The following is a 140,276-nucleotide window of genomic DNA, read 5'->3' as shown; positions in this document are numbered from 1 at the left end:
TTTAATATCTTTCTATCCATTACTATTTCTATTTCTATTTCTCTTTCTATCTTTTATACCACTGTGTACACCGATGAACGGCGCACGCGAAATAGAAATACGAGCATCCGTCGCCAGTAACGTGCCTACTTTACGCCACCATTTTCTTTACTTTTAATACTGACGAGCAGCTTAACCCCTTCTTCATTTATTTTTTCTTCTTTTATACTTTTTTTTTTATATAACCAGACTATCGAGCAAACGTTTACAATTTTATTGATTCGTTTGATTCATTGTCGAAATGTTAACGCGATGATGTTTTATGACATTCTGACAGTTTCTTTTTTTTTTTTTTGTAAATATTGTTTAGTTTCATACATTGATATTTCGGTCGATGAATTTTTCTATTCGAATATTTTTTGATAGAGGTTTTTCTTCTTTTTTTTTTTCTTATTTTTTTACGAGAAAGTATCGAAGAAAATATTCGATTTGACAATTAATTATTGTTTGGAGGTTTTGTTGGAATATATTCGCGCGAAGATAAAAGAATATCGTGCGTTGGAAAAGGTTCAAGGATTTACACTAGTACCAAAAAGATTCCTTGGGATAATATTTATATTGATTTTAACGAAATTATTTGTCATGATTTTGTATATCATATTGAGAGGATGTTATTTATTTTATGTTATCCTTGCTTCCCTGTTTGTTCCTCTCTGTATTTTTTCTTCTTCGATCTTTTGTCCTTTTTTTTCCTTTCTTTTTTCTTATTTTTTTTTTTTTATTTACAGGTGTCTCTCTTTCTTCTTTTTTCCCTCGTTCAAACATGACACACAGAGATGCGAAATTTCACGGGGTAAACCAAAAACCGTTAGAAAAACTTTTAACCGCACAGGACGAAGATTTGGAACAAAATAATCAAAAGTAAATAAGTAAGAAGAAGAAGAAGAAGAAGAAGAAGAAAAAGAACAAGAAGAAGGACAGAAGTCCTCGAGAAATATAAACATTTTAAAAGCCTATTACCTTTGTTATCTACCCTAATCTACAGCTAACACACGAAAAGATAGTAGGCAGAAAGAAAGAAAGAAAGAAAAAGAAAAGGAAAAAGAAAAAGAAGATCTTATAGTTACGGGGTAATATAATATTTTTCCGTGACTCAGGAATAGAAGAAGAAAAAAAAGAAGAAGCAAGAGTTCACATTGCAACCAAAGGAAATCCAAGAAAGAAAGAAAGAAAGAAAGAAGGAAAGAGAAAAGAAAAAGCAGAAAGGTGTCGGTGTGGTCGGATCGGTCAGAAAAGATAAGATAGTTTTCTTTGAACGAAAAGATCGATCGATCGATCAACTTTTTTTCTTCCTTCCTACTTTTTTCTTTCCACCCAAAAGTTGTCTCAATCGAGAGAGAGAGAGAGAGAGAGAAAGACACACACGCATACACGACGCGCACATTTCTTGGGTGTGAATTTCTTCTTTCCTCCTTGAAAATATTTTCTAATAAAAAGTAATAAAGTATACCTAAGTAATAAAGTATAAAGAAAAAGAAAGAAAAATAAGGGCGTGCCGTAACGCGCGGTGGCGCATCATGACGAATAAAATAGAAAAGGAAAGAATTACGTATTTTTCTTAATATACATCTCTGCGAAGTATAACGGCAAATAAGAGAAGGGGGACACGCGAGAAAAGGGATGAAAAGAAAAGGTGAGGACGTACAGAATACTAATAATAATAATAATAATAATAATAAAAAGAAATAAGAAACACATAATATCGTGTCGGTCAACTGCATCGCCCTTTCAGAAAGAAGACGAAGAAGAAGAAGAAGAAGAAAAAGAAGAAGAAGAGGAGAAAAGAAAAGGGTAGAAAGGTTCAAGGGTGTCCAAAGAAGGTGGTGGCGGCAGTGTTGGTGGTGGTGGTGATGGTGGTGGCAGAGAGTTGGGGGGGGGAAGGTCTCGAGAAGCCTTGTAGTTGTAAATAATGCATTATAAATATAGGCACGCAGGGCGAGGACTAAGAGGGGTTGGGTGAGGGCTAAGAAGAAGGCGCGGACTCCCTCCTCACGCAACAGAAGGGACGCGTGCTTGGCATAGCTTCGCGCATTGTGGGCCCAGCACGAGGCCTTGCACAGGACCTTACGGGCCACTCAACTAAGAAGAAGGGGCCCCCAGAACTGCTGGGGCTTGCATCGTGGGTTTGCTTGCCTTATGGGGCTTACGGCGGCGACCACCACCACCACCACCACCATCACCATCAGCAGCACCAGGCACCACCATGGCTCCCATTTCGGAGTCCAAAGGACAGAGAGGAGGAAGATTGTTGGAGAGGGGTGGGGAGGAGGTGAGGTAGGAACGTGCGCGCGAGTTCCTTTCGTAGACGACACACAACAATCACATTCATCGAGAAAGAAACTCACAATACTAATCGTAAAGACGCCGCCTATTATGGCGGCTTTGGCGTGTCCACGAGCCTCGAGCAAAGGGGCAACCCCCATCTTATGGGGAACCTTCTTCTTCTTCTTCTTCTTCTACTTCTTCTTCTTATCTTCTTCTTCTTCTTCTTATGTAAGGAAAGGAGAGAGAGAAGAGAGGCGGGCTTTCCTTCTCCTGCTTTTTTCTTTCCTCTTTTTTTTCCTGCGACGGGCCACGGATGAGAGTTTTATTCGTAAAGAGAGGGCCTTTGAAGCGCCGTCGAATCGAAACACTCGCGGTCCCCCTTTCTATTTCCACCACCACCACCACCACCATCACCACCACCAACGCCACGTTCGACGTTAGTACGCAGACTGAATAAGGTGGTGTGTCATCGCGCGATGCAACACCAAAGAGGCATTGATACCTCTTTGAATTATATCCGAAGAAAGAATGAAAGAATGAAAGAAAGAAAGAAAGAAAGAAGAGGGAAAGGAACACGTAGGTATATACACGTCGATGAATCTTCATTTTCTACGAACGTGTTTGTCATATCTTTTTCCTTCCTCTCTCCCTCTCTCTCTCTCTCTTTCTCTATTTCTCTCTCTTTTTCTACGAAATATGAGCACAAGACATTCATTCGCGTGGGGAAGATAAGTGATCAATTTATAAATACGTGCTTGGAATATAGAATAACTTACCGAAAAAAGGTGCGGCTAGGTTATAAAAAAGCGGTAAATATGAAAAGGAGAATATGAATTATGGGGGAAAAAAAGGAAGAAACAAAAGTGAAGAGAGAAGAGAAGAGACCCCCTAAGGTTCAGACCGCACGGAAGCCATCTACTTAACCGAGTATCCATGTCTAATTCTTCGAACTCTTTCGTTTACGTTATTCTCTATAATATTTTTTTGTCATTTTTTATTTCATTCATAAGATATAAAGTATCCTTTTTTTCTTCTTCTTTTTCTTCTTATTCTTATTCTTCTTTCGGCGTTGTCACGAAAAACATGAGAGGAATGTTTAGCATAAAAGAAATCCCTGATTGGTTCTTTAGAAAATGATCGTTCGACCGAATAACCAATAATGGGCGTAGACCAGGAAGTCGTAGAACAGTCAAAAAAAAAAGAAAAGGAAAAAGAAAAAGAATAGAATAGAGACATTCCATCGATCCGTAATTCGTAAACGAATTCACATTGAAAAATAGTTAAAACGAACCACACAGATTAACAATGGCGAATAAAAGTATATCGCTTTATTTGATCTTTCGAAACTTCGATAAAAACGTTGTGAGTGTTCGCTAAGAAATCCCTAAGGAAGAACATTCACAAAGAATAATAAAGAAAATGATTGGTCGTACTATAGATAGCGTTCAACGATCATTGTTGAACTTTGACATGCTTAATACTCAGGTATTAACGAGGATGAAAATACGTGTATAAATAGGAAGTTCCAGAAGGACCCCGAAGCCGAATTATCTTCTCGTTCGAATACCATTTATCGTTTCGAAGTGTTCTCGAGAATAAGAATCCCGGAAGAATTGACGATGGATTCTTCTCTTTCTAAATCCCAGCTCGCCTCCTACACCTACATCACCCCCTCCCCCCTCGACAAAGAGAAGAATGAAAATGTAAGAGAGAGAGAGGGGGAAGGAAATGCGAAAAAAAGAAAAAATAAGTCTCTCGAGTGTGCCATTGTTGTCACTGATTGTGAGTCAAGTATCAGCTACCTACCTACTCTGCCTACCTGACTTACCTGCAACTGCATTTCTCGTGTTCTCGTGCTGATGTCAAAAAGGTTGACTAGCGAGCTGTCACTTTCTTTTTTCCTCTATCCGTCTCTCTCGCTCTCCTTTTCTTTACACGAGGGAAAAAGATCATCCCCGAAAACGCGTAGCTTTTGTCGCTTTTGTCAAAAAAGGGAAAAGAAAAGGTATAAGGTAAGGTAACTCAAGAAAGATTGGACGCGCGTCTTTTTCACACACTTTGTGTTACCTTTTAAAATATTATTTTGCGGCTTCTGCCGTTGGCTTTTTTTTCTTCTTCTTCTTTATTCTCGGTGGTCCCCCGACATATTTATTCAAGGTTATCCTTCCGTAAACCCAGCGGAATCCCATTGAACAAAAGTTATGCATTATACGTTGCGTTATTCTTGACAAAAGGGAGGATCAAAATTTGTTTTCAATCTCAAAATTACAGATATAATTCTCGAGGAAATACATTGTGATTTGCGATTACATTAATATTGAAAATTTGACACGGCCGGTGTAACCAATCTGATGATTTTTCTTGTTATTTGTTGTTCCATTTGTTGATTCAAATGAAATCCATTTTCAATCGATTTCAGGAAGAAGAAGAAGAAGAAGAAGAAGAAGAAGAAAGGGGTCACGAAACGAATGAACTCTCGATTCCACTTGGTATTTGACGCGTCAGGGTGGGTGTTCAAGGCGCGAACGACTTGTGGGAGAGGTCAGAGCTGTCGCTCAAGTGGAACGATGTGTCTAGCTACCCTCCTATTAGCCTTCTTCCCTTGTTAATTGCTAAATTGAAGCCAATTTTATCCGGGCCACGGATTGTACTTTTCGGAATTCGATTCGCCATTTATCCGAGAGAACCTCAATTCGACAAACTATTGCGTTAGATTTATGGATACGTCATCGGACCCTTCAATCAACCTCCTCCTCCCCCCCTGTTTCTTTATTTTTATTTTAATTCTTCTTCTTCTTCTTCTTCTTCGAATTAAACATTTACGTTCCGAAGAATGTAACTTTGTTGCGTGTAGAAAAGATAAGATAAAAAGTGTAAGAATAATTATTCGATAAAAAGTATTCCGTTATTGACAACTTTGTCATGTTCGATTTGATTGAAAAGAGTCTGATGATGATCAGGTTAATTACTTTGTATCTTTACAAGTAATAATGTTAACACTGCGTTTATTATGCGAAACTAATGCTTCATAATGCTGCCATCTTGTTCATCTTAATCCGATAGTATACGTGACATTTTTAGGATCTTCATATACGAGAGTCTACTTACATGTATGTGTATATATATATATGTGTGTGTTTATGCATTTAGGTATAGGTATGGATGGATTATGTATATACGTATGTAAGTGCTGCTAAACGCTTGTCGGTAGATAAATCCGCTATGAAGGGAAATCGATAAGCGTGCCGTTTAAATCGTTATGTGCGTATAAATATATGTATATATATGTATATATATGTATATATATAAGCGGTAGGTATTATGCAAATCTCGTTACGAGGATAGACAACCTGAAACTTGTCTCTTCATACGTATAATATATTATTCATATAAAAGTCTTAATCAGAGAGTTAGTCGTTTTTTACTCTAACTTTCAATAATTTTTATCGAATATGATTGAGATTTTTTGTACGTATAATATAATCCGACGGATGATAGTTTTTTAGGATCAATTATAATAAATTTTACTTATACAAAAGGGGAAGAGTCTATAATTGACAGGACGTTAATTTATTTAAATACCACACAGTTGTAGGGGGTTCATTAGGATCATACACTGTACGAGCAATACTATACCAATACTTAAACGTTTTAAAGAAAATGAAGCGAGAAATTTGAGATATATTTTTATATATCAATTCGTTTCATTCGGTAAATGGAAAAATATATTATTTTGCAGTTTAATTTCGTTAAAAAAAAGAAATTATAGAAAATAAAATATACATGAGTGGGTTGAAAGGTTTTACAATTTTATTCTTTTATTTACAATGAAATATTAAAATCGATAAGATATAAAAATTATATTTGAAATGTGCAGCGCAATATAATTTGTGGAATTGAAAACAAAAGAACCAAAGAAAAGTACAAAAACAAATCAACGAAATGAAATCTACAATATTAATAATAATCAAATTTTCTACACGATCGTAATAATAAACATCTTTCTAAAGTGAATAAAAATCTTGAGATCATTGATTTTTTTTTATGGAAAGCTGTAACGTAACACACTTGGTTAAAAGACTACAAATATTTCTGTTAATATAATACAATGGTTAGAAAATCGGTATCCTTTTTTATTTTCTTGGATGCTTTTGGAGGTTTCGGCCGATTTAGTTGGTTCGATACAAAGACGAGAAAAAGTTAAAAAGAAGAAGCAGAAGATGAAGAGGACTAAAAAGAGAAAGAAAGGAAGGGAGGCCAAGAAAAAAAAAAAGGAAAAGAAGGGGGAAGGGGCGGAGAGAGAACGAGAGGAGGTAGCGAAAGGGCAAAACTTACTTCTCACCAGGAATTCTCGAATAGCTTCCGCGGTTTTAAAACGTGTATGTATTGCTCTGGGAAGAACGAGCTACAACCAGCCAGAGAGTCCGATCGTAACCCGGCGCCCTGTCTTTACGACCCGACGGGAGCAACGTCTCTAAAAACCAGGTACGCCCAATGCGTCGTCGTCCATCGTCCATCGTATTGTCTGCTCGAAACTCCCCTAACTCCTCTAACTCCTCTAACTCTCCTCCGGGGCCTTAGCCCCCAATGTGTCCTCTTTCGTCAAAAAAAAAGAAAACAAAAATAATCTTTTTGTCAATTAATATATATTTGAAAAAATATCGAATCAACCGTAGACGAACTCAAATACGAGGAACACGTGGAAATGACATACAACATATTGTACTTTGTTTCCCGGTTTTTATTCCAGAAGTTAATCCCCGTGTTCTTTCGGTCTTTCTTTTTTTTCTCTTTCTTTCTTCTCCTTTCTCGAATTTTTTTATGTGATTTTCTGTGTCTTTACGAGCGTGTTTAGTCGAGTTCGAACACAGAGAACCGATCCGAAAGAAAGAAGTGGACCAAACTGAAGAAGGGATCGATCTCTAAGGTTCTGAGATAGTCGGAGGTAGCTATAACCCTGAACTTAGCGAAGGTAATTGAACGTTCCCGTTGTTAATTGGCTACACCCGATGGTTTTCGGGCTACGGTTGTTGGATATTATATTGTATCGCGTTGTAAATGCTTTACTGGAAGTTCGACCAAATTCTCTTTCTCTCTCTTTTTCTGTTCTGTTGTGAAGCAAAACGGTCAAGAAGTAGAGGTGATGGTGGTGGTAGTGGTCAAGGAGGAGGAGGAGGAGGAGGAGGAGGGTCACGTTCGGGACCGTCGGCTCCCACGTGTTTACGACTGACGGACTAGGAGGGACCGATCAACGCCCAATTACGGGGGGGGGACTTCTATGGGTCCCAAACATTATTTTGCAACGTTGTCTCAAAGTCGAATGTATGTAACCAAAAAAGAATGATGAACGATTAATAAAAAAAAAAAAAGAACAATCGAACAGGTAAGGAAAGAAAATTGGTTTTCAAATGGAACGATTACCGTCGAGAATACTTCAACACAAAAACAAAATAAAAATTCTAAACGTACGAGTGTCTCTGTAAAAAAAAATAGAAAAAAAAAAGAAAAAAAAGAATCCGAATGAATCCTAAAGAGAGAGAAAAAAGAAAAAATAAGAAATCATGTCAAAACAATGCACGAGATAGAATATAAAGATGAGAAAATAAGACTGAAACGCTATGATGGGGGCCCCTTCCTATGCGATTCAAAATGAATCGTTCGGAAAGACAAAGTTGCCGATGGTTCTTCATCGTGTTGTTTCGAAAGAACCTAAATGCCTACCATATAATTGTTACGTTATTAAATTCCGCTTAAGTTAAGTTTAAAGGAAGGAAATTCCTGTAAAGCGGGTCTCCTTAATTAAGGGGCATTCTGTGTATCCTCCCTCATAGCTTATCCAGGAAAACGAACTTTTAATAGGTACCGGCTTCTCTTCTCTTCTATTCTCTTCTATTCTCTTCTATTCTCTTTTTCTTTCCAATGGAGACTCGCGAGAGAAAGGGTATCAGCTGAGATAATTGGTGTCGGGGATACATAGAGACTTTTTGGGGGCGATACGGTATTTATAGCGATCTAGCCCACACCTTCCTCTACGGTAGGCGAACTTCTATCAAGTTACTCAAAGCCGACCCTGAAAAAGAGAGAAACTACTCTCTTGACTTATAATTTAGTGATTACAAAGTCAGATTATCTTGAAAACGAAACGAACGGTCCCCATTTTTGATCGTCTCCTTCTTCTTTTTCTGCTTCCACTTTTATATATATATATATATTCTTTTTTTAATTATTATCATTATGTATTTTTTGTTCTTTCTTTTTCTCTCTTCTTCTTCTTCTTCTTCTTCTTCGTACTTTCCCTTTTTAGAAATGTCGATTTACATTTTTTTTTCCCCGATAGACTTTATTGCTTTATTTCGAAACAACATATGTTTAGCAAACAATACGGAAATTGGATACATTGTTCTTTTTATTTTCATTTTCTCTCTTCTCTCTAATTATTATTATTATTATTATTATTATTACTATTTTATACCGATTGATATTTTCGTATGTATTTTATAATCACATTCGTAGACGATAATTTTGCGAATACGATGATAATGCGATGATACGAATGCTTACAATTCGTAAAGATGGCCGGAGGCGTGTACATCGAGGCACGACATTCCATGGCTTGAATTCTTCATCAAAGATCATGCAAAGAATATGCGAACGCGGGTGCGCATATGCACCAGGTGTTCTACATCGAAGCGAGAACTTGCACCGCGGTCTTCCTTACGATGCAAATCCATCTCTCTTCTCTATCATAATTTTATTCAGATTTAAAACAAAGTTCTAACAATCTGACGTACTTCTCTGCAAACCTAATTGTTTTATTATACTTGTCACTCTTTGTCTTACTCTTATTTGTTGTCTTCCGATGGCGAAAGCGGAAGAATGGATGAACTTCATGAATTTCAAACTCGAATAAATTGAAACTGTACGTGTGCGCGTGTCTGTGTGTGAGGTACGTACTACTATACATCAGTTTTGCATCAATTATGAGCGAGAAGATGTACGATGGGTTTGTTTGAAAACAACAACAAAATTCATCCTCTTTTATACGTTACCAAGAGACGTTGAAAAAGTTTTCAATTATCTCTCTTCTAACCTATTCTTCGTCAAACCAATTAAATACGATCTTCCATTTTAATTTTCTCTTTCTAATCTACCCATACGTTATATTTCTACGAGTATAATATTTGTCGAGAATAGAAATAGAAAATAAAAAGGAATAAAAAGTCGAAGTGGAAAGGTAGCTGCCGCTGCTGCTGCTGTTGCTGCTGCTGCTGTTAGTCTATTACAAAAGTGACATTAATATTTCCAACGAAATAAATAATATATATCTACGAGCGGGTGTGGGATGGGGTGTGGGGTGTGGGGGGGAGGGTAACGAAGAAAATACTTCCCGTTCGAATTTCATCGATAAATTTATTACGCAATCTGACCATTTCTCTTCTTTTTTTCTTTCATTTCATTTTGTTTCTTTTTTTTTTTTTATTTCATTTGACCAAAAAAAGACTACTACTCTCGGGTGATGTAACAACTTGAGGGTATAGCCTTTAAAAGTCGAAGAGTATCCAACGGCGTCACAAAAGAAGTCCAATGGATTATTATTACCGCATCGGAAGGAGGAAGAAGACCGAAAGGGGAATATATCCCCGTCGAAAATTGAATCCCGTAGGAGCTGCGAGAGAGAGGAGGCCGCGTCTTTAAAAACACATAAATTAGAAGCAAACTGCCGTGTGAGAAAGAGAAAGAAAGAGAAAGAGAGAGAGAGAGAGAGAGAAAAAGCATCACGAGTGGTAAATTATGGATCACTGACGCTGCTGTGTGCTCGTTCCTATAATGTCCTCGTATCTCAGACCAGTCCCGTCATTCTTCGCTTGAAACTCCAAAAAAGACGAGGGTACGGGGGTGGAGATGGAAGTGATGGAAGGAAGGGTTGGGGGGAGGAGTGGGGTAGAAGAAGATGCGGAATTCGTAGGAGGAGGAGGAGGTGGTGGAAGATTTTAACGACGCGACAATGCGAATAACATCGTCTCGTCTCGTCTCGTCCGGTACTTTCATTGAAATCACCGAAGAAACTGTCTTGATATTTGCGAAGACAACACAACGACTTTGGATATCATAAGGAGATTCTTTTCTTTTTTTTTTTTTTTCAAGGTTGCACAGAAATAGAAAGAGTGTGTGAGAGAGAGAGAGAGAGAGAGAAGGAATACCGGCAAGGCCCTCCCGCTGGTAAGAGAAGGTAGAAAGCAAAAGAGGGGTCTGATTTATTCGAAATTACGTTACCCACCGGTGAATCCGCTTGGTCCGTGCCGCTTATGCTTGCTAACGCGCGCGCGCGCGCGCGCACATCTTACCTAATTGAGAAACGCGACAGACGGGACCGTTGAGTTATCGCTGACAATGATAGTTGTTGCGTTTGTCTCTGTCGCACGAACAAAATCGCGAGTAAATTTTGTTTCTTTTTCTTTTTTCTTTTTGTATAAGAGAATTTCATCAAATGGTATTGAATTAAGGTGGGGGAAAAAGAATGAGATGGAGTTATCGATTCGATGAGATTGAGGAATACGATAGTAGATAAGAAACGATTAATTATTCGAATAGAAGAGAGAAAGGGGAGAGAAAGAGAGAGAGATATTAATCTTTTTCTCATAGAACATGTGTATACACTGTCGGCTAAAAGTTTGTAAAATTATTTACCGATTCACGGTAAAAGATTCATTTTCTGAACGATTCATCATTCTAATAGAAACATTCGGGGAAAGGGAAAAATATTGAATTAATAAGACTGGAAGTTTCTGAACAAAAAGTGTTTAAAAATATTCTCGATAATAAAGAAAAATGAAAAGTAACATAAAATATCTAAAATCAATCTAAATAATTCGGATTATTTTTCGAAAGAAAAAGAAAAAAAAAATGAAAAAATCATTTAATAAATACTCCTTTTCATATGAAAAAAAAAAATATATATACATATATCACATTACTTCGAATTTTGTAAACTTTTATACGACAGTGTATAAAATCTATATATTAATATTAAGTTTGATCGCTTCTTTATTTAGAGATCATTCTTCTTTGGCAATCAAGATAAAAGGTAGATAGATAGATAGATAAATAGATACTACGTTAAGAATAAAATGATACGCATTTATCATTCGCGTCTACTTCTTCTTCTTCTTCTTATGAGAAGGTAAAAAGTGAAAAAAGAAGAAAAAAAAAAAAAAGGAAGAAGCTTCGTATATGTTGGTAACCAAGGATATTGGCGAGAAAAGATGGATGTTTAAGTACTCCTTTAGTCAACTTCGTCTACCGTCTATCCAGATGCTTTTAAAGGACAGAGTTGCCGCAATGTCGGCGTGGCTCCAAGGCGACGATTTGTCCGAGAAATGGTAATCGGAATCCTGCTGGGCGCGGTAACGAGATTCGAATCCTTCCTCCGTGACACCGTCTCTCCAGAGACTCTCTCTCTCTCTCTCACTCTCTTTCTTATTTTTTTGTATCCTCTCCATTATATTTGTCTCTTTTTTTCCCTTTCACCGAAGTATTTTTCCTCCCTCGCTGCTCACCCGAAGGGAGGAAGGGTGGGAGGAAAGGAAGGAAGGAAGGAAGGAAGGAAAGAAGATCGATTTAAACGTTTCGTAGGAAGGTCAAAGGAAAGAGTAAGAAAGAAAGAATGAAATGAAGAAAGATTCTTCTTCCCTTTCAAACGACATCCTTCCTCCTTATTCCTCTACAATATTAAAAAGACAACACTCGTTTTCTCTCTCTCTCTCTCTCCCTCTCTCTCTCTCTCTACTTCTCTTCATTTCTTTTTTTCCGAATCTGCTGAAAGATCGAGACAGGGAGTATTTTTTATATTCTTGTATAAATATAATCTACGGGCAAACGTAGGTTGCATTTTGAACGTATGCTGTTCAGCTCTATACTTTACCGGTCTCGATGACAACTCCTCCCTCCATGGTGCCCCATGTCAACAGCATTGAAACGCCATCACTCCTGAAACTGTATATTTGCTCAATGTCTATCTTTCTTTCAATCTTTCATTCTTCCTTACTTTCCGACATATTTTTCTCTAAATTCGTTTGAAACTGATCGGATTTTCTACTTATACTTCTATTCCTTTCAACGCTACTTCCGTCGTTTATTTAAATCGTTTGACAAAATTGTCGGCATGTTAAAAAAGATTAAAGATTGTGAACGAGAAGGATTGACTTCATCCGTATTCAAATAGGAATAATACCGGGGTATAGGAAAGGTAAAAAAAAGAAAATGATCCTGTGATCGGTTTAATAGTTAAAAAATAAGTATGAATGGAAAATATAATGGAATCGGGAAAGAATGAAACCAGGAAGGTAATAATAGTTTGGATGCAAATAATCCTGATCTGTGTGCGATTATTCTAACATGCCGATGAGTTCAAACGTATCCGTGTAAAGAAGAATAAGAATAAGAATAATAATAAGAGTAGGAGGAGAAAAAGAAGAAGAAGAAAAAGAAGGAGGAGAAGAAGGAAGAAGAAGAAGAAAAAAAAAAATGAAAAGGAAAAGAAAGAAAGAAAAAAAAGAAGTCTTTCCCCGTAGAGAGAACACTTCTCTTCTCATCCCGGATTCAAATGCACACCCTCGGCTCCCGGTGCCACATAAATTTGGTTCAAGTCGGTGTGAAGACAGCGATGCTCCGCATACCAAAGCGTTCTCCTTTCGTGTTCCTCATGGTTAACAAAGTGGGATAACCCTCGAGAAAGCAAGCCGTCGTCCTCTCGTCCTTCGTAATCTAGAAGCGTACATCAAGGATCCGCTCTTTTAACAGTCTGTCCTCCTAACTTCTACTTAAATAAAGATTAAGATGTTTTCGCGCGATTACCTTTTGGAATCTATTCTCTCATGCTATTATATTTTCGAAGGAAATTCATTTGGTATCCTTCCTTGTATCAACACATATATATACACACACACACATAGGAATATACACGTAACGTTTTCATTTATCTCACCTTTTAACCCTTTGGTTAAATTTCATTTAGAATCTTAAAGATTTCTCTGGGAGAAACTTTACTTTGCTAAAGTTTCTCTAAACGAGTGAATGGGACCGTAAGAAAATACGACCAACCGTGGGGATGCGAAAAGGAAAACGAAAAAGGAAAAGGGAGAGAGAGAAAGAAAGAGATATATAGAGAGGGCAACGAGAATATAAGGCAGTTATTTACGAGACAGCGCCACAGCATAACGAGCGTCCAAGAAGAGGCCAACGAACGACTAAGCGACGCGACACCGATCTGTTCTGAAAGCACATCGTGAAATTTCGCGTAATACGATTTCGCGTTTTAACTCGCACACCAGCAGTCTGTCTGATTTAACAAATAAACAAAAAAACAAAAAGAAAGAAATCTTTCGATATTATCTTAAAGTTCCTTATTAAATTCGTACCTTAATAATAAATACATGGAAATCCTATAGTAACACGAGTAATATGATAAATTTTCATGTTAAACTATGTTAACGTATAATATATCTCTTTAATGATAAATTTTTCAAAACTCCTCTCAATAATATACACTAAATTGATCGAAACGAAATGCCATCTAACATAATCTAAAACAAAAGGATGTGTTGTGTAGCTGGTCACAGCGGGCGCGTGTATCCGAAGAACAGCGAGTTATTCGACGACGTCCATAGCATTCTTATTCAAGACTCGAATATACGTCTATTAATACGAAGAAGAGAAAGAGTAAGGTCCGGGTTCGGGTTCTTCTGGCCGGTTGGTTGGTTGTTTGGTTGGTTGGTTGGTTGGTTGGTTGGTTGGTTGGCTGACTGGCTGACTGGCTGGCTGGCACGAACCGAAACGTTACCACTCTCGCTCTCTTGGATATTTATTATCGGGCGTCGATCGCATGAATCGCCAATCGATATGCCATTCGTGCTGAAGTTGAGCAGCAGAAGAAGAAGAGCCAGAAGAAGAAGAAGAAGAAGAAGAAGAAACGGAAAGGACACCCCGCGGATGGTCTTGCGATAGACGCGCTTGACGCGACCTAACAAATGGCTGTTTTACGTCGGGAAGAAAATGAACCGAGCATGACGAGTTGATTTTCGGTTGGTCTCCGGGAGCGTGCGAGCGGGGGTGTTCTCGTCCCATGGAACACTCAATGGGACGAAGAAGGAGGAGGAAGGGGGGAAGTGGATTTGTCGAATAACGAAACCCTAAAGACACGACACTCCTAGTTCTCTTTCATTCTTTCTTTCTTTCTTTCTTTCTTTCTTTCATTCTTTCTCCCTTCCGAAGAACAACACGAGCCAAGAGGTGTTACTTGTCAGTCCTCGCCTCGAGGCAATGACAGCCTAGGCTTTGGAAATTAGCATGGGATAATGGGACTCAAAACGCGGGTCCTTACTGTTGTAACCCTAAGGGGACCAATGAACGCTTATACAAAACTTAACTTGTATTCTTTGACGAAAGAAAAAAGGGAGCGGGGAAGGGGGAGGAGGAAGACCCCTCCTCGTCGTCAGCACATTTTTAAACAAATATTTCGACTATTTGAAATCCTAATTAATGACTTGGTCAAAATATAAATGAATGGCCATTGAAACTAACTAAACCAGTGTTTTATCTCGACTAATTTACTTAAGTAAACATAATCATGTTGGTTGAACAAATAGTTGTTGGGACAGTTATCACTTAGATGGTTAAAGAGAATCTTTGAAAAAAGAATATGCCAAGTAGAAGAAGGAAGGAAGGAAGGAAAGAAAGAAGGAAGGAAGGAGGAGGGGCAGCAGAAGAACGGCAAAGAGACACCCAACGCGTGACAGGACTCCACGCCCCTTCGTGACACCTCCTAAGATCGGTTGTCACCGATCTTTCTTCTCCAGACTTCGGGGACGTTGGATGATCCTCCAACGACACTCCCACATTCCCCGATGACTATGCTAGATCGCATCTCACGATAACGCATCGAAAACGTCCAAACGTTCGTTCTTCGCTTGCTTCGAATCCTATCCTCGCACGATGTACAACACTTTACGTGTCTTCCTTCGACCAAATGAACAAGAAAGATCGAGATTTCAACAAAGAGGAATCGCTTACCAAGCAACATCGCCATTCGAATTAATCGAAAAAATCAAAATAAGAAGGAAGAAATTTATTTTACGTACATATTTCTTCTTCTTCTTCTTTTTCTTCTTCTTTTATTTTTCGAACTGTCGATAATGGACAGGAGAGTAGTGTACACCTTGTATATATGTATATATGCCTACCCAGATCGAATCGAGAATCACATAGAAAGATAGAGGGAGAAGGATGGTAGAAATGAAAAAGAGATAGATAATATTTCCATAAGATAATTTCGTGCAATGACTAACCCTGTCCATGCATGTGAATTGACCTTTAGCATCGCTGACACGCTGGCACACCATGTATTTCTAACTTCTCGATCCTTCGATACCTATCTAAACGCATTTCGCGCGTACTACGTACACGTATATACATATAGTTACATGCATCTCTAACATACATAGATTCGCAAGAATATATTGCCTTGGGGCGATCAAGTAGTCTTTAAACTAACGGTTCTTCACCACCTCGATCGAATATAATAATTCCATAAGCTACTAACATTGAAAATTCGAAAAATAACCCGAGAACGTATTAAATATATAAATTTCGCGGCCCCGATATATTTACCAAGTTTCGAGAAATAAACAAAATAAAAAGGAACGACGAGGTATATATATAGGAATAATAAATAAATATAAACGAGAAAGAGAAAAGAAAAGAAAAGAAAGAAAGAAAGAAAGAAGAATAACACGTTGTAAAAAAAGTTAGTTGTAGAATTCGAAAGAAAAGCATCCAAAAAACTGACCCACCCGTTCGATGTTTCGTACTTTAATGATCTACATCAACGTCAAATATCGATGGACTTACAACCACATTAGACGCGATTCTTATCATCCATAACGACGATAAAATAGAAACGTAACAAGTTAAGATCTACCTTGGCGGAATGAAATTCAGCAAGGAAGGAAGGAAGGAAGGAAGGCAGCTATAATTTCGTTGGTAGGTGTAGGTCGAACTCCTGGAGACCGATCGAATCGTTTCGGTGCCTTCACGGTGGGAGAGGAACGTTAAACGTCAACGTCGATGCTTCACCGGCGTAAATAATCGTTATTGTTGATGCTCGCAGCAGTGGAGGAGTCCCTCTCTCTCTCTCTCTCAGACTCTGTCTGTCCGTCTGTCTGTCTCACAAACACACATGGATATACTCGAACTTAGAGTAGTAGAGAATCCTTTCCTGTTCCTCTTTCGTGGCAGCAGCGGTGACTGGTGAGTCACAACGAGACCTCACTCGCGTCGGCGGAGGCGGCTCTTGTCTCGTAATTTATAGATCGTGGCGAATCGCCGAAGGGGCACAATCATGACGACTACAACAACAACAACAACGACGACGACGACTACGACTACGACAACGACAACGACAACAAGGAACGGAAGAAGACTCTTTTTTCAACTCCAACCCTTTTTCCTATTCCTCATATTTCCATTGAAATTCGTATTATTTCAATTTCTACGATTTGAACGACGAGGATACATTCGTGTCATTTGAAATTATCGTTAAGGATTATACTTGTTAGGTATGTTATATTGGTTTCTCCCCGGTAGCTAGGTCAATCGTTAGAAAAATAAATAGATAAAAAGAGAGAGAGAGAGAAGTCTAGGTCGCAGGTAAGAGAAGTGGTAGGCGCCACGCGGTGGAAAATCATCTCCAGAAGTCGATGGGAACCGCGGTGTCTCGGTCTTCACATATTGTGCCAACAATTAGGTGAAAGGCGCTCCCACAGATCCTATGGGGCCGCGACAAGAAGCGAGAGAGCGTCTAGCGTGCGAAAGAGAAAGAAAGAGAAACAGAAATACGGATAGATTGAACGAGAAAGAGAGAAAGAGAAAAAGAGAGTGTGTGTGTGTGTTTGAGAGAAAGAGAGAGAGTTAGTCCAGGGGGGACTGGATCGTTTAATATACCTACCGAGCCGAGGCAAGCTAGCAAGCAAGCAAACCAGCGACCAACCGACCTACCTACCTACCAACCTACCGGCTGGCAAATGTAGTCGGTTACTACCTCTCGCGATATGCCTATGCCGATGCCTATGTCTAGTAGGAGATGCGCTTAAGTAGAAGAAGCGTGGATGGAAAACAAGTTGAAAAGAAAGAGAGAGAGAGAGAGAGAGAAAGAGAGAGAGCAAAAACACACCTCGTGTTCGCCCAAGGGAGACTAATCTTGCCTGGTAGTTTGACGTGCCGATGATGCGGTAGTAACCTTTACGTACTTTACCTTCTGGTACTACCACGATATTCGCACCCACACCCATCTTCTATCTTTCTCCGTTTGTTTCTTCCATTACAAATGGTTTTATTCGTTTAATCTCAAACCGTACACACCGTCATATAATTCCGTCGATTGATGAATTTGTCCTATCCAACATCGACACACTTATCGACACCCGTGTATAATCGTAAGAGACCATAAACGATACCCATAAGAGATACCTACGATATGTAGGTACGTCCCACGTTTAGTTTCCAATCTCACACATTCTACGCGTTTACGTTGATCTCACGAAGAAGAAGAAGAAGAAAAAGTTAAGGAAGAGGAAAGGAAAAGATCATCGATGTTCCGTTAAATGTTCCAACATATGCTGTCTTACCAACTACTACATACTATCTATCTACTACTATTTTACTATTACTACTACTAAAAGGCGTTTAAATTGCTCGACGGAAAACCTCTAGTGTCGTGTTAGATATTCGTTAGTCTCCGCAACACGTACCATCTTTAATTCTCTAACTTTTAATTGCTTGACAAAAGCGCATTTCCTTGTAACTTTAGCTTCCTCCTTCATTTGCCTTGACCCAACCTTACGCAAACGATCATCGAAGAAACATCGAACACGCGCTTTCACTTCTTTTGTGAATCGTTAACTCGCAAGCAGCGAGTTTGACTTCTTCTTCTTATTATTATTATTATTATTATTATGATTTGGTGATTATGAGATGGTCATTGCTGTCGATAAGTGAATGCTCTTTTTGATTTGCTCTTATGAAAACCGATTAGGATACAATACGGAAACAACGTTTTAATCCATGATGTGTAATCTTGCAAGATTACAATCCTAGATACCTAAAGATCCTCGGATCTTTGAATTATTTTCGAATTCGCTTTTTAACGTATACCTTCTTTCGTTTTTTTTTATTTTTTATTTTTTTTTTTTTTTACGTAACTTCCCACTTTCGTGAATATGTTTGAATGTGATTATTAGAAAGCTACGCGCACACACACACACACGCGTGTTCACAGACTCTTGGAATTTTGAAATTGAGGAAACGTATTTTTTGTAAAAGGAAGACATTAGAAATCATCGGCTTAACGCCTTCCGTGCTTTTGGCCGTTATCATCTAACGGTGATCCAGCAGCAGTAACCTTTAAGACTCTCACCTTTTGGTACTATCTATCTCCAATATAACATTCGCATCCACACCTACCAGCTCCTTTTTCATACCATTTTCTCTCTCTCTTTCTCTTTCTCTCTTTCTTTCTTTCTTTATTCTCACCGTTAACATTTTTTTTCTTCCTTACTTTTAACTTCACAACATACCGATATCGTTTAATAATCACTTATACGTTAAGAGAAATATAAATGTTTTTAGCTTAAGATATTACATTATTGCAATATTACAGAAACGTTGAACGGTTTAAAGCCTCTAGGCTTGTAATGTTTATTATTTATTTCACATACTAATCGATAGAATTCAACTTTTGCGTGAGAATAATTGAAAAAGAAAGTAACTCGTATTCTAATTAATTAACGAAAAATAAAAATAAAATAATAATAATAATAATAATAAAATATAAATGAAAGGTATCAATGATAAAACGATAAAATAGAAGAAAATTTAAATGAAATGGCCTTCGGTAGCTATTAGACTCGTAACAAGGTCTTAGGGCAAAGATTCTTTAATGCTATAGTTGAATGAGAATCAGTGCCATAAGATTGAAAATAATTGCGTTTCCACGAGTAACCAACGAGTGAAAGCGAACGCCGCGGTGTGGCATTGAAGCCATTATGGTAGCGCGATTGTCGGTATGGACGTTTTTCGTCGACCTTTAACCCGGAAAAAAATCGCTACCATATCCATCCTACCTAGAATAGTCTTGTGCCAGAGCTACTACAGCAAAACAAGCAAGCAAACTAACTAGCAAGTAAGTAAGGCTCTCCTACATCGACCGCGAAGTTCACTTTCCGCCCGCGGAGGTGAGAGTTTCATGGGAAGCTTCTGCCCGCTACCATCCTCGTCCTCGTCATCCTCATCGTCCTCGTCTTCTTCTTCTTCTTCTTCTTCTTCTTCGTTGTTGTTATTCTTCTTCTTCTTCTTCTTCTTTTTCTTTTTATTTTTCTTAGATAGTTTATTCGCATTCGCCCACTCAATCGTTCTCTCGCTTATACCGATGAAATAGTTTTCTCCATTTAACACTCAACGATTTTTACATTGATAGAAAGTGGTATCTTATGTTTCTATATTATAGAGGGAAAATTTCTAATTGCTGTATTGGAAAGGTATTTGGCTTTGCAATAACTAACTAAATTGTTTTTACCTTTTTTTTCTTTTTTTTCTTCTTTATATTGATCTTCGTTATTTTCACTCGATAATTGGAAAATTACGATTTAATATCTAAATTACGAGAGTCATTCGTTATATATATATATTTTTATACGTTTATAGATTTGTAATTATTTTACAAAAGACTTCCCCAACATTCCCAACGAGAAAATTTTGCTTAATTTTTATCATTCAATTCTTTTAACCGTATACACTTTTTTCTTTCTCGGGATTTAACTTTCCGAGTTTGGGAAAATTTGACAATTGGAAGGATGCATCGATAATATATGAATTCATTGAATTTGTAGACGTTCTCGTGTTTGCGGGTAAGAGCTTAAAGGAAGACGTCGAAAGTCGACGGGGCACGACCGATCCCGGGAAGCGCATCACCAGGTCGTATTCAATCACCGTGACATTCAGCTCACGACTTTTGCCCCAGGAGGTGAGAGCAGCTTCCAGTCGTATTGAACAGGATGCATCTCTTGGTTTGCATTACGCGCTTACCACCACCAATCCTTCCATTACCTACTCTATCTAACTTTTTAACAATCTTTCGCAATCATCCAGACTGCAATTCTCATGCACTCTCTCAAACGAACGAACATGTCAATAAATTAACTGTATTAATTATAAATGTGAACTAATTAACGAATTATGTAAAACGGAGACAATGAAACTCGATGTTTTTCGTAATAATAATCATCATAATCATCATCATCATCATCATTATCATCATCATCTTCTTCTTCTTGTCTTCTTCTTTGTCCACCGGTGTCCTTAATTAGCCGAGTCATTAGTAAAGCAATACAGAATTGACAGGAATAAAAAAGTCTAAGCTCGGAAGCCAGAAGGAAGAAACGCAAGGCCGATAATCATCGCTTGAACATAATTGAGAGACGAGGTACATAAGCCCTCTTTCTATCTCTCTCTTTCTCTCTCTCTCTCTCTCTCTCGCGAGTATGTTGTGACAGGAACGATAATTTCGTACAAACGGTTGGATATTTCACGCCTGCGGGAGACCTGTCCCGATTATGGCTGCCCTTCTTCATCTCTTTCGTCGAGGTACATTTTACTTTCGATCTCATCTGTGATTCACATCGCTGCTAACTCAATATGCTCCTCTTATGCATAAATTTATTTATTTTACACTACGTTTGCACGCGTGCGTGTGCGTGTGTGTATATATGTTTTTACTTGGTCTATCAAATTATTATATATAATATAAATATGTACATATTTTTCTTTTCTGTTTTTTTTTTTTTTCAACTTTTTTTCACAAAATTCTTAAAATCTTCGTCATAATAAAAAATGAACAAAAAAATCGGATATACGTGTATAGATATAGAACGGAATTCAAAGTGATTTCGTAGGAAGGAAGAACTATGGTTTAAACAAAAAAAAGAAGAAAAAAAATACAAAAAGAAAGACTCTTCTTATCGAGATCACGAAAAGGGGACTTTCAATAAACCTGGTCGCTGGGTGAACACGGATGACCGTAAGGAAAGGATTCTCTATCTACAAACGAACAGAAAAACAGAAAAAGAGAGAGAGAGAGTGAAAGGGAGGGAATGGGGGGAGTGGAAGAAGAATAAGAATAAGAAGACAAATAAAAATAAGATTTAGGAGAAAACGTGCGAAAGGTGTCGGGATGAAGAAAGAACGAGATAGCGTTTTACGACTTGGCGAATTTATTGGTAGGCCGGTAGGGTGGGTCTTCCCCCCACAAAAGTACATTGCAATTCCCGAATAAGCACACGAATAGGTGTCACGCACACGTCTCATCCTTATCTCTCTCTCTCTCTCTTTTTCACTCTCTCTCTCTCTCTCTCTCTCTTAGATACAAAACAACACCTCTAACCGGACTGACTGATTGTGCACAAATTTTTCTTTTACAAGTGCAAAGCTAGCGACAGATGCGTTTAGTGTATAATTATTAAAATTATAATTATAATTATAATATATATATATATATTCATATATGTATGTATATATATATATATATATAATAGATTTAATATATTTAATATAATAATAATAATATTAATAATAATAATAATAATAATAATAATAATAATAATAATAATAATAATAATTAATTAATTAATTAAAAAAAAAATAACATTATTATCACTCCTATCACTAGTTACAAAGTGATACACGATTCTACATTATCGTAGTTGCGATCTTTATTTATAAGACGTTCACCACGATCACCAATTACATGACTAAGGTCTACTCTCAACTTAATAAACGTTTTCTTAAAGACTATAAATTTTTTAATATTAATAATACGATCGTAAAGGAGAGATAAAGAATCGCATCGTCTACGAATTTCGTTATTATGTATTCTTAAGATACATATCAGAGCGAAGAGAGAAGAAGATACCAACAGCTATGTACAAAGCGCGGACATCATCAATGTGTTAATTTTTTTTTTTTTTTTCTTTTAAACGAGATGATACGAGATACATTTCTTTCATGGAAAAAATTAAAAAGAGAGAAAAAGAAAAAGAAGAAAAAAAGCACGTAAGGGACGCGATAGAAGGGAGACACTGTTTTGCGTTAAAAAAAGAAAAAAAAAGAAAAAAGAAAATAAAAAATAAAAAAAGTAACAAATTTTGTCGTCCTTTTTTTCTTCTCTTTTCTTTCCTTCATTTCTTTTTTTATTCGCAACATTTTACCTCTCTGACCGTCTGATCGGCCACTCTCGATAATACTCGAGATGCCTCAGCTGGTTTTTCTTTTCTATTCTTTTACGCGAGTTTCTCTCTCTTTTTCTCTCTCTCTCTCTCTCTCTCTCTCTCTCTCTCTCTCTTTTCTAACGCGCGTGTACGTATTCTTTTATAAAGAATCTATGTATTCGTGTGCACATGTTCGCGTATGCAATTAATTCGAACGAAATATTCTCAAGCAAACGGATTAGCGAGAATAAAAAAAAAAGAAACAAAAGGAAAAATAAAGAAACATCTAATACAATCGAGTACAATCAAATAATAGAAATCTCATTTCTTATTAATGAATATAAATTAGCGATCTACAAATGTTTCCATATTCGTTTTATTCTTGCTGTTTGACGATGAGATTTCGTCTTCGGAATGAACAAAAACGACTCTCGCGCGTCAGTGGGCGTTCCTCCTTCTCGCGAAGGACATTCATTCATTGATTATAAAACAACTATAAAAAAAGAAAGGAAAAAAAAAATAAAATAAAAAATGGACCCACGCGATGGGGGGGATCGATAAAGCAAAAAAAAAAGTTGCGCGAGTTTGATCGAGACGAGAATGGAAAATCGGTCAGATATTATATCGATTGGATATATCGATTGGATATATCGATTGGTTGTTGTTCGATGCCGTTTCCATTCGAACGAGCCGCTTGTATTCCGTAGACGAAATCTAAGACGACAACTCCGCGAACTGTTAAACCCAGTGGAAGTTGATTACAACTGACCGGCGTATATTTTTGCATGATCGACGAGTAGTAAGTGGACGCGCCTCATTTTACGTCCCCAAGGTCATAGTCGTGTTCGTAGATACAGAATATATTATAACGTATATAATATTATATTTTATTACATCGACGTAATTTTCGTATAATTTTATTATTCCAATGTAAAATGTTGAAATAACTAAAGAGATTTATAAATCGATTTTGTTTCATCAAATCGTTCTGTTTGTTATTCGTCAACCGAGAAATAAATTAGCGAGACGATTTGATAATCTCACAACGGTGGCACCAGATGTTTCCGAGTTGGACAACGACAACTACGACAACGTCGCCTAGGGCCTGGGCGTGGTTCACAGTAGCCAAGAGAGAAAAGACCAAGTAGTAGGTACGTCCAAGATGTTGCATCCTCCCTCCCTCCCTCTTCCCTCCTACTTTCCATCCTTACCCAACAACACTACCAACTCTCTCCCTCTCTTTCTCTACTTCTTTCTCTGGGTTATTACGTAGTCCAATTTAGAAACGTTAGCCCGGAGGAGAGTAGCACGAGCTCGAATCGAGGATCCTTCATGAATGCACGCTTCCTCGCGCCATAATTGTACGTTCCGAAGGATAGACATCTTTAAAGTTGGATTGTTATTAGCGTTGGAAGGTAGTCCTTTCCACCGTGTCGCTGCTGCTGTTGTTGCTGCTGCTGCTGCTGTACCCTCCCCCTTCTATCTTTCTTTCTTTCTTTTTGGATTTTTTCTTCTTTTCCCGAATGATTTGGTCTCGTCGTTAAAACCATTCACCCACCGGCAGGCTAGCTGGCTAGTTGGCTGGCTGGTCGGCTTTGTCTTTGACAAATGGCCGGATCCCGCTAATGAATTCATCTTTCGAACTGCCGCAACACACACACACACACACGACGACGATGACCACCGTCGAAGGTTGGTATCGATCTTCTTCGATATCGAGATTTCTTCTTCATCTTCTTCTGCTTCTTTTTCTTCCCTTTGATTTTTTTTTTTCTTATCTCGAAGATGTGGACACAGCGTTGATTGACAGATTAAAAAGACCGTGCTCGATCTAAGATGACGACGGCGACGACAGATATACAGTTTTTTTTTCTTCTCCTCTCATCCAGTTTGTTCGTAGAGTGTTGTTTTTTGATGGAAAGTCTAGTTTGTCGTCTGGTTAATAATTGGTGTCATCTAAAGCTTCTTTTTTTAATGATGTGGCTGACGTCTAGGTGTCTAAGCTCAAGGAAATTGGATTGGGAAACGAGAGTAGAAGCGAGAATGATCAAAGAAACGCGCCAACCCGGGTCGAGAATTAAAAGGAAACTTTTTCAATTAAGGGGGGAAAAAACGACACGAAGGGAGAAGAACAAAAAAATCTAATATTTCGTATAACATCGAATTGTCGATTTGAAATTTGACGAATTAATTGAGACAACGCGCTCTGAGACTGCGTTTGAGAAGAAATTGCAGTTAAAATGATTGTTAATAATTGGTTTCAATGTAATCGGATCGTCGTACGCATCGTACGCGTTGAATGAAAAGAAAAAATATAGCGCGGTTTTTTTAGTTTTTATAATATATCTCTGTGTGCGATATTTTTTTTTTTTTATTTTTTTCTTTTTTCTCTGCTTTGTATTTTAATGTTTATATTTTATTTGTTCGGATATGGCAGGATGGCTTCTAGTACCTAGAGTAGCCATTTGAGTAGCCGTTGGAGCCCTTGTAGGGTACAGAGTGTATGCTCCTGTAACAGAGATCGTCGAAATCGGAAGATGAGGAAAGTATATTCTAGAAGGGAACATAATAGTTCACTTCATCAAATTACTTTCTTTTTCTTCCTAGTCTTTTTTTTTTGTTTTCTTTATCTTTTTTTTTGTTTTTTTTTTTTTATCAATCGTATCGATCTAATGTTCGCGCCGTGTTAGTAAATCAAATGATAAGGCGTTTAGACGAAAGGAAAAGAAACACAAATAAAAAATATAAAAAAAGTAGAAGAAGAAGAAGAAGGATAAGAGAGGAAAAGGAAATACATAAAAAAACAAAGGAGAAGTATAAGAAAGGATATATAACGTAGGAAATACGTAGACGATTCGATGATAAAGTGATGAAATAAGTAAACAGCGAGAACGAAAGCTTAATATCGGATTTGCGTGTTTAAGGTAAAAAGGGTAATATAATAAAACGGGGTAAAAACAAAAGAAAAAAAAAATCGTAAAGGAAGGAGAAGGAAATATAAGAAAAAGATCAAGGTAATTTACGTGTGTGTATATATAAAAGAATAAGAAATTAGCGCATGCTGGATATGTCGTGGGGGGCGGTCAAAAATTGATTGCGCTTTCATCGTGCATCGAAAATATTAAGGGGGAGGTGATCAAAGAATAGTGCGTGGTTGTAATTTTAATTGTTCTTGTTGCTGAGTAGTAATAGTAGTAGTAGTAGTAATAGTAATAGTAATAGTAGTTGTTGCTGTTGTAGAATTTATGATTGTTGTTGTAGTTGTTGTTGCTGTTGTTGTTGTTGTTGTTGCTGTTGCTGTTGTTGATTTTGTTGTAGTTGTTGTTGTGTGCATTGTTGTGTAGTAGTATGTGTCAAGGTGCAGGAGATTTCAGAGCTCCCGCTCACCGCCACCCACATCTACAACAGAAGAGAAAACAAGACCACCGCCGTTATATACAAGGTATCCATTAGTATCCACCAGTATCGAAGATTTATTTTATCACCTCGACTCACTCTCTTTCTCTCTCTCTCTCTTTCTCTCTCTTTTTCTCTTTCTCTCAGTCGCTTGCGCGTGCTCTAACGTTCACGCAAGCGAAACAAACCATTCGCGGAACGCGAACAAACCAGAGAAAAAGAAAGAAAGAGAGAGAGAGAGAGAGAGAGAGAAAGAAAGAGAGAAAGAGAGAGAGCCAGCAGCATTATTTCAGTCTGATTTATGGGTCAGACCGATCCTCAAAGTGCTGCGCTTCTCTCCCTAGCCCCCTCATTCTCATTCTCATTCTCATTCTCATTCCCATTCTATCTCTTTCTTTCTCTTTCGTACTCTTTCACTCTCCTTAACTCCCGCACACTCGTAGGCGAACACAAATTCTCCTACACTCTCGTTATTCGCACCTTTACCTCGATCTACGAGAGAAAGAATGAAAGAAAGAAGGAAAGAAAGAAATAGAATGAGAGAAAGAATAAGAGAGATGGGTGAAGGTGACACGGTGCAACATTGCAAGGCCAATGGTGTGAAAAGGTCATCTCGGTAGCGACCTCCTTCTCTCGCTCTCTCGCAACGTTTGTCTTAAGATTCTTCTCTTCTTGCCATTGGCTTCTTCACGCGATTGACTTCAAATGATTTTCCAAAATCCGTTCAAATTCTTACTAACACGTTCTCCGTGTACTTATATATTTTCTTTTTTTTTCTTTTTGTTATTTTTTTGAAATGAAAGTTCACCAAATTTGTTCGATTACACCTGACCCGTCCCGATCCGACCCGACCCGACGATAATTACAAATCTTTTTACGATTGATTGATGAATTTTTTCAGAAACGTATTTTTCTTTTCTTTTTTTTTCTTTTGTTCAAATCAAAAACTCAACGCGAATTTAATTTTGTTTAAAAGCAACACTTCGGTGTATAAAAACGAGCACTATCAAAATTTCGTCAAATCACTTGTAACTTCGATCGAACTCACATTATTATTGGTTAAAACTTTCTTCGTTTCTTCTTCTTCTTCTTCTTTCGTAAAGAACCGACGGAAAGAATAAGAGGAAGAGGAAGAAGAAGAAGATACCGTAAAATTCGATGATAAAAATCCGACGGCTCGATCGACGAAACGAAATCTCGTACGCGAGTTACCCGTCGACGGGAACGAAACTTCGAAACTTGAACAACGAACGGAACGGGATTCGAAACGATTCCGCGCACAATTCAATAGTTGTTGCACTGTGTTACACGTTAACCCATTCGGCACAATTTCGTCAAAGTCATATTATATCGATAGAAAGAAAAAATCAATAAGATAGAAGAAAATGAAGAAACGAAGAGAGCAGAGAGAAGAATAGATAAAATGGCACGAGCGAAAAATCACTTTCAGGATTTAGCACTATGATCATCGATTTCAAATTTCATTTTTTCACTGTGAGAACAAGAAATAGAGAAAGAACGAGGGAAAGAGAGAGAGAAAGAAAGAGAAAAGTCAAAGACACATAGAATCGATATAGAACTTATTCTTTAAGAGCAAACAAGCCAAACAAAAAAAAAATAAAAAAACAAAAAGATAGTTTAAAAAAAAAAGAAAGAGATAGAGAGAAAAAGAAAGAAAGAGAAAGATAGATAGAATGGAAGAGAGTAGAGAAAAAGGTGTCCCCCCGAAAATGAGGGAAGAATTATCAAAGTAGGATAATATTAAAAATGAGATTGATGAGATACCTGTGCTGCTTGAGATTATCCTGCCGCTTGAAGGACTTTCCGCAGACCTCGCAGGTGAAGGTCACATCGTCCTTGTGACTACGCTCGTGAATCATTAGATTGTAAGGTTTGGTGAAGCGCCGCTGGCAGTACTTGCAGACGAACTCTACGGTGCACTTGGCGCGCATCTTCTGCCGCCGGCCGAACTCCCTGCCGTGCCCCTCTGTCTCCATCGGCATTATCGCGAACATCCTTATAAATTCCCACCGCTCCTTCTCTTGGTCTCGACCCTCTCTCTCTCCTTCTCGCTCGGTTCCCTCGCTAACTCTTTCTCTCTCTCTCTCTCTCTCTCACTCGTTCGCTCGCTTACCCGTTCGCTCGTTCGTTCGTTCGTTCGCTTGCTCACTCTCTCTCTCTCTCTTTTTCTCTCCCTCTCGGACCAAGATCTCTCCCACTGTCTCCTTTTCCCTCCTCACGCTCTCTGACTAACGCCTCGAGAGTCCTTCCACCACTTCTCCACAAGAGACGACGACGTATACCTTCCTTCCTTCCTTCTCTCTCTCTCTCTCTTTCTCTTTCTCTTTCTCTTTCTTTCTTTCTCTCTCTCTCTCTCTCTCCTTCTACAAGTTCTGCAAGATCTCTCTTTCTCTCTTTTCTGCCTCCCGCACAGCTAGGCAGCCTCTCGAGACCGGCTGCGTGCGATTACCACGAGTGAGATCACTGCTTATACCCGGACCCGAACGATTCCTTGTCCTCGTCCTCGTCGTCGTTGTCGTTGTCGTTGTCGTTGTCGTTGTCGTCCTCGTCCTCGTCCTCGTCCTCCTCTTCTTCCTCTTCTTCTTCGGTGAGCAAGCTCTACGCTACTACCTGCAAACGAAAAAACAAAATCACGTTCGATGACTTTACGCCAATGATTTTTCGTATTCCCCTCCTCCTTCTCCTCTTCATCCTCCTACCCTTCTCCTTCACCTCAACGTCGTCGTCGTCTTCGTCGTCGTCCTCCTCCTCCTCCCCCTCCTCCCCGTCTTCTCGATCGTTACCACCCATGTCGAAGGTTGCGAGACTGCGTTGGACGACGTTATACGAGGTACTTTATTGGCCCGAGAAGATAACGTGACTCGAGATAACCCGCCCTCGACTTTCTGTCTTTTTTATCTTTCATTCCTTTTTTATTTACTTCTCCTTCTTCTTCTTTACTTTATTTCTTTTTTTCCCCCCCCTTTTTTTTGTAATTCTTTCCGAGATCATTTTCTTTCTCTTTCTGTCTCTCTCTCTCTCTCTCTCCTAAGAAAAGGTTTTCGAATCAATCGAATTTTCGATAATTCTCGAACGCGATGATCGGCTTTCGTAAATCGATAGGTGTATGTATGCACGTATCCTTGTATTCGCTCGTAAATCATGCTAATCGAAAAGGAACACACACGTCGTGGTTTTTTGTTATCTGTTGATATATTATACCGATTTATATTATATGACATAATAAGAATAAATTTATATTTTTCAAAACAATTTCGAAGTAAATTCGAATTATAATTACTTTCAATTATTCAATTTTCACGATTCTAATCGACACGCGTGTGATATTATTCGTGTCATACACGCACGAAGAATTTGTCGTCGTACTTATATCGTAAATATTCTTTCGTAATATTACACGAGTAACAATTTTTTTTTCCTTTTTCTTTTACTTCTTTCTTTTTTTTTTTTTGTCGTTATAATATACACAGTCGATTGTCGAGATTTTTATATCGCGACTTATTATCGCACCATTGTATTATTTTAAATCATCGATTATGCGTTCATCCATTCCCCCTCGTCTATCTTACGCAAGTGTATTATGTAAAAGCTAGACAAGTATAGTACCTCAACTAGACTTAACACTCGACTCATCTCGTAAGATTCAGATAAAATATAATACTTATGCACTAACGCTTAGAATCTTCTTTTCAAAGAGAGAGAGAGAGAGAGAGAGAGTGAGAAAGAAAGAAAGAGAGAGAGAGAAAGAGAGAACAGCCGACCGTGTGCCGATCATTTTGTAGTCGGTCACGCGTTGTAACGAATCCTTGTTCTTATTGCGTGAAGTAAAGAAGAATTATGAGCAAACATGAATTACGAGTCGGGATATGTCGGAGGGAAGCAACCTTAAAGTCTTCGCAATAATGTCGGCCGTTAAGTATTCTGTTTTGCGCTTCAAGATCGATTCCGAAGAAGAAGAAGAAGAAGAAGAAGAAGAAGAAGAAGATGAGAAAAAAAGAAAGCTCACTCTCTCTATCTCTCTCCTTCTTTATTTCTTTCTTTCTATCTTTCTTATGAGTACATATACAAATGGAGTGGACATAAATTATCATCATCCAACGCCGGTGATCTTCTCTATTATTAGAAAACTCATCTCGCGTAGGATGACTCCATCATCGCGATTAACGAGTCTTCCTTTCCTTCTATCATATTTTATTTTATTTTATTTTCCATAATATTTTTTTTTTTTTCTTTTTTTTTCTTTCTTTTTTTTTATATTAATAATAATAATAAGGATCGAAAGACCTGTTAAGTAAGTAATAATGATTGAAAAAAAGAGAATGGAAGTTGAGTATAATAGATCCCTCGGGGGTCTAAAATCCCATTGTGGTTTAAAATCCCCCACCCCCTAACCCCCATACAGATATACACGCACGTATACACTAGCACGTTGATATATAAATATATATAGGATATAATACATATATACGTGTATACATACACAGAAGCTAAAAGCAAAGGTGCTACCGTAAGGTATCCTGAACGAAACAGGACGCACGCTCGAATAAAGTGGCGTGTCCGAATGAGTAATAAGCGTGGCTGGCGTAGCCCACTTGGTTAGCGATGCTAAAGGCTCAAAAGTGGGGGCCTAATCCGAGTGGCGTGTTACGCACGAGTCACGCTTCTCCCTCCTCTCCCTTCGTTTCTCCTCTTATCCCCTTATCCCCCTATCCCCACCCTACAACCACCCCACTTCACCAACCCCCACCACTCCCATTCACAAGTTACCCGTTTAAAAACGCGAACGCGTCAGATTGGGGCGGGTCTTTCCTTCTTCTTCTTCTTCTTCTTCTTCTACTTCTTATTCTTATTCTACTTCAACTTCTTCTTCATTTTTTTTGTTTTCTTTTTTTCATCTTTGCTTCAAGTTCCTAGACTTTTTTACTATTTCCTTTTTTTTTGTTACGCGAACCATACCGTATCTAATCGGATCAACCTAGGTCTCCCTCCCCTCTATCTTTATATAGGCTAATGTATGATAATTTATGATAATACACCGAGTTTTATAATAGCTCGTTTCTTTTTTTCTTCTTTTTCGTTTTTTTCTTTTTTTTTTTTTTTTATTCGAACCATCTCTCACTACCGTTGCTTCTAAATCACTGCGTATAATGCGGTGTATTATACTTCTCTTACGTGGAGAGTATGTGTTGGCTACCGTGTATAATTTTTTTTTCTTCTTCTTCTTCTTCTTCTTTTTAAGATACATGAGAAATAATGATGGATCGGTATGATAGAGATATTTAATGTACCTTGTTGATCGCACAACTTGCCGATTGTATGCGTGCGTGTTTGTATGTGAGAGAGAAAGAGAGAGAGAGAAAGAACATGTTTAGAAAGGTCGGAGCGAAAGCAACCGGTGAAACCGACGAAAATTTGCTAGACAAATAGAGACACGATAGGTCTTCCTGTTAAAAGCCAAAGTAGATAGGTAGATAGATAAATAGATAGATAGTTGAATAGATAACTTATATTATGTGATTTCTCTGTCGTAAGTGCAAGTTAACTTAGGAACTAAGTGTGCAAACTGTAAAGTTTATGCAAATACTTTTGAAAGGAGATAACACCGCGTCATTTTATTTTTACCACATTTTTACCATAACGATCTGGAAAGATGATGGTTCTCGACGCGATGGTTAATATAATAAAAATAATAATAATAATAATAATAATACTCGTTTACTCTTAGTTTTTCAAGGAAAGCGGATGTCGATAATATCAACTTTGTTCTTTACACATTGTTCTTTACCTTTGTAATTGTTATTCGTCGTTTCTCCATCCAAGAATTACCGAGAAACTTTCTATAGGAGAATTTTCTCCGAGAAAATCGACGTCAAAAATTTGTCGACTGGATAGGGCGGGGCATAGAAAATAGAAACATGTAGTGCACGTTACATAAATAATGTAAATTTCATCCTAATTTCACGTGACCCATAAATATCGTTTGACAAATTACGAGGAAGAAAAAATTCCCCTCCCTGCTCTAAAAAAAAAAAAAAGAAAAAGAAAAAGAAACCAAAAGGACGTCTCGCGTGGAATAGTGAAACGACTTCCTCGTGATACGAATAACCCATGCTTTTCACCGTGGAGGATTAGATAAATAGATAGATGGATAGATAGATACCGTAATATGTACGTGAATACATATATGAGTATTTACTACACCACCATACGATAGTTGGACCTCTCGTGATCTGGTTATATACGTGTCTTGAAAATACGATTGAGCTATCGTTCTCTAGTTTGCTCGTTTATACTTTACCGAGAATTTCAACGAGCGTATAGAAAAGGAGAAACTAGAAAATATTCTTATGGTCATATTATATATGTCTCTCGTATTTTTTTACAAAATAAAAATGTATACAAAGATAAACATCGAAGAAACGAAAACGAATAAGTTTACGTCGATTTATATAATTATACTCGAGTATTTAGTATACTTTCCATAAATTTTACTAGATTCGATAAGTATTAGAAAAAATAAAGGAGAACAAAAATATACGAGATTTCTTGACCATGGAATCTGAACAAAGAAAAAGAAGAAGAAGAAGATGATGATGATGATGATGATGATGATGATGATAAGAGGAAAAGAAAAAGATAAAACAAAAGAATAAAATTGGAAGGGATCAGTTTTCCTTTGGGGAGCACGCGATACGAAGGATTGTATCGCGTAGGGCTTGACGGAGGGAGCGAGTAGCAGCCAACCAAAGAAGCCCGCTGGGAATAGCCAACCAAAGAGAGGCCGAGCGATGTGCGTGTGCACTCGTTCTCGCGTGCACGTTGGAATAAAGAAGGGAGAAGTAGAGAGGGAGGGAGAGAAAGAAAAAGAGAAAACAAGAAAGAAACGGGGAGAGAACGCGAGAGAGAGAGAGAGAGAGATAAGTCTTTGGTTCGTTCAGCACGCAGCGGAGGACGGTAGCCAACCAAAGAGAAGATGCTACTGTGCACCGCCCTACCATCGGCTACCGGTTTTGGGCCACTCGCTGCTGCTGCTGGTGCTGCTGCTGCTGCTCCTTGTCAGAGAGAAAGAGAAAGAGAGAGAGAGAAGAGACAGATAGAAAAAAACGAGAAAAAAAGAGAGAGACAACCGCACCCTCTCCACCGGATTCGACGGTTCGTCATGTTCGGAACCACCAACCCGAACGTTCCTTCTTTGTCTTGCTTTATTTTCATATGGTGGAACCGATAATAGATCAAAGATAAATTATTTATAAAATATATATCGAATTTAAAATTAAATTTGTTGATATATTTGGTCTCTCGGTTAATTAATCATTTGGTTAAAATTGATCGATCGGGTCTTGTGTATGAGTAAAGAATTTTATAAAAATTCCTATGAGAAGGTGACAAGCAATAATAATTTTTAATAGGATAACATTATCACGATACATAGAATCTTATTCGTGATAAGGAAATAAATAAGAAGATTAAGTTTAGCCTATTGGTGAGAGTATTATACGCGCGTTTATAGATCGTGTCACGAATGAAACGAAACGGAACGGAACAGGCGGTAGCCAATCAAAAGTAAAGCCGCTACTGTGCACCGCCCTTCTGCCAGCTACTGGTTTTAAACCGACCGCTACCAGAGACTTTCACGAATGTGAACCACACCCTTTCCCTCCTATACTCTATGTAACAGCAGCAGAAGAATATGAAGAAGAAGAAGAAGTAGGGGAAATCGAGATATTATAATCGTTCTCTCTTAAGAACAGTCTTATCATCATTTTTATTTGTTTTAGAATTTGATGATATATAAAAATAGATGATTGAAAAACAAAAATTAAATAATGTAAAGTAACTTACCGAACCAGAGGATTCTTCAAGAAGATATTCTTCTTCTTGAGAGCACGTTTTATTTCCTTCTCTCTCTCTCCCTCTCTCTCTCTCTTTCTCTTTCTTTCCTTCTCTCTCTACCTCTCTTCTACGTTCCAAGGAAAAAGCGCGAAATGAACTCGCGAATATGCAAAGTAGGACTCTCGATGATTCACGGAGTAATAATTGGAAGTAGATGTAAATGTTGACAAAAGTTAAATTCGAAAATCAAAGATGACTTCGATAGGCTTTAAATCGTATGTGTAAGGATCTCAGTTGATCTCTAAGGTGTCTCGGGGATAGTGCACGGCTATCTTCCGGGCTGACAGGTCTGGACCGTTTGGATGCGCGGCGTCGACTGAAGCTCCGTTTGGTCGGTGGGATCGTTGGTAGCCCGAATAGGTAGGCACTCCGGAGGACGGTAGGACGCGGTGTGTAACCGCCAAAGGTCCCCGGCAAGTCGTACTCGTTGTCTTCGTCCAGGTCGTCCTCTTCCTCTTCTTCTTCTTCTTCTCTTCTTCTTCCTCTTCCTATTCTTCTTCTTCTTCTTCTTCTTCTTCTTCCTCGTGGTCCTGGTCGTGATCGTAGTCGCCCTCTTGGTCGTCCTCTTCTTCGTTCTCGACTCTGTTGTCTCTCGCTTATTCTGGTTGGAGGAGAACCGGGAGACATCTCCCTACCGTCCCGACTCACAGATGCGACCACCGGTTGTCGTAGGTGTGCAGGGAGCCTCCCTCATTTCGATCGAATAACCTTCCAGGATCTTTCTTCCACCTGATGGTAGTGGTGAAAAGTGTTGGTGTTAGTAATATTGGAGGGGATAAGGGAAGAACAGGAGCATCGAGAAGGAAAAGGAGTAGGAAAACGGAGGAAGAGAGTGGAAGAAGTGGTAGCGCTCTTTATCCCGGCTCTCTCTGCATGCGTCCTTGTCTCTTTGGTCGCCGAATAGCAGCGCGGTTACTCACAAATCCTTCGTCGACGCAGCTTCCTGAGCTCCCGCTCGAATCGTCTCTCCCCGCCCTCGCCCTTGCCATCGTCTCGCCCTCGCCCTCCACTCCTCTCGAGATCCCTTCCATGGCTCCGCCATTAGGACCGCCCTCGTAACCGTGAGACGTAACCCAAGAAAGCGCATCCCTCTTCGCCCACGCGAAGAGCACGAGCGCGCGACCTCTCCACCCTTCCCCTTTCCCTTCACCTCTTTCCAACCTATCCTTCTTTCTTGTCGTAAACCTTACCCCCCGCGGCAGCGGTAGCTGCTATGCCCACCACGAAAGAAAGACGACCTTAGAGAATTCCAAAAAGAATTCATGTGTCTCTTTCTCTTTCTTTCTTTCTTTCTTTCTTTCTTTTCTTTTACCGTAACAGTTAGAATTCTTTTTCTTTTTTTTTTTTTCTAAATAAATCCCTCATTGAGACGATGAAAAGTCGAGAATGATCGTAGGAAAAGAAGAAGAAGACGGAGAAAAGAAAGAAGAGTAAGAAGAGGAGGAGATAGAGGAGGAGGAGGAGGAGACGCAGATGAAGAGAGCGAAGAAGAGCGGGGGCTGACGCGATGCCGCGGGGGTTCCCAGGGCACGTGGGAAATGCACAGTAGTCGTCGTATAGTCGTCCTACCCCCACCTAGAGGACTCGTTCGCTCGCGCGGCTTCAGGCCCGCGAGCTACCCCCACCGAACGGACCGTCGCGACTTCCCCCACCGCTATCACGAGTCTCTGGACGGACCCAGACGCGACGGAGAGTCTTACGGAGCCACGCCCATTGAAATCTCGCGGTATCGTTTCATTGGATGATCCCACGCGGACTTAACGATTCACCTCCCTCGCGAGATCTCGATTCATTCTGCTGCTCCTCTTCTTCTTCTTCTTCTTCTTCTCCTTCTTCTTCTCTTCTTCCTCTTCTTCTCTGTGTTTCTGCTGCTGCTGTTGCTACTCCTGCAAGCGGGTAACGTTAAGGGAGAAGCAACAAAGAAGACGCCGACTGCACGCGAGGGTGGATTCCGATCCTGTTCCACTCAGCCACCGCTCCGACCTCGGCAATACTGTTCGACAAAGAAAGATATAGAAATGAAGATGGAGTTTGGATGAAGCAATAACGATTATCACGAGGAAAGAAATCATTCTTCCTCTAACTCATTCCACCCACCCAACATTTATAATATTTTTTCAATATCAATGATCTTTCGGTACAGAAACTACACATATATCCTCACGAATTCGACGAGGTTCTGGTATCGAAAAGAAGGATCAAGAGAAAGAGAGAGAGAGAGAGAAAAAGAGAGACGTTTGGGTTTCGTATTCAGGTTCGAAGGTCATATCAAGAGATTGGTTTCTCTCTAAATAAAATTTGGAAAAAAATGTGTGAGAGAAAGAAAAAAATATAAAAAAAGAAGAAGAAGAAGAAGAGGACGCGTATTTGGTGGTAGAGTCGGCGGATCACAGAGGTGCCGCTTTGTTGACGCAGGAAACGGAAACTGGCGGAAACAAAGACTCGACAAACAGACGGCTTCCCATAGGGAATGTTACCAGGGCAAATAGCGCGCGCGGGTTTGGTCTACCTAGCGCTATCGCTTGTCTTCCTCTACCTCGAGCTCCTTCGGGCCAGGCTTGCGACAAATATTGTCACGAGTTCTCACCCTCTCTCTCTCTTTTTCTCTTTTGAACAGCGAAAATAAAGGAATCCTACCTTGTTTCACGATATCTCTTCAGAACGATAGATTAGGTACTTAGTTACCTACTCCTAGAAATGGTAATGCAAACGTTCCTTTCTCTCACTTCCCTACTTTCTCCTTTATTTTTCTTTTCTTTTTTTCTTTTTTATCTTTCTATCTATCTTTTTGTCATTTTGAAGAGATAACGAGATGATAACTGATCGAACCATTTCTATTCGGTTTATTGACATTTTTTTAAAAAGAAAACGTTTATTAAATGTTTCTCGTAGGAAATTTGAAAGGAAAATTTTTATTTTAAACTACTGTGTCTTTTAATACCATAATTCTATTGTTTTCAATATAAATAATTAATATTTCAATAATAATCGTTACAAAACTGTGACCACACTAATGTCAAATATTTGAATATTCTATTATAAATACTATCCTTTTAATTATAATGTAATATCATAGTTTGCGTTAAAAAAAAGATAAAAAAGAAAAAACAACCCTAACACTGTTAGAAATACTTACTATGTATTCCCTTAATAAGGGTTCTCCCTTGTAAGATATAAATGGACATAGGACAAAACCACGAAGAATCTTGGACATCTTTGAATCTGTGAGATCTGGCAAAGCCGCTTCTTTCATATACACATATACATACATAAATACATACTTATATACATATGTAGAAACATGTAACGTTCCGGCCGCAAATCTACGAGCGACTTAAGCTTTATTGCGAGTGCCGTAAAAGCCGAGCACGGTTTTCGACTTGTTGTCCATGCCGCCTCATCCCCTTCATTACCTTTCACGAACACGACACACACATACACACACACACACGTATATATAAATATATACTTTTAAATAACTTTCTTCGATTAATCAATAAAAAAAAAGTGCTGAAAGAAATGTCCTAACAAAAATATTTGCAAATTTCCAAATTTTATGAATTATTCGTGTCAAGAACAGAACACATTTGTACGCGCGCGCACATATTTTTTTATAAATATATTTCTTTCATAATAAATCGATATATAAAATTAATAATAATAAAAAAAATGTTGAAAAATTGTTCACAGAAAAATATATATATATATAAACAAAAGTCGGAATAATTCGTGTGAACGTTGATTTCGGAGAAGAACAGGCAGCTGAAGATATAATAAAGAAATAAGATGTCTGTTGGAACAATAAGGTGCGGCATTTCAACGAACAAGCATCGTGTTATTAATAACGCTAATAACACCCAACACTAATCTCGTCAACTAATCTTGTTGTTTCACGATAAGGAAAGGAGTATAATGACAGGTATCGTCGTTATAATCCATCTAGGTGTGTACTCGTTGTCGTTGTCGTCGTCGTAGTCGTCGTCATAGTACGTGAATAAAAGAAAAGAAAAATACTTGCAAAAAAAGTACAAAAACGCATTTTACAAGAGAACATTGTAATAATTATTAAGCGGAAGAGAGATAATGTGTCTACGCGTTGTGCGACGAAGAAATTATCTATCTCTTTTTGTATCCATAAATTTCTTTCATTTTATGATATTTTTTTTGTTCTTATCTTTTTTTATATTTATACACATCTTTTTCTATTCGTCATTCTCAAAATTATAGCGAGAGAATAAAATAGAATTGACTTTATTGCCGATTTAAATATATATATATATGTCCAAGATTCTTATAATAAAAATGAACGTGTCTCGCGTTGATTCGTGTAACAGATTAAAAAAAAAAAAATATAATAAAAGTAGGGAAGATTCTAGGAAAAAGAAGAAGAAGAAGAAGAAGAGAAAAGAGAAAAAAAAAAGTAGGTTGGAAATATAAACTCGGATGCGCTCTTAATACACGAATATCCTTTAATACGTTCTCCTCGTGTGCCGTAAAGTTAATAACGCTTTTACAACTCTATCTTCTTCCTCTCTCTCTCTCTCTCTCTCTCTCTCTCATTCTTTCTTCCGTTTTATTCAAAAGAAGTTTTGAATGTATTACGAACATACACATTAGAGGTGAAAACGTAAAGTTGCGAGCTTGTAGTTTACACGCAGATGACTCGTTCGTCCGCTCGCGCGACCCGCTCGCGTTGGGATTTGCTTTCGTCGCTTTACTGGATTTACCGACAGACACTTCACGCTTGGTGAAACACGCCCATGTTTGACTTGGCTTTTGAGTTACGCCGAAATTTTCAGAGAAAGACGCCGACACACACCAACGCTGAGCCTCGGGCGAACTTATCATCGTCCGGTCTTTCTATCTATCTCTTTCTATCTTGCTCTTGCTCTCAGTCCCTCTCACCCTCTCTCTCTCTCTTTTTCTCTCTTTCTAACGACATTACGACAACTCAAACGCACGCGCTGCAATGCGAGTGAGGGTAGATAGATTGTTTGTCGATTTTTAGTCATCTCTCCGCACCATAAACCCGTCGACGAGCTGCACCGAGAAACGATCGTAAAATCCGAACGCCTCTTATTCCGTTCAAGAACACGAGAACAACTTCTCCCAAACTTTACTCCCCTTATTCAGGATCCCGAATAAAGTTGTTAAATAATCGCGAAAGATCGATCTGGAGCTAAAATTAAAAAACAAACACCGCTATCTAATTCAATTATTATCTAAACGAAACTATTGATATTTTCTTTTATTCACAATTAATAAAAAAAATACATGATTTTTATACGACACGATTTTTGATTTTCATAACCTACTTCGTAATTCTAACATTATGATATTATGAAATTATTTTATTTAATACATATCAATTATTTCGAATAAATATTTGAATTTTCTTTTTCGAATCTTAGTACTATCGATTTAAAATAATCGATTGTAATACTTACATCGCCATCTAGCGTTCAACGTAACTACTACGTACGCGATGTTGCATACCAGCAAGTGCACCACGGACATGACTTGCGGCGCCATCTAGCGTTTAGCTTAACCTCGATGTGCGTGATGTTGCATATCAACACAGAACAACACAAAAATATAGAAATACATAGAAGCTCACAAGTTCCCTTTTTTATCTACCAAGATTCATCTTTGTTACTACCGGGACCACCAGCAGGCGATAGTAGGTAAAATACTATTAAAGAATACAGTATTCTTTGTTAGTATTGTATCGTCGTCGCGTTAAGTACCTACTATAGCCCACTGGTGGTCTCGGTAGTAACTAAAATAAATCTAGGTAGATAAAAAAGGAGACTTGTGAGCTTCTATGTATTTCTGTATCCTTTGATATCAGCAAGTACACCCGTCGATACGACTTGTGCTGACATCCTACGGAAAAGTTGGAACTACGCTTTGTTTAGTGTCCCCATTGATAGGCAAACTTCGTACATGCCTGTATAGGAAAATCCAAAAGCCTACCTGGGTTATACGTCATAGGATACTATTGGATATGTCATTTTGAAAAATGTTGGAAGATCACGTGGGTGAATAATTTTCTTAGAATTTTCATCGATCATTTCACGTATTATTATCACATAGCTAGTTAATTAATAGTTATTTAACATTCATTATTTTCTTGTTGATTTATATCACATGAAACATTTGTTCGTATAATATTAATTAAAAAAAAAACAAAAAGAGTTTACATTCAAAAGAGTTTACATTAATAATAGATTGATAGATAGTATTTTGTTAAAAATTAAAAGAGAAAAATCTTTATCTTAGTTCCGTAATTGTGGCCCCCCTGTGTAAAACAACTGACGTTAGTACCCTCCGTTACTAAAAATAGTTAATGGTATACGAACATGGTGTCTATTGGTTTGACGTTTCGATCATTTTTATGTTTAGTTTTCAAATGTATTATTAGGATCTATTCTAATAGATATTAATCGATTTTATTGTAATCGATGATTCAATCGAAGTCATAATTTATTATATTCCTATCTCACTCTTGTTGTCTTTTATCATGAAACTTAAATTGTATTACTTTTGTTCCATAAAATATTCCAGCAATCGAAATCGGATAGAAAGTGATTCTTATATATAAAATCAAAATGTTGGATATTCTTACAGTATTGGCATACTTCGTTTGTCCCATCGAACGAAGAACATCCATCAAAAATTATCACAATCAATCAGGTAAATATATTTCTGTTAAATTAACATTTTGCATTAACCCCTCTTTTCTATCTAAATTTCTAATTTTTCTTTTATATTAAAATTCACCAACTTTATTGTGTTTTATTATTTTTTGACACAAATTATTTATTTATATAATATTTAATACTTTTATTGGTTAAATAGAAATAATGTTATCGACATAATGTATGTTGTTGTTGCATAGTTTCTTATATTTAGTACATTGTGTAATTTTCATACGTAGACCGTATACAAGTCAATAGGTTATATATTTAAATTTCTTGCATCAACTCAGAATAATAATTAGTTAAATGATAAGTCAAAATCAAATGTTCCATTTAAAACACCAATTACATTACAATTATTATATTATTATTTAGAAAATAAATGATGTTCATTTAAATCTAAATATTTATATTATATGAATTTCAGAATTTTGCAGAGAAGTGAATTGAGCGATCTGTGACCCAATATGCGTGTGAAAAGATAATTTAAAATGAGGTTCAACAAACAAGAATTATTGACCCTGGCAACTCAGCCGTCTCAAAAATTTGAAAAGGAAGGTGTTTTGTATGTTCGTGAACGTCAGGAAGGATTTTTTCGCAGAACTGAGAGTGAGTCTTCGTATATATTTTTATCAACATTATCATTATTGTTATGCGCATATTGCAATGTCCTGCAACTCTATATTCTAGCATATAGAGATGTGCATGATTTCTGTCCCTTAACTTAATTATTATACATATATATATAGACATATATGTATAAGTCATCATAGGCATACAAATAAAACTGAGCGTTATAAAATATATATCATTCTCGTTTAATGATAAGCCTATTTTATATTATACGATAATAATAATCTTTGATGTTATATCATAAGCGCAGTGTATGAGTTGATACCAAAATTTACTATTGATTATTCTAATTAACATTTTTATAGATATTTATATTATTATTATGCATTAATTCATTGTTATCCATTTATTTTATAAATATATATATTTATATATATATATACTATTATCAAGCATGAACAATATCGCATACTATTTGTTGTAAATTTATCATTTCATAGCAATTACCAGTTTCTTGTTCTTGGTCAATTATTTTGAATGGATGTAATGTAATGATTTTTAAAAAGTAAACTAAAAAAATATGCTTAAAAATATGCTTGCAATGTGTGACAAATGAATATATATATTTTAGAATTATTATTATTCTCGTGATATATATATATATATATTATATATTATATATTTAATAATGTATTTCATAATTTCAGATATTGTAGTCCTTAGAAATTTTCCTAGAGTATTATTTTCCCTTAGATAATAAATGCATGTATTACATTCAAAAATTGCTGAAAATAATTTATTATTCTATTACCAATATAATTTATATAAAAATTTACTGTATTCTCTATTATGGTACATCGGTCAATAATATAATAATAGTATTTTATTTTTAGGAATATAATAGCCACTTATCGTTTCCTTATTTTTTTTTACATCATAAAAAAAATAAAAATAATAAAAAAGAAATCTCAATGCGCACTAATCCTACTAGAAAATAATGCTTTGAAACATTCATTTATAGAAAAAGTGAAAACTTCAACTCTATGCGTGTTAACATTTAATATTTCCAAATGATAGGTTGCTGACGTAATTGTTTAATTTAGATTGTATAAAATTGTTTCGACTTAAACCGTAGAGCAACTTTTCGAGTAAAAGATTTAATGTAAAATAAATATATATAATTCTCCTAGGAACTAGAGTATGCAATGTCATTAATTACTCGCATATGGTATTTTACTAACAAAAAATGATAACACCAGAGCTCATTGTAAAATTCATTCTTAACCAAAAATTCCATTCATTTTTCTTAACTTAGGGTTGTACAAATTATTAAATATTTCAGATTTAACAATGATAAACAAAATGATTTCTTATCCATTCAAGTTGTAAAACTTGTATATTAAAAATAGAACGATATCTATTTTGGTTCATACAATAAATTAATCCTGAGCACTTATATATCCCTAAAAGCAGAAGTAGATTTATGTTATGCATTTAACATATGAAATACACACAGATACATATGTATGTATACTTAGATCTTTGATTAATGATTACCAGTACCTCCATACAATTTCCAGGTACAGGTAAAAATCTTGAGAACAAAAGACAAAAAGGGAAAACACATAAGACTCTACGAGACCTCAGTTGCGTTACAGCCAGCACGAGTAAAGGTACATTCGAGTGCATTTTACCATTATGTATCACAATCATCTATCATAACATACCTCTCTCTCGTCTAACTAATATTCCCAAGTATAGTCTACAATTGATACCTTTGACAATTGGTATTAAAAAAGAAAAATTACACAATAATTTGGCCATTCTAATTTGTAAATTCATTTTGTGTTTCTTTTATTCTTGTCTCCCCCATTGATATATCCAAATATATTTAGAAATATTACATTAGATCAAAGTGTTCAAGTAACGTAATTAGTTTCACATATTTTGCTTTAATAATTTTTAATTCTTCATTTGTAGCAACCAATGCATGTCGTAAATAGAAATCATGCTTATAAAGCTTATTAGAAGAAACATAATCTTCTTGCATGTATTTAGTAAAAGCATGAGTGATACAGTTGGTTTGCTAAAGATTATATTTTTTCATTTTCCTCGCTATTATTACACCTATTATATTTAAGCAACTATTTAATCGAACATTATTATAAATTTAACTACTATGCTCCACTGTTATTTTTTTTATATACTGTGTGATAATTATTCAGAGTGGGTTTAATTCTACTCACACAAGACGGTAGAGAGTAGGCTTTAATATTCTAACACAAACGCTTCTTCACATAAAAACAAATATACTGTAACTGTTGAAATATTTGTGTGTCTTTTGATAACACCAAATTTACAATATTCGTATGAGAAAGCTCTTAGAGAGGTGTGCGTTGATGAATATGAATCAATGTTTTAAAATGAAATAGAATTTATTTTTGTACTGTCTTAACAATTATGAAATATTAATTATAAATCTTAACTATCTAGCTAAGTGTCGCCCGAAAAAGTGCTTTCTTGCAAGAATAATTGTTTTAATTATAAAAACAACATGTTGTGTCAAACATATGAGAAATTAATTATATATATATTTTCTATGATTTGTTCCACAGTAAGTCTAGAACGATGGTGCAGATTAAGAGGAAACCTTCTATTTTATTTCAAATCCCGAGAACAGTGGTCAGAACCTCTTGGCGTTATTATTTTGGAACAGTGCTGTGTCCGATTGGATCAACCGACAAATCAAATTCCATATGGATTCAGCATAGGTAAGATTTTTTTATCAACTCAATATTATATTATATTTATAAATAAGACAAATAAGTACATTGTAAAGATTTCTTTTAGTATTTGATGGTGGGTTGTTCCAACAATTGGGAGCTAATACTGCTGAGGAACGAGATAGCTGGTTGCAAGCATTGCAATTAGCTAGCTATGAATGCATGAGAAGTCAACTTTTAGCATTGAGAGAACGCATTGAAGCTTTCAGTGGTCACAAAAATGATACTGATATACATATGCTCAGGTTGCAACGTGGGATTTTTACAGGTTGAAATTGACTTCGATGAATATCGTGTGAAAAAATAGAAATATTTATTTATTGCAATAATTATCTTTTAGATCCTGCAGAAATACCAATGTGCGAGGTATCACTAGCATGCGATAATCTTCTATGCGATGGACACGGCCGACCTCCTAATCCTGTTTTGGAAGTAGACGTTCTATTGAAGCGTTCGAAGACGTGGATCAAATATGCACGAACAGAAGTTGTAGAAGTAAACATTTTTATTTCTATATTAAATTTTAAAAGATAGATTTGTTTGCTATTTGTTCATCACTTTTGCAGCGAAGTAGCAACCCTGGATTTTTAACAACTGTAAGCTTTAGAGCAAGCGACGGTCTTATCTCTGATACGAAAGTACGAATAACAGCCTACGATGTAAGAGAAAGAGTAAGTCAAACAGCAACACCGATAGGAAGTTCAATAGTAACCTTCAACGCGATCCAAGATACTCCTAGATTGAGAATACCATTAAAATCTGCTAAAACGACTACTGTTGGGTTTTTGACTATTAATGTATGGAATCTGGAAGCCGAAGATAAAGGAAACAGTACAGAAAGTACACCTTCTAGAAATATTCCAAGTACAAACAATCAGCAGGTAGCTTGGATAAGTGTCTACAAATAATTTTTACAAACGATATTTAATAATCTATTAGGTAGTGGTTATTTTTTTTTCGAACTTTAATAATCTAACAAATCACTAATTCTACATATATCTGCAACTTTAATTCGAAAACAAAATAATAATTAAATTTATTTATTTTGGAGTTGCAGGTTTTATCGCACAGACGGTCGCAATCGTTACCTCCGAGATTAGGAACTAAAATAAAGCTTCCGCATCAAGGACAATTGAAATTATTGTTTGCCAATCCATTCATTCAAACGTATAGGTGCGTAATATTACAACAAATTGTAAATTTATAACTTAATTTATAATACATACTTTTAATAAATATTTTCTAAACGATTTGAATTTTACTATGCATAGGTTTCATTCAGGATTGGGTGGAGACATATGTGTGCATGAAATTATGGCAGAAAGTAAATTATGTTTCCAATTTCCACAACATTTACTGTAAGTGTTACTTTCTTTTGGATACACTAGATCTCTTTTAATTGATAATAATAAATGTGAATGATTACAGTGGAATTTGGATACAAGAGGAGAAGGAATTACTTCAAGAAGTGGCTGGTATGGGTGAATTAAGGGAACCATGGCATACAAAACAAGTTGCATTACTTGATCGCCATCTTCATCTGTTACATTTATATTCACAAGCCAAGGAAAATTTAGCTGATTTTGAAGGTAACTAAAATAATTCATATTTCGTCGTTGTATCCAATTATTTATTAATAAATTAATCTTCATTCACGCAGGAAGTTATTTCAAGCAATCATCTCGAAGAAATGATCGAACTTTGGAATTTGCACCTTTAAATTTACACCTTCAAAGAATGTGGGTTCATAATGATACGTTGAATAAATGTGGATTTTACGATTTTGTCAGTGTTGGTGCATTTACTGCACATTCTCATAAGAGTAAAAATGGTGGATTAATAAGGTACACTATTATCAATATTTCAATCCTAATTATATTAAAATAAAATATATAAATAAAATATATTTCTCTCTCTCTCAGACTTGTACAAGCACTTAAAGAATCTCCAACACGAGGTAATCAATTGTATCAAGGAACGTCAAAGATAATAATGGCGCATGACGCCATTCAAGCTATCAAACAATTGAGAAGAGATGTCGTAGAAGCAATGCGTTCTTTAATGGAACTTGCTAAACGAAAGCAAACTAGTGGTATGTTACCAATCTGCGAAGATATGATAACAAAGACAAGAATATTGTTAAGTCTTTGGGATCCAGGACTTGTGGAAGAAGCATTAACTTTTCTAGAAGAGCATAAGGTAGCTAAGGTTCAAGAAGAAACTAATGAAGATAGTTCTTTACTAGATTTCAAAGTTAATCAATCCTTATCTCCATTTAAACGAATCACACAACAACTTAATTTTGACCTAAAGAGTCCTGATTTTGATGATTTCGTAACACCCGATACCCCAGAGTGTATGCAAGATACCTGGGCTGAAGAAAATACCAAAAGAAATTATGCATCTTTGGCATTCAAAAATAGTATTAATTGCGACAACACCGATAATACTACTATTATTACTACAACTGCAATTAATTTTTCTTCTACTACCACTACCACTACCACTACTACTACTACTGTTGCTACTACTACTACTTCGAGTGCATCTATTACTACTGCTACTACTACTACTACTACGCAAGAAGGTGAAAACAAAGAAGACTTCGTTATATTTCCAGAAGTAGAAAATGATCAGGATATAAAGGAAACGGAAGCCAGGGAAAATGGCAATCATGAGGTAAGCAATAATAACGACGACGATGAAGAAAAATATGACATCAAAAAGGATACTGATAAAGGCAAACGTTTCTTGGACATGAAAAAAATGTGTAACTCTCCGTCTGCAAATTATTATAAACCGACGGACGAGCCGGAACCCTGGGATCTCACACAGCTAAACATTGAAGCGAGTGTGATGTGCCTGGTATCAAAAGTCAAATTCCTTTGCGGTAGATGCAGCAGTCCAGCTGTACGTTTACGTAACAAAAATAGTTTAGGACGATCACAGAGTCTCAAGGGATGTCTGTCGAACAATCGAAACAATTCAAGTGTTGTGACAATTCAGCCTAAGAATGCGTTGCAGAGCGAAGAATCAAGTAAGTTGCTGGACAATTCACACAACTCCGTCTCTCGACAGCAACCAAGTCCCCAAGGGATGGAAAAGTCGACCCCAGCTTTCTCCAAAGCCAAAGAAGGTAAGGAAATTCAAACTAGTACAAATATATATACTCATTCATATTCACTTTATATATATATAAACATATATATATATATATATCATTATTTTTCAATATTTATTATTATTAGCTCTACATGCACACATCATACATATGCATATCCTCGTCATAAATCTCATCATGTAAGAATATCAAAGTTAGTTATTTTAAAAATATATTATATTATCACGCGCGCGCGCAATCTAATTGGTATTTATTAAATACCTTCTTCTTATTAGTCGCAAAAGAAAGTTTTCTTCTAAGCAACGTACAATGTGTAACTTTATTAGGGACTACTGATATTTATTGTAATACGTCTTCCGATAAAGTGTGCCAAGCTGTTGACTCAATGACAAGAGTGATTAAAAGTAATTCTGGACAGAGGAACAAGTTTATCGAAGGTCTAGACTTTGCATCGATCGTAGACTGGACGAGTGAGCTTAGACCAAGTATGAAAAAGCTGCGCCAGGCTATGGATGGGCTTCTCAAAACTGCGAGGCTCACGCATTCGGTATTCCGTGTTCAAGAAGATGCCAAGACGGCTCAACGTGCTTGTAACGTCAGATATAGACGGGACGTTTGCTTCAGTCAGGCAGTAAGTTTATTAATCAACATATTATTATTATTATTATTTTTCTTTTTAAACCCTCATACATCGACAATAAATGATATATTATTCAAATTATTTTCAGCTAACATCGTTAGTGTCTAGTATTATGGCAAAACTGTGGTGTCAAAGGCCTGATCCAATGTTTCTATTAATTTTAACGACACTCGGACCTCTAGTTTCTTTCGAGGGACTTCTCAGTTATTACGGCGATGAAATTGATATGTGGGGAGACATGGCAGTTGCTGTTGAGGATATGCATACCGTTACATTTACTTTATCTAGACGTGGTATTCAGCCTAGGTATAAATGATACTTCTAACAATCAAAAACGATCATTATCTTATTTCTTTTTTAAACTGTTAAATAAAAAATATTCTTTTATTTTGTACAGAATCGAAGGCTTTCAACTTCCATTACCTTGCGTAGTTGGTTCTCGAACTGCGTTAACGGTGATACTTCCAGTACCAGATGCTATATATTCGTTGTTGCCATTAGTACCTTCTTCCAGACAAACTTTATCCTTCAACGTTACACCTGTATTCTTCAATATAGGTATTAACGAAATGGCATCATTGGCTGAAAGTCTTGGTACTACTAAACCTCAAGAAAAAAGTAATATTGATAATTTTGATAGACTGAACGAATATTATTTGAGATTTAGAAAACTCAATTTGCCTACGGAACCAGCATCTACAAGGCGTAAGTGCATCTACGCATTAAGATGTGTTTGTAATTTATTTGTTAATAAGTTCAAAGAGGAATATCGATTTAATTAACAATTGATGAACTCATTGATAAATAAATTATTTTATAGTTGGTACAAAATCTGCATTGAGTCATACATTAGCGGACATGATGTTAAATTTAAAAACGGCCGTTCACGCTAAAGTCAATAAAAACGTCGAGATATTGCAATTGTCATCGCAAATATGTCGACGAATGCGTGGCTTGAGATTTACCAGTTGCAAAAGTGCCAAAGATCGGACTGGAATGTCGATCACGTTAGAACAGGTAAACATACTCTCAACGGAATATCATTTAGCCGAGCATGAATTTACGAGAGCACTCGATTGTATGCGAAGGTAAATATAATAATAAAACACCTTGTTGTTTATCGAATTCGTATAATATCTTATAACTGTACATACTTTATTTATCTCATTCTAGTGAAGGATGCCGACGAGAAAACACGTGGAAGAACATCGGGGTACGAAAGTACGCGTTCAACAGTCTACAGATATTAACTTTTCCAAAATTGTATCGACCACCAACCGGAACCTATGGATCAGCACAAACTTAAGATAAGTGTTACAACGATATATATACACTTTGTTTTTATTCAATTTATTATTATTATTATTAATTTTTTTTTTTCTTTTTTGTTGAATGATCTATTTGATCGGGACTTGCCAATTAATTTATAATTTCATGCGAGATGACTAACGATTAAATCATAGACACACATACATACAAATACGCATACTTCTCTGTCGATAGATATAGAATTTAGCGATAAAATGAAGTTTGCGTTTTTAAGAGACTAAGAGATTTCAACGAACTATTAAAAGTAGCCGTTAATAGTAACGTTTAGCTGTTAACTTAAAAAAACAGTACTAAACGATCATATGTATTTACTCAACTTTCTTCTAAAAACACGATTTTTCAATTCTTGTTGTTTACAAATTGTGCTATGCGTGCTATATAAAAACTGTGTTTTCAGAGTACCGTTTTATAAGAGAGTTGAGTGTACAGAAGAATGGTCGATCAGGATTACTCTTTAGTGCCATCTTTTTATTTTTATTTTTTATTCTTTAAACAAATAGTGCGAAGATCGGTGCATCAAGATTTTGCGAATGATTAATTATTAATCATCATTTGTTAAGAGAAAAAACATATTTATTGCACGATGTACATAATTTCGTCGACGCGAGCACACACCACGAAGAAAGATTTTTTGAAATATTTAATAACAGAAAAGAAGGATCAGACTCATCTACCACAAAAACTGTTGTTTAAAACAGGGCTTCTCAAATTTTTTCCACTTGGCGATCCCCTTTATCCGATTAAAACTTTTGCGAATAAAAACATTTGCCGATAATAAATCATAAATATAAAATGTTATTTAAACACAAAAATTCTTTGATATACATACGAATATTATTTTATCATGTATTAAAGTACTAAGCCCAAATTATTCGTAATAATTTTGTATTTTTACTGAAATTTCTGCTACTCTCAAATATAATTACGCAACCTCGTATGGGGATCGCTACCTACACTTCCAGAAGCTCTGGTTTAAAAAGAACAATTTTTAATTAAATTAATTAGGTCAATCTAAGCGCTTCCTTTTACCGAACAATCGATCGAATAACAAATTCGTGATAATAAATTATTACAGATAGAGCTCAAGTTTATATTATTACGTTGAATTGTATATTTGTATATTATTATTATTATTATATTTTTTTTCTTCTTTGATTGAAATATTGTTTAAGAAATGTCTGAGAGAAACGAGATATTTCGTTATTATAAAAATACTCTCGTACGTGATAAAATATGGAAGAAAGGAAACAAAAAAAGATAAATCCAAATGATAAATCCGCGGGTGTTGCCCCTGGCAATAGGCAACACACTCGTACGAGCGTGCACTAAAAAAACTCATAACTCTGAGTGTTTATGCGCGTGCTTTCGAAATGATTTTAATTCAAAAATGATTCATAATTAATAATATATTATACGTATATTTGTAGGAGATCAAAAGAATTATAATTAAGTTATATAATAAATGCTCTTTTGTTTATCAACGAAGATAGTTTGTTAATTTTTAGAGAACGAAAAAGAAATATTTAAAAGAAAATTCGAATTAACAAAGTATATTAATATAAAATAATAATAATAGTAATAATAATAATAATAATAATAATATTAATGATAATAATCGATGAAGCACGTTGTCTCAGGAATCATCTCATTGGAAAATGATCAATATCTTAAAATCATTTATACGCATGTCCAAATGTCAACTAAATAATCGAGCAAATTAAAGGCAACAGAAACAAAATATGTATTTTCAAATGAATACAAAACATTTGTCGTTCATACACGCCGAGATGATTCATTCGTGTTACTTAAGAAGAGATCGTATAGGATGATATTATTCGTAAATAAGAAAAATTATGATTTTTTTCGTATTTAGATCTGTTAACAAAAAAATAAAATACAAAAAACAGAAAGAAATAAGGAACAAAATATATTATCGAACGCGTATAAACGATCATTTTCGCAATTAAAAATAACAAATTGTATCGAACGTTACGTTTCGCTCGTATAGATACACACATATACACATAAACACATAAATACATGCATTACGTACGTACATATTAAATATTAACGTTAAAAATAAAATTAACAAAACAAAAAAAAACAAATTAAATAAACTAAAATAAAATGAAAAAGACAAACCCGCACGCGGAACGTGAATTGTTTTTAAATATATATTGTTATTAGTCAATATATGAATTTTTGTAAGAAAAAAAAAACCTAACATTTTCCCTAAACAAAAGAGCTCGTGTAATACGAAAACGCAGTAACATGTAATATGTATAGGTTGTTAAATTCGTGATAGAAATTTAGGAGAACGAATTATATTATATATACGATACGTGAATCTCAAATTCGCACTTAAACAAACAAAAAATTATATATGTAAAGAATAATAAGAACGATTAATTATTAAAAAATTAAAAGAAACAAAATGTGAAAACTACCCCTTAAAAAAAAAGGAATAAATAAATAAATAAACAAACAAACAAACAAACAAACAGTCTGTGTAGAAAAATTGTAAAACGATTGAATAAAATATTATTTAAGAGGGATGGACCGAGAGTTTAATATCATCGAAGGGGGAGAAGAAGAAAAAAAAAAGGAAGAAAAGAATGTTAGAAAAAGTTGGAGAAAAATGTGGACAAAAAATCTGAAATATTTTGAGAGCAGGTAAAATTGAAGAAAATAAAATAAGAAAAAAAAGAAAAAAATAAGATTTGTACGAAAGCTCGCTTACCAGCTGCCAATCTAGAACGGTGTTGTTGATCTGTATAAAGGGAATAGAACCGGGTCGCGGCTTGAACCGGCTTTCATAAGGGCATCGATGTCCGATAGAGAGATGCCTGTGAGAGATGCCGAAGAAAGAGAGATGCATTTGCAGTCTGTCGTGTGCCATTGGGCGTAGGAAGGGCGTAGGAAGGGAGCATATGGGAGAAGGGATCTCCTACGGTTGAACAAGCATACGGCGCGTGGCAAAAGATTCCTGTTTAGCATCGGGTATGCCGTTCATCCATCCACTCTCTTCTTATACACAACTTCAATCACGTGTATACATATATATACACATATACATATATATATATATATATATATATATATATATATATATATATGTGTATACACGTGGACCAAGTTACGTGTAAAGTTGGCTCTGACACGAGAAACTCGTTCATCGTTTGGGGGTAGATTTTTTTTCTTCTCCTCTTCTTCTCTTTTTCTTCTTCTTATTTTCTTTGATCGAACCCTTGAAGCGTGCCTCGGTTATAACACCCTTCTTCTCTTTTTCTTTTGCTCATTCGCTTACTCTTTCATTATTTTACATTATGTTCTACGTTTACGTTTAATAGATCATATTACGAATTGTTCAAACACGTATAAGAGGAATGTTTAATTAGTTTGGTAACGGTTATATCAATGAAACCTTTGAAATTTTTGATATAAGATACACCGAGTTTCTTTTGCCAGTGTAACAGTTGTGTTTCTGTAATATGATAGTTCAACACCGTCCTTTCAACTTTTCGAATTATTCTATCCAATGAGTCGGATTATTCAAAATTTCTCGAATCCCAATTTATTCCATCCGGAGCGTTATTGGTAGACGATCATTTGTGGCTCATTTAACAAACCATTTTGTACGCTTCTTCGTATAAGTCTTCTATGTTATTAAAAAATAATTTTTATTACTTATTGCATATATATATTTAATTTTTGTTTAAAGATAAAATTGAACTATTGCAAATGTTAAAAATATTATTTTACCTTTAGTTTAAAAAATAAAAGATATAGAATTTTCTTTTGCATTTTACCTGCGGCACAAACGATTACCGGTATAATGAAGCTGCTTGTTTCCTCTCTCTCTCTCTCTCTCTCTCTCTCTCTCTCTCTCTCTCTCTCTCTCTCTCTCTCTCACTCTCTCTCTCTTTCTCTTTCTTTTTCTCTTTCTTTGTGCATCTTCTCCCTTCCTCCTTGCATCCACCGCACGAGCGAACCGGGGGCCATCGATGTCGCGTGGCGTGCGCGTGGAAGTGCCAGCAAGATAAAAATAAAAATAAAAATGAGACCAAAATAAAGAAGTAGAAGAAGAAAAGAAAAAAAAAAGAAGGAAGGGAAAGAAAATATCGATTAATATTTTCGATTAATATATATACACACATCATAGAAAAATATAATAAAATTATCTATATAATAAAAATTAAAAGAAAAAAAAATATCAAATATATCTGAAAACTATTCGAACACTTTGTAATAATATTAAAAATAGAAATAAAAAGAAGGTGTAGATGTATTTCTATATTAAAAGGATTTATTATAAGGTTAACTTAAATAATGTTATTCGAGTACGTAAGGGCAAATCGTATGGCACACACGTAGGAGGGTAAAGCTGACCTTAGAAAGCACAGGGGCAGAATGAAACGAAGCATGGAAAAGAGGAAGAGTAGTAGATGGTGGGTAGAGTGAAGCTGATGTTGGTGGTTGGTGGTAGTGGTGGTAGTTGTGGTGGTGGTGGTGCTGATGGTGGTGGTGATGGTGGTGGTGGTGGTGGTGTTGGAGAAAAGAGAAGAAGAAGAAGAAGGAGAAGCATGTACACGCGCGATAGTAAGAGGCAAGCGAGAGGACAGAACGATGTATACCTGGGACGCCTGGTGTTGGCGAACACCTGCTCCACATTGGTATCCCCCAATGCCTTTGTCCAGCCAACGGATATAACACAAGCGTACCTCGTCGAAGAGACGCCAGTAAGTCTTTGAGAGTCCAGGAAGACAGACACGCATAGTCCTTAGTTTTCATTATTTATCACACAAGATTTACACATTTAAATACATTGTGGTCCATGACATAAATATTTAACAAACACGCACTTATTACTTTATAATTTTCATTAGATTATCATACAAGATTTAATACAATTTATATTTTGTGATCCATGATATCGATCATTTAACGAATGATAGATCTTATGTTCGTAATTGGTATCAACGATTAATATAGAGAGTGATATCATCGGACTTGAAACTTTTCAAAGTTTTTACGATGAAACATATTTCGAGAAACAATATGTTGACTCTGTGTTTATTAGTAATTTCTATGTTAAAGACTATCAACGGTGTTAGTACGGTGCCTATGAATAACGAAAATCTCGAAAATTTAGTGAAATCTTTGCAAGAACAAGTTAACGCACTTCTTTATCATCGTCAGGAGGATTACAATGCTTTGGAGGAGAGTTTGAAGCATGCCATAGAGAAAAATACCGAGTTGATTGTACTCAGGAAAGAAGTCGAGTTATTGAGGTGAGAATTTACTTTTATTTTTCTTTCAGTTTTTTTTTTCGAAATCGTAACTCTTTTCAATTCAACGTACGATCGATAGAACGAACACTCGGTAACAAAGCAAACGAGCAAACGAGCAAGCAAGCAAGCAAGCTTAACACGTTGATTTTCTATTTTCTTCAACGGTGTCATAGATAGTATAAGCTGGTATATGCATAGAATATAAAAAGAACGAGAGGAAAATAAAAAAAGAGAAAATAATATCTAATAAATCGATAGGTATAAATGTAATGTTCTCAGTAATAAACGTTTCTATAGATAGGAATATGACCTTTTATACTCATTACTATTTAATTTTTCTGTGAATAAAATATCTAATACAATATGCACATGCTCGGATTAATAATTTGCAAGTAGTTCTACACGCCAGGGATAGAAAGATAAAAATAGATAAATAGATAATGGAGAAGAAATGATAAAACATTTAAGAAATTTTAATTAACGAATTGATAACAAAGTAAAATCTGATCATATATTCTATTGTTACGATCGTTACAGGAAAGAAGTAACCGAGTTGAGAGGCGGAAGCGGTAACGAGGCGAAAAACGAGCGTTTGAGGGTGAGATGGTTGGGTAGTGCGGTAACCGAATTGCAGACCGAAGTCGCCGAAGTTCTAAGAACGAGAAATGCTAGCGAAGAATTAGCTGAGAGATCAAGGATGCGAAGCGAATTGTCCCTTTTAAAAGGTGACGTAGCTGAGGTCGGAAGAGGTATTCGTAATCTTGGTGGTCGCATTGCCAAGTTTGAAGCTGCCCTGGGAACAATTCGCATCGACATTACTGCCGTGAAGGAACGTGCCAGCAAACTGTCCCGCACCTGCGCCGATGTCGCCAGTCAGGTAATAATATTGGAGATTAAAAAAAAAAAGAACATACTATTTATATATATAGGGAGAGTATACGATCCGCGAGGAGGCACACACGTTTATCGCATGCGTAAACATAAAAGGGGTACACGTTGACGCATTAACGTGTTTAGTAGTTATCAGCCAAAGGAGAAGAAAAAAATAAAGAAACGGGGGAAAAACACAGTAAGGAAAAAAAATAATAATAATAAAAAGAAGAATAAAAAGAAAAGAAAGAGATGCAAGAGAGATGCACCTGCCGCGTTAGTCGTACAGCCGGCAACCGGTGGCTCCCTATTTCTGTTTCTCGTTTTACCGGCCGGCAGCTGCCGGCGTTGGCTCCTCGCTATATCGGGGCCCCTTCATTCCGGCGTTCCATTCGTTTGGCAGCATCGGCCCTCCTCCCCCGAACAGGCCCTGATACCTCCCCCTTCGCATCCCACCAATGTTCATAAATACAACACGGACCCGGTATATGTCGTGGTTCGTTGCGCTCCTTCAACAAAAGCAGATGTTTCGTATTATTCCTTTATTTTCTTTCTTCCTTTTTTTTTCTTTTTTGGGTTACCTTTCAGTTATCATTCGTCCCTTTTTTCATACATATTCTAGACTTCTTATTATCTTCCACTTGTATATTTTATAATTATTAATTAATATTTATTTATTTATTTATTTCATTAATTCATTTCCTGTTCCGTTTTATTTTGTTTAGATTGGTACCGTGCAAATCGAATTGAAATCATTGAAATGCGACACACCAAGCGACCACAAGTTCCATCGGTTCTCCGTCCATCGACACGAGGACAAGACACGCGAGGACAACGAGATTAAGAATGAAGTTTTATTCCACGAAAGTAGGAGGAGGCATAGTTATTCGAAACCTTTGATGCATCGTATCGAGGAACGTCTCACCAATCTGGAACATAAAATATCGTTAGTATCGAGAAAACGTGGAATGATCGAAAAAAGAGTAGTATATGAAAATCAGGATTACTTATCCGGACGTATAGCTAATTTGGAGACGGCTCAGGAACAATTATTTTCGCGTATGAAAAATATCAGCAAAGAATTATCCTCGACGAGTAAATTAAGCGAAACGATGGTCGAATTATTTGAAACTGTGCAGACATTGGAGGACAAGGTAGATGGTAATGGATCGGATACTAAAAGAGAAATCGCGAGATTGGATATTAATGCTGCGAGAAAGGCAGCTGAATTGTCGTTGACCAGAGAAGAATTATCTAATCTTCGAAGAGCTGTACAAGCTTTGAGTGTTAGTGCTTCTAAGCTTCAAGAAAGAAGCGATCGACACCAGATATCTTTAGACACGCTTAACGATACCCTCAATCGTCTTGACTTATCGTCGTCTATAGAAAAAGCAAGCAACATAACTCACGAGCTCGAGCAGGTGGAAGATCAGTATCGTTTGATCGTCGATGCCTTACCAGGTAATTGTGATGAAAGAGATGGGCTTACTCTGCTTGCACCTGGACCAGGTGCACCGTTACTAGCCTCGTGTCATAAAGGATGGATTGTTATCTCAAGGCGGATCGACGGTATGGTTGAATTCGATCGAACTTGGAACGATTACGCAGCAGGTTTTGGTTCACCTGTTAATGAATTTTGGATAGGTAATGAAGCACTTCATAGACTTACTCGAGACAACTGCAGCAGGTTGAAAATCGATTTAATGGATATATACGGTACACATTGGCACGCCGAATACGAATATTTCAATATTGATTCCGAGGAATCCGGTTATAAGCTCCACGTTTCCGGTTATTCCGGAAATGCAACCGACGCATTGTCCTATCAGAACAATATGGCCTTCAGTGCTAAGGACAGAGACATGGATATTAGTTCCACTGATTGCGCTGCTAATTATCACGGTGGATGGTGGTTCAGTCATTGTCAACATGCTAATTTAAATGGTAAATACTCGTTAGGGCTTACTTGGTTTAAGTCTAACACGAACGAGTGGATGGCCATTGCTTCTTCCGAAATGGCGATACAAAGAAAACAAAACTGCCGATAATTTTCTTCGATTCATTCTCCATGTCTTTTTAATCGCTATTGAGATTCAACAACTTATTATATCAACCGTCTTTATCTTTGTTTGTTTTTTTATTTCTTCGATCAAATTGAATCTACAAAACGTACGTTATAGATCAACAGACGACGTTATTTTCATGTGCTTGCAAAAAGACTTTAAATATTCATTCAATTAATATCACTTGCAAGACATTTAATTATTCGCGATTATAATACCAAAGAATCATTTTAAGTCCATTGTAAATAGATTTATTGTATAATTAAATGCGTGTGATATCAGACGATATATTAGAACGTAATAGAAAGTTTTTCAACAGGATCAGAGTGACAAGCTTATCAATCTGATGTTGTAATTTAAAATAAATATATATATATATATTAAGTAAACATATATATATATATATATGTAATATATAAGTATTTGTAATTTAAATAAATTGAATACACAATTAATATGCTGCTTCAAATATTTTTTCTTCAGGAAAAAGCTTTATTGTATATTTTCCAATCATAATTAATTTTTTCCGTATGAACTTTTAAATGACGAATGAATCCAATTTAAAATACGAACAACGCATTACACATGTGGCATGTAAAATTGTTTTTTCTGGCATCCTTTTTTTCATCACTCTTTTTGTAATCTATTAAAATAAATGTTTTATCATAAAATTAATAAGCAGTATACTTGAGATCACTGTGAATCATGAGATGCTTTTGGAATCTGTTTTTGAATTTATAAATTTTACTACAAATATTTCATAGATATTCGTCTTTACTGTTCACCCTCAAAAGAAAATATATACAGCATACTTTCTTACATTTTACTAAAATATTAAAGCCAAGTTTCATAAGTATCTGCAATAATATATTAATACTCTTTTTATTTAAACAATAAACATATAAACAAATCTTCAGTTCTACCAATAAAGTACAAATAAAAAATAAATCACGTTTTGCTAATGATATATTACACAACATAGAAACTGAACTTTAAATTTTAAAACCCTAGAGACAGTGGCGCTACCTATGCGCGATAAAACATTGTATACTATATTTAAAAATGTCAAATACGTATATTTATATATAAATAGAAAGTAATAGTTTTTAAAAGAAGTTAATGGTGATCAAAGAAATGTATGCACGTGTGTTGTTAATTATTGAATCATTAAAACAAAGTTTAATCTCGTTTACAAAAATAGTCGATTACATGAAAATAAGGTATTATTCGTGAACCAATGAGAGTCCTCTATGCCATACGATACTCTGATTTGTAACTACTTGCACACACATAACAACCATATGGATTTTCTTACTTCGACATACGTCAAATTTCATCGAACAGCGTCATATTATTAGTAAATTATTCCGTAATTTTTATTCTTTTGATATATTAATATTAATGAACTATAATAATTATTATATTTAAACATAATAATATTGCTAACGGAAGTACGTAGAAATTGGTGAGGCGATATCAAAACGCCATTTTGTGTGTCCTTTCAAGCGAAGAAGGTAGACTTCTATACATAGAAAGATAAAAATACTTAAATCTTGTATTTAAGTGTTCTATCTATTCGCGATATTAGCGGGTGGATATTATCTATTCTTCTTTATTTCACTACGATACAATTAAACTGCGTTGATGATTGGGATTCCGCGAGACGACCGACATAAAATTACGGTTAAAATCCGCAACAACATGAAAAGGAGTTCGAGTCGTGATACTCCACCTCCTCGGGTGAAACGAAGTCGATCTTCCATGGGACGGTAAGCATTATTTATTTATCTTATATATTTATCTATTTCATTGTAACCTCATCGTTACATTTATCTTATATGCTCGCAAATATAAACATCATTTTTATTCATGGTCCTCGTTATCGTTTAATTAATTTAATATTTATAATATACATTAAATTATGGTGGTATGTAATTAAAATTTATTTTCTAGATTTATATTAAGTATACGATTTTAGTGCAATAAGATATTTATTGTATATATTGTATTGGAACATTATTGATTTTATGTATTATTGTTTTTAGATAAATATGAATCATGTATCATTGTAATGTTTTTTATTTAGTCTGTAATAGCTAGTATAATATTCTTATCAATTTATAGATATGATGATTCAAGTGATGAACGAATCACCCCTGAACGTATTCGACGACGTAGCAGAGGTGCAAGAAGTCCTAGTCCATCAGCAAGAGCGTCATCTCATGCGCGTTATGTAGAGTCCAGTTCACATCGCGACGAATATTTGCGTGCACCTCGAGATTTACCACCTGAACGACCATACAGTTATAAAGTTCTTTGTGTCAGTTCCATTCATCCGAAAGCCAGTGATGAAGTAATTAAAGATACTTTGTATAGAGAATATAAAAAGTTTGGTGATTTTTCTATAAGAATTTCTCATGAGTTAGATGAACGCGTTGCTTATGTGTGCTTCAGGAGCTCAGAAGATGCACGAGATGCGAAACATGCTAAACCACGAATTATAATGTATGATAAAGTAGCTTTGGTAGAGCCAGTTTATGAAAGACCCGATACGTATCGTAGACAAAGATCTGTTTCACCACCAGATTATGAACGGTATTATGCTAGATCTCCAGGTCCAACGGATAGACATAGACCATTAGATCGATATGAACGTGTATATGGGCCTCCTGTAGGTTTACCACCCCATCGTGAAATGAGAAGAGAAACAATACCACCGCCTCACCACGAATTTGTTAGGCCACCGATTCATCACGGACCGCCTCATGTACATCCTGGTCCTCCTCATCATTATGGTCCACCTAGACATATGATGCTTCGTCATCCTGTTCATGGATTTGAAAGAGTTGAAAACAAGAAAGATAAATTTCCAAATTATCTCCATCACGTTTCTCCAGAAGATGACCCTCTTGCAACTAGGACTCTTTTTGCTGGTAATTTGGAAATTAATATAACCGAGGATGAATTACGTAGAATCTTTAGTAAATACGGTGTTGTTGATGATATTGATATCAAAAGACCACCGCCAGGAACAGGAAATGCATATGCTTTCGTCCGATTCCAGACATTAGATATGGCTCATCGATGCAAAGTTGAACTTTCTGGGCAGTATATAGGAAAGTTTCAGTGCAAGATAGGATATGGTAAGGCAACTCCCACAACACGAATATGGGTTGGTGGTTTGGGTCCTTGGACTTCAGTACCTCAATTAGAAAGAGAGTTCGATAGATTTGGAGCCATCAAAAAAATTGATTATCTTAAAAGCGAAAGTAATGCATATATCCTTTATGACTCCATTGATGCAGCACAAGCTGCTGTAAAAGAGATGCGTGGTTTTCCTCTCGGTGGTCCTGAACGAAGATTAAGAGTTGATTTTGCAGATGTAACTCCTGGTTTTGGTTTTAAGCCTAGATCATATCCAGAAGACAATGCTGAGTTTCGACCACGTTTGGTAGACTATGAATCACCATATGATCCTTATGGTCCTGAAACTGAATTTGGTTATGGACCAAGAGGTTTTCGAGGACGAGGAAGTGCACCATGGCATGAAAGAAGAGGCGGTGGCAGAGGCGGTTACCGTGGTACTGTTCCAGATGGTTATCTCCGTGATGAAGCAGATTGGTCCAGTCGTAGACCACTTCCAGATCTGGAATACGAAGCTTCTCGTTTAAGAAGATCAATGTCACGAGAACCTGGTGTAGATCGATCAAGATCTAGATCACCACGTAGAAGACAAATGGATTCAGATTCAGATTCGGAAAATACTCGTACAGGAATGCTCTCAACGTCTCGTACTTTACCGGAAGTTGCACGAAAATCTATTGCAGTTTGGCAAGGTGCATTAATATTAAAGAATTCACTATTTCCAGCTAAATTTCATCTTACAGATGGAGACACTGAAATAATAGATGCTCTTATGAAAGATGAAGAAGGTAAACATATGCTTAGAATAACACAGCGCCTTCGTCTCGATCAACCAAAGTTAGATGATGTATCCAAAAGAATACAAACTTCTAGTTCACACGCGATATTTCTTGGTCTTGCTGGATCAAGCGGAGCTATTACAAACGATGATGCTAATGTTCAAACTAGACCACTTCGTAATTTGGTTTCATATTTAAAGCAAAAAGAGGCAGCAGGTGTTATATCACTTTTAAACAAAGATACAGAAGGAACTGGAGTACTCTATGCATTTCCACCGTGTGCTTTTTCTACAGAGCTCCTGAAGCGTACGTGTCCTAGTTTAAGCGAAGAAGGTTTAAAAGAGGATCATTTGGTAATTGTTGTTGTTAAGGGTGGTAGTGCCTAAATTTTAAACTGGAGTGACACAAACAATTGTTTAATTCATGAATAACAAACAAAATTATTTCATTATTTTAATACTTCCTGAGGTGAAGTATTATTTTGATTTAATTGGTAAGGTGGTTAGAGAAGAATGATGTACAGAAGTTGTAGCAATGATCGATGCTTTTTGATCTATATAAGTATTATTATCATAGATTTGATTGATTATTTATTATCAATCTTATTTGTCAATATGATTTTTAAGATAACTAATTATTGACGTGTATTATTTTATACAATAAGATACATGAATAATATGTATGTGCTTATTCAATTCATATTTTTTAACTATTAATATTTTCATTTCACAAATGTAGATAATATATGAAATAGAAATATTTGAATCCGTCTAAATACTTAAGTCTATAATAATATAAATTTATCGAATAAAACAAAATAACCAAAATATATTGAAGCACAAGTTAGAAAAATTTTAATGGATTCTAAATATGAATTATAAATAACAGTATATTATTATATATATATATATCTTACAAAAAAAAGATCAAAGTAAATACATCAAAAAAATATTAAAGAATAATACTTATATTGTATCAAAAAACATTATTAATAGCGCGTTTATTTGATGGAACTGAGAAATTTTAGAGTGGTTGCAAAAAATGAAGTACATCATTAATAAGGTACCTTTATTATAAGAATCTTGACATAAAAAAATAATATTATTACCCTTATAATCAGAGGTAAATGTTTAACTATATAAATATTATAAGAATTTATCTGTATTATAGACACATATATATATATATATGTATATATATATATATATATATATATCTGTATTTCCAACGATAATGACATTACTGTACACAGATCTTTCACATTTATAGCATATAATTTTATCATTCTTTTTAATATTATCCACACAAAAAAATAAGAACACAGTGACTTCCATATTTATATATAAAATTCTTATTAAAAATACATTTATATTTAACAGGAATTGACTTTAAATGTCATTAAGACAATAGAATGCAGATATAACTTATCTTAATTATAAACAGAAGAAATAATGTAGCTTCTTACTCTCTGAGCCTAATGATATAAGTATTATATTTTTGTTTGATGGATTATTCATATTGCAATAATAATATTGCTTACTCCAAAAAATCATTTTGATACAACGGTCAAATACATATTTGATGGAAAAAAAAAATTAAAATGACACTTTACCAGACACATGTTGCTGCATTTTTAACAGCCACATTAATAAATTCGAGAAGAGAATTTTTCTATCTCTCTTATAACAAATGTATAAGCTATACATTCATATAGAGAAAAAATGTGAAAGGCCTGGTTTTGAAAAAAAATGTGTTAGATAAGGATTATCATCGATTCATAGTATTATGATTTTAGCTCACATTTCCATGAACTTGATTTTTCATTTATAATCTGTAGATTCTTTTGAGTGATTTAATACCACTTAAGTGATTGTGCAGTAAATATTTTGTGCATAGTTTCATGAGTTATCAAAGAGAGTGTCTGAGAGTGATGATAGTGAGGAAGAGACGGAATATGCTTTAATCTGCGTTAAGAAAAGTTGATAACATCTGTGTATCGTCGAATTGATTACAAAAGTTCATGTTAAGTGAGGATATATTATCTAAAGGACAGTGTTTGGTGGTAGTTAAAAAAAAAGAAAAGTAAAGGAAAGAAAAAAGAAAAGAAAAAAAAAAGCTTTGAAAAATGTGTACAGTGATGTATAAAAAAAAAGTGTTTGTGTTTTGTCTTTGAGTATGGAAAAGATGCTGTGAATGATCATTTCTGAAATTAATAATTAAATATTTCAAAAAGGATGATATGCATTATCTTGACCATACTCAAATACATTTGAAAGGTGCAGTGGTTATAAGTACACCTGGTGATCGAACAAAAAAAATAGATGACATTTATGCAGACAAAAATAAAAGTATGTGTTGCTTTTCTTGATACCGTTATCCATACATACCAAAGTCAAAAATCTTCGTATAATGTCGTAAACAACAGTGTTACTTTAATTTCAAATTGAGTTCTCTAGCCAAATTTATTCAAGTAGATAAATTTTGCAGGAATAGGTTTTCTTTCCTTTTTTTTTTAATTGTTTTAATTTTTTGTTTTATTTATTTTTTTTGTAAGAAATAAAGAGAGAGAGAGAGTGAGAGAGAGAGAGAGAGAGAGAGAGAAAGATAAATGGAACATTTAAAATGGAGATCAATTATTCAGAAGACGTCAATGCAATCTTTCAAATGAAAAATACCTGCTTGTGTGTAAAAAATTAAGTTGGAATGCAATATATATATATATATGTATATATATATGTATATGTATATGTATATGTATATGTATATATTTTTTTTTTAGTTTTTCACGCGAAATTTATTTCATTTCTTTTTCTTTATCTAAAAGTGAAGTTAATAGTGAATAATGGTGTTGTGATTTGTTCCTTACTGAATGACAATATCAAAGATATTCGAAAAGTATATAATAGATTGCAAATTTGTAGTGCTTGTGGCTTTTATAAAATAATTTCTCTATTTAAAAGATGAAGAAAATCAATCATATTTTCCTTATAATATAGTTTTCACGTTATCAGTAATAATAATAATAATAATAATAAAAAAATAATATTTGTGATTTGTGTTTTCTGTGACACGTGATGATACAATATCTATAAACAAAAAAACAAGCAGACGTATTAAACTCAGTTATAAATCCGGGTCTCATTCTAGTTTGAAAAGAAGTTTTTAAATACTATAAAAAAGTATAGTTAGTTGTGATATCTCCAACAATGTATTGAGTCCCAATATTGTGCACTCAATTGTGTAGTTCTGTATACCTGGGAACAAAACTGGAAAATGGATCTTGAAGGAAAATACCGAAGACACGAAAAAGGTTTGATTAGAAAGCTCTTCTATCTTTCGCAACAAAAAAATAAAAGAAAATATAAATCCTATTACTATGTTTTCTAATTGTATAGCAAAATGGTAAAATATATTTCTTTATAATTTATATTTTTTGCATTTTCAAATTAGTACTTTATATTATTTACATCTAATAGATGAAACATGGAATAATTAGAATAAAAAATAAATTTTTGCAAATAATTAAGTAATTAAAAAATTAACAAAAAAATATGGCTTTAAAAATTTCAATCTGAAAAACGATAGAATTTTTTAATCGTAAATTAAATACAAAATCCTGACTTTTGAAAGATATTTGACAATATTGTTTATAGTTTATTAAATTTGTATATTTTAATGAAATATCTTAGCATTTAGGATGAAATTAAGAAAAAAGAAGTATTCTTCGATGTGCATTTAAAACATTAATGACTGAAGATGACTGAAATAACCTCTATTTCATGTAAGTATTACTCGACTAAATGTAAGTTAAAGCAGAGTTACATTGTAAGTAATTTTGTTAATATTACGCAATACTGATAAAGAAAAAAGAAACAAATGCATACAAGCAATGCAGTATTTATAGGTGTGGGAACTGTACGATGACATAGGACCACCCCGCAAATCAAGCTAGCATACAAGTCAATGTTATTTAATAATAATGTAAAAATATTTCTTATTAAATTAACAGAGAAGTATAACAATATTTATGAATAATATTGTACATCTGTGTTAACAATTAATTGTAATATAATAATAATATATAATCATTAAATAATTTTAGAATTTTAGATGATCTCAATCTTCGAGAAGAGAAAGTGGCGGGAAGATTTTCTATGAATTTATCAGACGATATTTTTACGAATATATATTCATAAATTAAATAAATATATATTTTTACATTACATATATTTAAAATTTATATTTTTATGTCAAATATATAATAAAAAAATATAATAAAAAACACGAGATAGTCGAAAAATTCCTTATTTTCACTCATTTTAATAACACCAACTTGACAGTGAATAAATATCATCAGTTTTTAAAAAATGAATCTATGAAATATCATCTTTTAAATGCACGCTGATATGATACGATCGAATTAATATTACCAGAATGACGTGACTTTAACCCATCTAGTGAAAAAATAGGCGTAATACTTAAATCCTTAAAGAAATATAATAATTTATTTATCATAATACATTTTATTTTTTTCAATAATTAAAGAATAAATATAATCTTTTTATTTATATGGTTTTTATTAAAAATATGTAATATGTAATATCCAATCACAGTATAACAATATGAACTACAAATGTAAAACTCTAGATAAGTCGACCAATGGAATTCGATTAAATAACTCGAAGTTATTTCTATTTCAATAACTGATCGTTGATTGGTTCAAGAAATCAATTAGTTATTTTGTATCGTACTTCCGTTTAATGTTAATGGAGTTGTCCTATTGATTGTATTCACTTCCAAAATAATTCGATCAACCAATCAGAAAGTATTTTGTAGCGCCCTCTATATAGGAACGTATCGAGTGTAACGAAGCCACGTGTACTCGAATAGGAGCCGGAAAGAGCCATTTTCTTTCGAGACTTGAGAAGGTGATCGTTAGCCAGCGTGGCCGGTGTGCTAGTGCACTATACCATATATACTGCCATAATGGCGGGTGAGTAATGTTTTATCAACGATAAAATTAACCGATTTTTTTTCTATTAATAATATATCCGTATTAATTTCTTTTTTATTTACCATTTTAAATAGTAATCGATGTATACGCGTATACGATTGTACGATAATATATTGTTAAAAATATTTAAATCTTTTTGTGAATATCGTGCACGCCTAAGTTTGAGGATTTTTATTGAATTTTTTCTATATATTTTTTTGTATATATTTATCTGTTTATATATTCTTACTTTGATTTGCTAAAAATTATTATAAAAAGAACAACACGATGATAAAATTAGTTAATATTTTTCTTCTCTATTTCTAGCTATATTACCTTTGTTGATGGTATCAGTTTTATCTGCAACATACACAGTAGGAGAAACAGTACCATCAGTCATTTCTTATTTATCAGAAAATGATAAAATTCGTTTAAAACATGTTATCGATCCTGGTTTGAATCTGCAAGATCCAACTTCGACATATTATAGTCTGTACGGATATCAACTTCTTCATGAAACTATACCTAATAAAGAAGTAGGTATTTTTGGTATTAAAAATAATCATTGATTTCATTTAATTATTTTTATATTAATATATGATGAAAAATGCAAATATTGAATTTCATTGATTCTTTGATTAGTCTTACTGATATTAATATTCAACATTAAAAGTTAAGTTATGTATCTCCTTTCACACATTCATCAATTTATAATTTTAAATATATATTACAGAAAATTTGTAATTATCTGTTAAAATCCATTGGGGATGGTAACAATGTTGTACCTGAAACAGCCTTTTATATTGTATCAGCATGGAAAGCTATCAATACATGCCAAGATTTACCAATACCTGCGATTACAAAGGTACTTCTATTCACAAAATTATATTTTAGCAATAAAAGATCTATTACTTAACTTTTAACGATGTAAAGGCTCCGTTGTGGAGATATTACACTTATGGAGACTTTCTATCGTTATGGGCTAAAGTAAAAAATTATCTAACATTTAATGATGCTTTTAAACTTTCGTTCTACTGCAAGAACATTGAAGACAAATTTTACTTAACTGAAAATATATTTATCCAATATAAATTATTGAAATTATATGAATGATAAATATTTATAAGAATTTTTTTTTTGTTCTAATATAGGTTTTGATGAATACTATAGACAAAGATACATCTACGTTCGCTGAATTATATTATGCTGTAAATACATTAACACTCTTGTCACAAAAATTAACTACAGAGAAATCTGAAAAATTAGCTAAGACATTGGCTTTCAGAAAAGACGACAGTCTGTGGAAGTAAGTGTTAGTTAATAAAGTCTTGCGATTTAATTGTTGTAAATGTTAATATTGGCATGTGAAGTACGGACCAGCGTGAAAAGTATTAGCAATTTATTATACCAATTGTATAACATAGTTATTCTACGCCAATGTTATACGTAAATCCAAGTATGATACAGAGTATTTTGTATTTAGTCTTGGATATACCTTCCACATTGCTTCTGATCTTGGATCCTTTGGTACATTTGCTTTGCATCGTATCGAAGATGCTATCATACAAGCAGATGAAGTAAATGGACAGTTCTTGCAATTCGAAGGTGGTCTGTCTATAACAAGTAAGTCGTAAATCATATATTTTATGTTATTTATATAAAACTATAATTTATATATTAATATTAACAAATTATTTTTTTAGGCTTCCTCCTAAATGGTATCTTCAAGCTTAGTAATTCGTTAAAAAAGAAGCCACTCCTGACGTCTCAGCAAATTGTCAAACTAACTAATTATCTTTTGTCGAGACGATCCGTACAAACTCCTAAGGGCGTTGTAAGTCTTCTTTCAGCACTGAATACATTAGCAGCATACGAACATGAAACATTAGTATGTATCACCTTACCTGAAGAAGGAGTCATTGTTTCAAACAAACAACCCCTTGTTACTGTTAAAGTTTGTGATATTTTTGGTAAACCGTTGGCAACAGTACCGAAAGTTATCACAAATTATGTTACTAAATTGGATGATGATACTGCTATTCTCAATAAAGAAACATTACAGCCTTCAACAACAGATAAGTAAGTTCATTAGGATTAAAATTCCCAATATTATTCATCCCCAATACTTTACTGATTCAATTATAAGAGATTGACATCAGCTATACCTTGGGGTATAGTAATTGTTGAATTAACCCTTAAACCTTTTTTCAATGTAAGAAAGGCATAGAATTTCAACAAACAATTTTATATTTACAAAAGTTTTTAATTATATATATTTAAAAACAAAAAGTATTTGGAATACGCATATTAAATATGTTTAATAATTTTTTGTCTCTTAATAGAACATTGTTTACGATGGATTTAATGAAAGCTAAGCCAGAACGTGGATTTTATAAAATATCAGTCTCAGCAGCATCTGTAACCAACATCGTTAAGGTCAAAGTTCTTTCCGAAGTAGTGGTTGATTATTTAGAAATAGGAACAGGTGATGCTGATCAAACTACGCAACCAAAATTAACAAGGTATATTAAAGTCATAAAAATTGTAAAAAATTCGTATAGATTTTATCCAGTGTTTATAATTAAAAATGTTTCATACAAATTTACAGAGTAACATATCCTGAAAAACTAAGTCAGAAGATAGAGGCAGATTCCCAACAAAAATTAGTTGTCAGATTTTTGTTGAAAGATTCAGCTAATAAAAAACCGATGCGCGTTCACCAAGCATTTATCCGTTTATCATCTACTTCTACTACCAATACTAACAATGAAAATGAAATAACATTTGTAGCTGAGCCAGATAATGCTAATATTTATAAATTTGATATGGTAAGTTCACTAAACATTATTAAATTTATAATTGTACGATTATTTTCAAAATTCCGATAAGATGTGCTAATTTATCAATTATATTTTTAGCCTCTAGCAGCAACAGCGATAAACTTTGCTTATCGCAGCGGGGATTATAAAATAGCTTTAGTTATCGGTGATGCTGTATTAAGTAATTCTTTTGAATGGACTATTGCTATGGTAAATTTGAAATTCCCTGATGCTGTTGCTGCTGAATCAAGCGATAAGAATGCTTTCTTCAAACAAAAAGCAGATATATATACAACCAAACCAGAAATAAAGGTAATTATTAATAATCAATGGAATAAACATATAATAGCCAATGCTCGTTGGTGATCGAATATTTTTAATTATTCTAATCACTTCTATAACATTGGTAGAATAAATAACTTCAAAGCAATTTTATCTAGATTTCCAAATTAATTTTATATTTGGATTTATACAATAAACTTTGAATAACAAATTTATATTTAATATGCGCATATATTTTCATGATATTAAAAAAATTGATTGCTCTTTTTTTTCTATATTTCTAGCACATGTTCCGTGAACCGGAGAAGAGGCCACCAGCTTTCGTATCAAATTTATTTACTGGCCTATGCTTATCACCTGCCTTTTTACTTATTATTTTGTGGGCAAAACTTGGCGTCAATATATCTAATTTCCCCTTATCTCTTAGTGCTGTAACGTTCCATCTTGGATTAGGAGGTAAGCTTTTAGATCACTTCCAAGTATAATATAATTTTACTATTATGCTCAATGCTTGACAGGCTATATTTTTCTATGTTGACTTGTTTTCAATTGAGCAGAAAGAAAACGGTGAATTTTTCTCAAATATAGTACATTTTTAACTATATTTGTAGCCCGATTATTCTCAACATAAATATTTTTAAATAATTATACTATATTAAGTGTAACACAAATAATTGTTTTGTTAATATTTAATATATATTTTTCATTTTCGTAGGTATTTTCGTACTGTTTGGAGTATTCTGGTTAAAATTGAACATGTTTGTAACATTGCGTTATCTTCTGGGACTTGGTGTTGTTACATTCCTTGCGGGTAACAAATTGTTATCGAACATTGCCCATAAACACAAATCATAAATCACTGAATTATAAACGGAGGTTCCTTTAGCACGCTCAAGTGATAATATTATTATTACTACAAGTGCATTTTATAATAATGAAAGTTATAAACATGTACGTTATTGAAAAAGGGAAGTATGTGTGTATTTTAAAATACACACAGTTATTCAAAAACGAACATTCATTTTTATAGGTCGAAAGTGTAACGTCGCTAATTCAATGTTGATGCAAAAGTGATATACTTATCGAATATCGTTCTAACTATATAATTTAATAAACATATTGAAAAAAAAATATATGCAATACTATATAATTCTCAAATACGTTACTTTAGAATGTTATAGTTTTTCTACGTATTAATTTGTACATAAAGACTTAATAAATAAAATTTAAATTTAGATATATAAATATAAATAAATATAAATATGTATTGCATTTATATTGTAACAAACTAATGAACGAAAATATGCGATGTCAAAGTCGAAGATTTTTATTCACAATTTTTATAACAGTATTGTGGTATAGAAATAATTTATTTGTTCACGATAATGAATTATGTTATATGCAACTATCAACATGCTGTATTATTTTTATAATAATTTTATTATTTTATTATTGTACATTTATATTATGAATTTAAATTTGTTTTCTTTTCATTCGATAAATAATCTTTGATTATTTTTCTCAATATATTAATTTCTTTTCGTTGATTTTCTTTTTCTAATTTTAATTCTTCAATAGTAATTCTCACTGCACCGATTCGACGCCAAAAATTGGTTAAATCTTGGAAATTATTTATAATCTGTATTTGTAGGGTATATTTGTTAGCAATATATACATTTCTTTCATAAAAGTTTGTCAAAGAAATTGAAAAAGAAAAAGAAATAATCGATTATGTTCATTCAAAATTGTATCATCCTACCTCCGCACTTCCTTGCAACTCGAACAAAGTTGAAATCTTTTTAGGACTCGATTCCTTATAATTAGTATAAGAATAAATATTTTCATCGAGGGTTTCATACTTGTGACAAATTAAAAGAAGACTTAATAAACTTTTTACTTTTTTAACTAATCTTTCTAAATAATTTTTAGTTAACTTATATTCGATCGTCGTTGTTGTTAATTGAATTCTATCTTCTTTCTGCTCTGTAATTGTTGAAACATTAAAAAACACAAATTAGAATTTAAGTGTGAATAGTTCAAAATAAGTAAAAAAATTATTTATCATATTTATGAACAAATACACTTGCCAGAAATAAGACGATTTTTCATAATCCAATAAGAATTATAAAAGAAATGTTGTTCGTCCATAATTTCTTTGAAATCCTTGTTAACGTTAGCTTTATGAGTAGCAACTTTATCGCGAAATTTACTAATTGTTTCAGATAGAACAGAAATACGCACATATTGCTTAGTTATAATCTGTTGATTTTTCTCATCCTTTTCTTTAGCGGCATCGTAAATTTTTCTTCGATTTTTTGTATCTAAAAAAATCTTATTTATATAACAAAATTTCGCAGATTACGAAGAACATCATTCAAAATGGAGGATGCTCCAAAAGTTGTTTTACCGAGAGAACCGTGAAATTTATTAGCTAATAAATTGATTAATAATTTTTCAATTCCGTAAAGCAACTTTTAGGATGCCCTATATATTATACTTCTATGATATGTAGCAATGGTTTTTCGAAGATCCGTTGAAAGTTCATTTAGCTGATTCTCTCTCTTGGAAGCTGCCAATCTTCTCATATTAGTTTTATCACCAACAAAAGAATCGATCTTACCTTGAAAAATTATTTAAATTAAAACGATATAACTGACAGATTGTGCGAGTAAATAATTTATTTTCCTTGTTAAGCGGATGTCGAATGTATTCACACGAAGTCTTCCATTTAATTTTAGACGACACAGCAAATTTACATTAAATTTGATAGTATAATTTTAAACATAATACAAATATTCGAAATCCTCTTTTTAATATTTTTTAAATACTTATTAGTATGATTAGACTTACTCATAGTTTTGCTTTTAGTGTTACTAAACAAATTATCGAATTGTTCTTGCATACAACGAATAATAGATTGCAACTGTGACAAATCTTCATTTCTTTTTTTTTTTAATGCAATATTTTCGATGTCAGCTTCGCTTAGAGTTTCATTAATTTTGGATTCGTAAATCATTGAAGTAATATTAGTTCTCATATTATAAATATTAAATAAACGATCGATTATAGTGCTGTGAGCATTTTTCAATATTTCGTGTTGTTCCTTAGCTTCGTCAAGAGAATTTATTAAAATTTGAATACTATATTAAACAAAATAATTTAATTCCTCTTCTATAAATCATCGTTACCGTTGATCATTATCATAATTATTTATAAACGAATATACCTGTGGTCTTTATTATCGATTATTCGATCAAATGTACGCCACGCAGTCTCGATATCTTCTTTGATAATCGGCATTTTTGCACGCATCATTAATTCTCGCCATGATTGACGATACTTTATTGTATTCAATGCACCCATTTCGATTTCACGATTTAAATGTTCTCTTTTTAACGTTAATTGTCTTTCCAATGCCTGTTTTCGTTTTTTTTCTTTCGTCATGGCTGTTGCCCATCGTAATTTTCTTCCTCTTTTCGGTGGCATATTCTTTTAATAAATAATATTATTTTAATTACTTGCAAACGCACACACACATAAATATAATACACAAAAAACAATATAAAAATATATTAATTTTATTCTATATATTGGATTGTATATTGAATTGTAACATATAGTCTTTCTACTTTTAATATTTTGTTCCAAATAGAAAAAGTAAAAGAAATTTAAAAAAATTAAGGAAAATAACTTTTATAATTATTAAACAATTTATCTTACGTTTTTAATATCCTCGTCAAACGAATATAGTCGGATAGATATTTAAAAAAGAAACACGCTGGGTGTATCCTCTTAGAAAAGAAAAATCTTAACAGACGAGAATCGTGTAGCCTCAAGCAATTTGAATAAAACCATCAATGAAATACCGTATGTTAATGATATTTCCAATTATTATAAAGATTCCCAGGGAATTCCAATGATCTGTTAATGGTTTCGTTAAGTTTAATTGTATCTGTAAAAGGTTACATGACATTTTTATTCGATGCTGTTATATTAATTTATTACATACATTTGTTTTTTGTTTACTATATCGTGTTCATTTTTAAATCACAATAAAATTAATGATTTTATTGAAATTTTAAATAAAAAAAATGATGAATGATCCTATTGATGCTATTCCACGAAAAGTTACACCCGTTTACTTATATGTTTGCCGATATTATTTGAACAAGAATATTTGATCTTTCACAATCGTTTAGATTAAAACGACCTCGTTTAATGTTAATTATTAGGAGAGACAAAAATAAAAAAAAAATGTATCATTACCATGAAAAAAAAGAAAGGATAGCTGTCCAAAAATAGGACTGACGATTTGAAAAGTCGTTCCAATCGTTTTTAATATTAATAGAAAAGATGTTGTGTTGCGCAAATAGTTAAATTGAATAATAAAATTATTTTTCTTTGAAGTATGAATGCATAAATAATTTGTCTATTTGTAGTCATTAGAAAAATAAGAGATTTTTATTTGTAAATATAAAATGAAATAGGCAATTAATAATCGTTGAATAACTTCGATGGTCGTCAAAATATCATGGATAATTTATAATTACAAAATCTAAGTATAAAAGGAATGCGTTGGAATTAGGAATACGAAGGTCGATGGTTAGTTATAAGGTTGTTTTTAAGAGGATTGCGTAAAATGACAAGGAACTCTTTTTTTTTCAAATAAAAAAATTCTTGCGAAGTCACCAGTCGAGTTCAATGTCATTCTTGGTAAGGTGCGACGTGGTGAAGAAAACCGGAAAGATGAGAATGAAAGATAAATTTGTATTTTATACGAGAAACACGAATGTTCACATATGTAACGTCAGTAGTGGTTACTTTGAAAGAAAACTATTGGTAGAATGATTTTAAATATTTCACTTTGTAGTCAAGATATTGTGATGGAAGGGGAATCTTCCTTGATCTTATGCTATAAAAACTCTGGAAACTCGATTTAAGAAAGGGTACGTTAGTTTTAACTTAAGATCAGGACACAATCAAATAAGGTTCGTAAGAAAACATTCTAACTTATGTTCTATAGTGATCCATCTTTTTTTTTCTTCATATTACACAAAATAATACGAAGTATCTACAATTAAAAATTGTACTATAAAAAGTAGAAATCAGTGTGTTTCATTGTACGTATACTGTGTATTACATTATTTTACAATATTGTAATTGGACCGTTTGTTGTGAAAATAGTGTAAGTCCATTTTTGAACAATATTGACATTACGTAATTTGAATTTTTTATTTATAATTATTGAAAATTATATGTTTTGTCAAACTTTTACTCGAAAATGGACTTCCGCCACTTGCATAAGAAACTATCCATATAATACTATTATTTTAAAATATATATATACAAGGAAGAAAAGGAAAGAGAAAGTGAGTGAAAGAGAGAGAGAGAGAGAGAGAATATCGAGAAAAATGAATTTTCTTTTCTCAATAGATGAAGCTCCATTACTTATTGGCATTAATTACATTTCTGACGGTGGCTTATGCAGCGTCAGACATCACTCAAGATTTATCGGATTCATCATTGAAATCAAATGAGGAAAATAAAATACGAGACAAGAGGACTTTACTTTTAGGAAAGGCTGCCCTAATTGGGGGTGGTGCTCTTCTTGCTAAAAAAGCCCTTTTAGTTGGAGGTGGTGTCCTAGGTGCTAAAGCATTACTTGGGGCTGGTTTATACACAGCTAGGTAATTCAATGAAAATATTAATTAGATTTCTAGAAAAATAATATCATTAGTAACATTATTGACAATTTTTGCATAATTTCTTTTTTAGTTTGGGACGTGGTTACGGCTATGGTGGATATGGCGGGGGATATGGTTACGGAGGAGGATTTGGTTATGGTGGTGGATTTGGTTACGGTGGTGGATATGGTGGTGGATATGGTGGTGGATATGGACATGGATATGGATACCCATCTGTAAGCCATTATTATGCTCAACCATCTTACGTGAATTATCATTCTCATGGTTATTGGCGATAATTTTGATATACCTTGTAAGTATACTTCCTTTTTATCTTTTCATTATTTTTCGTATTATTTATATACGCATATTTATGTTACAGAGAATGCAGTATTGAAACAAAAAGACAAATTGAAAATCTTATCCTTTTAATCGAATTTTGAAATAAATGTATACCAATAAGTATTAGTGCTTTGTTTTACGTTAGAGACGTACACACAAATTTTAATTAATAATATTAATAATATTCTTTAATATGTACTTTAATAATTAGAAAAATAGCGTGTGATCAAAAAACATGCTCGTACAAAATTATGAATTAATAATGAAACTATTTTTATGTGATCACCGATTCATTTATCATTATAGAAAAAAAAATAAATCAAAATAAACATCCTGGATCGTTAGAATAAATAAGTTAATCATTTTGAAAAATAATAGATTTTAAAATGATATTGATATCATCGACATTTACATTATTACAGCATTGTTATGTGCTGTAATCGAAGCAATTCGTTAATTTTACGTGACGACAATTTTATATGCCGATTTCGATATCCGATCACAATCCCATGTTTCTTTTCTCTTTAAGGAAGTACATAAAAATGACTCGAAGTAAAAATTAAATTTAAACACAAAATGAAACTATCAAATTCGTATCGAAATAAAAACAAAATTTGATCGGTTGATTTTTATTCCTTACTATGCTTCTTCTTTCTTACATGATAAATACGATTTCGTATGCGTTATCTAACCGTGAATTTAGTTTATAGAAATAAATAAAAAAGATCATCCAAAGCACGTTCGATCGGAGGTTGTGTATATGTCTTCAATTACAAGAACAGAATCCTAATGAACCTTTTTATCGAACCATACTTGTTTGTATATACTATTATATATATATATGTAACTGTGTAAAGGAACAATGCAGATAAAAAAGTTAACTAATCGAAGGTGCGAGACAAGAAAGTGTTATAGTATATCGATGAGATGGAAAATACGTCAACTTACTTAATGATGTGTGTGAGTACACACTGTGAAAACGAAAACGATGACTGACATAGAAAGTGTCTGATGTCCACTCAGATTTCGTAAGCTTACACGGAAATTTCACTAATGGGTTGGAACCAATAGCCTACATTTGAAAGTTAAACAAGGATCTACCCAAAAAAGAAAAAAAAGAAAAGAAAGAAATTCTTAACGATTTTATTATATTTTATAGTTTTTTTTTTTATTGTACAGGGTGTCTGAGGTTTTTTCATATACACGTTGTGAACGATCACCCGACTAGATTTTAATTTATGGAAGAAACTAAAACAACAAATTTATGTAACTGAGATAGTTACACTTGATATTATGGTAGAATGAATTAGGGATACAGTTATAGAAATTAATAAAAATCCACAAGAAATTACTGTATAGTAAAGAAAAGAAAAATTTGTTTGAATGAGTAGTACGTGTATCTTCAATCTTCGAATCTAGCGGTTCTAATTTGAAGTTAAATTTGTTAATTAAATTCTATAACATGATTTGTAATCAAATAAGATCATTTATCTTCTGTTTGTTTTTTTTTATTAATTTTCTATTAATTCAATTGAGATTCTAAGATAACAATATAGAATAAGATCTTATTGATATATTGAGACAGAAAGTCCAAAACATCGAAGAAATGCCCAACGATACGATCGTTCGTGTTTGGACTGTAAAATATACTTGTGTCTTTGCTAACCAGGAGGTAGGTTGACTATAAAATCACGCATCCGCTCGTTGTTAGTCACAGTACTTTTTCTTATCCAGAAGTGTACAGTAGCAAAGCTAAAGGTAAGTAAAAGATACGTGAATTTGTAATTAGACAAATTTCACTTCATCATTATTTTCGTTTTTAAGACATTAGACAAAAATTCTACATATAAATTTAACGTTATTTTTTTGATATCGTAGATGCAACAATACACTATCTTCATCATCCTAGCGGTATGCAGTTGTGTTGCATTATGCATTGCTACCGAAATTGATAATAACCAATACGATCATCAAGTAGATACATTAAAAACCCTCGATACAACAAACGAGTTCAATAATGGGGCTGAAGAACATACAAGAACAAAAAGGACACTTTTCTTAAAAAAGAAATTATTAGGCGCTGGAATTTTGGGATTTGGTTTGGGTGTTGCTAAAGGGTATAATACTCGTTGCGGAATTTTTTTAATTTCCTCTTTCTTTTTTTTCCTTTATTATTTCTTACAATTACTTTTTATTTCCAGTTACAAACTTGGATACTACAGTGCTCCTGAAGTTCATCGTATATATGTACCACCACCACCACCACCAGCTGTTAAATATGTAGAATATGTTGAAAAACCAGTTTACATTTCAAGAATTATCGAAAAACCAGCGACAGTTTACAAATCGGCTCATTTAGATTATGAACCATCCTGGTCGCAACCTGATCCTTCACCTGTTTACGGGTAACTAATTATAATCTCATAAATATCTAATTAACTAATTAATTTAGATGTTTCTCATATATTTTGTCTTTTTTAGATCCTGGTAAATAAATATTTAGTATTTTTTAATAACATTTGTAGAATATAAACGTCATTCAGGTAGTCAGCGGAAGGATTCAAAAAATTAAAATTTGAAAGAAAAAATTCATAATAATTTGCATAGATCTAAATTAATTTCTCAGGTATTTACCAGATTTATAAAAGAAATTATAAGAAAAATCAACCACTGTCTTTGAGCTTGCTCTTATTTATAATCAAAAAAATACTGCATTTGTTAAATAAAATGTTGTTTTTATAATAAAATATTATTTTTATAATAAAATATTATTTTTATAATTTGTTCTTTATAATATATTTATTATTCTCCTATATTATAACTATAATGATATAATAATTATAATATCAATCGTATGTTATAATATAATTTTGAATGCAATATTGCACTCTATGAAAATAAAATTTAAAAATAGTGCATTATTGGCGGACAAATTAAGTAACCAATCATATCACAACAGCCCCTAACTGTTGCGCGCGAGAATATCAGCTATTTGTTATAGTTATGCTATAAAACAAATATCATCGCTTTTAGAATTTTTTTTATTCTCATTTAATATATTTTATATAAATAAGTTATTAAAGTATTCAAATATGCGCAGTAACTATTAAATGATGAATGAACAACGATAAAAATGTGTAAAAAATGTAAGTATTAAGTATATTTATAAGAATGCGCAGAAGTCCATGCGCGAAAGCCCATGCGCAGAGTCCTATAATGAGTGCATTACTATATATGTGCATTATGCGTCATACAAGATTGCTGTCAAAAATTCTTATCTCTGCCATAGAAATTATTGCATAAAATTTAATAATTCTAATAAGAATAAAAATATATCTATAGAGTGTTTAATTATATCTCGATCATTTATTCTTTTCATGACAATAAGTGTGTGATAATAATTATTAATTAAGAATAATTAAATTTTTAAACAAAAGAACATGGAACAAACAGGTGATCGTCCACAGTGGCTTTTGGAATTGGAAAATAGAAAGAGAAAGGTTATATTAGCAATTATTACATGTAATATTTAGTATAGATAAATTTAATTTCTAGTATAAAAAATCCATTAAACTGGCTTTATTAATTTATTTTTTACATCTAACTTAATTATACAATTGTTTACTAGTTATACATTATTTTTCTTGTTATCAATTACATTAGTTTAATATCATAGTACGTATTTTATTTCCTTTCTTTATTTTTTTGGTTAACTTTGTATTTATTTATTTATTATTTTCCTTAAATTAGCCCCGTTTAGCGCATGAAGCTGGAGCAGGAGCACCATGCATGATATGTAATGCTTTGTGTCCCGGTTTAGATTTACACTTTTGGCGAAAGACATGTAAAATTTGTAAATGTAGCAGAGATGATCATGATGTTGTCAATGATGATTTTCCACAATTCGATTTATTATTTGGTCCGTCAGGAAAGTCGAAAAGAAAACCTATGTGTAAATACTATCGCATTATTTATTTTATTTTTATTATTATTAATCCTTTGTGCTATATGATTTAACATGCTGAGCTGCGTGTCATATTCAGTGCTATATTTTATGCTTCTAATGTTTTTCATGTTTGAACCATAAAGCATCCAATCATGAGTCTCACACGTTATTATAGTGCGAAGGGTTAATACTATACAATTTAATATACTACTATACTAAATCATAATTACATTTCAGTATTGGCTATATCCAATAAAAAGCAAGCTAACAGCGAAATCAAATTCGACTGGATACCACCAGACACAACTAAGGAACTTGCAACAGATTATATGAATGCTTTACCCATTGAAAAATTACCTATTTCGGGATCAAATGGTGCAATATTAAGGAAACAATTATTACAGAAACAATTGCCATTACATGATATCGATCATAAGGCATGTGATGAACTTAGCGAAGTGGAGAAAAAAGAATTAGAAAATTATGTGGAGAATTTGAAGAAATATGTTGGACAGGGTAAAGTAATAAAGGTATGTGTTCTATTATTTGTATGTATACTATACATATGTATAATATTCATATTATTTTTATAAATTTTTTTTTCTTTTTTATAATAGATGCTAGGTGCACGTCCATTCGATCGATCATTAATGACACCAGCTAATGCTACAGATATGCAACGTCTCCACTCACAGAATAAATCACAAATATCTGTGACCATACCACAACTTCGAACACCAAGCAGTTTTGCAAAAAATATTCCATATTTAAAAACACCTTACGAGAATAGACCAGATGCAAAAGTTAATGCGGAAACAAAAGATAATGAAAGAAACATTTCTGGTAATTAAAATATTACATTATTTTTATCAATTGAACAGATATGAATATTTTCCTAAACTTTGCCATAATTTTATCATACTTTTTTTACAGATAATAAATATTCTAATCCAGGCTCGTTTCATAAATTGGTGAATTCTTCTATACCCACTTACGATGCTAACTCAGAACTACCTACAATTTGTCAACATGAATATTGCGAACCTCTTTATTGTAAACACGCAGAAATCAACTCATGTTCTGTACCTATGACAAATCATGACAAAAAACTTAAACATACAGAGCAGAAAAATCTAACTCATAGAAATAACGTTGATCTTCAAACAGAGCCACTTAATATTGAATTATCAAAATCTGATGAAAGTCAAGAAATGAATCTTCAAGAAGTTGCAGATAATATTCTAGCAAACGCATTACTTCCACCGAGTGCAATAAATGTGCATGATATTGTCAGTAGTACTTTGGATAAGGATGAGTTAATGTTTATACGCGATAAACTTAATAGCAAATATAGTATGCAAGATAATTCACAAGGTAGTCATACACGAAGTTTCCCACATAATAAAGGGGTGGACAAGGCAAGCATTGTGGACTCTCAACAAAATCTTTTACCGATTGGATCTACGTCTAAAATAACAGATACGAACAAAAATGATCAGCAACTTGGAGCTAAGCCCATAACAGCGGAAAAACGTGTATCTAAACCTTTATCGGAAGTGATTCAATCTACTTCTGCCGGTAATATTGCACCTAATTTTATTCATAATAAAGCAAACACTATGCATCTAAGAAATAAACCATGTAACGCTATTTTACAACCATCGCAAGTACACAATGCGGATTCGCTTGAAAATATTCCAATATCATCTATAAATTCACCAGAAAAATATGATACAAACCATAAAGAAGTGCTTACAAAATCTGAATCATCTACATCACCATCTGATATTGAAAATACAAATTGTGTAAAAGGTAAATTAAGCGGCATTAAAAATGTCCAACCAGTTATTTCTTACTCAGAAAATTTACACAATCAAGTATTCCCATACGAAGTAAATTGTAAAGTAAACCAATCTACAGAGAGTCAACCAGATATTGATGCTCTTAATGGAGCTGTTAAAGGTTTAACCGTTGAAACGACAAAAGCGCAAAATTGTGAGAAGTGTAAAAAAGAAATTAATGTTGGGGATGTAGTTATAACTGTAGATAAAGCTAAAAATATATTATGGCATCCAGGATGCTTCGTTTGTTCCGTGTGTGATGAATTACTCGTCGATCTTGTATATTTCTATTATAAGAATAAGTTATATTGTGGTAGAGATTTAGCAGCTTTATTAGGAATTCCAAGATGCTTTGCCTGCGACGAGGTAAGTCAATTATATATAAGAATTGTTATATTATTTAATTTATACTATAATTTAATGTGTATTTCTTTTGCAGTTAATTTTTGTACGAGAATATACAGTTGCCGAAGGACACAATTATCACGTAAAACACTTTTGTTGCTGGGATTGCGACATTCCATTAGCTGGTCGACAATATATATCTGAAAATGATCATCCTTTGTGCCTTCCTTGTTATCAGAACACGTACGCGAAAACTTGTAATGCGTGTAACGCGGTAATTGCAGCTGATCAACAAGGCGTCGCTATAAAGAATTTAAACTTTCACGCGACAGAAATGTGTTTTTGTTGTTACATGTGTAAAAAATATTTACTGAACAGTAGAATGGCAGTAAAAGAGGATAAACTATTTTGTAGTAAGGATTGTATTTCCAAGTTTTCCAATTGATTGAAAAATATTATTACTCTATATATTTATATATATGACGATTTGATATTATCAAAATATAAATCAAATTTATATTTTTTATCTTCGCTTATATATTTGATTCAGCAAAACAGATTTACTTGCCATTATGCCATACAAGTATAACTACATTTTTAATAATAATAATATAATAATAACTGTGACTATACTTTAATAATAATAATAAGACTCATGGATAATGCATTTATAGAAAATCCATACTAAGTGTATACGATAATATACATTTTATTTTTTCCCTTACTTTATACATATTCATTTTATTAATAATTAGTTTTATTACACAATTATTTTAAACAATGAGAATATGTAATTGAAATATTTCTTTTATACTTCGACTTTTGTAAAATTATAATATTTTTTAATAAACAAAAAATAAAAAATAAACGTTATCGAAAACATATTAAAAATGATTGAATTAAATCTTGAACATTAAAGTATATTTATATATATCGTAACAATTATATTGTTTTATTACAATAAACGAGTAATATAGCATGTGTAAGATATTGCGTAACTTTTAAAACAAAATAATATGAATCTATATAATCGAGAAGAATTTATATTTTTACATGTCAAACAAATTTGATAAAAATATTTATCTTATTACAAAAATGCCAAAAATACATTTTTTGTTTATTTGTTTATAATAATAAGATTATGTTTTCTCGTTAAGAGATAGAGTGATTATTTTTATAAATATATATTTATATATGTAAGATACAATAGACATGATTAAGGCGAAATAATAACAAATATTCGTGCATAAACTTTAATGTTAGAAATTCCGATAAAAAATATTTTATATGAACGATCTATATAAATAAACTTAACTTAGATTTCACTCAGAATCGCTATCGATAACAGTTTGAATTCTTTTGTACGCATTGCGAGTTTCGCGATATCGTGACGGAGTTTCCGGGGATATTATTGAATTCTTATTATTATCCATACCTCTGCGGGAGCGTGTAATACGTCCTATAAAAGAAAAACATTTTATGATATAAAAATTATGTATGATTCATAAAATGTATGTAGTTTAAGTAAAAAAAAAAGTAACCTTCTGATATAATATTGCTCTTATCTAATTCAGATACTTCTTTTAGCCTTTCATTATGTTCTTTCACTTTCCTGCACTTCTCCAAAGTCGGTCTTCCGCTGACTCCATGTTCTTCCAACAATGATTTTAGTCGTCTTACTCTAGCAGCATTGGACTTGCATCCACTCCATATTTCTTGATAGGATTTAACGTTAATACCAGCAGTTCTTATAAATTTTTTTAATGATTTTATCCTCTTATCATCTTCAGGTTTCTAAAATAAAATACAATATGAATACACTGTTGTGTCATGCAATAAATATACATTTCCTTCATCTATTTAAATTGTACTAACGTTAGAAGAACCACGTTTCTTCTTTTTACCATTCTTTGCTTGATCTGGATCATTGTTACTTTCGCTCTTACTTTCGGATGATTCATTACCAGATGAATTGTGCTCTTGTTCGTCTTTATTTTCATCAACCGATTTGGTTACTCTTTCAGCAATTTCTTGTTTGTCATTCTTTTCAACGTCATTGTCTTTATCATCATCATCATTATCCTCATCTTCATTGTCATTAATTGAACTTTTATCATTGCCTTTCTTCAAATTAACTTTTCGTGCACCACGACCTCTTTTAGATTCATTTGAAGGTTTGGTAGTTCTTTTTTTCAAATTTTTCTTAACTTTTTTCTTATTTTGTGGCTTATATTCTTCGTCTTCCATATTTTTATCTGAACTATCTTCGGAACCAGAAATTTTCGCGTTGGAAGATGTTCTAACATTTTTTTGCTTTCCTAATTTAAGATTTTTCTTTTTCTCCTTCAAATTTTGTTCTTCAGATTCCTCTACTTCGGACGAACTAACTTCAAGTTCAGATTCATTCGGTTTAGCTTTGACAATAATCGTTTTTGTTCTTGGTTTAAGATCTTTTTCTTTATCGCTTTCAGAACTAGATTCTTCCTTATCGCTTGCACATTCTACTGAAAGTTCCAGTCCATCTACTACTTCTGTTTCTGTAGTAGATGACATAGTAACATTTAAATTAATACTTTCATCTCCACTATTTTCCTTAGTTTTCAATGAATTGTTCATGCTCTCATTTGCAATAGATTTGTCAAGTGTTTCAGTAATCTTCTGCATTACATGAAAAGAAAAGAAAAGAAAAAACAAATATTAATACCTTTTATATAAAGTATAAGTAAAATAATATTATAAATATTACACCCTTTAATTATGGAACACTGAAAAGCAAAATGAGACAATAATATTTCATTAACTATAGGCAAACATTTCGCATTAAGTATCTATAATGCGTTGTTCCCAGTCAAAGGGTTGAACTATATAAAATTGTAATATTAAACTTCTTCAAAAAAATAATTTTCTAAACTTATACGATAAAATATAATTATATATTTATTCCTTACAGAAGAATCCTCTTTTGGTTCATCATTTGATTTTTCATCGTCAGTTTCATTTGTACTATCATTTGCTTTTGGCGAACTGTTTCCATTATTTTCTTGTTCTTTTTCTTCTTCTTCCTTTTTTTCCTCTTTTTCTTCTTTTTCTTCTTCTTTCTCTTCTCTTTCTTCTTCTTCCTTTTCTTTGTCTTCTTCTTCTTCTTCTTCTTCTTCTTCTTCTTCATTAGATTTCTTATTGATATTATTAGTCGATAAAGATATGCTTTCCTGATTATTCGTTGAGCTAGTATTTTCTTTTATTTCTTTCTTCGCATCATCATTTGCATCATGCGACGTTGATCCATTTGAAGCTGGTACTTCTTGTTCTGTAGAATTGCGAGGCTTCTTTGTAGGTAATGTTTCATCTTCAGAAGATATCGCACGTTGTCTTTTGCCTGCTGTTTTATTTGACTCGCTGGATACTTCTAAAGCAGACATCTCAACATCTGTCTCTTTACTCTTATTATAATGATCTAATTTGTTCATATTAAATTATGCAATCTGTAATGAAAAACTACAATTACATTATTTCGAAATATAGTTGATTAAATAGATATTTTTTTTCATCACTGATGAGTAAGCAACTCTCGTATATTCGTGTAATACAAAATAAAGCGTCATCATTTAATATAGAATATAAACAATATCATACGCCATTAAATGAAAAAAAAAACAATTTAATGATTTGATTACGTAAGCATTAATTACATTTAAAAAGTATATAATTTAAGAAACAATATATGCGTATATTACTTAAATAAATATGTTTCAAATACCGTTTGCTTAAAAAAATAAGAAATTGCGTATTAGAATGTATATATAACCTAAAAGACAGACTAGCATTTGTCTTAGATATATCTCAACGATTAAAAACAATAATTTTAAATAAATAATATTTATTAATTTTTTACGTTTATTTCATGCAACATACTTACAATCGCAAATGATTTAAATATTCTCAGCAAAATGTCTACAATGCATTCTTTTATCCCGCCTTTTCTTCTATTTATTTCACAATGGCGACCTCCGCTTATCCCGCCTTTTCACATACATAAAAATATACATACACCCTCGCGCGCGCATGGCACGTGAGGTAGAGTAGAATTGCTGTAATTAATATCTTAACGTTTTTATTAAATACTCTTAACTTTTATTCTAATTTATTTATAACTTTAATCAAATAGTATGTTTTAAAAAATTGTGTGTATTTTATTATCTTTATTATCTTATAAATATACACACAAAAAAATAGACAAAAATTATTTTCTAGGCAAGTGTAAACAATAGTTTTGCGTGGCAACATTTAATAAACAATTGAATAGATGATATTTTTGTCAAATAATTATTTATTTTATTAAAATTATTGTATTATAAAATTAATAACCGGTGAATGAAAAATGTATTCCGAATCTCATAAAATATTTTTACAAACAATCATGCATGAGGGTATTTTACATGATCAGGATGGCAAAGAATTGGTGATAACATTGTTTGGTAAACAATATATTTAACTTTTTTATTTTTATTTATTATTATAAAAAGTTGATATATTATATTATATGATAAAAGTTGATATATGATTATAAAAGTATGATTATAAATATATATATTACATAATTTTATGTTTTTTCAGGTAATGAGCAAATGAAAAATGTAATTTATGAAATAAATACAAACTTGGAACCGTTAAGCATGATGATTAAAGCAGTAACTTGTGAAATAACTGGTGAAACATATTGGGGGATTACAAGTACGATTCTACAAGATGTGAGCAGGTAATAAACATAATTGTATATTAATAACGATAGTTATGATTAATTTATTTATTTTTTACATCATAGTTATCAGACGCAGTTTCCTAGAACTCATTTAGAATTGTTCAGAAAAATATTATCAGAAATAATATCGGCGAGAAATGGTTGTGTTTCTAGTACTGTATGTCTTAATTTATGTTCATCCGTGGACGTAAAGTTGTTAAAAATAGATGCGACTAAGTTTTTGGATTACATGGTTGATAAAAAATGGCTCTTCTTGAAGGTAATCGATCATGGAATTATTCTTCATTTATATATCACAAACTATATTAACATATGAAATTATATTTTATTTTAGAATGGCAAATATTACATAGGAGTACGTAGTATAGTAGAATTGATGCCTTACTTCAAGGCCACTTATGATGATTCTCTTCACTCTTGTAACTTATGTAAAGAAATCGTCTTTTTTGTAAGATACATAGAACGATAATTATCTAATCTTAATTATAATATTTAAGAGAAAAATAATTATATTTCTTATTTTACAAAGGGTCAAAGATGTACTAATTGCGAGACTAAGATGCACAAACCTTGTTTAGAGAGATACGCGGAAGTTATGGATTCTCTGCAATGTGTTTCATGTAAAAATGATATAGAACTAGATTTAATAGGTATATATTTCTTTGGTTTACGTGAATATAAAAAAGCTACGACTGTTTCATTTTTGATAACTTTTATTTTCTAATTAATGTTTCAGAAGATTAATTGAGGTTGAAACACTAATGACCAAAAAAAATATTAGCAAAATAAATTTTATAAGGAAATATATATTTTTTGCTACATATATACAAAAGTAATATACATGAGATAAATATCGTTGCAACAAAAAACATACAAATAAAAAAAATTATACTGTAATAATAATAAATTACTTATTATTCGTCTTATAATATAATTCATAGTAAAAATATATTTACATAGTTTAAATATGTACAATAGTCTATACAATGCAAACATTTAAATCAACGGTTTTGACTTTGTTCGTATTTTTCTCTCAGATATCTAAGACCAGCAGCTATTTTTTCCTCGTTAATAGTTTTATTTAAAACATTATTAATACTTTGACTAGGCTGATTCTTAAGATCATTATTACATTTTAAAATATTTTGTTCTGTTGATGAACCATTTTGTTGATTGTTAATATTAAGAGAAAATTGTTTCAACATGTTTGTAGAATTACTAGAGTTATTCAGTAAAGTATTTTGATCAGTAGATAATCTATTAGCAATAATCAAAGGATCAATTTGATTGGAGACTCGATCAGATTCTACAGTATCATCAGATTGTTTAATTTCTTTAGATTTTGATCCCAAGACTTTATCATAAACAGGTGCGAATTCTGGTATTCTTTCTTCTCTACATTTATACACCCATTCCTCTTGAGACATTTCTCGCCAAATTTTTTGATTTTCTAATGCATCTTCTAATGCTTTTATTTGTTCTTCTTTCGTTTTCTCATTCTTTTTACGTGTATCATCTTTAGATACTTCATTTTCTTTTATCAAAGAAACATTGTAAGTATTATTAACGTCATTGGAAACATCAGCAGTATTTGTAGAATCCTCTTGGTCTTCTGGTTCAATAGGTAAACCTGCTCTAATTCTTTGTCTAATTCTAGCTGCTTTCAATCTATTTTGTTCCATCTTATCCTTCAATTCCTTTAATTCTTTGATACGCTTTTGCTTCTGTTCAGTTTCCTTTCTCAAATTATTTAAATTCTCCTGTTGTTTGGCTCTCTCTTCTTCATCTTGCGAGAAAGCATAATATCCAACGCCATGTGCTCTAGCTTCGTCGAATAAAATATCTTGATAATGTATATCAAATTTATCAGCGAGCTTCTGCGTTTGTTCCTCCCATTTTCTCCTCATAACATCTATTTCTGATTCTTTTATTGGTTGAGCCTCTTCGATCTTATTAGACTCATTACTCTGCTGCATATTCTTCTTCATTATTTCTTGTTTTAATAAATCATCCTTCTCACGCATCAGTGAGAGATCTTTGGCTAAGCATTTTCTTGTACGTCCAAAACAATCCTCGTACTCGACCCAGCTATCCTCTGGGTCTACGAATGTGTCATCGTAATCATCTTCTTTAATGATTTCTTCTTCAGATTCATCTGATTTATTAGTAAAATCAACGAGATAATTGTCGTTATTATTTTTCAACTTTTTCAACTTTGTATACAATCTGGATTTGGCTTCCAACACGATCTTAGATTTTTTATGATTATTTATATCTTCTACGTCTGTTAATTCTTTAGCAGAATTTTTATTATCGTTTTTGACTTGCTTCAACTTACGTTTAGGTCTAGTTGTTTGGGTTGTCTCGATATGTGCCTTCGCCTCTTTTACTTCCGTTTGTTTTCGTAAAAGTTCAGCTTTTAACCCTACCAAAGATGAAAAATTAACGTTTATTTTCTTCGCCGCGTTCATCTTTAATCTTTTTAATACGTCACTATTGAAATAAAATACATTATATTTTTAATAATATATTTATTTATTCCTTCGAAATACGTTAAATTTCTTTGAATTTAAGAAATGTTTTTGTTACGTTGTACAGCACGAACATACGCAACGATAGTTTGTCTCATTCTGAATAAGGAATCAAGGTTAGTTTTATAGTTACTTCGCATATATGCCACTTGATGGCGTTGAGAGCGCTAAGAATCGATTACGTACATCGATCGTCATTTAGCACCACGTGCTTCAAGTATTTTTAGCTTTCATTTATTTACAGCGTTTCTAACGTAAATAGAAATGAATATACCATTATAAATGGCAGATATACAAAAATATTTTATTTTAAATTAGTTATTTATTAAATTATTAACACATTTGATTTATATGAAACATATATTATTTAACCTGTCTTATGGCTCTTATGAATATGCACTCACGTGTGATTGAACTTGAAATATTTATTTTATTTTTATATTAATACAATAAAATCACTTACACATTAAAAAAATAAAAAAATAAACTAAAGATTATTCTCTATAATTAATAGCACAAATAAAATATTCTTATAAATAAAACGTTATAGGACTAAAAAGGATTCTATGAATCAACCTCAATAGTATTTTCTTATCATTTATAATTTTAAAAAAATATAACTTCTTTTTAAGAATATAAGGTACTGTTTTGGTTCCTTCTTTACAGTGACAGTAGGTTTTTTTCTTCCTTTCCGCACTTAAACATCTAAAATTTATATAAATAAATTATTTGTAATTATATATGGAACAAGAAGAAAAAGAAATAATTTATTTACCATTAATACAGACTATTCATTAATTGAGACTTCTTTTCTATTTGATGTTGAATCATTCATCTTATTTTTATTATTTTTGTTTGAACCTGGAAGATCTGAGTCCACCAAATCTTTTTCCAAATTACTAGTATTAGTAGCTGCTTTCTGAAGACTATTATTTTTTGATATTTCATTAGGTTCAGTCTCCATTTCTTCTTCTTCTTCTTTTAAAGAAAAAGAAGAAAATTGTTCTTTTTCTTCTTTTTCTTCTTCTTCTTCTTCTCCTTCTTCTTTTTCTTCTTCCAATATTAATTTATTGGCTTTTAATTCATTTTCCTCTTCATTTACAGCAACAGATTCCTTCATGTGTGCTTTCTTCGAATGATTTGTTACATTATCTTTATTAGTTTTTCTTGATCTTCCCTTAACTGGTTTAGAAATGTTGTTTTCTTCGACATTATTTTCAGTTTTATCTGAAACATTATCTGTTTGATTCTGCATCTTCTTGGTTGTTTGTGCTTTGGCTTTTTTTTCATCATTCATTACTACTTTAGTATTATTTTTTGTTGTTTTAGTTCTAGTATTAATTGCTTTTTTCTTTTCTTCTACTACAGCTTCATTTTTTTCTACAACTTTCTTTACTGGTTTCGCCTTTGTTTTAGTTTCCTTAGTTTCCTTAGTTTCCTTAGTTTCCTTAGTTTCCTTAGTTTCCTTAGGTTCCTTAGGTTCCTTAGGTTCCTTAGGTTCCTTAGGTTCCTTAGGTACTTTAGATAGTTTAGTTAATTTCTCAGAAATATTTTTTTTCTTTTCTTTAGTATCCGCTAGAATACTATCTGCTTCTTTAAGTGCTTCAACTTTTTTGGCTCTTGTATTTGGTTTTACTTTGGCTAAAACGAAAATATTAATTTATACATTCATTCATACAAAAAGAAAAAGACTATAGATTTTATTATCAAATAGCTGCTTGTTTCTTTTTATCTTCTACAGTAATCTAAAAGAAATCTAGTGATACATCATTTATTGAGAATAAACATAGATAAATTAGATAATATACAAAAGCGAAATATAGTTAGTTATAATTTGAGGAGTTTTTACAAAAACACGTGTAACGATAAAATTGAAAAATAATATCCTTGTGTGAGAATGTCATTTAAACTTATCATTTTTCTATTAAAAATATCTTTCTCCGAATAATATTATTTATTTTTCAAAATGGACGAAGCATCGATAAAATATAAAAATGTATAAGAAATAAAAAAAGATATATATATGTATATGTAAAAAAAATTTATTTTGAATAGTTAACAAATTTGAAAAAAAGAAAACAGCAAAACAAAAAGAAAGATAAAATAGATAAAATAAATAAAATTAATCGTAAATAAATCGTATACCATCGTCAACGGTGTTAACGTCCGCAGTATTTCCCGCCTTTTTTGGGACCTTTTTAGCACGAGTTCTTTTCGTAGGTATTTTTTCAGATACCTCATCATTGGCTTCATCGACTAATCCATTCGGATCGTTAGAAGATAAATTATCCTCAGTTAAAGGTTTAGATTTCTTAGTGACGCGTTTTAATTTTGTCGTTTGTACCTGAATCGGTTGTTCTTTAGCCGTAGACTTTGCAGTAGAATCTGCCTTATTTCTCGTCCTTAATTTTTTAAGAGGCTCCAATTCAGTTTCTATTATTTCATTATTATTTTCAGCAGTATTGGTTTTGGTAGATTTCGTAGATTTCGTATCTTTCAATTTGACGATTGATGATTTGACGAGTTTCGTGCGTTTCGGAGGCGATACTTTACCGGTTTCCGCAAGTTTTTCCATCGACTCGATGTCGGATTGCTTTGCATTTCTACGTGATGCCATTTAATTCCTTTTATCTTTTTCCTTCTTTTTGTTTTTTTTCTTTTTTTTCTTCTTTTTCTTCTTTTTTTATTTCTAAGTTTCTTTTTTCGGATTTCTTTTTTTTTTAATTTATTTGCTTATGTTTACAGAGAAATATATGTACGCAAATATTTTTACTTTTCCTTCGTTGCCTTCTATTTTCGAGATAATATTGCTCGAAAAAAATAAGTTGAACAATTCTTTTTAACGTTTTCTATATATCATCTATCTAGTATTTCTTGTTTCATCAACGGTTAATAACGACTCCTCTACGTACCGCCTTTTACCGGTGTTCACAACTTACATGCGCGACAAAGTTAATAGCAGATCCTGAAATCGGTACATCAGCGCCGTCTTTTTATACGAAAAAGACCTTATACGCATGAGATATTGATTTTCTAATTGACAATTGAAAGTTGACTATCATAAAGGTATTATTTAGAAGTATTTATTACGTATCACGTTTCATTCCCATCTTATTCCGTCCATTTATTATTTGTTTTGAGAAGTTGCCTTCTTTAAATTTTCAAACTTACATTTCGTTCTTATCATACAATTTTATTTTGTAAATTACTTGTCTTACAAATTTTATTTAATTTTAAGCAATAATCGTTAATAACACGAATTAAATACGTATACATTTCGATAGATTGAAAATATCAAATCTGCGAGTACGATTAATCATGCATTGTTCGCGATTTCATTATCTTCGGATGCAAATTTCATAAAATTCGCGCCATTTTTTGTCCACATTTTCTCGAACTTGAGTAAGATGAGTCAGTGTTTTTATTCACTTCCTGGAGTAAGGATCGAGAAAGACCGTTTAACTTATCGATATTAAAATATACGGTTCACAGTAATATAATTATAGTAGAATTCATATTAATGTACGAGAAAAAGTATAAATAACAAATCTTTAAATTAAAAAGTAAATTCGCGAATTAAACTGCATAAAATCGTGATTAATTTGATGACAGATGTCGCTCAAATTCATCCTTTATTTCTTTCTCATGTGAACTTATTTTCATGTACGATAATATATTTATTTACACTGGAGCAAATAAAAATAAACTACACAGATAATCGATATATCGAGTAAATTTAAATTAATTTAAACAGAGTAATATAATTTGTTTTAATTGAACATATTTGAAAATAAATGAATTTGTTGTCTCGTCGATAAGTTTGGTTGAAATCGATCATGCGCAGTTAAAATTTCGTGAATCATCCCCCATTGATATGGTTTATTACATTCCATCTTATTACCGTTTGGTTCATGGGAGGAAAGGTGCCCCTTGTTGATCAAGGAGGCAAAGAGAAACAACGGCGGAAGTGGGGATCGTGCGCCATTTTCTATTTTTGCATAAGAGTGATTAGTGTGTTGTATGTGTACGTTTAGTGTATTAAATCAAGAAAATAATAATAATCATTTTGATGCTGATTTGCCGAAGCAATGAGATGATCGTTAAGAACACATATACCAAATACTACGATATAAGGTTTATCCAACTTATCGTTTGCATTATTACGATAAAGTTCGTTTTCGTTCGTTTATAAACACTTTTACTTCGTTCTCCTTTTTTTTCGAGGAGTGAATGGTGAGAAAAAATTGTATTTCAATAACCCAGCGATTGATTGTTAAATAAAATTTAAAAAAAATAAAAAGAAAGAGAACGTGAGGGAGAAAGAGCGAGAGAGAGAGAGAGAGAGAAAGAGAGATTGAGCGAGAGAGAGGGGGGAAAGGGATAGAAAGAGATAGAGAGAGAGAGAGTGAAAGACAGAAAGAATAAAAGGATTTTCTTTATATCACTTATTAAAGAACAGTGACACATATATAAAAAGAAAATCAGTCTGTGATATTAAACAGTCTTAGAATATAGCCAAGTGTAAATTATACACAATCGCGTATACACATATATGTTGTGTGAAACATAGATAGATCGTATAAAGAACTAGAAAGATATATATATATATATATAAAAAATATATATATCTCTCTATATATACATAAAGAGAGAGGGGAGGGGGGAGAGAAAGAGAGGAGAGAAAAGAGAGGAAGAGAGAAAGAAAAAAGAAATTAAAATAGTGTAATACCTTAAACTTTTTTCGTGGACGAAAGTAGAATGTCTTTGGAATCTGTGACAAGTGAAAAACAGCTGCTAAATCAAAAATCAACAGGTATTTATAAAGTTTGTTATTTGGTATTTAAAGATTTTATCAATTAGTACATAAATGAAACATTTCTTCTTCATTGCTTATCCTTCCTAGATATATTTCCAATGTGTGTGTATTGAGTAGCAATTAGAAGTATTCTTGTTGTTTGCGTGCTCATATATCTTTCATTCTCTTATGCTTAATTATTTATTTCCTCCTCTTCGATTCTTATTGCTTTTGACTTTCCAATTCAGCATCGCATTATGACTATATTCCTCCTACTTTTCTCTTATATATTTTATATTTCCATGAAAAATATACTAACATGTATGCGATCACTTTTTAATACCTAACAATAAATTAGATTAATTGGTTGAATAATTTTTTATAAACGCATTAACTTTGGTTTCCAGATAAATAAAGTCGGAAACAATATTCTTCAAATTATAATTAATATACACGATCAAACACAAAATAATATTTTATTTCATTTTCTCATAAATGTATTCTAGTCGATATACTAAAGGAAGATTAATGATACAAGAATATTATTTGCTTTCATATAGTAATAATATTTGAATATCAAAAGGAATTAACAAATACAAATTTTTATTCAATCATTTTGATAATAAAATATAAAATAAAACTAAAATACAAAAGAAATATTAATAATGCAAGCATATTATTTGCTTTTATATAACAATAATGTTTTAATGTCAAAAGAATATTGGAAAAAGAATATAAAAAAAATGATTGATTAAAATATAAGTAAATTTGAGCATAAATAGAATGAAATGGAATATCTAAAAATAATCTGATTATTTTTATAATAAAAAGTTAATATTTTCTTTGAGGTTTGAGCAATTTTTACATTCTCATTTAAAACTCTTAATGTTGTAATTAAAAAATTAATATCTATTAACGAGTAAATAGTTGCATTTGTTTATAACATTTTTGTTTCTCGAGGTTACATAATTTTCAATGTCTCATAATGTACAAAAATATAATAAAGAACTTTTTATTATAACTCCATACTGATCCAAAATATTAATCGTTGAAATATTAATAATTTAAATAAGTTTTTTCTTTTAGAAATTCAATCAGCATGACAATAATATAAATAGTATTTGTACATAAATATATTTAAATTTATACAGCATTGCTTTATTTGTTGTTAATGTATTTGATTTATTTGATTTATTTTGATAAACATCGTATGTTTAATTATTGGAAAAAAGGAAAAGTCGGTTAAAAGTATTTAATTCGAATAAACCGTAATATCAGTTAATCCAAATACATGTAACAGATTTAATAACATCGTAAATATTTGATTGGATGGGAAGAGTTTCGAAAGTCAAAGGTTTACTTATGTTAGTCTAAAAACTTGGGCCGGGAGGCCAGTTAGTGTCGTATCATCCGAAGTAACGTATCTTTCTTCTATCGAGGTTAAATTTCAAATTCTTTTCTGTTATCATCATCATCATAGAAATCGGTTTATTTCGTTTATCGATCTTCATTTTATTATATTATTCCTTGTAATATAATTTATTATTTTTTTTTCTTTTCGCACAAATTCAGAAACCGCGTTAAGTACGCGCTAAAGTTTCGTATATAACAATAATAATAATTATAATAATAATAATATTTTATGATAAAATGATTAATATATTGAAATTATCTGCTAAGTGTATTATTTCTTAAAATTGAATTTTACCAGTGAACATTCGAGATATACATAAACGTATACAAATATATACTTCGAGATATATTCTCTGTTAATACAACTCAATTCTCAAAGTCCTTTTCGTCCTTTATTAGTAAATATTTAGCTTAAATTTCAGAACGGTTATAACGAAAAACAGAGAAATAAGTTGAGTGAAACGGGTAGAAGAAGCGCAGTTTTGTAGCGAGCTCTATGATTTAAAGTACTTATACACATATATATATATATATTTATTATAATATATTGTTATTAGGAAAAAGATATAGAGTTAGATTATAAAGGAGGACTACTACTGTTTAGTTAAATTAAGTTTAAGGTGTGATTAAAGTTTAATTTTAAATTACTACAATCTAATTAAATATGAGATTAGACCATGCTCAAACTTTAGTCGGTTCAAACTGGTACCGACGATCTCGAAAACGTCCGCTTGTCGGACCCACAGGATCTCCATTTCTAGATGCGACTTTGGTAGTACAAACCCGAGCATGTCGATGGTTTCGTAAAAATAAATCAGTAAATCCGTTAAAACGGGTAACTTTCCGTAAGTACTTTCAATACTTTTTTTTTTCCCCATTGATTCTATTTATTTCTCTTTATGGTAAGATTTATATAGCAAAAGAAAAAAACGTAGCTCAGGATATGGTTTTTTTTCCTTATTTTTATATTATTAATAATAATAATAATAATAATAATAATAATAATAATAATAATAATAATAATAATACTGTATATATATAACAAAAAATTTAATATAATACTTTATAGTAAACTTTAGAAAAGAATGTGTATTCTGTATTGAGATCTTAACACATCAATTGCATAGATACTTAAATTTGTGATTTATATATTTATAATATTTTGTAATGAATAATTCTTTTTCAATGTGTTTTATAGGAGATGATGCAATTATATCCATGTCCGTGGCTGGGGAGGTAACTGATACTTCCATTATGGAAATTGGACGTTCAAGACCTCAATTTCAATATACAAGGGTATATATCAATCATTTCGCAAAGATTTTAGAGAAGATATGTATTGTATATGTTGTAAATATTTTTGTTCATATTTAGGAGGAATTGATGACGATAAAAGGTTTACCTTTATCTAAACGCAGACCTGGTTTCCTGGATACTTCTTACAATAAGTACGACAATAATATTGTATTCCTATATTATTAATATTATTTATATTATCATATTTATTTTTATATATTTCTTCTTCGCATAAGGCTGATTTATTTCTAAATTTTTCGTTTTTTCTATTAATGTTATTTGTATCATCTGTAAATATATTTTTTGAAATGTTTTTAACAAAGTACACGTGGTGTATGGGACCCTGAACGTTGGCATTCAAACAGAAAATGTAGTGACACGCCGCCTAAAGATGACAAAGGTATACGTTCCGAACCCATTACTGAAAATCATAACAAGCGTCGCAGTGGTGATCCTCGGGAACGAATACGAAAAGAACAGGATGGTATTGTTTTAAGTCCCCAAAGACGAAGTTTTAATTCTGGATGTTTTGTTAATGTGACGTGTAATGCGCCAAGTAGACGCTCTGAAAGTCCGATTGGTAAAACAGAGGTAAATTACATACATATATATATATATTTCATTGTTGTTTACAGGGTTTATCATTAAGAATATTTTAAATCCCTCCAAATCTTTCAGGTCAGTCATCGGGAAACAGTTCGACGGATCGGTAGTGGTAGAATTTTGACACGTGACATATGGGACTTCAGATCTGAAAATGAAAAACTTGAACCAGAACGTACAGATTTTTCATATATATCTGTTACACGTGATCGTGACAATAGAGAAAGTAAGGTAACTAAAGATCGTGAAAATATACGGGATAGAGAACGCGAACGGGATAATCTACGTGATCGGGATGAAAGAAATGAACGATATGAACGTCGATCATTTGGTCGTGACTTTGGAGATCGTGAAAGAGATCGCGATCGAGATAGGGGAGTGGATAGAACCGAGCGTAATCATCAGAATGATCGTGATAAGGAACGGGGACGCGAGAGAAGATTTAGTAATGATCGTAGAAAAAGCTGTGGTGATAATCGTGATGCAAATGAGCCCGAGTGGTTTAGCTCAGGACCTACATCCCAACATGATACTATCGAGCTAAGAGGTTTTGAGGATATTCCAGAAGAAAAAGTAGTTAGTAATAGTGCCAATGTTAAAACTCGAAAATATCCTGCTCCAAAGAAACGTGGAAAACGGAATTCTTTAGAAAAAGATGACAAACCGAATGAGAATATAATTGGTCCTAAAGGACGTAGTACCCCAACAACCCTAGATCAATCAATTAATGCTGTACCTGCACCACATTCTCCTATATCTGAACAAAATGAGCCATCATCTGATTCTAACAAAGAATCTCAGGATACTAGCGATAGCATCATGACAGAATCAAGTACCGAGATGGCTGATAATTCCGAAGCTCGTAAAAATGATGAAAATAGTCATCCCGATTTTAATCTAGACGACTTCTTGAAATCTGATACTTTTCCCGGTGTTCCTGATTTGTTAACAGTAAGTAAATTAATATCAATTACGCAATAAATTAAACAGGTCTTTAAACATATTATTTTATATAGAATGGAGTTGGTTCAAATGGTGGATCATGTTCTCGATTTAGTCAGTGGTTTAAAAGAGAAAGCCCTATTCAGCAACAAACAGAGAGTTGCAGAGCTATAGAGGAAGAAATGTTGAATAATTTACTCAATGATATTTCTGAACCAAATATTCAAATTCCATCAGTTACTGAATCAAATGCATACTTTGCTCCTATATCACCTGCTATTTCAACTACTAATAATACTACATCTACCACTGGTGTTAAACTCCTCGAAATGTTGCAACGTGGTAATAAACAACAACAGCAGCAGCAACAGCACAATCAAAATGGTCAAGCAGATTTAACTACACCAGTTATACCATTAATGAAAAATTCTTCTATTAAAGATATGGGTAAAATTATTTCTGATATTATAACATAGCTTGAAGATATTTTAATATGAACGTCTTGTAATACAATATATTATTTACAGAAGTAGGTGGAAAAGTTGTGCACAGTGTAGAAGAATTGGAAGCACGAATGCGTGGCGGAGTTCCTCCACCTTCATCTACGACTGAGCTGTCCCGTGTAAATAAGACTGAAGAGGATCTTTCTGCGTTTAAAAAATTGGTAAAATTGTTAAACTGCTTTTAAACTATCGTATGATAGAGAGAGAGAGAGAGAGATGTACTTATTATTTATTTTAATATTTTTATGCTTAAGCTTGCTCAAGTAACTGGTGGACAAGCTGTACCTGCAGCAAACGGGCCTATGCCTCAAAAACCACAATCTGTAACATTGATGCAGGTATTATTTGTTTTTTCTTTTTATGCTTTAAATATCTAACATTTTACTAACCTACTACATAATCAAATAAACTTTTTTGCAGTTGCTTAATTCACAATTAAAGACACCACAACAATCAGTTGTTCCTCAACAATCGCATGCAGTTGCAGATCAAATTCATTCTTCAACATTCAATCACGTTGGTCCCATTGCTCCTACTCAACATGCACACCAAGTTCAAATGCAACACGAAAACTTAATTAAAGTATTGCATATACAACAGGTTTGTTATTATTCTTATGTGTCGATAATTCATTTTTAGTTCAAGTGTTTCTGTAATGTTTGCAATCTGTTATATATTAGCAGCAACAGCAACAGCAACAACAACAGCAACAACAACAGCAACAGCAGCAAAAGCAACGACAGCAGCAACAACAACACTCTGACATGCTGTCTATGATAATGAGTGGTCAACGATTGATGGGTGTTAGTCCTGTGCCAACAGATATGCAAATGATGATGAATAATGTTACTCAATCTGGGCAAGAATTAACACAAAGACCAGAAGCACAAGCTATAATTCAAGGTTTGCAGCAAGGGGAAATAACAAAACAACATTTGATTCAACAGTTACAGGTATATATTTGCAATAAATAAATCTAATTAATCAATAAATAATATTTATTGTTATTAATATTAAATTAATTAGAATCCTGCCTTGCAACATCGACATCGAGAGCTTCTAGCTAATATTCTCAAAATGTTTGGTGGAACTACTCCACGCGCGATAAGTCCACATCCAAATGCACCTACTCCACAAGATCACATTTTGCATCAAATGTTGTATCAACAGCAGCAACAGCAGCAGCAACAACAACAGCAACAGCAACGAATTCCTTCTCCTATGAATAATGGTAAGTGTCTATGAATATGGTCGTCATTTGTTCTATTCTTTACCTTCCTAAAATTTTCTTTCTACTTTAATTCCAATATCACAAATAAAAGAAAATAAATATTAGAGATACAAAATGAATAATTGAACAAATTTTGTTAAATATACTATACTAATATGCACAGTATCTTATAAACTATCTGTATACGTTCGGAATGCAGCTTATTGTCCACCCCCAATAATTCCATCAAATGTAGCAACCAGTCCCAACACATTATCAGCAAAACATTCAGGTAAACAAAAAAAATATTTCAAAAGAAATAAAACGAAAAGAAAAGATATTTATTCTCATTTACTAAATCTCCTCATATTTTTGATCTTGAAGAAACAAGATAAACTTTTATTCTAAAATTAATTAATAATTAAAAAGCTATTGGAAAATTCAATAAAATAAGAATATTTTCAAAAGCAGTTTTACAGAAGATAATTTGTGTGATTTTAATAGTGATACCACACAGAGTACCTTCACCGAGGGAACTGGTTATGCATACTCAATCCATTATGCAAAGTGCTTTAATTAAAAAGAAATTAGAAGAACAACGTGAGAACTACCGCAAACGACAGGATCAGCAGCAGCAACAACAGATTCAACAAAGACCGTCCACTCCTGTTAATTCTCCAGCAAAGCAAACGATGAGCCCAACGCCACTTGCTTTCACGCCAACATCAGTATTACGAAAAATGACCGCCGATAAGGAGCCAGAGGGTGCGAATCATTTAAACCATCAAGTAGAACCAATTTTCTCTATTTCTTCTCTTTATCATAACAGTCAGGATAGCTTTAGTAAGTTCCAAAATCGGTGCATTTCTACGCTACAGCTATGCCAATTTTCCGATAGCATGTACAAACCTATAACTTGTGTTTTTAAATATCAAGAAAATCATTTTAATAATGCCTCGTCTATTGCATATAACATGGGAATAAACAATAGGTGTAATCTTGATACAGATGAAACAGCATTGAAAACTAAATATTTTTGTTCCTTAGTTCACAATCAAGATTCTAACGATAATTCGAATTTAAATATGTTAAAGGAAGATAAATTGATCGTTGATAATACCAAGCCTTCAGATAAAAATATAAGATTAAAAGAGATCAATGCAATATTAGATACAAATAGTAAAGTAATGGAAGCAATCACTTTAAAAGATAAAGAATGTATCAAATTATCTATTAGGGATTCATCAATTTCAAAGGTTTTCGTTTAAAATTTTAACTTTTGTCAAATCAACAGCACATACATGCATATACATACACACACATACATTCCACCATATTTTGTTTTAAAAAAAAGAAACTTACAGTATATATATGTTATTTGAACTAGTAAGTATTGTAATACCGTATCTTCAATGTTTTTTGTAAACGAAAAAAATGCATATTTTTCTTTTTTATTTTTTTCTTGATACACACAGTATGTAACTTTTTATATGTTTATTTTTAGAGATATATTCTTTTGAGTTCTGTAAAACGTGGTATGAAAACTATCACAAGTATAACTTAGTGTCTATATCACACAGATCGTTGAAAAAATTTATCTTGCTTCTAAAAGTTTGTCGAAATAGTTCTTATAATAAAATGCTTTATAAATATATCTCACGCTTTCAGTTTACCTCTACACTTTATTCATTTCTCCTTTACAAACTTTCTCTAAGTAATTTGTCCTGCATATGTACACTCAGCTTTTATGTAGAAACTTCTATATGACACATGTTATGTTATACTTATTATTAAGAAGAAACAATGGCACAAATATTATTTCATATATTTGTATATGAAAGTACATTTTTATAAAAATGAATAGTTATTGTGTTCGTTACAATATTTATGTAAAAAAGAATCTATGTGTGTCCGTATCATATAAACATATAGATTCTGAATTGCATGCTACAAATACAGTATATAAATTTGCGTGAAAATTTTAAATTTAATGTTCGTTTGTATTTCAATAAGAAAAAGTTATTACCACTTAATATGTAAACTTTTTCTTTTAGTAGTAAATGATAATAATTAGTTATTTTAATCATATAACGTTTCCAAATTTATATACTTTATTACTTAGATTGTTTTATATATTTATATGTATATTAATTTGATTGTATGTCAATTTATGGAATTTATGTGTTTAATACAGGTAACAGCAATGATCTAGCAAAACTGGCTAATCAAAATCAAGTGCAACAAATGCAATCTGCAGTGCAATTACTCACGCAAGGAGTTCTTTCGCGACATAATACATTACGACCACAGCAGTCTATTCAATCTTCATGGTCTAATCCAAATATTAAGCAATATCCTGGTATGTTTATTTGTATTGCTTAATACAGTGAATTGTTTAACAATTATTGAGTTAAGAAAATAATATGTAATATACTTTTAATTTTAGGACGGCCAATTGTAAAAGGTGGTGGTGGTAACACTGTCAATCAGTATCAGTACAGCGGTAATTTAGACTTTCAACAACAACAACAACAACAACAACAACAGCAGCAACAACAACAACAACAGCAGCAGCAACAGCATAGACCTATGACGAATGTATATGGCAATCCCGCACGTTCCAAGCATGCTATGGCTCCCACAGTATCATCACATCCTAATGTTCCTCAATATAATGTTACTCAAAATACTATGATAAGCCAACGATCAAATCATATGAATCCCCAAATGAAGCAGGTTCAACAAGTTCAATCGCATATGGCTAATGTACATCAGCAACATCAGCAACATCAGCAACATCAGCAACATCAGCAACATCAGCAACAACAGCAACAACAGCAACAGCCACAACAATCGCGATCTACAAATCCACAAGTGCAACTTATGTTGAATCAAAACTACAACTCCAATCGTTCAGGTATGTATTAGGTGTACAATTTTGCTTCCGCCGTTTTTTCTATAAGCCATCTATAGGATATACAACTTGGTAAATATAGGTATTTTACACATATATCTTATATAATATCTTTTTGTTTATTTTGTTATCCAATACTAGTTTAAAACTAAAAAGTTTATATGCGTTAAATACTTTTTTTTTCCTTCTCCATAAATATATACGATTATCATATTGTTTCATATCCAGTATTCTTATGATCACATATTAAGTTCCAGATTGATGCTCAAATTGGAATAATTAGAACTCCCATTATACCTGTATTTCCTTTTTAATCCATTGGTTCAATCAGCAATCACATTGGATTTAAATTAAGTAATGAAATATTGGAAATTTTATATTACCTTAATATTTTTGTTTATTATTACAGCGTAATAAGAAACTACATTACACACAAATTATATTTTTTTCCAATTTTGTATGTATAATTTATAGAAAATGAATTATACGTATAATTAATAAGATATGTTTTTAGATGGACGAATGATGCGATCGCAACAATTAAATATCAACGTTGGCCGTCAAAACTCACCAGGTCTTGGATTTATGGGTAGCAATGGTGGAGACTTATCTCCAACATCAAATCAGTTAGCACGATGGTTTACTCCTGAACTTCTTGCGCAAGCTCGAGCTGGTAAATTACCAGAGCTTGTTCAAACAAATGTTTTGTCATTGGAAGAGTTGGAAAGACTTCAACATGCTTCGACGAGGGTGCATAATTGATTCAACACGTTACTTTTCATTGACATTTTTGTTTCAAGTAGTATATTCCTGCTTTCGAATCTTCCATCAAAATTGGATTTGCTTTCGTATTAAAAGGCATGAGTATAAAAACAATTATTCGTATTACAAGAAAAAAACGAGCGCAAGTGATTTTTACGAAATGGTGCTGGAATTGTGAAATTTCTTGTTACGCAATCTCACGTGAAAAGAAGATTAAAAAAAGAAAAAAAAGAAAGATATACAATTAATTATATATTTTAGTCTTTCAAGCAGCGTATAGAGCGCAGTATTTCTTCTTCTTTTTATAAACATACAAAGTATCTCATAGGTTAAATCCTTCGAAATTTCAGATTGTATGTTAAGTAGGAATTACAAATGTACAGAATAGAAAGAAGTATCGTGTAAGATTTACATAGCTATTTACATGTAAAAGCCATTTAATGACACATTATGTGAACAGCTTTCTGTTGTAAGAATGATGTATTGCTTATAAGACTGAAACACTAAACACAAAAATTCTTACCGACATAAATAACAGTCATAGAAAAATCAAGATTTTATTTTAAAATAAGAAATTATTAAATGGCAGCATAATCGTGTTTATTTGCCTAAATAAATTTATTTGCATGTAAGAGGAGATTTCTTCATTATAATTAGGATACGTAATCTGATTATAATGTTAACGCCAACGATTATTTACACATTCACAATATGTATGTAAATTTGAATTATTTATTATTATAAGTGAATATCCTATGATGTGGTACAAAATAATAAATAGTAACACACGATCTATGTTTATTGTTACCACAAAAACTCGATACTTACTTGTATTAGAGATTTCACTATGTTTTTTGCTATATATATATTATATATATATATATATATATATATAAAATAAATGTATCACGGTAATGCATAAAATGAAAAATTTGCAACATTTTTTAGGCAAATAAGATATATGCTGGTTTATGAAATGAGTTATAAATCACAGTGCTATGCTCTAATACAAATACCTATGTAAATTTAGGCACTGCACTTGTCCTATCCCTATAGTTACAGATTACTGCGAACTTTATTAACTTGAAAAATATATATGAATGGAAGAGAGACAGGACTTCGTGCTCCTTAAGCATATATTATAAAAATAGATATATATATATTATATATATATATATATATATATATATATATAATATATACTTTATAGAGGTATGTGTGTACAGTATCAACTGACAGATGGAAGTATAAAATAATAATATTAATAATAATAATAGTAATAAAAATAATAATCTAAAAAAGAAAGATATCCAACACAAAATCGATAACAAAATGTTTCAAAGTTTTTATGTACTTACAAAAAAAAAATATTTCATCAGAAATAGAGAGAAACGGGTTTAACGAGATATCTTTGTACATTGAAAATAATTTTTCAATCGCTGCTGCTGCTAATTATAAGTTTATTGCTTTAATAATTAGTCTATTAATATCTGATTAAACATTTCAATTGATTAAACTTAAATGAATATATAAAAACAAACTAATGAAAAAAAGACGGAAAGATGACCGCCAACATTAGACAATTTCATTCCTTTCTCACTTTCTTCATATGTTGTATTATTTATTTTTATTTTCTTAGTTTATATTCGTTTAAAATATCGCATTTTATAATAAGCGTATATCATTGGCTATATTTTCAATGAGATATTAGAAGATTCTATTTCCATTTATACTCATTACGTAATTTATACCGATTATAATGTTACGAGCTGTATTAAAAATATTAAACGCGTCCTACCCAATATTATTAGGAAAACTGTATTATAAACAGCATTAGCTACTGAGGAAAGTGAAAACAGTCTAATAAAAAATTCTTTATTTACGAAAAGATATACAACATCATTTAAAGATTAATTATTAGAAATTAGATAAAAGATAGAATGATTTTATATATAGTTATACTTTTATATTTTTGTCGATTATTATATTTCCAATTAATTTAAATAATTATGTAGACAGAGAAATCTCGTTTCTTCTACTTTCTTCTAATCGATGGAAATTTATCTATAATATTAAAGCGAAATGTATAACATCTATGAATATGTATGGTATATGATATATTATAATATAAATATATCATATATCATATATCATATATCATATATATAATATAAATTGATCTCTTAATATTTCCTTATTGAACTTTTGAAGTTTAAAAAAACGTCCATAATTATCAGAAAAAAAAGAAATCGCAGGAATGAATTATTACTATTATACAAACAAAATTTACTTAAGTATATGATTTAGAATGAATTCAATGTGTGTAGAAGTGTATGTGTTTGTAAAACGTTTGTGTATTCCATCTGAGCCTTTAACGAGAGAGAGAGGCTACAACATATTATCGCCCAAATTATTTACTGAATGGAATAATTAGGAGAGAGACCTATGTGTTTTGTTTCTATTTTTTAATTTTGCAAAAATACTCACGTTTATATTTGATCTCTAATTAAAAGACAAAAAAAAAGAAAAAGAAGGGTTTTTGGTTTCATTTAGTTTTACGGTGAGATAATAACGAGTGTCTTGTTTTAGGGAATATACGCATATATATAAATATATATATATACATCCACGCGTTGATTACGTGTACGTATATACGTTATAATCAAAGTAGTTTTATAGCCATAGTGCAATAAAAAAGAAAAGTTTCTTACAAAATTTTAAAAAATCTTATAAATGTTTAAGATTTTTGAAATTTAGTGACAAGCACCACGTATCTCTCCAATTAATTAATCATAATTCAGTTTAAAAGAGGGTTTCATCGTGTTAAAAAAGAAAAAACGATTTATTATAAGTTCGTATAGTTAAATCAGAAATTCCTTTGTAAATAATTCATGTTTCTCTAAGCGTAAGATAAAAAAAAAAAGATAAAAAAATTGCGAAAGGATTTACTACTCTAGGTTCATGCGTCGCGAAGATCGATCATTGTAAATAAAGTTATTATTAGAAACTTTAGATTATATTGCATCTATAAAAATGTCAAAAACGAATTAAACGAAAAAAAATGAAAAAAAAGAAAAAAGGAGAAAAATAAATACAAAGAATTGTAATTATAATTTAAACTTGAGATATTTTCTCGTTCATTTTCAATTAAGAGTATCGATCGTATACGACGAATATATTAAATATAAATATAGAATTTGAGAGATGCCTTGTAGACAATAAAATAATATTACGTATATGAATGTTATAAAATCGTTTAAAAAAAAAAAAAAAAAAAAACAAAAAAAATAAGAAGAAAAACTATTCAAAATTTATCTTCGAGATATCGAGATAAAAAAAGAATTGTATAGATGATAAATGTTTGTAATTTTCATCGCGAGATGTCACAACTGTTGAATTTATACGACCAGTAGTGGTGGTGTGGTGTGGCGAATGGTGATGGTAGTTCAAGGAAAAAAGTAATGCCGGATGTCGCTGTATTCTTGCAACGATTTGCAAATGGCAGATCAATGCAGGAAAGAGAATTCCGTGGCTTGTGTTTAATATTTGAAAAAAAGAAATAGATTGAACTAGTGTCCATAGTAATAATCGAAAGTATATAACAACATGATACATATTGAGTTGTTCCATTAATGGGGGTTTTAAAAATATTAGCGTTTAGAATCGTGTGAGAGACGATGTTAGTAGAAAGTAATATCGTTATTTCAGTTGCATCTTATTTTTGATCAAGATACTGACAAAACGCAACAAAATAAGTTATCTTTTTGATTATCCGACGACGATACAACGACGACGCTACGATGAAGACTTGACGCATAGGAATGCGCGCGCTCGCGCACTCGCGTGTACGTGAACAATTAACGCATCGTACACATACGCATAGGACACACATACACGAATATCGCATTATTCGTACCATCCATTTTTGTTAAAAGGAAACAGTTTAAAAGAGTAGTAGTAACGAAAGAGAAACTTATGTCATAGAAGAACGTAGATCGCAGTGACGACAGATAGATATTAAGGTGATAGAGAATCGTTTTTAATCCACTTCGTTATACACGTACATCTACCTATCAATAGTCATAATAAACTATTATTCTTGGTAATACTGTGTACGGTAAGTACTGTAATCAAACTCGGTTTATTAAAACGAAGCCTCTGGCTAGCATTCTTTTGCATTCGCGATGGGTAGGTCATTGAATTGTCGGTTATACTAGTCCTTCATTTTATCGAATCCTAGGAGACGGATTCTCGGTATATTGCATAGATCGAGAGAGATGGCAGGATATGACACTTGAAGAAAGAAGGAAGAAAAGATAATACGTATAGAAAACGTTTTAACGTGACAAAGAGATTAACTACGCTACGAATATAAATATCGGTTAACACAAAAGAAATATATTCATTGTATCGCCTGGAAATTAATTTAAAATATCATCGAAGCGACTGATCCCTCGTTGCCTAGACTTTATTAAAAGAATTCAACCAGTCTACGAAAGCAGATGTCTCGATTGTAATGAGTGAAAAAGGTAAGTCGAATAAATAAAATTAAACAATTATTTATACGTCATCCATCCTCGATGGTAAAATATATATGTCGCCGTTGTGTCGTCGTCGTTGTTGAGACTAACGAGGTTGTGGTGGCGCCATAGATAGAGGCAGCCATTGTGCGCCCTTTGAGGCAGCCTTTCGACTTTACGTACACGACCATTTTCTCTTATACCTGTAACGAACATTCGAGAACTATACGGAGTCCTATACGTTCTTTGAATCCGTTAGGAACTGATTAAACTTACGCCATTTTCTTTTTCGGGGTTAACGCGAGTGCTTCTTATATGTCACAATGTAAATATATAGGCTTTTTATGATTTCTTTTTCGTGTTACAAGCGTTTAATATGAATATATATCAAACGTATTTTTTAATTCTATGCATAACAATGCATTATTAATTTAATTGTTGGTGATAACGTATGGTGTATAATTCGCAGTGTATTTTAATATAACACTAATAATTTTTATATCGAATGAACAGTTCGATTTTATACTTGTAATTAGTAGTTCATATCATAATTAAATATTGTTTTTCCTTGGGGTATAATGTATTGTTTAACTAAAGGATTCATTTCAACGAAAAAGCTTTATCAATTGTTTTTCTTCTCGGTTCTTTTGTTTTGTTTTTTTTTTCTTTTTTTTTTTTAATGACATCGATTTTCTCGGGTAAACTCTGACATTTTTCATAGAATACGAAATAGTTAATCGTAATATATATATGTGTATACTTGAATCACATATGTTTTAATAAGAATCAAAGAAAGGTAAAACAATGTATAAAGAGTGTACGTATAGGAACGTTCGTAAAGAGAATGAAACGATCCAATGGTTTTGTGTTTCAGTGTTCCTACGTCATGAATTTATATAGTGTTCGTTTAGTGTTGTGTCGTAATATTGTGAAACATTATCTTTATCGTAGACCATTATTTCTCACCTAAAGCTGAAGAAACAGATTTAGTGTTCATTGTGTTTAACGAGCTAACTTAGAAAATGTCTACAAGTGAAGATTAGTGAGAGTTCGGAAGTGACATATGAAATGTGCATAAGTGAGGTTGGTGGTTTTTTATGCATTCAATTAATGTGTTGAATATGTTTCTTGGCATGTTTAAAGAATACGTTTTTTACTTGAATGTACAATAAATAGTAACTTTATTATTTCTTCTCGATAATATTGCTACAAATAAAAGTAGCGTCAAAATGTAGATTGTGTGAGAGTTTCTTGTCCAGAAGTAAAGCTTTTTCTTTTGTAACGGATGTAACAACGCATGCATATTTCCACGCAGAATGGTCATCAACTTATCACGAGTGATCGTAACTATTATCAAGATTTTTAATTATCAAAAACAAATAAATACTTAGACGATAGTTTGTTGCACTTTTTAAGGTATTTAACTATTCTTTGATAAAACGTGCAAATGTGTGTAAACGTCGCAATAACTTTTTACCTTAACGCATTGTCCAACATAACAAAATGGCGTTGATCTACCCGTAATGGTGAACTATCTGATAGAGTCGGCAATTTCTTCTTATATAATGCAAATAGATTTTCCTTTAGTAATATATATATATATGTAAACATTTTTTTAAAAACAATATGCATTAAAGCACGCGAATTTATGAATACTTTCGTACATTAATACGCGGAAGTATGATTTAAGAAAGATGTTGCTAGGGTTTTACGGTGTCGCCACCTACGTCTTCAACATTTTCCAGAAATGGACAGTACAGTTCAGAAGTTTGATACGTTAAATATAGATCCGAAGTATTTTGTGATAAAATAATTCTTTCCGGATTATTTAATTAATTGTAATTATATTATATATATATATATATATATATAACATATTTATTTCATTTTTACAAATTCGATGTAATTCTTATATGCACTTACATACACTTTATAACACAAATACGTGTAGATTTTTTGCTCCCTATATCTCTTCAGTTTTCTCTTATTTCTTCTTTTTATATAGAAATATAGCATAGTTAAGAAATATTTTTATGTTGATACAGGTAAATTAAAAGAAAACGAAGAGAAGATGGACGAATATAGTAAGAAATTCGCAGAAATGCAAAAATACATTCCGTTTTTAGAAGCTATGATCGAGAGGTTACAAAATGTTAAGGACGAGTCAAGAGAGATTCAATTGCAAAAGATGGAAAGTCTTCATGGAATTTTGTCTAATAGTAAACGGAAGTACGTCGCATTTCTATATTTTGTTTAACATAATATTGCGTAACGGTGAACAATTTATTAGATAAATTTAGTAATTAATAGATATTTTTTTCTTTTTATTTTGCATTTGTGCGTATACGCAAATTGTCAAAATAATTTTTTTGGTACAAACTATGATAATTACAAACATATATTATTATATTTTATAAATACTGATAGTTGATTTATTAATGGAACAGGTTAAAGATAGAAACTCTAAAAAGATGCGAAGATGTTCTACAAAAGTTGTACAATAAAGTTGAAAAGGTAGGTAATCTTATTTATCATGTAATTTTCATTTACACATGTTCATTGTAATATTTTAAATACAGATTTTGCATTCCAAATTCTCGTTTCTGGAAGTTAAGTTCACCCGTTTGCAAATCAAATTTTTACCTTTTTGGAGTGCAAATCTTGTATAAATATATATATATTTTTTCTTTTAACGAATGAATATTTTGTCATTGTTATATTATTTTTGGACGTTTTATATCACTTTATTCATAATCTTATCCCTTGTACGAATTTATGAAGGGCAAATGTAGTTTTTCCTATTAATTTTTTGTTCATTTTATTTTTTATTTATAACATTAATAAACATCATTCATACATAAATATATGTGCAAAACATCAAGTTCACAAAACATTAAATGTGTTATCTATGGCTTTATAGATTTATTTCACTACTAATTCTACGTCCACAATATTGTTTCACTTAATGCATTGTAGACTGCAAATTACATAATTATTATTATTATTATTATTATTATTATTATTATTATTATTATATATATGTATATACAACAAGTTGTATAAGTATTATTCGCACAAATTGTAATTCTATATTGCCATTGCACAAAATTTGTTTGATTAATGGTATTATGGTGTGTTAATCTATTCCAACTTTAAAAAGGCTATTATGGATGTTTCTCTATCTCTCTATCGCTCTGTATTTTTTAGTTATTTCAGGCTTTCGTAGAGTGCATGTTTTATTAGTGTATTTTAATTATTCTAATTCGACACGAGTTTCAGGGAAATACACCAGGTATTCACGCGTCAAACAAAAAATCCGAGGACGTTGGTTCGCAGCCGACAGCGTATGTATAGAAATTTTTCAATTTGATAATATTTAATGTAAAACAAAAATTTATTTCTTTATAAAAAAAAGCACATGTAAAATAAATTATTATTTTTATCATTTTGCATTCGCTGTACGTAAAAATATCTTCGATTTACAATTGATTATAAAGATACATGCATATATGTATAAAGTACTGAACAGAATTTTTTGCACAAATTATATTTTCCTATAAAATTTCTGTAAATATATGTAAAAGAAAGATATACATTAAATATAACGAAGTTAATAAAGAATCATACGTTTTACATATGTAATGAAAATTTAAGAAATGAAATTATAGGAAAATTCTATTTGTGTCAATACTTTTATTAGATGCATAGCAATAGAATAGGACAATATATTTTTCAGTTCATCGAACGATGAAAATCGTAACAAGAAGAACAATGAATCAACCGAAACTGAAGCCATGACATCAAAAGCAGCGGTGGAAGAAACTCCGGCCAGCCCGAGTCCTCCAGTGAGTCCTGAAACGGTTTCTCAAACGGCCCCAATAATTATACCTACAGAAAGAAGCGTAGATTCGATATTGGAACTCTGCGATGAGCATATAAATTTGAATGAAATGGATATGTCTCACAGCATTAAACCAATCATAATACCGACTGAACGTAGTTGTGATATAGGTAGACACTCGCCGAATTCGAGAATTGGTTCGATTGATAACGAAGATACCGATGATCTTACCTGTTCCGAATGGGATATGTTAGAAGAATCTGAGGTACAAAGTCCTAAATTTATTAGAGGTTCCTGGAAGCCTGTGGTTACTAGTAGTAATCATGATACTACTCCGAACACGACTAAAATAAGTTTCAATTTAACGCCAAAAGTGGCAGATACGCAAATGCTAACAAAATCACGGCACATAGTCACCGTTCCAGTACCTTCGTTAGGAGGTTCCAGAAGGCTGCCGTCGGTTTTAGAAAAAAATATAATGACTGGATTAGATTTAGACGCAATTAATTCTAATCCTAAACCAGAATCGCCCATCAACGTTCCAGAAGCTTTACTTAAATCACCCGATCAAGAGATTTTGTTCTCTAAACATAAGAATATTTCATCAAGGGCAAAGGATGGTGGATTTTCCACACCAAAATCAAACTCAAAGCCACCAGCCATGCTAGTTTCACCGCCACCTGTCTCAACTGAACCACCGCTCTCTATCGAGGATTTAGCCGAATTACTAAACGAGGAAGAAGACACAGATGATAATAAGAAGAAAGATGATCAATCGCAAGATAATTCGGATCTTAAAAGATTAGGATTGGGGGACAAGCCAGCAGAAGAAACTCCAACAAAGAAGGATAACAACAAAAAAGTATGTAACAATATTGATTTAAATACGTCCAAACAATTTTCGCTTTCTCAAGACGAAATTGATCGGGAAAGCGACAAACGTTGGGAAGAAACAGACAAACATATTATTAAACTTACACCAAGGAAACATTTGCCTAATTCAATGCACATATCGTTAAATGCAAAATCGGAAACTTTAAAATCAAACGAAGTAAAGGGTCTACCATCGTCCCATCAACATAATTTCTCTTCAAATATTGATAAGTCACTTGACCATAGACATCGATCATCTTCGCCATCTTATAAAGTAGAATTACGTTACCCTGAAAATTATGATAGATATCAACGCCAAATGCGTGATAATGCCAATGATAAAATGTTGAATGTGCATCCTCGTTTGCAAGATGAAGAAATGGGAGGAAACGTGCATATTTCGCATGGCGGTCCTGTTGTACAAGAGGACAGAAATGCAATGCTGTATCAAAGACGTGCGCAAACTCCTATCTCAGGAGATGGGCCAAGAGTAGATCCTTCGAGCCAACAGGAACATTTTAATCGGCAATCTGTAAACCAGTCTTTATGGCCATCTCATCTTCCCTCAAATCAAAATGATTTTTATAATTCTCAGTGGAATTCTCCTAATAATTACAATGCAATAGGCAATAACTCGATGCAAAGTATACCAATGCCTAATTCCATGTATCAACAACATAACATGGGAATGCACCAAGATATGTGGAATTCTGGAATTCCAAACTCAGCTCCTATGGATTCACATCCAATTAACGATTCGCCGATTAGATCAAATCATTATGGAATGAGACCACTATTGAATAATCAGCTTTCACAGGGTCAAGAAGTTGGTGGTCACGATGATTCTTCAATAATACCACCTCTGTTATCCCCTACCAATTACCCTCCTCAATATAGAGGCTTTCATGATGTCCCCTTTGATAGACCCGTTGATTATCCGATTGCAAGACAATCATGGGATCAACCAATAAACAGGTCGAATGAATCGTCTTATCGAAATGATTCCGAAATAGGTTGTTCGGATGGGATGATGGGAATGTCTAGTTCATATTCAAGACCAAGTACACCTTGTCCTTGGAATAATAGAGATAGGGATCGATCTAATCGAGGTAGAAGTAGAGACAGTTATTACAATGATAATAGATGCAGAGGAGAAGGAAGGAAAAGTTTTAATCGCGATAATCGCTCTAGATCTGATCGAGGAATTAGAGATATGGGACAACACAATGATTGGGACAATTGTAATCGATTTAATAGGGAAAGTCGAATCGTTGTTTCGGATAGAGATCCACGAATTCGAACAGAACACAGTACATCGTCCGTAAATTCAAATCATAATCGAGAAAGTAGTAGTAGTAACAATAGTAGTGGTTCTAATAGGGATCCACGTCTGACCAAGGATAAGCATTCTAATTCGAATAAATTTAAAGATAATGCATATCCAAATAGAGATCCCAGAAAAAAACGTACAGTATCATCTTTGGCGTTACCTTTGACGCTACGAAAAATGAAACAAAAGTCGAAATTGAAAAAGAATGGAAGTCACAATAAACGTAATTCAGATAACAATGGCAAACAAACAAACAACGACAAAACATCCATAGATAAAATGCAATCTCCTCTAGAAAGTTTATACGGTGTTATCGATACAAAAGGTAAGGGTGGTCGTTCTTATGGATTACAAAAATTCAAAATACCAAAGATCAAACGATCAGAACAGTCTACTCATTCGTTGAGTAATAAAACAAATGAAGAGAAAAAATCTAACAAAGATAAAAAGAGCTCGGACAAAGACGATACGTCTTCTGAAGTTACGAGCAGTAGCGATGTGGCGAGCTCGAAAGAAAATTGGGACGCGGATGATAGTATTATTGAAGTAATACCTTCAAAAAATGAAGATGTTGCATCAGTGATAGAAACAACGAATGAGAAGAAAGATATTGCATCGCCGACAACTTCAACAGTTGATAAAGATGAACCAAAATTCGAGGAGCCTGATTCAATAACCAATGCATCTGTGGCTACTTCCGAAATTATAGAAAATCCAAAGAAAGATGATACAGAAATAGACGGAGATAAAATAAAGGATGACCTTACCCAAGAATGGATCGAGGGTTTAATTAGGAAATCTTTAGAATGTGGTGAAGGAAAGAATTTGTATAAACAAGCTAAATTAATAAAAAAATTAGGCGAAGCATTGGAAGCTAAGAAATTAAAGAAAATTAAGAAGATCATTGAATCTGAATCTGAAAGTAGCAGTTCGGATAAGAATGCAGACGCTGAGATGAAAAAGGTACAAGTTAAGAAAAAGCGACGTGTTATTGTTTCTTCTGATAGTTCTGAAGAAGATTGTTTAGCTGAAAGATTGGGTATATTAAATAATTTATCTGATGAAAAAGACGAGAATAATGAACTCAATAAAGATAATAATATTAATTTAAACAGTAGTGATACAAATGCAAAGGATCAGAAAGAATCTCTTCAGACGTCTTCTGAATCTAAGGAACTTGTAAGTACAGATGAGAAATTAAATATTGATCATTTGAAAAGCTCCCCTACTGTTGTGGTAAAGTCTGAAATAACCGAAATGTCGGAAATTAATAACGATACGAATGAAATTGTCGAAAATAGCAATGATAACAAGAAAATTGAAGTCAAGGAGGATGATTTAGAAGAGAGACTAAAATGCACAGAAGAATTTAATGCAAATGAACAATTTACATTAATCGAAAATACTTCTATAAAGAATGAAACCATTGAAGATAAAGAAAGTGGTTTTAAAATGTCCAAACCAAAAACAAAAAGAAGAAATTCTTTGGAAATGTTACAGGAAGATATTCGAGAAATGTTTATTAGCGAAGGTGTGGTAACTGCTACTGGGCATCGTATGTGTCGAGTTTTGAAAGAAAATCAAACGAGTACTTCTACTACAATTATGTCTACGAGTAACTTGAATTCGATATCCAAAAAATCAGAAGCAAGCAAACCATTGACTAAGCAGAATAATGTGGAAATAGAAAGTAAAGAACAAGTATTAAATATCTCTAAATCAAAGAAAGTTCCTAGAATTCGAAATAACCAAAAGTTAAGTAAAACTAAATGCAAGAATAAAAAGGAAATACCAAGGCTTACACGTCAACGTTTGAAGGAAAAAGCTTCCAGCTCTGATAGCGAGGAAGATCAACCTTTATCTTTGCGAACTAATAATCGAGAATGGAGTAGTAACAAAAATTTCGATGTTTCTAAAGAAGAAGATGAAAAGTATCAAGATGCCGAAGTTCTACGTAGAAGTAAACGTGTACTTCATAAAGAAATTCCTAAAGAGGCTCGAGTTCTTATAGAAAAAACGGATATTGTCAAACTCGAATTTTCCAAGACAATGTTTGATAGTTCTTCGGACGAAAGTTTTGGTATAGATGTGGCAAAATTAACCACTGCTATAGATAATTCACTTAATACAGAAAAAGAACCAAATCATAGCTCACTGCAAATAGCATCTCCTAAGATTAGTAGATCAAACATTCTCTCTAAGAAGGGTTTAAAAAAAAAACGTTCAACACTTCTCAGTGTCGATAAAATTGAAGATGTTGCATCGATTACGGACGAAGAAAGTATTGTTTCGGATATCTCCTTGTCAAGTAGTATAGCTTCTGGAAAGAAAGTTAATAATAATCTTGATAAACCAAATAACAGTAAAGTATTATTAGATGGTAATACTGTAGAAGAACTAGTATCTTCCAAAGCAAACAAAAACGTATCTAAATTAGAGAAAATAAGCGACGTTGATGCTGATGATGATGTAAATGATTCTATACGTATTGAGCAAAGTCAAAAGAAAATTTCAGTTAGAAGAAAAAGAAAGAAATTAAATTGGCAGATGGGGATTTTATCAAAAAAGAAAAGGAAAAAGGTGTCACCTACGGTACAAGTAGAATCTGATCGAATTATCCCGGAAATTCAAGGTACACTTAAGAAAGTAGATGTTCAAAAAGATAAGCCTGATGTAATAGAAAAGTTGGAAAATCCAGGTTATGAAATTAATAAGGCCGAAGATAATGTTATAAATGGTGAAGAAAATAATAAGAAAAAAGATACTAAACAAAAAACTAAAGAAAAAGATTGTGCAAATGCACCTTTAGTGTCCCCTACACGTGACGTGAAAAATAGTGTAATCAAAACAGAAAAAACAAAGCATGATAAACAATGCATACAATGGCCTAATTTAAGCATAGAAGAATTAATTGAATATGCTTGGTCAGGTCATGAAAGATATAAGTGCTTATTTTGTCCGTTTAATGGTAAAAGTATTATTCATCATTATAAATTGAATCATCCTGGAAATGAAGTTTCAATATCTAGATTAAAATCAAAAGAAGCATATTTTGCAATAGAAGAAGCTAAAAATAATAATTATGAAGAGACATGTACAAAATTTTCAGAGATGAAGTCTTATTCATTTAATTGTAGATTTTGTTATTTCAATATCAAAGGAACTAAAGATGTTGCCATTGAAGCATTTTATGAACATTGTACAGCACATACTGGAGAATATAGATTTCAATGTAAGAAATGTTCTTATGAAACTATTACTAAACCATCTATGCGTACTCATTATTATAAACTTTGTCGCAAATATAGTGGTACTTTTAATAATATCGTAAAAATAGATCCAATACCAAAAGAGAACGGTCTATATGGATACTTGTGTTCGGCATGCAATTATGTACAATTAAAAAAAATCAATCTTCAGAAACATTTGAAAATTTGGCATCTCTGTGACACGGATGTAAATATTATTAAGATAAATATGTCTGCTGACGTGACTGACATTACAAGCCTAATTTCATTAATTAACCAAGATTTGAAATTGAAGGTTGAAACAAATGAAACTTCTGAATCAGTAGAACAAGAAATGAAGAACGAACAAAAGAAGGATGCACAGGTTGTTTCTAATAATGATGATGTAAATACAATTATTCAGACACAAGATATTTCTAAACAGAAAAATAAAGAGGATAAAATGAAAAAAAAATCTACGACTAATAAAAATAAGTCGAATATTGCATCTAAGGCTGAAACACAATCGACACTGCCTGAAAAGGGATCAGAAGAACTGACAATATCGAATACTATTAATAATAAATTAAGTGTATTCGTATGTCCGCCTGAGTTAGAGCGTAAGGAAGTAGAAATTCAATTGGAACGAAAAAAGAAAATGCAAGAAATTGTTGAAAACTTTGGCATTAAAGTACATAAAGATATTTCCGAAAAGAAGAGATCTATTATCGACACTCTAAAAGATAAAATGAAAACGAATGTGCAAAAAGAATATAGTCAGAATAAAAATCTTATTTCAACAAGCAATGTTTCCGAATTATGTCTTTCAAACGACTCTGTTTCTTCTACTAGTTCAACACAATCTCAAAGTAATACAAAGACAATGGAGTTATCTATATCAAATACCAAAACAATAAATCAGGAAGACACGTTAAAATTTGCCAAATTAAAAAAAATAAATGAGCAAGATAATATTATAGATGTGATTGAAAATAATTCAAATCTCAGTTCTGAAAAAATAGATGTCCAAGATCCCTCGCTATCCACAAATGTTGATAATAAGACGGTTGAAAATGAAATTGAGGCAAGCGATAATGAAACTACTAGAGAGTCTGCAACCATTTATGATTCAGATTCTAGTAGCGAGCAAACGGACACAGAAATAACTACAGATGTAAACACAATATTAAAAGAAACTTCCAATATTACTGCATCGTCAAAAGATCCGATGATGACAACCATACAAAGACTTGCCGCTCAATTACAAAGTACAAAATCACGTGATGAAGATGCATCTGAAAATTCTACTAGTACTCTAATTGATAATATCAACATTACATTTATACCAAAACCTCCAAATGTAATACCTATTTCCAGCCTTAAACATTTGTTTGATAAACAAAATCAAACAATACACGAATTTACAAATTCGGTCGCAAATAATGACAATGAACCAAAAAGTTTCCTCAGATTCAGACGTTTAAGCGGTGATATGCTTTCTGTGCCTACTCAACCTTCAGAAAATCAAGAAGACAGGCCATCTTTAAGTGGTAATTAATTAAAGAGTCATGTATAGTTATATATACAAATTATACTATTTTATATATCTTTAATATTTGTATATTTTTTATTAGCTGCGAGTCAATCTGATACTGTAGGTGACGTATTACAAACGGATACAGAAGAAGAATGTTCATTCTTAAAAATCGAGAATGTAGTTAGTCTTGCACCATCTACTGAAAGTGCCGAAAGTGAAAATACTATTGTAAGTATCTTCCAAAATATTTATTAATGTTAATTTTAAGTATAAGATCAAATTTGTATAATAATATCAAAAAGTTATTAATATAATATATTCTCTTTTAGATAAATGATATCAGAAAAGCTGTTGAAACTTTGTCAGTTAAACATCAAACAGTTTCATTGTTAAAAACTTCTAATCAACCATTGATTTTAAAAAGAATTAATCCTGTGGCTATAAGACCAGCAATTGGAACACCGGGTGTTTCTCATGAACCTTTAACAATAATACCACTCAAAACAGTCAAAACAGTCAAAGCAGACAAATCAGACAAATCAGACAAACAAGTCAAATCAGTCAAACCACTGATACCTAAACCATCAACAACTACTACCAATTTCATACCTATTGTCCCAAAGTCACAGATAATTCAAATAGAACATAATCAATTACCATTTCAAGTATCTGTTGGTAAAGGTACTACTTTATCACCAATAACTACTCATATTGCGGGATCGAACTCTCCATCTTTTACAAATCCAAATTACAAAATTTTAAAAGTGATTAAAACGACGCCTTCTCTTAGAGCAAAGGATGTAATAACTAAGTCAACAGTAGATAAATTGAAAACTGCCGACTCTTATAAGGCCATGTTAAAACCTCAAAAACTCAGTCACTTGTATAAATGTATGGGTCGTAGTTGTTCTTTTACATCAGATTCTGAAATTTTATTTTGCGAACATTACAATCTACATGTGATAGCTCTAGTGAATATAAATGATCCTTCTCTACATGATTATAAAAAATGTGCCTATTGTTATATGGTTCTAAGCGATAGCACGCAAATGCTAAACCACATAAATGAGAAGCATTCACATTGTCGTTATCAATGTAATTGCTGTTTTTATAGAGCAATTACACCATCTTATGTACAAATACATCAGGTATTTTAAAAACAAAACTATTCGTAAATTTTTAGATGTATATATTTCATTATTCTTGTTTATTACTTCAATATTATAATTTTTCTAGGCGATATCTCACGCAAACAACGCACATACTGGCATTTTGCTCGGTAAAAAAAAAAAAGATATTCCGACTAAAGAAGATTTTAATCGTCGTGACCATGTAGAACCGTTCATATGTCAACATGGTTTGTATGCTTTTTTTATTTTAAATAGAATTTATTTCTATTTCGTTTCTTTTTCTTCTTTTTATGTTCGTACTTCAATTGAAATCTTTAGCGTAAAATATGAATTTTATTTTCAGAATGTGACAAGATTTTTTATACACCAGATGCATTCTTGAATCATTTAAAAGCAAAGCATGCTAATTCACCTGGTTATAGGTGTCACTTATGTCACTCATCATACATGAAACCATATCATCTCATAACAGTATGTAATTAAATATATATAATATAATTATTTTTAGAATGCATGATTCTATGTTTATGTAATTATTCTTTATTATTTATAGCATTACAAAACTCATGGAATTAATAAACACCAATGCTTGTACTGTGTAAATGGTACAGACACATTTAGCGATATGCTTACCCATTTAAGTCTATTTCATTGTAATCGATTGCCACAAATTCTTGAACGTACTATATCAACAGAGGTATGGGGTAACTTTTTTGAGAAAGATTCTTTTATAAAAGAAATGATTTTAGCATTCGATTTAACTAATATCCAATAAAATTTCAGACACAAAAATCTACAGACGTAATAAATCGACTGTCAATAAGAACTCTGGACATGAAAACGTCCAGCACAGTGGTAGATCCAACTGAATATAACCAGGCAAATTCTGAATTGTTAGAAGAAGACATTTCTATATTGGATACGAAAGATGCAACGGATATGGTGACTAATTTATTTTTGAAGAGCAGTAATAAGGAAGGCAATTCTTCATCATCTAATAAAAGTTCTATGGGTTTTGCAAATAAATCTTCAGACATAATAAATAATTCTAATAGTTGCAATTCTTCGTCATCTAATAAAAGTTCTATGGGTTTTACAAATAAATCTTCAGACATAATAAATAATTCTAATAATTGCAATTCTTCGTCATCTAATAAAAGTTCTATGGGTTTTATAAATAAATCTTCAGACATAATAAATAATTCTAATAATTGCAATTGTTCGTCATCTAATAAAAGTTCTATGGATTTTACAAATAAATCTTCAGACGTAATAAAAAATTCTAATAGTTGCAATAAAGCTCTTCAATTAGAAAACAAAACATCAAACACAAATATTAATCCGGATGGAAAGTATCATATTTCAAGGCATATTCTTCATGAACCTGAATTACAATTATTATCTGGCGTAGATGGAGATATCAGTGCAGTAGATCCATTGCAATTAACAAATTCATTAGATTGTGCGGATGAATACGTCAATATCAATGTTTTAGACAATCCTAATTTCGTGAAAAATTTGGCTAATCAAAACAACTGTTCCGCTAGTAAGAAGTCTTCAATTAATGAAAACAAAACAGACGACAGTGATATAGAAATATTAGATCATATTGAAATTGCACAAGACGATAAGAAAAACATAAAAGTAAAGTTAAACCAAAGCAATAAGGAGGATGTCCAAGAAACATCAAATATAATTTCGGCTGAAAAGCAAGAAATAAATATAACTCATAACATAGAAGCCTCGAATAGCCCTGATGTTTTAAATACTAATGTTAAATCAGTAAAACCCTTGACTTTGGAAGATATTAAAGATACAGGTTGTACAGGAAATGAATTGTATAAATGTGGCTATGAAAATTGTGATTTCAATGCTATTAATTCCACTATTCTTCGAGGACATATGAAAAAGTGTAGTAATAAAACAGTTGATAAGAATTCAAGTTGTGTACACTGCAAGAGACGTTTTGTTAAAGTTGGCTTTTTACTTGAACATTTAAAACTACATGAATTAAAACGTTTTGGTTGTTCACTATGTGATGCACGGTTTAGTGTTTCTTATCAAGCCAATGCTCATATGAAAACAAAGCATAAAGTTCAATGCTGTAAAGTCATTCCTGCTGATCCAAAAAATCCTTCAGCCGATGGCCTTTTTATTGTACAACATATCGTAAGTGAACAATAGCAACGTAATAAGTGTTATCTTATTAGTTTAAATTTCATAATAATACATTTTAATCTTGTTTTACACAGTGGCCTAAAGAACGAAAAGGTAAAAGACGAAAAGGGGTAAGAGCATCGGAAAAAGATTTTGACAAAACTGTTGATAACGAAAAATTAATTTTTGGTCCTGACGAGATAGAATTGTTGCCTCGTCAAGCGATATATAATCGTGAGATACAATGTGCTGTTTGTCCTTATACTACTAAAGTTAGAACTAATATTATTAGACATTTGCAACTTCATGCTAAAGACGAAACTGTACCAGAAATTGGTCCAGTCAATCCAGTACCTTGTTTAGATAAAAAAGAAAGAATGTTCGACAAAATGGTCAATCTTGCAAGTAGTTCTCATCAAAATGGTCGAATGGGAGGAAAACCTAAAGACTCTGAAAAAGATAACGATGAGAGTTTTATACCTAAATTTGTACCAGAGCATAAAAGGTATTATAAAGTATACGCGATTGTTACAAGCCAATTTGATTTTAGTATTTTTAATATAATTGTATCATTAATTATCTTTTGTTTTATTTGTAGATACGTATGCAGCGTAACAGAATGTAATTATCTTACTGTCGACGAAGCTATGTTACGTTACCATTTAAAAGCATTGCATTCTGATGAACAGTACTTCCGATGCCCACATTGTCCACAACCATCTCCGGGCCAAGAAGTACAGAACATAGCAATTGATAAAATGGGAGTTCATTTGAAAATGCATGATACTAGACTTTATAAATGTTCTCATTGTAATCATCATCACTATCATAGGTTTGTTATATTATTATTTTATTTTGTCAGCTTAGATATATATGATTTTTATTTAATAGAAATGACAATTCAAACATATGACAAGTGTAAGACATAAAATTAATGAAAAATAACAGTCAAACTCTTTCAATATTCTATAATATTAACACTTTGCCGGCCGGCGACACCACAGTGGTGTTGTGAGCACAGTATCGCTCGGGGTCGGAGACAACACTTAAGTGTCTTTAGCTTTCGTCTGGTGTTCGAAACGATCGCATTTTATTTTCATATTTAAAAAAATTAATGAGAAAACGTCGAAATTTCAACCATCATATCGGGCTATTACTTCCAAGAACGACCGATCGTAAGCGAAGTAATCCGAAGTATAAGCACTGCCGGCGCCAAGCGAAGAAATTTTTTCGAAACGCCCGGACGTCAAAGGGTGCGTTCCACTAAGCGCTCACAACGATCACGCTCACGACCACAGTTTTTCCCGTTCCACTTACCTACGAGCGTTACTGTCGTAAATTCAAGTGGAATGGACTATGGTATTTTCTCAACGCTCACTACGACCCACGTTTTCAGATGGGTCGTTGTGAGCTTCGCGTGAGCGTTAGTAATGACGTCATGAGTGACGTTTTAAAGTGACGTTTCTAAAGGAACATTTTGATCGTTGTGAGCGCTTAGTGGAACGCACCCAAAGTGTTAATTACTTCTGTTTAACACTTGTCAGATGTTTTATATATGTTATTAAATATATGATGCATTGGATATGCTCTCTGATAGTGATGGAATGTTGTATAGGCATATCATTGAGAGACATCTTTCTGATAAACATCCGGAGAAAAGACCATTTGTCAAGGTAATTAGGGAATTAGAAAATACAGAAAATAACATTCAACAACCAGCTCAAGAAAAAATAGAAAAAGAAATTCCAGATCCAGATGGTAACCATTGGAAATGTAATATTTGTGAATTTAAATGTGTTTACAAAACTGAAATGATATCTCATTTATCTCTAACTCACGAAGAAAAGACTCAATTCAAATGTACTGCCTGCGGTTATAAGACAAATGTAAAAGTACTTCTCGAACAACATATTACCTTCAAACATGTGGGTGAACCAAGTATTATTAATTATATCATGAATTATGAAAAAATAAAAGGTATAAGTAAAAAATCAGGGGATTCGGTTGAGCAAGGAGGACAAGATGAACCGTTCGATACTACTCCTCTTTGGAGAAGAGATATGCCACGAGTGAGACATATTCGTGGTATCCTTTTAGAGGATGAAGAAATGGTTTTAAGAACTGAAACATCTATCAAACAAGGAAAAAGAAAAAGTGATTCGGATCTAGCTTCTACTAAACCAGCCAAAATTAAACACGGCAAATCAGTTTCTTTAGATGAAAATAAGCATTGTAATGAAAAGTCAAAACGTTCTCTGTCGTGCGAGAAAATTGAAGCAAATAATTCTGTTGGAAGTGAAAGTAATACGTCGAAGGAAATAATCACGGATAATAGTGATATTTCACTTGAAAAAACACCATTGAAAGTAAATGCGAGTACAGAAATTGATGACGAATTAGAAGTATTTGGACCTTATGGAAGTCCTGTGAATAATTTGTATATGTGTACATTGTGTGATCAATACAAGACAAAATACAAGCACGATATGCGGGATCATCTTTACAGAGAATTAAATTACTCAAGGTAAATATGAACCACTCATTTGTTCAATCGATTAATTTCATAAAATAAAACGTAGAGAAAATTGATAAAATAATATATATTGTTATATCATTTATTATTGAACTATCATAAAAATTGTTTTCATTTAACACACGGTGTCAAGCCTAATTATTAATTAATAATAAGCTTGCTTGGGACTCAAATGTAAACATCGTATGATATATAATTAATATTTATTAATGCTCATTTAGATGGCATTGCAAAGGTTGTGGATTCTTATCTGTAAATCGTAATGCATTGTTGAAGCATTTTCAAAGACGTCACGGTGGAAGACGACCGGATCATGAACCTCTTTCTCCTGATTATTCTATTGAAAAATGGGTATGTTTACAAAATCGTACATTACATTGTAAGAACATCAAAGATTATTATATTATCAATTTTGTATTTTATAGGTCAGTACTTTGCTTAGGAAACAAACTGATATAATGAAAGGATTAATACCGAAACAAGATAATAAGAATAATAAAAATACCATTACGCCAGAAAAAAATAAGAATAAGTCTTCTGTTACTAAAAATAATTACAATATCATTAAGAAAGATGTTGAAATGTTAAAAAATGTATATTCAAAAAGAAAGAAGATAAGCTGTAACGTAACTAAAAAAATGAAAACTATTGATATAAATAGTAATGACGACAGTGATGATAAAGATAATGATAAGGATAAGAATAAGAATAAAGATAAAGATAAAGATAAAGATAAAGATAAAAGTAAGGATAAGGATATGGATATGGATATGGATATGGATATGGATATAGATAAAGATAAGGATAAGGATAAGGATAAAAATAAAGATAATGTTAATGCTGATGCTGATGCTGATGCTGATGCTGATGCTGATGCTGATGCTGATGCTGATGCTGATGCTGATGCTGATGGTAATGCTGATGCTGATGCTGATGCTGATGCTGATGCTGATGCTGATGCGGATGCCGATGCCGATGCCGATGCCGATGCCGATGCCGATGCCGATGCCGATGCCGATGCTAATGCTAATGCTAATGCTAATGCTAATGGTAAAGGTAATGGTAATGGTAATGGTAATGATAATAATGATTATGATGGTGAAAATGATGATGACGATGACGAAGATGACGATGATTATGATGATAATAGTAGCACCAAGAATCTTGTCATTAATACTAATGAATCAGGTCAAAAAAAAAATGTACAAGCAAAGAAAAGTAAAGGTAAATTTGACAAATCTTTTATCTATCGATATTTTATGTATATTATAAGTTTTTTTTTAATAATATAAATATTATAAATACGTTACTAATTAAATTAAAATATTTTATACAGATTTACTAAAGAATAATAAAAATTATCATTTAATTTGTAAACATTGCAAAATGAGATTTACTAGATTGAGTGGATTTAAATTACATGTGCAATTATCACATTTAAAATCTCTTCAATATCTTTGTCCATATTGCGATCGAAGCACCAGCAATGAAACCTCGATGCGTCTACATGTTCGTACAAAACATCCCGGTTTGGCTGAGAAAATCATTCATAATCCTTTGGAATTAACTGATGATTTTTGGATGAAGGAATATGGTATTATCAAAACGAAAGAACAGAAAAGAAGAACTCGAATAAGAGAGAGTTCAGCTGTTGGTAGAGATAAAACTGATCAAGTATCAAGTGAAATATTAAGAGATTGTAAACAGTGTGGTTTTATCGCTTTGAATCGTCATGAACTGGAAGTACATCTGAAAACGCACGGGCCAAAAACTGATTTTAAGTGTCAATATTGTGATTTTAATTGTGATTTAAAAGCAGATATTGAAAAACATTTGGGGACCAGTCATCCTCGTGTACCATCTAACATTACAGAAGTGTCTATGGAAAATATTGCATCTACTAGCAGTGATGTAAATGCAGAGAAATCTACAAATGATAACAAAGTTTTAAATAAAAATAATGAAAATTGTACAAATAATTGTGATTCAAAGGAAATAATAAGATACTCTTGCTTTTATTGCAAAATTCAAAGTAATACTTTAGATGTATTACGAAGCCATTGGAATTCAAGTCATCACACTTCGACAGTAATTAATTTAGAAGGGATACGAGTAAATCTTCCATTTAAATATAACGAAGTATACGTGCCAGTTCCAAACATAAAAAGTGGGGATAGTGATACTGAAATGACTGTGCAAACTGTTGATAGTAACGAAAGTAGAACATGGGTTTGTCAATGGTGCCACGAAGTATGTTATGCTGACTGCGAAATGAAAAATCATCAAAATATGTTTCATTCTCATTTACCATTTCATTTCAAAACCAAGTGTGGAAAAGAATTACATAAAGTATATGTTTGTCCAGAATGTTCTTTTAGAACAATTTTTATCAATTACATGAGAAAACATGTAACCAGACACATAAATTATTATAAATGTAGATATTGCCAAGAAACATTTGATAATCCAAACAAAGTCGAAACGCATAATAGAAATAAACATCCAGATTTCTCAGTTAAGATAGAAATTGCAACAAATTATAATGATATGTTGGAGAACATAATGGATAAAGTTTCGTGGAATAGCATAAATGAGACGGATTTTAGAGAAAAAGCAAGACAAGAGAAAAGGGCATTGAAACTAAAATCGAAAAATCCAGCGGTTGCAAGAAAATCTACAGCTAGGTCAACTATATGTGAACGCAATCATCCATACAAAGTAAAAGCTGTTGCTCGAAAATCTATAAATCCGCTACCAAAATATTCTACCGACACTAATTTTATACCTAGTAATTGTACAAATGATAGTGATTCGGACAAAACTTCGACCAACCAATATTCGTTTTATGGAATACCATCAAAACCTGTTAACTTAGGACAATTAAGCACATACATGGTAGTTGGAGGTCTTAGTATGAGAGTAAATTGTACTACTCTTGCTCAGCTGATAAATATTAATGCGTGCATTAAGCTTAACGATATTAAGTATGACCCTAAATATGTTTCTTTATTTTCAAAAGCAAATCAGTGAAATTTATCAATCAAATATCATTGCATCAACTATCAAAAATCATTTTATCTAGACAATATACAGTACAGCACAAGAATCTCGAATAATTATTTGAGCTATAAATATTTAATTAAATAAATAGTTTTTTTTATTATGACAGTATTCGCATATTTTTCATAATATTTATGTGCATTTTCATTGATTTTAATTACATATTTTATTTTTTTTATATTAGTAACTTTAGTACATATCCACTAAATATATTATTTAAAGTAAAAGTGCGCGCGCGCGCGCGCACACACACACACAGAGGTAAGCTTATTATTTTATTAATGATTTAAATTAACTATTATATTCCATTAAAAGATTATTATTTACTAATTAAATAATATTATTAGTTTTGTTTGCAACAAGATTAATATTTTATCATTAAACAGCAAATTTCTTATTATAATATGCAAATATCGTTAAACGACATTATTATAGAAGAAATAAAAGTATCCACACATTGAATATAAATTTGTATCAAATAATCAGATAAGCTTTTGCATTATAAATATTTTGATACAAAATCATGGACTTTCAGTAATATAATTATATTTAGATCACAGCTATGTGGTGACAAATAATATTTAACAAAGTAGCGAAGTACGAATTTATTATGTTTTGAAAAATTTTGTTATACGTAATTTATTATTCATCTGGTATAGAATAGTAAGATTAATATTAATAATGATTATAATAATAATGTAGTAGTAGGTATTGTAGTAGTAGTAGGTAGTACTAGTAGTAGTAGCAGTAATAATAATAATAATAATAATAAATTATTATTAATAATAAAAGTATCGTAAATGAGAAATTTTAGTATAATAATACTTGTTTAATGTAAATAGTTTTAATATATTCATTCTATATAAACAAAAATGCTAGGTATAATTGTATTGTATCTACATTATTTAATGATGATTGTTTATTGCTACCCTTACAAAATTAATAGGAAAAAATTATTGACAAGTAATACATGAAAAATACTTAAAACAAAAGGAAATAAAAAATAGAATACTACAGTATAAAAAGATAAGACTGAGAGGTATCCTAAACATTAGATCCTGTGTAATTAATATTTATGTAAATATCATGTATCATAAATGTTAAATAAATATTTTTGATTTTTATAATTTAATAAATTTTCAATAAGAATAATGTTTTCGTCACAATGCAAACACATAGGATTAATTTTTTATTATAATACGTTGCATCTTGGACCTTACTTTATATATAGTTCGTTTTATTTAAATATTGTTGCATAATTTAAAATAAAGCATAAATAACTATTGAAACACGCAACAACAACAAATAAAGAAAGGTAGCATATATATCCTTTATTAATATTAGCATTTTTTACTAGAAACACATAAAAATATTCAACTTTGTTTACTTTCTTAAAAAATATTTGAAAATATATAATGCATACTAGTTATTCAGCTGATATTATGTTATAGACCATTCAAATGTCAATATAATTTTTATAAATAATTTTGTATTGTTTTCACTAAATACGACTCGTTTTACATTATAATATTTGACAATGGCAAGCAAAGCATCCAGAAGGTACGTAAGTCCACGTAAATGCATGAGATGGTTGAGTTGGATCTAAATTCAAAGAATCTTCGCTTTCTTCACTTAAATCCTCGATACTAAATGTATCAGTAAGCTCTCGTTTATGTTTCAAAGATTCTTTTCCTTTTGATAATGAGAAAAGAGTAGTTTCATCATCGCTAACAAAAAATACATTAAATTTTTTTTTATTACAGTAGCAGCAATTAATTTTATTTTAATTAAAATTCGCAGAATGAATCTATATATTCCTTATTATGATTTATTACGATATATTATTATTTATAATTAGTTAATTTACCTTTCACTTCCACTATGCCAATATTCAACTAAAGGAAGATTTTCTTTATTTTTAGATGGTATAGGCAACCTTTCTATCGATATTAATCCGCTACTATTATTACTACATACGTTTATTTTGGACGTTTCATGTTTTGGTAATTTCATATAATCTGAATTATGTTGTATTCGTTTTGCTTGTTCAATTCGTGCTTCTATAAAAAGAAATTAATATCATTATATGAAATCTTGAATTTAAAATTAATATTTATTATGAGCGAATAGTTAAATAAAACTAAACAAGATGCACTAAAAATTGATTTGTAAATATAAATTTGAATTAATTAATGATAAATCACGTACCAAGTTTCTTTTGCCATTGTTTTGTAGAATTTCTTTGAGATGTTTGCATCAGATTACTGTTACAACTACTATCGCTTCCCTACAAAGATACACCCAACTGTGCATTAATTAAATATATCTGTAAACTGATATTAATTTTAACAAATAATTTTTCTTCGAATAACATATATTTAGATTAAAATTGTACGCTTACCAAAAATAGTTTTTCATCTTCATTGTGAGTAATTATTTTAGGGTCGCTATCAATTCCACTATCCTCCATGACAAGATAATATCTTTTGCTTTTAACTCATCTACAATACATAAAATATAATATTTTATATTTTTCTGTTTTTTAAATAGCTACAATTTGTGTGTATACCATTAATATAATTTTTAATTATTTAACACAACAGACATTTTAATGTGAAACACTTAAAACAAAGATGTATGAATAAACAAGTAAATAATATGATATTTATATATATTATTATTATGATACGTACATGTGTGTGAATATCATATATTTATAATATTTATTATACACTATGACAATTCATTCATTCACATTCCACACAAGAATCTAGTTACAACTTGTTGAAATGCTTATATTATCTTGGGATAGTCCAGTATTGATTTTCTTTTAACCAATAACCAAAAATACAGATATAAATCTTATCATCTTTATTTTTTAGAAACATTTTGTATAAATTCCATAAGAATATACTTATTGTATTAAGTATATTAGATATACGAATATATCTTAATATACACACATAATACAGTTAATTTTATGCTATGAAATTAAAATTAGTAACCAGATTTAGCCGATTTTATTTATATCCTTTATCAAGCATATTTTTAGGAAATTTTATTTGGAATATATATAAATATAAATTTGTTTGTTAATTTTAATAATTGTTTATGTCAAACTCATGTATATCTTTTTTAGAAAAAACTTTAGAAATTCCATTAGAAGTGGCAAGAAATAAATGGCAATAGTAACCATAATAATGCCAATGTGTATCCTTGGCAACCATGAATAAAATTCTTTTCCATACATGAACAACAAAATGTGCACAGCTGAGAGAAAGCCTAATAAAATATTTAAGTTTCTATCGTCAAAATACTTGGATCTAATAACAATGTAACATATAGTGAATATATAATTAATTATTATTATATTATTTAATATATTTCTTTATATTAATATTACAAAATAATACTTCATTCTTAAATTTTATCTAGATAAGGATTAAATTTGTCATAACTTTATTTAATAACATATAACACATAACGTAATGGCTTCTACATTACCCAAAAGACAAGGCTCTAAAGTCTCAGAAATAATGAAAGATGTATGTTATTAAAAACTTCGATAAAGTATTTTTATATATAAATTAACAATTAATAATTAATAATATTCACAAACATTTTAGTATGTGAGTTTGAAGAGTCGTATGTCAGGTGTGAGCTTAGCTGGTGGAGATACGGATTGGATGCGAGGGAAAGTTGGTCTTAAACCGGATGATCAATTACAATTAACAGAGACAGTACATAGAATTCGTCTGTATTATTAAGTACTATCTAGAAGGTGCAAATATTTTATACTAATGTTAATTTCAGGAACTTCAGGAAGAAATTGCTCGAGTACTTACAGTACAAAACACACGTATTCCTGACTCACTAGTTGAATGGTCTTGGAAATTAAGAGAATTTATTAGACTACCTGATCCTCCTAATGTAATAACTCTCATGAGCGTACCTGGTACTATACTACGTAAAGACTCGGAGGAAGCTAAGGTGCAAATAGCTGGTGGTATTGTTGGTAAACCATTACATAATAATTTGTATAAATATAAAAAATGATTATCGGATATATTATTAAAAATACGCATTTATTTTATATTATATTTTTTATAGCAGAAAGTCATGATGATGGATTGACTTTTGATACCAGGCAGGATGATAATATACTGGATAAATATGCAGATGAAGGTGTGTTTCAGAATAATTCATCATAAATTTGAAAGTAAATGTTTTGTTTTTTATATTAAGCATCTTCCAACTATTTTCAATAATATTTTAAATAAAACAATTATAATACATTTTAGAATACGAAGGAGAATATGAATACGAAGCGGAAGTAGATGAAAATAAGTACCAAAGAGAGAAACATAAAAAAATACCTAATCAATTCAATTTTTGCGAGAGAGCAGCGTTAACATATGAAAATCCTATGAGAGTAAGTTTATTAAAGATAGCAATATTTTATGGACAAGTAAGCTATTCATTTTTTTTATAGGATATGAGTACGCAAACTTTACCACCACCCACAGCATTGTTTAATACGCACGTCTTCCAATGGACTATTTTTGACGAATATCAGGTGCATAAATAATAATAATGAGGATTCTCAAAATATTCTTGGACAGTATTTATAATTAAATATTTAATTATACAGGAAGATTACATGCAACAGCAACGTGAAAGAGAAAGAGAAAGAAGATTGCCAGTTACACAGGTACGAAGAGAGGATATGAAAAAAAAAGAACAAATGGAAAACATTGAAATGTATGATAGAATGCTTAAAGCAGCTAAAACGTTAGAAAGAATGGTGAATCAAAATATATTTGATGAAATTGCGCAGGGTAAGTCTAGTTATATAATTTTAAATTTACTAAATTTAATGTTTTATTTACTGATAATGTTTGTAGACTATAGGTATTGGGATGATCCAAGCGATGAATTTAAAGATGGTGAAGGGTCTTTATTACCATTATGGAAATTTCATTATGAACCAACAAAAAAACATGATATCACAGATGTATGCTTTAACGAAAGATATTATGATCTATTTGCAGTATCATATGGAGCATGTCAGTAATTAATGTATAATAATATTTTATATATTTGTAATAATATTATAAATTTTTACTGTATTACAGTGACATTTAATAGTCCTATAAAGGATGGCTCAGTATGTTTATTTAGTTTGAAAAATCCATCGTACCCAGAATGGATTTGTCCAACAGAATCTCCAGTAATGTGTTTAGATTTTAGCATTCAACATCCTCATTTATTAGTCATTGGTAAATTTTATGAAGTATATCAATATTTTATAAAATATTAATACATGATTTAATTTATTATTTATTAATCTTTTTAATAAAGGTATGAAAGATGGTTCAGTAGCTGTATATAATATTATGTTACCACCAACAGGCCCACAGTACAAAAGTAATGATGTTACACAAAAACATGGAGGCATCGTATGGGAGGTATGTTGCACAAATTTATAAAAATATTAATTATATTCATTGATTATAATATCTATTAAAGGTTCGTTGGGCACCTGATACACAAGAAGGAAATTTAGCATTTTATAGTGTTAGTATCGATGGTAAAATAAATTTTTGGGTTCTTCATCAAAAGGAACTCGGATTAACAACTATTATGACATTGTTTCTTGACCAACCACCAATACCAGGTCCTGATGGTACAATGATAACACTCAAAGGTATATTATATTGATGATATGAAGTTTTATTATAATTAGTTTTATCTAAAAATATTTATAAATCATTATATATAACTATTATTTGTAGGGTGTGGAACCTGTTTAGCTTTTTATCCATCTGATGAGCATATATTTTTAGTTGGAACTGAAGAGGGTACTATGTATAAATGTAATACAGCATACAGCAGCATTTATATGCAAATATATAATGAAGCACATAATATGCCAGTGTATCGTATAGTCTTCAATAAATATAATTCGAAGATATTTGCAAGTTGTTCGGGAGATTGGAGAATTAAAATATGGGAAGATGAAAGACCGTAAGTTTTAAATATAAAATAAACAAAATTGTGGATACAAATTTATAAATATTTAATTATACAGAGATCCACTTTTCATGTTTGACCTCGGAGTTCCAATTGGAGATGTCCAATGGGCACCTTACAGTTCAACTGTCTTGGCTTGTGTATCGAATGACGGAAAAGTTACTGTTTTTGATTTGAACGTGAACAAATACAGACCAATTTGTAGCCAAGCGATTGTTAGTAAAAGAAAATACAAATTAACAAGGCTTGCTTTTAATAATAAGCTACCTTTCATCATAGTTGGCGATGACAAGTAATTAATATTTAAAAATACAAGAACATAATCTTATTAAATATTTGTGAAAGACTTTAATGAAATTTTTTTATTAATAGGGGCACCATAAGTGCATTAAAACTATCACCAAATCTTAGAGTGAAAGTAAAACCAACGAAAAAGCAAATCGATTTAACAGATACTGAATTAGAATGTATGAAATTAGAAAAATTATTAAGTTTTATACGAGAACCACCTATATTAACGCCACCAAAAGATGTTAAATTAGAATGAGGATATTAATATTTGCAATATTTGTTGAAGTTTGAAAAAATATATACAGTATCATATTTACAGAAGAAGTTTGTTATTTGCAATATATATTTGTAAGTAATAGTCAAAGGTATCGTAAAAACATATTATTGCATTAATTATTAAATGTTGTAACTTTATTTCATTTTTTGTTGAAAGCTATCCACAGAAAAACAAAGAATAATATTATATAAATCCTTTAAAAAATATTAAGGAAAATAAGCATAAGTTATAAATAAATAATTATAAATACATAAAATAATATTTTTTATAATATATCATTGACAATGTATAAGGAAATATCATGTATTCAAAAAGAAAGACTGATTTCAAATGTCGATGGGATTATTAGACTGTGGATATCTTTTAAATGCAGATATAAATATTTGGCACCAAATGTATGTACTTTTTTATTATCTTAACTTCTAAGCAGAAATAATGCAATGTTAATGGCTATTGCTCATTTTCAATTCACACATGCTGACTTACAATATAACTACTTATTGATTATTATTTGATCATTATATGGAATCATAAATCAAAGTTCTTATCAACTAAAATTGTGTCACCTAAATATTTTGTACTTATTGTTAATGATTATATTTTCAATAATACAAAAAGTAAATACAAAGCGTGCAAATAATAGTATAATTAGTTATTTAATATCAATTCCCTGTTATAATAAATGGAAATATTATAACTTTTATAACAGATCTTGTAAAACGGTGTAAGTCGTTACTTTTTATTTAATACGAATTATTCTAGAAAAGAAATAACACCAATAGCATTTAATGGAATGCGAATAACAATAATAAAAATAATGAAATTTAATTAAAAATGATCTTATTTGGAAGCTTTGGATTTTCTACGACTCCTTTAAAATATTTAAGCTCTAAAAAATCTCTAATATTGTTTGGGCATGGAACTTGTCTACCCGCAAATTCAATGTTTGACATCGGATGAAGAAATTGTTCAGGAAAATCTTCATTTTTCATAAACCATGCGTCTTTAACCATAGATCCATTTTTAGTATAGAATGGAAGTAAGTTAACGTGTAAATTATTAATTTTGGAATATTGTACTTTAAAAAATTCTCCCTCTGTAGCTTTTTCCCAAACAAAACCGTGATTATCTACAACAGGTTTAACTTTAGCTTTAACTAACCATGGAGATCTTTCTAAATCAAATCTATTTATTCCTATTTGTACTTCATGATCCCATGGTAGAATATCTCCATTTTTCATTGCACCTAACAATGATGTTCCTTCTAACCAGAAACGAATACCGACTTCATCTAATTGATCAAAAACGTGATGAGCAACTTTCCTCAATCCAGCAAGACAACAAGGAGGTGTATACCGATTCTGATAAATATATGATGGTATACCATTTATCACTGATCCAAAACATCTTGAAGTTTCTTTCGAGCATCCGTACCATTCAATTAAATTTGAAGCCCTTATTACTTTTTTCATTCCTAACTGTTTAAACATTAATTGTTCACGACTTTGATGTAATTGTTCCAGCTTCCGTTGAGTTTGTTGATTTCTATATAACAGCTTTCTTTCGTTAAACTGATGATCTTTTAGAATATGAATCTATCAATGTAAAAAACTATCAAATGTTACTCTTGTCATATTATTAATATAAACCAAATTCTAATATAAATACATATTATATAAAATAAAAACAAATTAAATTTATATATATAATGTATAAACAATAAATTAACACTTACCACTTTAAATAATAAAATTATTCACGTTAAAATCTAAAACTTTGATGATATAAACACACACGTAAAAACAAATCAAACATTAAAAAAAAATATCACAAACGATTTATTACTCTTATTAGAGTAGATAAAAAATATAAATAATAAAAAATAGATAAATCAATGGATAATTAAAAATAAATCCATAATCACGAACATACGCTTAAAATATATACCTTATTTTACATTAAAGAAATTAATTTACCTTTGCACCAATAGCTGCAGTTTGTATGTACAATGCATCTGGAAAAGGCAATAGAAATGGATCGGAGAGTTTTCTTAATGTTTTAACTTCTAACATCGTTGCATGTTTTCCAACTACGAAATCACATTCCACGTCAGAAGAATGGATGAATTGTAAGCTCCATTCTTTAATCTTCAAGTTCACGGAAAGACAAGATAAAGTAACTTTACCTACAGGTACAGATACTATCCCATATTTTGACATTTGTGCAATGGTATTCTATACATGAAAAATATAAATAAAAGAAAATATATGTATATATATTAATAATTATATAGTCTTCTTTATGCAATATAAAATGAATTAATTACCTGTAGAATTTGTTTGTTGGATATTCGACTAGCATCAGGTAAAAATAATACAAACTTAGTGCGTATGTAAAACATAGGATTTCTTTCCTCATAGGTTTTGTTGAAATCGGTATGCAAAGTGATGAGTTTAACATTCTGCAATGTTTCATTTTCAAAATGCAATTCCAAAGGTGGATACGGCAGCTCATCGCATACAATTAAAATTGGTATGGTAGGGAAAGAATTCAATACGGACTCCACAGTGGACACCACGTCATTTTCAAAACTTTCAAATTGACGTATAATTATAGTTACAAGACGAGATAAACGGCGATGCAATTTTTGTGGTGGATCATTAGTAGCAGCACCGGGTGTCAATAATCCCAACGTGTTTTGTGCTGCGAATAACCTCCATATTCTGTGCCAAATAATTACATTTCCCAATAACGCAAACACGAGCAATGTTCTTACGAAGCTAAGGCGCATTCTTATTGTACAAAATAATGTCACATTGTATATTGTATTTTAAACAAACACTCAAGTTTTCACATTATCAATATCTTTTGTAATTCCTTTAAAAAATTTCATTTCTTCGTATATTTGTATACCTCCATTATTTAGGGTTACCTTAAAGGATCGTTGTTCTAAAACGTCACTTTTCAATAATGATTACCAACATATAAACTATAAAAATCCCTTTTTATTTGGAACTCAAAGTTTGACGTGAAAGTTATTCCTTTTTTATTAAGAAAACAGTAATTAAGTGGTCCAGTTCTTGAAACCATTGTTATGTTAATTACACTGTTATATTTGATTTGCAAAAAGTTAAATTAGGAATGCAAAACCTATATATGGTTGCTTGTTTTATTTGTACGAACCTAACTTCTACAGTAAACAAGGAATTACCTAACTAACTTCACACTTTAAAACGAACAAATTATAATATTTAGATGTTGGTAACATTGATCGTATTAATATAGTGTTGTTTTTACGTGAAACGTCAAATTGGTGTGTTCTCGTTGGAATAATTATAAAAAACCGTAATCAGCGGAGTGATCAAATAATTGAGAAATCACTTAGACAAATTGTTTAGACATAATAGAAAACTAAAGTTTACTATAATCATGCCATTACATAGATATACTCATGCCATTTTATGTAGAATCCCTCTTTCATTGCGAACTAGAGGGGAGGTCACGCTTGACGAGGCTAGAAAGCAACATTTAGCATTAGCACAATTATTACGTGAACTTGATATTGACGTCGTTGAAATGCCACCTGACGAAAATGCACCTCTTTGCGTTTTCGTCGAGGATATTGCCGTTGTTTGTAATGGTATTGCTCTAATCGCTCGGCCAACCGAATCATCTCGTCTAAAAGAGGTATCGACCTTGTTATCGAATTAACTTCTCATTTGACGAATACATTTTTAAAACCACTTAACTCGCGCCTTGCTCTCAATTCCCATCTGACTTAATTTAAAGTCATTTTATTTATGCATATATATATATATACATACATGTATTCTAGGAAGCAATGTTTCAATAATTTAAACTAGAAATTTGATTTATATTCACACCTAAATGAAAATATATATATTATATATTTTATATGTAATAGATTTTTCATTTATAGAGAGATAAATAGATTTATATATATTATATATAATATATATGTATTTTATTAATATTAAAATTTATAATAAATTCATGTTTTTATTTCAGATCGATACTATTAGAGCCGTTTTAAAAAAAGAATTAGAAATACCTTTAATAGAAATAGCAGATAAGAATGCTCGTTTAGATGGAGGAGATGTTTTGTTTACAGGTAATAGTTAATAAGAGCTTATGCATGATACTATTTTACTAATATATATACATATATAAAACATGATTTATATATTCAAGAAATTATACTTATAAAATATATAAATTGTTTTTTGTTTTAGGCCGTGAATTTTTTGTTGGCTTGTCACATTTTACAAATGAAGCGGGTGCTCGCGCAGTTGCTGCAGCATTTCCTGAATATCCTTGTGTACCCATAAAGGTTTGTTAATTGAATCATTTTTTTTCTATAAGAACATTTGAATATTTGAGAATGCTTGTTATTAATAATCTTTTAAGAATAAAAGAAATGAATAATTGTTTCAGAAAATTGATAATAATCTATGTATACTATTAATACTCGACAATGTACACGTTCATTTAAATTATTATACATTCGTAATATAATTTAGAATTAATTTACAGCACATTATCTTATTATAAAATATGCAGTTACATATCATGGAATCAGAATGTGTCAATATTTGTAGACAAAAATCATACTCATACAACATATTTTTCATTATTCATTTAAGGTGGGTGATGGTGGCGAAGAGGTGATAGTGGAGAGTCTTACCTCAGCCCCTCTTCAGGTTTGGGTGTACTAGTTTGACTCTCTTATATGCATATTACATTGAAAAAAAAGTATTTCACAAATTAGAGAAATGATCGCACGTTTTATAAACAAAAAAAAAGCAACAGACATTTTTATTTATTAAATATTCTGCATACAAATGCAATGCAGAATATTTAAGCGATGCTTTAAAATCAAAACTGATAATGCAAGTTATCTAGCTTAGCATATTCGTGCACATGGAGTTCATAGCAAAGTTACTCACTCACCTTAGCACGCATTCCATTTTTTATCGACCTTAGTATTTTATTTTTTTTTTGCAGAAAATAATATTATCGCTCATTGATGCATAAATGCTTGAATCTTTGTAAATGATAACATTTATCAATGAATAGTAGCTATGATAAACACATGTACAGTTTTTTTCCTTTGTATACACTAATACACGAAGTATAAGTAATTAGTTTGCAAATGTAATTATGAATAATACCTCTTTCTTTGATTTTTTAAGGTTGCAGAATCAAAACGTTTGAAATCGTTAGTTTCCATGGCTGGACCTGATGTTATTTGCGTTGGTGCTGGCAAAGAATGTCAGGAGGTACTAAAGGTAAATTACATTTATATATTTAACAATTGTTTTATCGTTTTTTAGCAGTTTCATCAAATTAATTAATTTATCTTATAAATATTTTTTATTGTTCGTATAGAGGATTGAACGAGAAGCAACGTACAGTTACCAGACATTAACTGTACCTGAAGATGCTGCTGCGAACGTTCTGTACGTCAATGGTACTCTCATTCATCGATCAGAGGATGAAATTCCTCAGTCAAGTAAGGTTTTTATGGAGAAAGTAGAATTTCCGACTAGATCGTTACCTATGTCCGAATTAGCAAAGGTCAGTTCTGGTTTATCATCTTGTTGTTTGTTAGTACGCAGACCCAGACATATTCGCAGTATTTAAAAAACAAAAAACCAAACACAGAAAGAAAGAAAAAAAAATAACATGAATAACAAGACATATAATCTCAGTGAAATAGCCAGTACTTCAAACAAGTAAAAGAAGCTTTCTTTATGGGGCTGAGCACGTATTAATTTAATCAAAGAAAGTTGATCTATCACTATAGCTTTTTATATCATTTTGATATCTGGAAGTATAAATTAAAAAATTACATGAAAAAGTAAGAAAGAAAAAAAATAATAATGAACATAATATATTTTAAGTTTTAAATATAAAGACAGAGCTAATATATACTTGATGCGTTTAAATTAAAAAATAAAAAAAAAATACTAGTTTATATTGCCGATAGAATTATTTTGTATAATTTTTTTATTGTTTTTTGCTCTTGCCATTGAGATATATAATTTCTATTTTTCAATTTTATTTACAGTATTTATACCATCGTGTAAAATCTTGTTATATTGTAGCCGATACCATGACATCTACTCATTGTTATCATAATTTTATTATTCATTTCGTATTTGTATATTTTTTGTTTTTGTTTTACAAAATAGTTAGAATTCATTAAATGTTTCATTTTGCATTTAAATGATGCAAAGGACAGTA

General features: G+C 32.1%; 18 protein-coding genes and 6 long non-coding RNA genes across 43 annotated transcripts; 12 read left to right on the top strand and 12 right to left on the bottom strand.

The window, feature by feature from the left end:
- Positions 1-25,002: 25,002 nt before the first annotated feature.
- Positions 25,003-28,027, bottom strand: LOC122524103 (protein drumstick). 2 transcript variants are annotated; one of them, XM_043646186.1, is made up of 2 exons: positions 27,798-28,027; positions 25,003-25,125 (listed from the first exon to the last, which is right to left on the bottom strand). In XM_043646186.1, the coding sequence occupies exons 1-2, from the start codon at positions 28,025-28,027 to the stop codon at positions 25,062-25,064; spliced, it is 294 nt and encodes a 97-aa protein (XP_043502121.1). In that variant the 3' UTR covers positions 25,003-25,061. The 2 variants fall into 2 exon arrangements, with proteins under 2 accessions (XP_043502121.1, XP_043502122.1); XM_043646187.1 differs by lacking the exon at positions 25,003-25,125 and adding an exon at positions 25,934-26,015.
- Positions 28,028-40,270: 12,243 nt separating this feature from the next.
- On the top strand, positions 40,271-49,243 carry LOC122523934 (inositol polyphosphate-4-phosphatase type I A). Its single transcript, XM_043645923.1, has 18 exons — positions 40,271-40,622; positions 41,055-41,236; positions 42,781-42,873; positions 43,816-43,971; positions 44,051-44,251; positions 44,324-44,478; positions 44,550-44,864; positions 45,041-45,156; positions 45,255-45,341; positions 45,412-45,572; positions 45,644-45,827; positions 45,906-46,436; positions 46,566-47,119; positions 47,470-47,735; positions 47,833-48,050; positions 48,142-48,449; positions 48,565-48,832; positions 48,918-49,243. The coding sequence occupies exons 2-18, from the start codon at positions 41,119-41,121 to the stop codon at positions 49,048-49,050; spliced, it is 3,864 nt and encodes a 1,287-aa protein (XP_043501858.1). The 5' UTR covers positions 40,271-40,622; positions 41,055-41,118; the 3' UTR covers positions 49,051-49,243.
- On the bottom strand, positions 48,858-52,972 carry LOC122523935. Its single transcript, XR_006305414.1, has 3 exons — positions 52,883-52,972; positions 51,814-52,731; positions 48,858-49,028 (listed from the first exon to the last, which is right to left on the bottom strand). It is a non-coding gene; the product is annotated as an uncharacterized LOC122523935 (long non-coding RNA).
- Positions 51,990-57,282, top strand: LOC122523933 (protein scabrous-like). Of its 2 annotated transcripts, XM_043645920.1 has the most exons (5): positions 51,990-52,073; positions 53,448-53,812; positions 54,171-54,364; positions 54,902-55,241; positions 55,960-57,282. In XM_043645920.1, exons 2-5 carry the CDS (start codon positions 53,519-53,521, stop codon positions 57,280-57,282), a joined length of 2,151 nt encoding a protein of 716 aa, XP_043501855.1. In that variant the 5' UTR covers positions 51,990-52,073; positions 53,448-53,518. The 2 variants fall into 2 exon arrangements, with proteins under 2 accessions (XP_043501855.1, XP_043501856.1); XM_043645921.1 differs by lacking the exon at positions 51,990-52,073 and having other exon boundaries at positions 53,310-53,812; positions 54,273-54,364.
- LOC122523937 lies at positions 53,007-53,789 on the bottom strand. Its single transcript, XR_006305416.1, has 2 exons — positions 53,708-53,789; positions 53,007-53,041 (listed from the first exon to the last, which is right to left on the bottom strand). It is a non-coding gene; the product is annotated as an uncharacterized LOC122523937 (long non-coding RNA).
- On the bottom strand, positions 55,499-55,947 carry LOC122523936. The gene is made up of 2 exons (XR_006305415.1): positions 55,816-55,947; positions 55,499-55,743 (listed from the first exon to the last, which is right to left on the bottom strand). It is a non-coding gene; the product is annotated as an uncharacterized LOC122523936 (long non-coding RNA).
- A 1,279-nt stretch (positions 57,283-58,561) lies between the features above and the next one.
- Positions 58,562-61,924, top strand: LOC122524003 (RNA-binding protein spenito). The gene is made up of 2 exons (XM_043646029.1): positions 58,562-59,066; positions 59,422-61,924. Exons 1-2 carry the CDS (start codon positions 58,942-58,944, stop codon positions 61,604-61,606), a joined length of 2,310 nt encoding a protein of 769 aa, XP_043501964.1. The 5' UTR covers positions 58,562-58,941; the 3' UTR covers positions 61,607-61,924.
- Positions 61,925-65,842: 3,918 nt separating this feature from the next.
- LOC122524004 (dolichyl-diphosphooligosaccharide--protein glycosyltransferase subunit 2) lies at positions 65,843-70,726 on the top strand. 2 transcript variants are annotated; one of them, XR_006305428.1, is made up of 12 exons: positions 65,843-66,213; positions 66,541-66,749; positions 66,947-67,078; positions 67,365-67,519; positions 67,697-67,836; positions 67,917-68,292; positions 68,556-68,735; positions 68,822-69,041; positions 69,132-69,344; positions 69,599-69,770; positions 70,030-70,265; positions 70,345-70,726. XR_006305428.1 is itself a non-coding variant. In XM_043646030.1 (11 exons), exons 1-11 carry the CDS (start codon positions 66,207-66,209, stop codon positions 70,167-70,169), a joined length of 1,944 nt encoding a protein of 647 aa, XP_043501965.1. In that variant the 5' UTR covers positions 65,843-66,206; the 3' UTR covers positions 70,170-70,726. The 2 variants fall into 2 exon arrangements, 1 of the variants encoding a protein (XP_043501965.1); XM_043646030.1 differs by having other exon boundaries at positions 70,030-70,726.
- Positions 70,727-73,878: 3,152 nt separating this feature from the next.
- Positions 73,879-76,078, top strand: LOC122524418 (probable peroxisomal membrane protein PEX13). Of its 2 annotated transcripts, none has more exons than XM_043646699.1 (4): positions 73,879-74,260; positions 74,748-75,001; positions 75,090-75,311; positions 75,381-76,078. In XM_043646699.1, the coding sequence occupies exons 2-3, from the start codon at positions 74,748-74,750 to the stop codon at positions 75,295-75,297; spliced, it is 462 nt and encodes a 153-aa protein (XP_043502634.1). In that variant the 5' UTR covers positions 73,879-74,260; the 3' UTR covers positions 75,298-75,311; positions 75,381-76,078. The 2 variants fall into 2 exon arrangements, with proteins under 2 accessions (XP_043502634.1, XP_043502633.1); XM_043646698.1 differs by having other exon boundaries at positions 73,882-74,302.
- Positions 76,079-76,906: 828 nt separating this feature from the next.
- LOC122524417 lies at positions 76,907-78,087 on the top strand. Its single transcript, XM_043646697.1, has 4 exons — positions 76,907-77,098; positions 77,219-77,457; positions 77,542-77,745; positions 77,822-78,087. The coding sequence occupies exons 2-4, from the start codon at positions 77,219-77,221 to the stop codon at positions 77,829-77,831; spliced, it is 453 nt and encodes a 150-aa protein (XP_043502632.1). The 5' UTR covers positions 76,907-77,098; the 3' UTR covers positions 77,832-78,087.
- A 616-nt stretch (positions 78,088-78,703) lies between these two features.
- Positions 78,704-82,196, top strand: LOC122524415. Of its 3 annotated transcripts, none has more exons than XM_043646694.1 (6): positions 78,704-78,840; positions 79,091-79,292; positions 79,524-79,816; positions 79,904-80,129; positions 80,220-81,493; positions 81,567-82,196. In XM_043646694.1, exons 1-6 carry the CDS (start codon positions 78,781-78,783, stop codon positions 81,915-81,917), a joined length of 2,406 nt encoding a protein of 801 aa, XP_043502629.1. In that variant the 5' UTR covers positions 78,704-78,780; the 3' UTR covers positions 81,918-82,196. The 3 variants fall into 3 exon arrangements, with proteins under 3 accessions (XP_043502629.1, XP_043502631.1, XP_043502630.1); XM_043646695.1 differs by having other exon boundaries at positions 78,754-78,840; positions 79,161-79,292; XM_043646696.1 differs by lacking the exon at positions 79,091-79,292 and having other exon boundaries at positions 78,752-78,840.
- A 515-nt stretch (positions 82,197-82,711) lies between these two features.
- LOC122524412 (HIRA-interacting protein 3-like) lies at positions 82,712-84,580 on the bottom strand. Its single transcript, XM_043646690.1, has 4 exons — positions 84,421-84,580; positions 83,348-84,130; positions 83,014-83,266; positions 82,712-82,931 (listed from the first exon to the last, which is right to left on the bottom strand). The coding sequence occupies exons 2-4, from the start codon at positions 84,086-84,088 to the stop codon at positions 82,795-82,797; spliced, it is 1,131 nt and encodes a 376-aa protein (XP_043502625.1). The 5' UTR covers positions 84,089-84,130; positions 84,421-84,580; the 3' UTR covers positions 82,712-82,794.
- A 44-nt stretch (positions 84,581-84,624) lies between these two features.
- On the bottom strand, positions 84,625-85,653 carry LOC122524414. Its single transcript, XR_006305536.1, has 2 exons — positions 85,389-85,653; positions 84,625-84,954 (listed from the first exon to the last, which is right to left on the bottom strand). It is a non-coding gene; the product is annotated as an uncharacterized LOC122524414 (long non-coding RNA).
- On the top strand, positions 85,650-87,134 carry LOC122524413 (non-structural maintenance of chromosomes element 1 homolog). 3 transcript variants are annotated; one of them, XM_043646691.1, is made up of 6 exons: positions 85,650-85,947; positions 86,087-86,228; positions 86,295-86,490; positions 86,566-86,679; positions 86,761-86,881; positions 86,968-87,134. In XM_043646691.1, the coding sequence occupies exons 1-6, from the start codon at positions 85,851-85,853 to the stop codon at positions 86,973-86,975; spliced, it is 678 nt and encodes a 225-aa protein (XP_043502626.1). In that variant the 5' UTR covers positions 85,650-85,850; the 3' UTR covers positions 86,976-87,134. The 3 variants fall into 3 exon arrangements, with proteins under 3 accessions (XP_043502626.1, XP_043502627.1, XP_043502628.1); XM_043646692.1 differs by lacking the exon at positions 86,566-86,679; XM_043646693.1 differs by lacking the exon at positions 86,968-87,134 and having other exon boundaries at positions 86,566-86,659; positions 86,761-86,861.
- Positions 87,135-87,162: 28 nt separating this feature from the next.
- On the bottom strand, positions 87,163-88,886 carry LOC122524411 (coiled-coil domain-containing protein 174). Its single transcript, XM_043646689.1, has one exon. The coding sequence runs from the start codon at positions 88,700-88,702 to the stop codon at positions 87,233-87,235; it is 1,470 nt and encodes a 489-aa protein (XP_043502624.1). The 5' UTR covers positions 88,703-88,886; the 3' UTR covers positions 87,163-87,232.
- A 370-nt stretch (positions 88,887-89,256) lies between these two features.
- LOC122524410 lies at positions 89,257-89,762 on the bottom strand. The gene is made up of 2 exons (XR_006305534.1): positions 89,538-89,762; positions 89,257-89,467 (listed from the first exon to the last, which is right to left on the bottom strand). It is a non-coding gene; the product is annotated as an uncharacterized LOC122524410 (long non-coding RNA).
- A 143-nt stretch (positions 89,763-89,905) lies between these two features.
- LOC122524273 (protein spalten-like) lies at positions 89,906-91,790 on the bottom strand. The gene is made up of 3 exons (XM_043646420.1): positions 90,908-91,790; positions 90,159-90,403; positions 89,906-89,965 (listed from the first exon to the last, which is right to left on the bottom strand). Exons 1-3 carry the CDS (start codon positions 91,377-91,379, stop codon positions 89,906-89,908), a joined length of 777 nt encoding a protein of 258 aa, XP_043502355.1. The 5' UTR covers positions 91,380-91,790.
- Positions 91,791-93,171: 1,381 nt separating this feature from the next.
- Positions 93,172-104,291, top strand: LOC122524408 (eukaryotic translation initiation factor 4E transporter-like). Of its 5 annotated transcripts, XM_043646688.1 has the most exons (17): positions 93,172-93,575; positions 96,169-96,266; positions 96,345-96,418; positions 96,590-96,857; positions 96,945-97,820; positions 97,886-98,258; positions 98,339-98,475; positions 98,569-98,652; positions 98,735-98,914; positions 98,995-99,267; positions 99,341-99,545; positions 99,745-99,816; positions 100,029-100,289; positions 101,719-101,883; positions 101,971-102,122; positions 102,261-102,441; positions 102,953-104,291. In XM_043646688.1, exons 1-17 carry the CDS (start codon positions 93,521-93,523, stop codon positions 103,198-103,200), a joined length of 3,702 nt encoding a protein of 1,233 aa, XP_043502623.1. In that variant the 5' UTR covers positions 93,172-93,520; the 3' UTR covers positions 103,201-104,291. The 5 variants fall into 5 exon arrangements, with proteins under 5 accessions (XP_043502623.1, XP_043502621.1, XP_043502620.1 ...); XM_043646686.1 differs by having other exon boundaries at positions 98,342-98,475; positions 101,971-102,441; XM_043646685.1 differs by having other exon boundaries at positions 98,998-99,267; positions 101,971-102,441.
- A 2,286-nt stretch (positions 104,292-106,577) lies between these two features.
- On the top strand, positions 106,578-127,516 carry LOC122524271. Its single transcript, XM_043646419.1, has 20 exons — positions 106,578-107,317; positions 107,441-107,729; positions 109,766-109,949; positions 110,168-110,234; positions 110,994-111,064; positions 111,457-118,541; positions 118,626-118,756; positions 118,858-119,676; positions 119,765-119,885; positions 120,002-120,129; positions 120,212-120,355; positions 120,442-121,827; positions 121,911-122,320; positions 122,414-122,647; positions 123,431-124,339; positions 124,570-124,699; positions 124,774-124,969; positions 125,075-125,181; positions 125,293-125,572; positions 125,685-127,516. Exons 2-20 carry the CDS (start codon positions 107,717-107,719, stop codon positions 127,376-127,378), a joined length of 14,109 nt encoding a protein of 4,702 aa, XP_043502354.1. The 5' UTR covers positions 106,578-107,317; positions 107,441-107,716; the 3' UTR covers positions 127,379-127,516.
- LOC122524403 lies at positions 108,885-109,556 on the bottom strand. The gene is made up of 2 exons (XR_006305529.1): positions 109,198-109,556; positions 108,885-109,067 (listed from the first exon to the last, which is right to left on the bottom strand). It is a non-coding gene; the product is annotated as an uncharacterized LOC122524403 (long non-coding RNA).
- Positions 127,517-128,309: 793 nt separating the features above from the next.
- LOC122523986 lies at positions 128,310-130,282 on the bottom strand. 5 transcript variants are annotated; one of them, XM_043646000.1, is made up of 5 exons: positions 130,102-130,282; positions 129,810-129,909; positions 129,617-129,695; positions 129,276-129,468; positions 128,310-129,135 (listed from the first exon to the last, which is right to left on the bottom strand). In XM_043646000.1, the coding sequence occupies exons 2-5, from the start codon at positions 129,876-129,878 to the stop codon at positions 128,931-128,933; spliced, it is 546 nt and encodes a 181-aa protein (XP_043501935.1). In that variant the 5' UTR covers positions 129,879-129,909; positions 130,102-130,282; the 3' UTR covers positions 128,310-128,930. The 5 variants fall into 5 exon arrangements, with proteins under 5 accessions (XP_043501935.1, XP_043501936.1, XP_043501937.1 ...); XM_043646001.1 differs by lacking the exon at positions 130,102-130,282 and adding an exon at positions 129,978-130,065; XM_043646002.1 differs by lacking the exon at positions 130,102-130,282 and having other exon boundaries at positions 129,617-129,741; positions 129,810-129,901.
- Positions 130,283-130,497: 215 nt separating this feature from the next.
- LOC122523983 (dynein intermediate chain 2, ciliary) lies at positions 130,498-134,046 on the top strand. Of its 3 annotated transcripts, none has more exons than XM_043645993.1 (15): positions 130,498-130,742; positions 130,844-130,953; positions 131,035-131,148; positions 131,222-131,423; positions 131,519-131,593; positions 131,710-131,840; positions 131,901-131,984; positions 132,060-132,246; positions 132,313-132,474; positions 132,544-132,687; positions 132,770-132,876; positions 132,938-133,115; positions 133,204-133,435; positions 133,500-133,733; positions 133,814-134,046. In XM_043645993.1, the coding sequence occupies exons 2-15, from the start codon at positions 130,897-130,899 to the stop codon at positions 133,986-133,988; spliced, it is 2,082 nt and encodes a 693-aa protein (XP_043501928.1). In that variant the 5' UTR covers positions 130,498-130,742; positions 130,844-130,896; the 3' UTR covers positions 133,989-134,046. The 3 variants fall into 3 exon arrangements, with proteins under 3 accessions (XP_043501928.1, XP_043501930.1, XP_043501929.1); XM_043645995.1 differs by having other exon boundaries at positions 130,548-130,742; positions 131,522-131,593; XM_043645994.1 differs by having other exon boundaries at positions 130,548-130,752.
- A 345-nt stretch (positions 134,047-134,391) lies between these two features.
- On the bottom strand, positions 134,392-137,193 carry LOC122523984 (fukutin-related protein). The gene is made up of 3 exons (XM_043645997.1): positions 136,336-137,193; positions 135,986-136,243; positions 134,392-135,604 (listed from the first exon to the last, which is right to left on the bottom strand). Exons 1-3 carry the CDS (start codon positions 136,798-136,800, stop codon positions 134,834-134,836), a joined length of 1,494 nt encoding a protein of 497 aa, XP_043501932.1. The 5' UTR covers positions 136,801-137,193; the 3' UTR covers positions 134,392-134,833.
- A 113-nt stretch (positions 137,194-137,306) lies between these two features.
- Positions 137,307-139,890, top strand: LOC122523985 (N(G),N(G)-dimethylarginine dimethylaminohydrolase 1). Of its 2 annotated transcripts, XM_043645998.1 has the most exons (6): positions 137,307-137,696; positions 138,039-138,141; positions 138,263-138,360; positions 138,674-138,730; positions 139,223-139,318; positions 139,419-139,890. In XM_043645998.1, exons 1-6 carry the CDS (start codon positions 137,439-137,441, stop codon positions 139,671-139,673), a joined length of 867 nt encoding a protein of 288 aa, XP_043501933.1. In that variant the 5' UTR covers positions 137,307-137,438; the 3' UTR covers positions 139,674-139,890. The 2 variants fall into 2 exon arrangements, with proteins under 2 accessions (XP_043501933.1, XP_043501934.1); XM_043645999.1 differs by lacking the exon at positions 138,674-138,730 and having other exon boundaries at positions 137,310-137,696.
- Positions 139,891-140,276: the final 386 nt, after the last annotated feature.

Source organism: Polistes fuscatus, unplaced genomic scaffold (genome assembly GCF_010416935.1).
Source record: "Polistes fuscatus isolate 324 unplaced genomic scaffold, CU_Pfus_HIC Scaffold7, whole genome shotgun sequence".
Taxonomy (NCBI): Eukaryota; Metazoa; Arthropoda; class Insecta; order Hymenoptera; family Vespidae; genus Polistes; species Polistes fuscatus.
This window is presented reverse-complemented; position numbering and strand designations above follow the sequence as displayed.

Coding starts and splice junctions, on each gene's coding strand:
- LOC122524103 (XM_043646186.1), bottom strand. CDS start 28,027: ATGTTCGCGATAATGCCGATGGAGACAGAGGGGCACGGCAGGGAGTTC. Junction 25,126..27,797: donor GATAATCTCAAGCAGCACAG/GTATCTCATCAA, acceptor TCTCTGTTACAG/GAGCATACACTCTGTACCCT.
- LOC122523934 (XM_043645923.1), top strand. CDS start 41,119: ATGAGGTTCAACAAACAAGAATTATTGACCCTGGCAACTCAGCCGTCT. Junction 44,252..44,323: donor GCAACGTGGGATTTTTACAG/GTTGAAATTGAC, acceptor ATTATCTTTTAG/ATCCTGCAGAAATACCAATG. Junction 47,120..47,469: donor TTTCTCCAAAGCCAAAGAAG/GTAAGGAAATTC, acceptor CTTCCGATAAAG/TGTGCCAAGCTGTTGACTCA.
- LOC122523933 (XM_043645920.1), top strand. CDS start 53,519: ATGGTGGGTAGAGTGAAGCTGATGTTGGTGGTTGGTGGTAGTGGTGGT. Junction 53,813..54,170: donor ACCTCGTCGAAGAGACGCCA/GTAAGTCTTTGA, acceptor TCTATGTTAAAG/ACTATCAACGGTGTTAGTAC. Junction 55,242..55,959: donor GCGCCGATGTCGCCAGTCAG/GTAATAATATTG, acceptor TATTTTGTTTAG/ATTGGTACCGTGCAAATCGA.
- LOC122524003 (XM_043646029.1), top strand. CDS start 58,942: ATGATTGGGATTCCGCGAGACGACCGACATAAAATTACGGTTAAAATC. Junction 59,067..59,421: donor AGTCGATCTTCCATGGGACG/GTAAGCATTATT, acceptor ATCAATTTATAG/ATATGATGATTCAAGTGATG.
- LOC122524004 (XM_043646030.1), top strand. Junction 67,520..67,696: donor AAAGACGACAGTCTGTGGAA/GTAAGTGTTAGT, acceptor TTTTGTATTTAG/TCTTGGATATACCTTCCACA. Junction 69,345..69,598: donor CAACCAAACCAGAAATAAAG/GTAATTATTAAT, acceptor CTATATTTCTAG/CACATGTTCCGTGAACCGGA.
- LOC122524418 (XM_043646699.1), top strand. CDS start 74,748: ATGAAGCTCCATTACTTATTGGCATTAATTACATTTCTGACGGTGGCT. Junction 75,002..75,089: donor GCTGGTTTATACACAGCTAG/GTAATTCAATGA, acceptor TTTCTTTTTTAG/TTTGGGACGTGGTTACGGCT.
- LOC122524417 (XM_043646697.1), top strand. CDS start 77,219: ATGCAACAATACACTATCTTCATCATCCTAGCGGTATGCAGTTGTGTT. Junction 77,458..77,541: donor GGTTTGGGTGTTGCTAAAGG/GTATAATACTCG, acceptor TTTTATTTCCAG/TTACAAACTTGGATACTACA.
- LOC122524415 (XM_043646694.1), top strand. CDS start 78,781: ATGGAACAAACAGGTGATCGTCCACAGTGGCTTTTGGAATTGGAAAAT. Junction 79,293..79,523: donor GTCGAAAAGAAAACCTATGT/GTAAATACTATC, acceptor ATTACATTTCAG/TATTGGCTATATCCAATAAA. Junction 81,494..81,566: donor GATGCTTTGCCTGCGACGAG/GTAAGTCAATTA, acceptor TTTCTTTTGCAG/TTAATTTTTGTACGAGAATA.
- LOC122524412 (XM_043646690.1), bottom strand. CDS start 84,088: ATGAACAATTCATTGAAAACTAAGGAAAATAGTGGAGATGAAAGTATT. Junction 83,267..83,347: donor AGAAACGTGGTTCTTCTAAC/GTTAGTACAATT, acceptor ATTTTATTTTAG/AAACCTGAAGATGATAAGAG. Junction 82,932..83,013: donor GAGCAATATTATATCAGAAG/GTTACTTTTTTT, acceptor TTTCTTTTATAG/GACGTATTACACGCTCCCGC.
- LOC122524413 (XM_043646691.1), top strand. CDS start 85,851: ATGTATTCCGAATCTCATAAAATATTTTTACAAACAATCATGCATGAG. Junction 86,229..86,294: donor ATTCTACAAGATGTGAGCAG/GTAATAAACATA, acceptor TTTACATCATAG/TTATCAGACGCAGTTTCCTA. Junction 86,680..86,760: donor GTAAAGAAATCGTCTTTTTT/GTAAGATACATA, acceptor TATTTTACAAAG/GGTCAAAGATGTACTAATTG.
- LOC122524411 (XM_043646689.1), bottom strand. CDS start 88,702: ATGAACGCGGCGAAGAAAATAAACGTTAATTTTTCATCTTTGGTAGGG.
- LOC122524273 (XM_043646420.1), bottom strand. CDS start 91,379: ATGGCATCACGTAGAAATGCAAAGCAATCCGACATCGAGTCGATGGAA. Junction 90,404..90,907: donor CGTTAACACCGTTGACGATG/GTATACGATTTA, acceptor TTTTCGTTTTAG/CCAAAGTAAAACCAAATACA. Junction 89,966..90,158: donor CTAAAACAAAGGCGAAACCA/GTAAAGAAAGTT, acceptor ATAATGTCGAAG/AAAACAACATTTCTAAACCA.
- LOC122524408 (XM_043646684.1), top strand. CDS start 93,521: ATGTCTTTGGAATCTGTGACAAGTGAAAAACAGCTGCTAAATCAAAAA. Junction 96,858..96,944: donor GTCCGATTGGTAAAACAGAG/GTAAATTACATA, acceptor CAAATCTTTCAG/GTCAGTCATCGGGAAACAGT. Junction 99,817..100,028: donor ATTATCAGCAAAACATTCAG/GTAAACAAAAAA, acceptor TGATTTTAATAG/TGATACCACACAGAGTACCT.
- LOC122524271 (XM_043646419.1), top strand. Junction 119,886..120,001: donor ACCGTTCATATGTCAACATG/GTTTGTATGCTT, acceptor TTTTATTTTCAG/AATGTGACAAGATTTTTTAT. Junction 124,700..124,773: donor ATTATTCTATTGAAAAATGG/GTATGTTTACAA, acceptor TGTATTTTATAG/GTCAGTACTTTGCTTAGGAA.
- LOC122523986 (XM_043646000.1), bottom strand. CDS start 129,878: ATGGAGGATAGTGGAATTGATAGCGACCCTAAAATAATTACTCACAAT. Junction 129,696..129,809: donor AAGATGAAAAACTATTTTTG/GTAAGCGTACAA, acceptor GTATCTTTGTAG/GGAAGCGATAGTAGTTGTAA. Junction 129,469..129,616: donor ACAATGGCAAAAGAAACTTG/GTACGTGATTTA, acceptor TTCTTTTTATAG/AAGCACGAATTGAACAAGCA.
- LOC122523983 (XM_043645993.1), top strand. CDS start 130,897: ATGGCTTCTACATTACCCAAAAGACAAGGCTCTAAAGTCTCAGAAATA. Junction 131,424..131,518: donor AATAGCTGGTGGTATTGTTG/GTAAACCATTAC, acceptor TATTTTTTATAG/CAGAAAGTCATGATGATGGA. Junction 132,247..132,312: donor ATTTGATGAAATTGCGCAGG/GTAAGTCTAGTT, acceptor TAATGTTTGTAG/ACTATAGGTATTGGGATGAT.
- LOC122523984 (XM_043645997.1), bottom strand. CDS start 136,800: ATGCGCCTTAGCTTCGTAAGAACATTGCTCGTGTTTGCGTTATTGGGA. Junction 136,244..136,335: donor CCAACAAACAAATTCTACAG/GTAATTAATTCA, acceptor TTTCATGTATAG/AATACCATTGCACAAATGTC. Junction 135,605..135,985: donor CTGCAGCTATTGGTGCAAAG/GTAAATTAATTT, acceptor TTACATTGATAG/ATTCATATTCTAAAAGATCA.
- LOC122523985 (XM_043645998.1), top strand. CDS start 137,439: ATGCCATTACATAGATATACTCATGCCATTTTATGTAGAATCCCTCTT. Junction 137,697..138,038: donor AATCATCTCGTCTAAAAGAG/GTATCGACCTTG, acceptor TTTTTATTTCAG/ATCGATACTATTAGAGCCGT. Junction 139,319..139,418: donor AATGTCAGGAGGTACTAAAG/GTAAATTACATT, acceptor TTGTTCGTATAG/AGGATTGAACGAGAAGCAAC.